This window comes from Pseudonaja textilis, chromosome 3, assembly GCF_049901715.1.
Source record: "Pseudonaja textilis isolate UNSWEBS1 chromosome 3, rPseTex1.2, whole genome shotgun sequence".
NCBI lineage: Eukaryota > Metazoa > Chordata > Lepidosauria > Squamata > Elapidae > Pseudonaja > Pseudonaja textilis.
This window is the reverse complement of record NC_141992.1, coordinates 32,072,077-32,216,255: the sequence shown is the minus strand read 5'-3', so window position 1 is coordinate 32,216,255 and position 144,179 is coordinate 32,072,077. Positions and strand designations below refer to the sequence as shown.

The 144,179-nt window shown below is 39.0% G+C and overlaps 2 protein-coding genes across 3 annotated transcripts; one reads left to right on the top strand and one right to left on the bottom strand.

The window, feature by feature from the left end:
• Positions 1–12,933: 12,933 nt before the first annotated feature.
• LOC148126060 (BPI fold-containing family B member 2-like) lies at positions 12,934–37,629 on the top strand. Its single transcript, XM_087928671.1, has 8 exons — positions 12,934–13,044; positions 13,454–13,498; positions 14,448–14,617; positions 15,103–15,168; positions 33,096–33,138; positions 35,452–35,515; positions 37,327–37,403; positions 37,606–37,629. The coding sequence occupies exons 1-8, from the start codon at positions 12,934–12,936 to the stop codon at positions 37,627–37,629; spliced, it is 600 nt and encodes a 199-aa protein (XP_087784797.1).
• Positions 37,630–42,457: 4,828 nt separating this feature from the next.
• NECAB3 (N-terminal EF-hand calcium binding protein 3) lies at positions 42,458–133,574 on the bottom strand. 2 transcript variants are annotated; one of them, XM_026697322.2, is made up of 13 exons: positions 133,265–133,574; positions 103,012–103,036; positions 98,536–98,644; positions 77,170–77,195; positions 76,120–76,217; positions 55,822–55,958; positions 55,051–55,172; positions 53,240–53,319; positions 51,698–51,751; positions 50,608–50,720; positions 45,243–45,320; positions 44,922–45,013; positions 42,458–44,472 (listed from the first exon to the last, which is right to left on the bottom strand). In XM_026697322.2, exons 1-13 carry the CDS (start codon positions 133,379–133,381, stop codon positions 44,444–44,446), a joined length of 1,080 nt encoding a protein of 359 aa, XP_026553107.2. In that variant the 5' UTR covers positions 133,382–133,574; the 3' UTR covers positions 42,458–44,443. The 2 variants fall into 2 exon arrangements, with proteins under 2 accessions (XP_026553107.2, XP_087785290.1); XM_087929164.1 differs by lacking the exon at positions 51,698–51,751.
• Between the last annotated feature and the right edge of the window lie 10,605 nt (positions 133,575–144,179).

The window sequence follows — 144,179 nt, the reverse complement described above, 5'->3', positions numbered from 1 at the left end:
AAAGCAGAGAAGACCCACATATAATTGGACACTTGGAAAACAAGGCTGACAACAATGATATGCTCAAACTCATGTGAAGTATGACACAGTAAGTATATCCATCATGAGACTGCTCACCTGTAAAGCCTGGAAAAGCATAGTATCATTTTAACTAATCCTAAAATCCATGGTTGTTATCACACTTGTTACTAAATTAGCCAGGTCTTCAATGGACAAAGTTAAGTATGTTGCATTGTTGCATGATTCTAGCCTTTCCAACTTTTTTGTCATTGTGTTGCATTTCTGGAACAGCTGTCCCCAATTTGTACTTCTTAGTTCTACTGGACTGCAACATTCATCATCCCATCGTTAAGATCAAAGTTTTGTAAGTTTTGTATTAACATAATAATGTAAATAACAAATGAAATCAACTGATAGATATAACAATGGACAATAGTTTGCATTTCAGATTGCAAAGAATTAACCAATTCTTAAATTTACTTTTTTTTAAATGATAGGACACCCAGCTGAGATTTTTGTTGTAAAAAAATCTGCATGCCCCCTCTTTTCACTGTTTCTCTTGCCTTTTTCTCCCAGTTTGGATATTGAAAAAATTATATTTCTTCCAACGCTGATGAGATTTTCACCTGATGATGTGGTCCATCTTTCTCTGCCAGTTGATATTGGCATAGAAGGTAAAGGTAATTAGCCAAGGATCATGGATACACAAAAAGAAAGGCATAGATTACCCTAGGCTACCATCAAAGACATTTTCTCATCCATTTGAACAATCTGGAAAATATTGTTATGTCAGCAGCAGAATGTAATTTCTTAGTAGGAATACTTTGTGTCTCATCTCTGTAGATCAGTGTTTCTCATTCTTGGCCACTTTAACAGAGGTGGATTTCAACTCTCAGAATTCCCCAGCCAGCTTGCCAGATCTAGATGAAGCTTTCCTTTGGTTAATGTAGTGCCAGCTCTTCCATCTGTATCTTAAATCTATTGCCTCAATGAATTCAGTGCAACAAATTCCCAAAAACTTATTTCTATCCATAGAGTAAATATCTGTTTTCTGATAAGAGAAAATGCACCTAAACAATTTCCCTTGGAACAATCAATCCAAGATAACTATGTTGATTTCCAATAAAACTATGATTTGATTAACTGTTTAATTGTCACTTGGGTTTTTTTTTATTACTACAAGTCTTCGACCTTTCTCTAAGACAGGGGTTCCCAACCTGTGGGTCGTGGCCTATTCATAACTGGGTTATGTGAGTGGTGGGCTGCCATGAGCATGCACACATGAGTGGTGGCCGCTGGTACTCACAGCCTCACAAATGAAGACATGCACATGGACATGTATGTGCTTTTGCCTCTCACACAAAACCATCCCTTCTTCCTCCCTGCACCAGGCTGCCAACTGGAACGGTTGGGGAATGCTAATCATGGGAGTAAGGTCCAATGAAATAAATGGGACTTTATTTTTGGAAAACAAACATAGTATTGTGGTCCAAATGTGCACAAGTCTCATAAAACTAAAATTTAATTCATCCCCCCAAAATTTTTGCCATTTACTGACTGTCCTACTTTTTTTTTCAAATGTTGTAACACAATATCCATATATAAATAGCCATAAATACACAGTACTTTTGCTAACGTTTATTTGGAGACATATATTTTGATTAATACAATAGTTCAAGACAAAGTACACTTTAAATATGCCTGCAAATGACAAATATAGATGAGGAACTATAGAATTATAGATTGAAACATTTAAAAATGACTTGGATCAGACAGATGGATTTTGCCATGGTCTGGCAATTTGGCTGCAGTTCAGACCCATGGTAATTATACTAATTACTAACACACACACCCAAATAATATTGTTAACATCAGGAAAGAGGTTGTGATGGCTTTTAGATGAATGCAGGCACATTCAATGACAAGTTCATTTTCTGCCAAAATCCACAATTCCTGTAGCTAATATTTGTTTCTTTTTAGCACTGAGAATGGTTTCTTTGCATTATCAGTGAAAGTCAAGGTAGATGTAATTTCTAAGCTATTATGGGACCCTTCCAAAGATCAAATATTCACCATTGAAGCTTCCAAAATTTCCATCAATGAAATTCAAATCAAACAGCAAAGAAGGTGAGTGATTATTATTATTCATAGGCTACTAGACAAGAATTTATGTCCAGAAAATTCTGCTTCCAGGTAAGGATATTAACAATAGCAATAGCACTTAGGCTTATAGTGATTTACAACACTCTCTGAGTGTTCTGACCCAAATCCTTTTCTAATAAAACAAACACGAACCAAAGGAACAGAAACCTTTTAATGATTCTTACAAATCCCCAGTTAAAAGGCTGTTGCAAATTAATTAACTTTGATAAATACAATCCTTGCCAAAACTGTGGGAGGCTGCCAAGAATAACAGATAAGAAATATTTCACAACACAAGAATCTTCAAATACCAACTTAAGATACTGCAATGTCCACGAGGCTGGAGCTTCAAAACGTTTTTGCTTCCTACAAAGAATGTCCGATTCACAGCTGTCTTTTATCTTCTTGAAGGAGGGACCATTATCTTGAAGCCTTGTTCCCGAGTCACCCGTGGTGCTGCAGCTGCTCTTTCCTATGAGCAGCCCTGCATGCATGTGCACTTGGCACAGGCTCCTTGGGAACCTCCTCATCGCTGCTGCCAGCCCCCACAATCTCTGAAGGCAGCAGTCCACTCTTTAATGGTCCTGGCCCCTCATCTGAGTCCTCGCTCTCCTCAGCCATCCGCATCTGCTGCTGGCTAACCACAACACTGAGCAGTTTACAGTTTCAGCATCTTTCCCCAACAATCTGGGTCCTCATTTTACTGACCTTGGAAATATGGAAGGCTAAGACAACCTTGAGCTGGTCAGGATCAAACTTCAGATTGGGGGCAGAGTTAGCCTGAAGTATTGTATTCTAACCACTGTGCCACCAGGGCTTAAAATTAATGAAGCTAATGATGGAAATATAGGAGTGGCCTCTTTTCTGAACTGGTAAGAAGTGAGGACATATGTAAGCTTTACTGCTCTACAGCCAAGGTGACAAGAGGGAAAATATACCTTAAATCTATGACAGGCAGATAGTATTCATAAGCAGGTCAGACACTTCCCTAATTCTCAAGAGTATGAAAAAGGAGGACATTCAGCACAATTATACTTGCAGGATTCTATAGTTACAGCCAATCTCATTAGTTTTAGCTTTGAGATCCAAGTTCTTTCCACCAGGATAGATTGTTCATAGTTAGAACTTTTGATTAAACCTATGACACAGTCAAAGGGATAAAAGAGGCGACAATGCATAGACCAGTGGTTCTCAGCAGACCCCAGAAGCATCCAATGTCATCCCAAGTGGTCTGTGAAGGCTTGAAGAAATGCTATGATTTAAATCTTGAGTTAAATCTTGGTGGCCCGTGGTCATAGTCTGTGGCCACAAAAGGTATTTAATGGGGTCCATGGTGAAGAAAATGTTGAGAACCACTGGCCTGGACAATTCTATTTAGTCAATTTAGGTTTAAGGCCAACATTACAATATACAGTAGAGTCTGAACATTTATTTTAACATTAAAGGTCTTACATGCATAATAACACAATCAAAATAATGACAAAAATATTTTATCGTACTCAGTCTAGCTGATCCAGTTAAAAAGAACATGCAGTTTATGCTCTGGACAATTTTGATTGATGTGTTAAGTTGGCTAATGTATCACCATATTAAGGACACACAAATATTAGCATTTTAGCTTTAATGAAGGTGATCAGTAGTACCTCAGCATAAGTTTGAAAGCTGGGCAATATATATTGAATGCAGAACATATCTTACTACCTTCAGTTTATACTAGTTTTCCCCAATCTGGTGTGATCAAGAGGTGCTCTACCCCACCATGCTGGATAGCAGTACCAAGAGTAGTACTCCCAAAACATCTGGTTGACACCCTACTAGAGAAGGCCAATTTATATTAAACAAGTAAGGATTAAAGGAGTAAGTTTCAATTGATAGATATATGTAGAATATTTAAATGAGATCTAATCACTCTAAAATTGAAAACCAATATAAAAGGAGATTAGTAATTGTTATGTCCTGAGGACTCAAGGAGTTCTCACTCAGGTCCACTCACTTTGTGTGGGCGTTATTCCCCCATTCCCATTGGTCAGTTCTCCCCAGCAGCCAGCTATAAAAGCAGGCTGCGGGGTCCAACTGGCTGCTGATTGCTGCGAGCCAGTTCCAGGCTTGGTAAGCACGGTCAGCCCTTTATTTGTAAAATAAAGTACTGTTGCACTCATGCTCTGGTTCAGCCTCTCATTGCTCAAACTTAACACTGGCGACGAGGATGGGATGGCTACCAGAAGCACCATGCAACCGCTGAGTCACTAGCCACCGATCTACAGCCCAGAGAGCGATCGGCTGGCAACAAGGGAAACGCTGATCCGCAGCCAGAGAGAGCGGTCAGCTAGCGAAACGCGATCAAAAAGAGCAAACGCAGATCCGCAGCCAGAGAAAGCGGTCTGAGTCAAATAGTTAGAAGCGCCTGTAGCCGCTTGTTAGCCTCGCTACATGGGAAAGTGAAGCTGCAGCCGCAGCCGCTCTGCATTTGGCGCAAATTCAAACGGGTGTCATTTGAATTCTCGAGCCAGTAGGAATCACAGCACAGTGCTGTAGAGAGTCACTAACGCCCACTTTTTTGGCGCGAATCAAGACACCTCCAACGGCTAGCAGCCAACGTGGTAACCCAGAGAGAGAGAAAGAGAGGGTAGCAAAAAACCTCTCCAGAGCTGATATCACTAGTAACTCACGAGCGTGCGTAGTCCCAGAGAGATTTCTCCGCAGGTAGCCCAGCCGTTCCAGCACCATGAGTTCCAATCCAGTATTCCCGGCGTTTAAACCAGACGAAGAGAAGTGGGAATCGTATAAGAACCGTTTCAATCATTACATCGATGCGGTCGGCCTGTCGGATGCGGGAGAGCATCGGAAAAAATCCTATTTCTAATCTACTGCGGAGCCACCGCTTACGATACCGCTGCAGCACTCGTGGCGCCGAGAGAATTAAAAACGCCCGTGGTCCGAGTTGCTTGAGATCCTCACAAACCACTACGCCCCAGGCCTTCAAAATCGCCAGGAGGTTCACGCTCAATGAGGAAGCAATCAAGTAAGGAGACCATCAACCAATATATGGCCGCCCTCAGAACAGCAGCCCTGCACTGCGGGTTTGGAACATACCTGGAGGACATGCTCCTCGATCAATTGGTTTGTGGGGTCAAGGATCTCAACCTACAGAGGCGACTGCTAGCTAAAAGACCTCAACCTCGCAAGCAAGCGGTAGAGGAGGCCCTAGCAGCCGAGCTAGCAACGAACTCAGCCACCGAAATTCAGGGCCCAAGCGCCAAGCTAGCAGCGTTCCCAGTCCATTCCAAGAGGTGGAAGCGGAGGAAGGCCACAACGATGAGAACGATGTCCATCGCCTCACCAATGACAGACGGTCGCAGGTAGGGGCCAAACAAGAATACACCGGTCCACCCAAGCACATCACCCTGTGCCTAGCCTGTGGGGGATCACATCAAAGGGCCACCTGCAAGTTTAAAGGAGCCGCTTTGCAACAACTGCCATAAGAGGGGGCACATTGCGAGAGTCTGCCAAGCCCCCAAAGCGCTGCACAAAGACCCCGCCCTCGCACTCAGGACCACAGAGGCAAGTATTAAACTGTCGCACGCACCGCCTTGCCAGGCGCACTTGCCACTCTGTTAGTAAAATTTCTCTCTCCGCTTCCCTAGAAGGTAAACCGTGCCACATGGAGGTTGACACAGGGTCAGCGCTCTCAATAATCTCGTGGAACACCCTCAAGAGACTCCACCCCAGCCTATCTACTACCCGGCTTCAGAGATGCCAGTTCGGGTCTGAAGGACTACCAGGGGAAGGCCATTCCCGTGATCGGCAGAGGCAAGTTCTTTGTCAGTTTTAGAGCTTTTAAAGGCCACCTACCTCTAGTGGTAGTTAACGGCAATCTACCCACCTTATTGGGGCTCGATTGGTTTCCCCACCTCGGCCTAGGGTTAACAGGAGTCCATGCTGTCTCAACCTCAGACACTGACTCCTTATTCGCTGACTACGCAGATGTGTTCAGCGAGGAGCTGGGGTGTTATAATGGAACCCCCATCTCGTTCACCGTTGACCCCCAGGCAGTCCCAATCAGATTAAAACCACGTAGAGTTCCATTTGCTATTCGACCAAAACTAGACGCTGAATTGGATAAACTACTAAAACAAGGGGTCATTGAGCCAACAGATTTCGCCAAGTGGGAGACGCCCATTGTCACACCCTCAAAAAAGATGGTAGCCTGAGAATTTGCTCGGACTACAAGACAACAATCAATAAATATTTACAAGTTAGCGCCTACCCCGTGCCCGCCATTCAGCACTTATTGCACACATTCGAACCGGGCAGTATTTTTGCTAAATTGGACATGTCTCAAGCATATCAACAGTTCCCTGTTGATAACCAAACAGCAGAACTTCAGACCATCGTCACTCACAGGGGTGCCTTCCGATGCAAGCGCCTCCAATTTGGCGTAAGTGTTGCCCGGGTATTTTTCAATCCTCATGGAGAGGATTTACAGGGCCTCCCTGGTGTAGTACCCTACTTCACGACATCTTGGTCTCGGCCAGGGACAGACCCCAACTCTTCCAGAGAGTGCGCAGCAGTGTTAGAGAGGTTCAGACAGCATGGCCTCAAGTTAAAAAAAGAAAAATGCGCCATTGCCACTAGACAGGTGGACTTTCTGGGTTATAAAATTGACGCCTCTGGCATTCACCCCTGGAGTCCAAGGTCAGGGCGATCCACGAAGCTCCCACACCGACCTCCAAAACGGAGCTACAAGCTTTCTTGGGACTCCTAAACTTTTATGCATCCTTTTTGCCCCATAAAGCCTCAGTAGCCGAACCCCTACACAGATTACTAGACAAAAAGTCACCGTGGGCACTGGGGGCACAAAGAAGACCAGGCGTTTAACGCCGTCAAATCACTACTTACGCTAGAGGCAGTGCTCATCCAATTCGACCCCAACCTTCCTTTAGTACTGGCAGCAGACGCATCCCTTTTGGAATTGGGGCGGTCCTTAGTCACCGGCTCGCCAATGGCGCCGAGGCCCCCATCGCTTTTTTCTCCAGGACGCTCTCGGCCACGGAGCGAAATTACAGCCAAATAGACAAGGAAGCCCTAGCAGCTGTTGCAGCCGTGAAAAAGTTTCACGAATTCCTTTGGCCACTTCTTCGAACTGGTCACCGACTATAAGCCCCTCCTGGGCCTACTGGCCGGCGACAAACAGACACCTCAAGTCCTTTCCCCTCGGATGACAAGGTGGACGCTTTTCCTAGCGGCCTACTCATACAAACTTATCCACCGCCCGGGCAAAACTCTATCCCACGCTGACGCACTCAGTCGCTGCCCCTTACCCGCTCCGGCTGAAGACCCAGCTCCTGTCAATGCCATTTTTGAAATCACCCAGTTGGACCTGCCCATCACCGCCCTTGACATCGCCGCCAAAACCAAGGCAGACCAAACGCCGCCCAGGTGCTCGACTGGGTGAGGAGGGGTGGCCGGGAGGCAATGTTGATAACAAATTCGCACCCTTTAAGACTCGCATGCAGGAGCTGTCCAGTTTGCAGGGTTGTCTACTGTGGGGCACTCGAGTGGTCATCCCGACCTCGCCATGCGACCCGAGTCCTGGAAGCATTGCACGAGGGACACCCCGGCATTGTGAGAATGAAGGCGTTGGCACGCAGCTACGTGTGGTGGCCGGGTTCAGACGAGGACATTGTCAATTGGGTAAGTTCCTGCAGCATTTGCCAGGAATCCCGTCCTGCTCCACCCATCGCCACCCCTACCAGATGGGAGAGTGCCAGCGCCCTTGGTCTAGAATCCATATCGATCTGGCCGCCCCGTGCATGGAAAGATGTTCCTGGTGGTCGTGGACGCTTATTCCAAGTGGATAGACGTGGCGCAGCTGTCCACGACCACCACACTAGCAATCACCAACGTGTTAACGCGCCTGTTCGTTACCCATGGACTACCCGACTCCTTGGTCTCCGATAATGGCCCACAGTTCGCATCAGTAGAATTCAGCCGTTTTGCAGCCAACCTAGGCATTCGCCACATTTTCACAGCCCCATTTCACCCTGCGAGTAATGGGTTGGCTGAAAGGGCCAGGACCACCAAAGAGGCCCTCGCTAGGTTTGGCAGAGATGACTGGCACCACAAACTCTCACGGTTCCTGATGAGCCAGCACTCAACCCCCTGTGCAGTCACCAATAAGTCCCCAGCGGAACTTCTGATGGGCCGGCGCCTGAGGACTGTATTAGATAGACTGCACCCACAATACTGCCCTGACTCTCCCTCGCTCCACTTCGGGGTTAGACATTTTATGTTACAGGAGCCGATATTCGCAAGAAATTTCGCTGGGGACCCACTTTGATTCCGGCGAGGTCATCGCCGCCACCGGGCCGAGATCATATAGAGTCAGGCTGGAGGATGGTCGCGCTGGAGGAGACACATTAGACCAACTCAGAAGGCGCCTCAGCAACCTCGCAAACAAGAATCCAGAGTCTCCAGTCGAGGGGAACCGTCCCATCCGCCACCCAGCCACACCGCACCCAGTGACCAGTCTGCGCCAGCGGTCGCTCCGGTCAGCCCAAACTCGGACAACAGCGCCCAGAGAGTTGATCAACCGGATCCAACCCACGAGAGTTTGACTCAGAAACCAACCCGGTGGTTTCCGAGGATGCCCAGTCCAGAGAGAGTGTTGGCGACACTATGCCAGCTCAACCGTCACAGACTGATACCGAACAGTCAGACAATGTTCCCGAGTTGCGCCGCTCCGGGCGCCAACACAAACCCCCATCTACCTCAAGGACTATGCGTGTTCGCATCTGGGGGAAGGGGTGTTATGTCCTGAGGACTCAAGGAGTTCTCACTCAGGTCCACTCACTTTGTGTGGGCGTTATTCCCCATTCCCATTGGTCAAGTTCTCCCCAGCAGCCAGCTATAAAAGCAGGCTGCGGGGTCCAACTGGCTGCTGATTGCTGCGAGCCAGTTCCAGGCTTGGCAAGCACGGTCAGCCCTTTATTTGTAAAATAAAGTACTGTTGCACTCATGCTCTGGTTCAGCCTCTCATTGCTCAAACTTAACAGTAATGACTTGCAATAATTTGTCATTTAGATACATGATTCCCTCCCCCATTCCTTTTGATTTACAATTGCAGAATAGTTACAGAAGTTTTCATATAACCAACACCTTTCTTTGATTGTCAAGTATATTTTGAATATAATTCAAATTTATTTCATTTTTATCCTGTCTTTTTCTTTCAGATCAATCAGTGCACTCAACTGGTGGCTGATCTTCTTAACGTGTCATTTACGAGTATGTTCACTTGTAAGTTGGAGATGATATATATGTAACATCAGTCTTTATTAAGCTTCTGAGAAGGAAAAACTTTCTGGGGAACAGCATAGAAGGGCTAACTGAAAAACATATCTAGGAAGGAAAATCAGCTGATTATCTAAGTACTCTATGCTCCAAGGAGGACAGCTGGTATTCAATTTCACAGGGTTTTACTAAAGATAACTCAAAACAGTATTTGTACTGGAACATCCACTGCTTCTAGGAATTGCTTCTGTACAAATCCTGGAGCAGCATAGTTTTCAATAACAAATGGCAATTGCCTTATAGCATTAAAAAAGACAGCCCAGATTTCATTACCTCAAATTAGATACTTATCTCACTTCATGGAGAGCAGTCATTTGTTTCAAAACTTCCTGCATGTGAAGGGCTGGTCCAGTTTACTGTAAATCTTGCTTTAAAATAAAGAGTTATAAGAAAGTGGAGCAGAGCTGATGAATTTGTTTGACACCAATTAGCCTCTAATCAACAGATGGTGTAGGTGATTAGCTGAATATAGGTGATTACAATGTCCTACTCCAGGGTGGAATGTAGTGTATTAGCTCTTCCTAAAAGAGTTCTATATTTCTCTATACAAAAATTAACATAGGCACATTTGTGTCACCTTTTGTGCTATTTCTTTGGAAATGCATAAGTTGCCATTTTCCATGAATTGATAAAATTATAGATCATGTTTCTTAGCCTTAGGAACTCTAAGATGTGTGGACTTTAATTGGCTGGGGAATCCTGGGAGTTGAAGGTTGAGAAATACTATTATAGATACTCATATTTAAGTCAATGATTTCTTTTAATGTCTTTGCAGCTGCAGCTCCAATTGGGACATCCAGTATGATCTAACAGGTTCCCCCACTGTAACTGAAAAACATTTCCTGATCCCATATCAGGCTGGTATTACTTTTGGCTTTTGGTTCAGAATCTGATAAGAATTGGCTATGTTATGAAATTACTATTAATCCTCAAGATAATTTTGATATCCTTTTAGATTCCATTTCTGCATATATATCAAAAGGGCTGAATTTATGTTTGAAGAACAGGCTGCAAAAAGCCCAGGAAAAAGAAACTCAAAACATTCGACCCTAATAAACTAGTGCTGGAGATTGCTATGAGTGCCCCCAAGATTTCTTGCATTAAAACTACCTATTAATTCTTATTTCCTTGCATTCCACACATCCTTAAATTCTTTTTTGTTCTCAGTAAGGCCCTTTATCCATAGCACTTTCTCCTTTACTGGTTTCTCAGAGACCCACCTTCTCAAAAGTGTTCCAGCTCCTCTAAAGTGCTCCAATCCCACTTCTTTTTCCAACAAAGATGGATCAACAGAGGGCTGAAAGAGAGAGCTTGGCTTTCTTCCTATCAAATGTGTTTTATCTAAAAACAAATAGTTTCAACACATGTAAGCCCACATATATGGCTAAAATCATGTTCTACTCCCTACAACAGTGGTTCCCAAACTTTTTCAGTCCAATGTCCCCTTGGTGCTACAAACTCATCCTCAATGCCCTCCACCCAGGGGCGGGATTCAAATTTCTGTGGGCATGGCCTAATTTGAGGGTGTGGTTTGCTAGTCACGTGATTGGGTGGGTCTGGCTTGCTGGTCACATGACTGGGTGAGCGTGGTTTGCTGGTCATATGACTGGTGGTGTGGCTTGCTGGTCACGTGACTGGGTGAGTGTGGTTTGGTGACTGGCAAACCAAATACAAGTGTTCCTCACTTAATGGCCGGTGGCTTAGCAAGTGTTCTAATTTATGACTGGCTTCCCCAGAACTACTTGACCTGTTTTTGGAGTTTGACAGCTATGCACACACATATACACATACTCCCTTCCAACCCTGCTGGAGCTGGTCATTGGACTAGAATCGGCAAAGCATTTCTGATTAGATTCTAGTAGTGAATAAAATCTAATCAGCGATGCTTTGCCGATTCTTGTTGATTTGTTTTATTTGTATTTCTTTATTTTATGTTGCTGAATTGCATTGACATGTGTGTCCCTTCTTGTGCACAACTCAGAAGCTTTTGTGATTCTTTGCAGCAAAAATTACTGACCTCTGGCTTTGCTCAACTTTTCAAACGTGCTGGCACTGCCGTGTTCTAGATGCCGGCCCCACAGTTCCACCCCATTGAGCACTGGAGGGACCTACCCAAGCAAGTCTGAGCAGAGCGGTGCACCAAATCAATGGGGTGAGTCTGGGAGAGGGAAAGAGAGAGAGAGAAACGAGAGAAGGAAGAAAAGCAAGAGAAAAGGGAAAGAGAGAAAAAGGGACAAAGAAGTGGGAGCATGGGGGGATGGAGGGGCAGGGGGAGAGAGAGAGAGAGAGACCTGATGCATCAGATTGAAATGAGGCCTAATTTAGAGGCCCTTTTCCACATTGAAACATCTTTGCCAGCACATTGAAACATCTTTGGCTTCTATTAATTAAATGTTTTGCGGACAAAACATGGCCAAGACTATCAGGAAGCTCTCTCTGTTGAGGCTTTAAACAGGATCCATTGGACCAGATCTCCACCCTGAAAAATTACTTTCCCCCAATGTGCCAATTCTGAAGGCAAAACCAAAATGTACTGGTAAATTACAAGGAGAACACACACACACACACACACACACACACACTTTTAACCCTGCTGGATCAGGTGATTGGACTAGAATAGATATCTCATTATCTTTCTCCTCCCTCCTTCTTTATTTCTTTTTCTTTCTGTCCCTTCCTTCCATCCCCCCTCTTTCTTTGTCCCCTTTTCTTTCTTTCCCTTTTCTCTTTCTCTTCCTCCTTCTCTCTTTCTCTCTCTCTTTCCTCTCTCTTTCCCTCTCTCAGGCTCACCCCATTGACTTCGTGCACCACTCCGTTCGGACATGCTTGGGCAGGTGCTTCCGGTGCACGGGGCTCAATGGGGTGGAACAAGGCGGTGGGGGGATGTTTGAAAAGGAGCTTTGCTCTGGCTTTTCTCTCCTTTCCCAACGCTGCGTTTGGGAGCAGAGCTCCTTGCACCAGAGCATGCAAGTCAATGGGATGATCCTACGGGGCCTTGCCTTGAACGCAGCCGTGGTGGGATTTTTTCTCACCCCTGAATTGTGCCCTGCCGCTCACCTCCAGTGCCCCCCTGCCACCTCTTAGCACCCCCACTGCCAGCCCCATTGCCTCTCAGCGCCCCCGTAAGGCATCCCATCCCCCAGGGGGTGATACCACCCACTTTGGGAACCACTGGTCTACAAGCTTAATAATCTCAAAACGACTGAAAGGAAAGGAGGTAAGCTGAGCTTTTCAGCATTAAAAGCCAAAAGATGGGGAAGAAATGTTTAACTTTTATCAAAACTGTCTACAGACTCAATTAAAATTATTGGGAGAGGGTAGCGCCACTGATTCTGCCTTTAAAGATTAATGAATACTTCTGTATTTTCATGTAATTCTCATCAGGCAACATTCAAGGTTTCTCTACCAGGAAGACCACCCACAACCACACCATTCCTTGTGATGCCACATTCTGGAACTAACCTGCACATGGTCTTAAGCAAGCATTTTATCAGCTATGGGATTGCTGCTATGACTGGTGGAAGCAGTGCCATCCTTAAAAAAGAAGCAGGGGTGAGGTCATGATTGCAACTGGCATTGAGCTTCCATGTTGTTCAAAGACACAAGATTAAGGATTCAATAGTTCTTACAGTTTTGTGTTTCAGGACCAGTATACATACTAACTGTTATGAACTAGATGTAGGAAATAATTTCATATATTGTATTACTTGTGATTTTTCTTAAGATATCATTTTGGCCACTCTAGAAAAGATGGCAGACCACATGGGTTTTGGATCAGGTTGTGCTGTATTCAATACTCCTCTTACCTCACTTTTGGATCTATTGTTCCCATTTGTCTGAGTATTAAAATCAACAGCAGCTGAAGGAGAAACTGACTTTAGGCAAATCCATTAAAGTATTTCAGAAATTAAGCCAGTGACAGATGTTCAAATTTAATTCACTTATCAATACTTCTTGACAGGAGAAACGGTTCATGACAACTGCATTAACAAATGTAATTCTTAAGGTCAGTATATTTCCTTTTTGGGCCATTGTTTTATGCAGTCTAAATCAATTGCTTTATATTAAGTATGCAATAGTGTATTTTTACATTTAGTAGTTAAATTCCAGTGAATTGGATGGGGCTTAAAGATCTTCCTAAGATTGGAAAGTTGAACTTCTTTGGATCCAACTCCAACATCTCTAAACTGAGTTTTGTTTGCTTATAAGAAAATAAAGCTATCATGGTCCACTGGCTGTTACTACATATTCATTTTAAATTATTACCTTTTTATGTGCACTGACGTATTTGAACTTGCATTAACGTGTTGCATGTCTGAAAATTCACTTGTCAGGTTTGAATTCTGTTGAATATGAATTATTCATAATCACAGTTCTTTTGTCAGCCCAAACAACTATTGCACTGGAAACTTTATTCCATGATATTTTTTTAGGTTTATTATATGTTTCTGGAAAAATATAAACCTGATCCTGTTCTTACAGATAAAAGGAAGCAATATAATCCAATAATTTGCTTAATTGTAGAGAGGTGGAATGAAGAAATTAATTCTCAAAGACAAATTCATACAGCCATTACAAAGCCTTCAAAACACTGGTATAATGACATGGTGTACAATTATGATAATGCAAGCAATTCACTATTGCAAAATATGATTGGTTTACCAGAGCCAATGGACTGTAATGTGATTCTAAATCCATTGTAATTCTTTCTTACTTATGGTCAAGTCTTGAGGTGATATCTTTTTATATAATATCTCTAAAAATGATAGAATCTGTAGAATACAAAGTAGTAGACCAAAATTTATTTATTTACATTACACAAACCCGTACTTTATAAAGGACACTGGGTGCACAAAATAAAACTTGTATCTCACTAGTTGCAAGAAATGCAATGGATTTATTATTCCGGTGAAGTACAAATCCTTTATATAAGCAAACTCATGTTTTGTTTTTAGATATCTGAGCTTTTTCCAGCTCCACAGCCTCTGGTAATACAGACAAGAGGCTCAACATTCCTACTTGTTTCTATGGATAGTCAGAACATTAAAGCGAAACAAGGTCTTTTCACTGAGGTCCTTGTACAACATGGTCAGCCTGTTGTACACTTGGAAGTTGTAAGTACACAGTTCTTGATTTCTATCAGTCAAGATCTCTACCAATGACCCACTTACTTGTGAAACCCTCACCACATTACTTTGACACTAAATTCATTACTGGGTCCACTGCAATTATTTAGTAACAAGATTTATTATTTTTCTGGAGCTTCTGTCTTGAATGATCCCACTTCAAACAATATTAGCCACTAAGTTGTTATGACCACATCATGTTTAAAATTGATATGGCATTTATGTACCAAACTTAGTGTTGACTTTTGAATGAATTTTGTTTACCTTAATTAATTTTCTAACACTCATCTTTGACACATGGGTGTACAAATACTCATACATATTAATAAACATACATTTGGGGTTATAGCCAATAGTGGTAGTGAATTGTAGATTTTCTTTCCTGATAATGTCTTACCATAAGATGCACCACAAAACTAATGCCGTCATTAAAAACACAGCATTCCAAACTGTGAAATGATTTCTCCTTTCTTTCATTGTATAGCATAACCTTCCAAGCAAGGCTTTCAGCTTCTAATGGTAAATTATTCATTACTTTGTCACAAAACAGGTATGGATATTTCTCCTAGTTTTCCTATTAATATCAATAAAACATCTCTTGGAATAATAAGATATTGTCAATAGCTGGCAATGGTAAATATTAGAAATAATAAATATGCCTTGCTATTTAGAATCAATGGGAGTTAATTCAAGCATTCCTTAATCTTATTTGGGAATATAGGGAGATTTCCTCTTTCAGCTCTTCTTCCTTGTCCCAAAGATGCTTTTCAAAACTACTTCCTTGTTTTTTTTTCCCTTGAAAATGCTTTACTTCTCATCCAAGAAGCTTCTTATCGAAGAAACTTTTTCAGTTCTGACTGAATGATGGGAAATGGAAGAATTTATGTATATTCCTTAATAGTCATCTGGTTGTTAGCACTCTGACAGTCATTGAGGCCACTTGGGAATTTAAGGAAAACAACCAAGAAAGTCCAGTTTGCCTTTTGAAAACACATTTGGAATAACTATGACCTGGATGATTGAAAATGTCCATAGACATGCCTCCTTCCTTGTTGAGAGGAACATGAATTAATCTACATCAGATTATAAAGTTGAAGAGAATTTAGAGGTGCACAACCTCTTCTTCCTCAGTGTATTACCAACCACAAATGCAATATCTCTGATAGAAAGTTGCTCAGCTTCTTTTTAAACTATCCTAATAAAGCAAAATGCATAATTTCCTAGTATTTGCCTGTATTTGTCTGTCTGCAATGTCCATCCATAAATCTATTCTTGCTTTCAATAGTTGTATTCATTTATAACTGTGAATATGTGACTGAAGTTCTGTTCGTCTGTGACTCACAGAAGAATACAATACAGAAGCCTGATGATGGCAGATGAGATTCTGCCGAAACGTTGCTACAACTTTAAAAGCACAACTACAATGATGTGGGAAAATACCCGAACAAAGCTGAATACCATACATGTAAGTACCATGAAAACTTAAGAATATATATATATATATATATATATATATATATATAGATCTGAGGTTCTCATGGTTTATATGTAGATCTTGGTTTTCGGTTTTCCCGCGTAAGATTCAAGTATCTAGGCAACGTTTCGATGAAGTCTCATTCATCATCTTCAGGCTTCTGTCTCCAGCTCTGTGCTTCTCAGAGTAATGGAGATTGCAGCTGCTTCCTCCTTTTAACTGCCAGTGGGGGTGGAACTTGATTGGGTGGGGGCTTGGCTGTGTTCTGATTGGGTGGGGGGTGTTCTCATTGGTAGGGGGTTTGGCTGTGTTCTGATTGGTTGGGGGTTAGCCGTGTTCTGATTGGTTGGAGGCGTGTTCTGTTCAGGAGGGGGCTTGGTTGTGCTCAGGTTAGTTTTAGTTGCTGGGGATTTGAGCTGGAGAGTTGTGATCTTGCTGTTTGGCTTCTAGTTCGTGGTCCTGCTGCATCTTCATAGTGGGTGTCAGTTTGCTTCATGTATGGCTCAGAGGGGTTTGAAGTGGGTAGTGATGCAGCTGCAGTGCAGCTTCTGGTCCATGGTCGCTTCTCATTTTCTGAATGGGTGGGAGTCTGTTTTCTACATGGAAGTGTGGTGGTGGCATCTTGTGTGGCTCTCATGGGTGTGGGTCCAGTGTCCTTCTTCATGTTAGGTACTGCCTGTTCATGAGGGCGGGTTTCCAAATGGCTGGAAGGCGGGAGGTGTCATCTCGCTTGTTCATGCTGTGTGGGCGTTTTTCTATCTCTATGGCTTCTCTGATTATTCTGCTGTTGAAGTGTTCGGTTTTGGCGATAGTTCTGGTATTTTTAAAATCAATTTCATGTCCTGTGGCTTTGAGGTGTTGGACCAGGGAAGAGGTCGCTTTCTTCTTTTTTTGATTGAGTTCTTATGTTCTTCAATGCGTGCACTTATTCTTCTGTTAGTTTGTCCAATGTATGTGTTAGGGCAGGCAGTGCAGGGGATTTCGTGATACTCCTTGGTTTTCTAATTCGATTTTGTCTTTGGGGTTTCTTAGGATGGTGGATATTTTTTGTTTGTGCAGAATGCTGTTTTGATGTTGTGTTTTTGGAGGATCTGCTAATTTTGTCTGTAGTGCCTTTTATATATGGGAGGAGGGCTTTTCCGTTTTCTTGTTCTCTGTCTTGGATTTTGGTAGGGGCTTCTTTTGGATTAGGTGGGTGTCTAATCTTCTTCTTTGAAGAAAACACACATTGGCTGTAAGTACACCACCACCCAGCACAGGTGAGCCAAGACACTCATCTCCAGAACAAAATGCTTAGCCATGAACAACACCAAAAACCGAACTACACACTCACCAACGTATTTACAGCCAATGGATTCCAAAGAAAGAAGATTACCCACCTAATCCAAAAAGAAGCCCCAACCAAAATCCAAGACAGAGAACAAGAAACGGAAAAGCCCTCTCCCATATATAAAAGGCACTACAGACAAAATTAGCAAGATCCTCCAAAACACAACATCAAAACAGCATTCTGCACAAACAAAAAAAATATCCAATTATCCTAAGAAAACCCTGTGGGGCATTGATAAACCTCAGAAGACAGATTCATCACCAGAAACTGACAACCAAAGGAAAGTCTTCTATCATGTTCAAACTTGAACATACCTGCATAGTATTCAGATGTCTCGTGCTTAGGTTCCTCAGGTGTCACACAAGAAGGAATCTTCACTCAGAGTCACGCTCAGCACAGGCCATCTCTGCCCGGCCAGTTTTTTGCCAATCGAATTGCCACTTATGTGCAGACCATCAACTCACATCGCAAGAAACTTCGCTCATATTCAGGCATCAGGAAGAATTAGAATTTCAGCTGATTTCCAGCAGTAGAGCTGATAGTCACACCTCAGCAAAAAAGTGCAGTCACCAGCCCACAGCCCGACAACAACACCGCCCACAGCACAGGACAAAAAAACAACAGAAGCACGACCCACCGCCATCGCAACCCATGGAACACTTGAACACACCCCAGTCACAACCCCTCGACAAGCAGCCACATAACACAACAGGGCCGAACAACTCCTCACACGCACACAAACCCCACACATGGAAACAGTTGGTCACACCCCTCCAGGCAGCCAGCACCGAGACCCAGACACTCAACAGAAGACAAACACGCCACCAGGCCGACGCACAGTCACTGCAGCAAGACACACAGAACAAAGCCAGTCGAACAACACCGAAACTTCACCAACGCGAGTCATGGACAAAACAGCAGACACCACCAACCGAGCACCAAACCAGAAACGCAGCAACCCCCACAGAGCACCGACACAGACCTCCAAAAACAGAAAAGCACAAACAAAATACACCACCACAAGACAAAAACGAGACAACCCCACCGCCCAAGACGGAACAAAGCAGACCAGCACGATAGAAGAACACAAACCCAAAGAAGAACACCTTCGCCAAACCAGCCAGGAGCAGAAGTTGATTCAACAAGACAGCGGTCCCAGCGCACCAGCAGTCAACACCGACAGAACGGCCACGACAGCATGAACATCCGCATCGGCCTGCCCCAGGACAGCACCAGCAGCGACCAAAGGCCACCGAAGCCCAGGCACGACATAGACCACGCCCTTCAGACACCACCAGCAGAACACACCCCACGCCTAGCAAAAGAAGCAACAGAAACACCGCACCCCCAGTCCCAGCCACACGTTAACCCCCACACACATATATATATATATATATATATATATATATGTTTTCTGAGGTTCTCATGGGTATTTATATGTGGATCTTTGGTTGTTCGGTTTTCTCCCGCGTAAGATTCAAGTATCTAGGCAACGCTTCGATGAAGTCTCATTCATCATCTTCAGGCTTCTGTCTCCGGCTCTGTGCTTTCAGAGTAATGTGAGATTGCAGCTGCTTCCTCCTTTTAACTGCCAGTGGGGGTGGGACTTGATTGGGTGGGGGCTTGGCTGTGTTCTGATTGGGTGGGGGTGTGTTCTCATTGGTAGGGGGTTTGGTTGTGTTCTGATTGGTTGGGGGTTAGCCGTGTTCTGATTGGTTGGAGGCGTGTTCTGTTCAGGTGGGGGCTTGGCTGTGCTCCGGTTAGTCTTAGTTGCTGGGGGATTTGAGCTGGTGAGTTGTGATCTTGCTGTTTGGCTTCTAGTTCGTGGTCCTGTTGCATCTTCATAGTGGGTGTCGGTTTGCTTCATGTATGGCTCGGAGGGGTTTGAAGTGGGTAGTGATGCAGCTGTAGTGCAGCTTCTGGTCCATGGTCGTGTCTCATCTTCTGAGTGGGTGAGAGTCTGTTTTCTACATGGAAGTGTGGTGGTGGCATCTTGTGTGGCTCTCATGGGTGTGGGTCTGGTGTCCTTCTTCATGTTAGGTACTGCCTGTTCATGAGGGCGGGTTTCCAAATGGCTGGAAGGCGGGAGGTGTCATCTCGTTTGTTCATGCTGTGTGGGCGTTTTTCATCTCTATGGCTTCTCTGATTATTCTGCTGTTGAAGTGTTCGGTTTTGGCGATAGTTCTGGTATTTTTAAAATCAATTTCATGTCCTGTGGCTTTGAGGTGTTGGACCAGGAAGAGGTCGCTTTCTTCTTTTTTGATTGAGTTCTTATGTTCTTCAATGCGTGCATTTATTCTTCTGTTAGTTTGTCCAATGTATGTGGTAGGGCAGGCAGTGCAGGGGATTTCGTATACTCCTTGGTTTTCTAATCTGATTTTGTCTTTGGGGTTTCTTAGGATGGTGGATATTTTTCTGTTTGTGCAGAATGCTGTTTTGATGTTGTGTTTTTGGAGGATCTTGCTGATTTTGTCTGTAGTGCCTTTATATATGGGAGGAGGGCTTTGCCGCTTTCTTGTTCTCTGTCTTGGATTTTGGTTGGGGTTTCTTTTTGGATTAGGTGGGTAATCTTCTTTCTTTGGAATCCATTGGCTGTAAGTACGCTGGTGAGAGTGTGTAGTTCGGTTTTTTGGTGTTGTTCATCGGCTAAGCATTTTGTTCTGGAGATGAGTGTCTTGGCTACGGAATTGATCTGTGCTGGGTGGTGGTGTGAGAGTGCATGTAGATAGCGGTTAGTGTGTGTTTTCTTCTGGTAGATGGTGTGTCCTAGGGAGCCATTGGATCTTTTGTATACCAAGACATCTAGGAAGGGAAGTTGGTTGTTGGCTTCTGTTTCCATGGTGAATTGTATTTTGGGGTGTAGGCTGTTGAGGTGTGTGAGGAAGTTGTTCAGTTTTTCTTTCCCATGTGGCCAGATTATGAAGGTGTCATCTACGTATCTGAGCCAGAGTTTGGGTTTGTGGTCGTATTTTTCTAGAGCTTGTGTTTCAAAGTGTTCCATGTAGAGGTTAGCGATGACAGGTGAGAGGGGTGATCCCATGGGTGCTCCTTCTATTTGTTTGTATTTTTGTCCATTGTAGGTGAAGTATGTATTGATAGGCAGTGGTTGGTTAGATCTAGGATGTGCTTGGGGGTTGTATTTGTTTTGGATGGCTGTCAAGGCTTCTTTTATTGGCACTTGGGTGAAGAGGGATATGACATCAAGCTTACTAGTAGGTCGCTAGGTTGTAAGTTTTGTTTCTTTATGATCTCGATGAACTGGAATGAGTTTCTTACGTGTGAGTTGATGGATTCTGCATAAGGTTGTAGTTGTTTGGCGAGAAATTTGGCTAGGTTTTGTAGAGGTGAGCCTATGGAGCTGACTATTGGTCTGAGGGGTTCCTTCTTTGTGTATTTTGGGGAGACCATAAAGCTTGGGGCATCTGGATGATTTTTCTCTGGGTATGATTCTTGCTGGATTTCTTCACTGATGGGGGGGCTTTTATTTTGGATTTGGTAGTTTTTTCTAGGTAGGTGGTGGGGTCTGTCTTTAGGGGTTTGTATGTGGGGTCTTGGAGTAGGTTGGTTAGCTTGGTTTGGTAGTCAGATGTGTCATAACCACTGTCGCATTGCCCTTGTCTGCTGGTAGGATTATTATGCTGGTGTCTTCTTTCAGGTTAAGTAGTGCAGTTTGTTCTTCTTGATAAGTTGCTTTTGGGTGGTTTGCTAGTGCAGAGGATGTTGGTGATTTCGAGTCTGATTTTGTTAGCATCATCAGGGTTGGTTTTGGTCAGGCTGGTTTCAACTCCACATATGATGGTTTCTGTGGGGATGTGTTTGGGAGCGACAGCAAAGTTGAATCCTTTTGAAAGGACCTTGGTTTCAGCTTCAGTGAGGATCTTGTCTGAGATGTTGTGCAATGTTTGTTTCATGTGTGGCTGTGGGGGAGGGGGAGTTGGTTTCTGGCATTGTTGTAGTTTCCTGAGTTTGTTGGTGTGAGTATCTGTCTTGAGGGTGGTCTGTGTTTCGCTCTCCAGACAGCAAGTTGTTTGGATTTGTCCCAAAGTAGAGGGTGAATCTTGTTGCTGAGTCTGAGGTGGAGTGTGAGGAGATCTTTGTTGATTTGGTCTAGGAGAAACCTTTTCGTGTGAAGTTCATTTCTAATTAGGGCCAGTTCTGTTCTTTTAAGGATGCGTTTGGTGGCTGCTGTGTTGGTGTGGAATTTCAATTGGAAGCTTGTGGGAATTAAATTTTGATCTCGGCAGTTGCATAGGAATGCAAGGTCACATAAAATGGAGGCTCTTTGGACTTCAAGTTTTTCATAAGTCCTGGTCAGATGGTGGGTTTCTCCCGTAGAGGTGCAATATTTGTTTTCTGAGGTTCTCGGGTATTTATATGTGATCTTTGGTTGTTCGGTTTTCTCCCGCGTAAGATTCAAGTATCTAGGCAACGCTTCGATGAAGTCTCATTCATCATCTTCAGGCTTCTGTCTCCGGCTCTGTGCTTTTCAGAGTAATGTGAGATTGCAGCTGCTTCCTCCTTTAACTGCCAGTGGGGGTGGGACTTGATTGGGTGGGGGCTTGGCTGTGTTCTGATTGGGTGGGGGTGTGTTCTCATTGGTAGGGGTTTGGTTGTGTTCTGATTGGTTGGGGTTAGCCGTGTTCTGATTGGTTGGAGGCGTGTTCTGTTCAGGTGGGGCTTGGCTGTGCTCCGTTAGTCTTAGTTGCTGGGGATTTGAGCTGGTGAGTTGTGATCTTGCTGTTTGGCTTCTAGTTCGTGGTCCTGTTGCATCTTCATAGTGGGTGTCGGTTTGCTTCATGTATGGCTCGGAGGGGTTTGAAGTGGGTAGTGATGCAGCTGTAGTGCAGCTTCTGGTCCATGGTCGTGTCTCATCTTCTGAGTGGGTGAGAGTCTGTTTTCTACATGGAAGTGTGGTGGTGGCATCTTGTGTGGCTCTCATGGGTGTGGGTCTGGTGTCCTTCTTCATGTTAGGTACTGCCTGTTCATGAGGGCGGGTTTCCAAATGGCTGGAAGGCGGGAGGTGTCATCTCGCTTGTTCATGCTGTGTGGGCGTTTTTCATCTCTATGGCTTCTCTGATTATTCTGCTGTTGAAGTGTTCGGTTTTGGCGATAGTTCTGGTATTTTTAAAATCAATTTCATGTCCTGTGGCTTTGAGGTGTTGGACCAGGGAAGAGGTCGCTTTCTTCTTTTTGATTGAGTTCTTATGTTCTTCAATGCGTGCATTTATTCTTCTGTTAGTTTGTCCAATGTATGTGGTAGGGCAGGCAGTGCAGGGGATTTCGATACTCCTTGGTTTTCTAATTCGATTTTGTCTTTGGGGTTTCTTAGGATGGTGGATATTTTTCTGTTTGTGCAGAATGCTGTTTTGATGTTGTGTTTTTGGAGGATCTTGCTGATTTTGTCTGTAGTGCCTTTTATATATGGGAGGAGGGCTTTGCCGCTTTCTTGTTCTCTGTCTTGGATTTTGGTTGGGGTTTCTTTTTGGATTAGGTGGGTAATCTTCTTTCTTTGGAATCCATTGGCTGTAAGTACGTTGGTGAGAGTGTGTAGTTCGGTTTTTTGGTGTTGTTCATCGGCTAAGCATTTTGTTCTGGAGATGAGTGTCTTGGCTACGGAATTGATCTGTGCTGGGTGGTGGTGTGAGAGTGCATGTAGATAGCGGTTAGTGTGTGTTTTCTTCTGGTAGATGGTGTGTCCTAGGGAGCCATTGGATCTTTTGTATACCAAGACATCTAGGAAGGGAAGTTGGTTGTTGGCTTCTGTTTCCATGGTGAATTGTATTTTGGGGTGTAGGCTGTTGAGGTGTGTGAGGAAGTTGTTCAGTTTTTCTTTCCCATGTGGCCAGATTATGAAGGTGTCATCTACGTATCTGAGCCAGAGTTTGGGTTTGTGGTCGTATTTTTCTAGAGCTTGTGTTTCAAAGTGTTCCATGTAGAGGTTAGCGATGACAGGTGAGAGGGGTGATCCCATGGGTGCTCCTTCTATTTGTTTGTATTTTTGTCCATTGTAGGTGAAGTATGTATTGGATAGGCAGTGGTTGGTTAGATCTAGGATGTGCTTGGGGGTTGTATTTGTTTTGGATGGCTGTCAAGGCTTCTTTTATTGGCACTTGGGTGAAGAGGGATATGACATCGAAGCTTACTAGTAGGTCGCTAGGTTGTAAGTTTTGTTTCTTTATGATCTCGATGAACTGGAATGAGTTTCTTACGTGTGAGTTGATGGATTCTGCATAAGGTTGTAGTTGTTTGGCAGAAATTTGGCTAGGTTTTGTAGAGGTGAGCCTATGGAGCTGACTATTGGTCTGAGTGGGGTTCCTTCTTTGTGTATTTTGGGGAGACCATAAAGCTTGGGGCATCTGGATGATTTTTCTCTGGGTATGATTCGTTGCTGGATTTCTTCACTGATGGGGGAGGCTTTTATTTTGGATTTGGTAGTTTTTTCTAGGTAGGTGGTGGGTCTGTCTTTAGGGGTTTGTATGTGGGGTCTTGGAGTAGGTTGGTTAGCTTGGTTTGGTAGTCAGATGTGTTCATAACCACTGTCGCATTGCCCTTGTCTGCTGGTAGGATTATTATGCTGGTGTCTTCTTTCAGGTTAAGTAGTGCAGTTTGTTCTTCTTGGATAAGTTGCTTTTGGGTGGTTTGCTAGTGCAGAGGATGTTGGTGATTTCGAGTCTGATTTTGTTAGCATCATCAGGGTTGGTTTTGGTCAGGCTGGTTTCAACTCCACATATGATGGTTTCTGTGGGGATGTGTTTGGGAGCGACAGCAAAGTTGAATCCTTTTGAAAGGACCTTGGTTTCAGCTTCAGTGAGGATCTTGTCTGAGATGTTGTGCAATGTTTGTTTCATGTGTGGCTGTGGGGGAGGGGGAGTTGGTTTCTGGCATTGTTGTAGTTTCCTGAGTTTGTTGGTGTGAGTATCTGTCTTGAGGGTGGTCTGTGTTTCTGCTCTCCAGACAGCAAGTTGTTTGATTTGTCCCAAAGTAGAGGGTGAATCTTGTTGCTGAGTCTGAGGTGGAGTGTGAGGAGATCTTTGTTGATTTGGTCTAGGAGAAACCTTTTCGTGTGAAGTTCATTTCTAATTAGGGCCAGTTCTGTTCTTTTAAGGATGCGTTTGGTGGCTGCTGTGTTGGTGTGGAATTTCAATTGGAAGCTTGTGGGAATTAAATTTTGATCTCGGCAGTTGCATAGGAATGCAAGGTCACATAAAATGGAGGCTCTTTGGACTTCAAGTTTTCATAAGTCCTGGTCAGATGGTGGGTTTCCTCCCGTAGAGGTGCAATATTTGTTTTCTGAGGTTCTCATGGGTATTTATATGTGGATCTTTGGTTGTTCGGGTTTTCTCCCGCGTAAGATTCAAGTATCTAGGCAACGCTTCGATGAAGTCTCATTCATCATCTTCAGGCTTCTGTCTCCGGCTCTGTGCTTTTCAGAGTAATGTGAGATTGCAGCTGCTTCCTCCTTTTAACTGCCAGTGGGGGTGGGACTTGATTGGGTGGGGGCTTGGCTGTGTTCTGATTGGGTGGGGGTGTGTTCTCATTGGTAGGGGGTTTGGTTGTGTTCTGATTGGTTGGGGGTTAGCCGTGTTCTGATTGGTTGGAGGCGTGTTCTGTTCAGGTGGGGGCTTGGCTGTGCTCCGGTTAGTCTTAGTTGCTGGGGGATTTGAGCTGGTGAGTTGTGATCTTGCTGTTTGGCTTCTAGTTCGTGGTCCTGTTGCATCTTCATAGTGGGTGTCGGTTTGCTTCATGTATGGCTCGGAGGGGTTTGAAGTGGGTAGTGATGCAGCTGTAGTGCAGCTTCTGGTCCATGGTCGTGTCTCATCTTCTGAGTGGGTGAGAGTCTGTTTTCTACATGGAAGTGTGGTGGTGGCATCTTGTGTGGCTCTCATGGGTGTGGGTCTGGTGTCCTTCTTCATGTTAGGTACTGCCTGTTCATGAGGGCGGGTTTCCAAATGGCTGGAAGGCGGGAGGTGTCATCTCGCTTTGTTCATGCTGTGTGGGCGTTTTCTATCTCTATGGCTTCTCTGATTATTCTGCTGTTGAAGTGTTCGGTTTTGGCGATAGTTCTGGTATTTTTAAAATCAATTTCATGTCCTGTGGCTTTGAGGTGTTGGACCAGGGAAGAGGTCGTTTCTTCTTTTTTGATTGAGTTCTTATGTTCTTCAATGCGTGCATTTATTCTTCTGTTAGTTTGTCCAATGTATGTGGTAGGGCAGGCAGTGCAGGGATTTCGATACTCCTTGGTTTTCTAATTCGATTTTGTCTTTGGGGTTTCTTAGGATGGTGGATATTTTTCTGTTTGTGCAGAATGCTGTTTTGATGTTGTGTTTTTGGAGGATCTTGCTGATTTTGTCTGTAGTGCCTTTTATATATGGGAGGAGGGCTTTGCCGCTTTCTTGTTCTCTGTTTCTTGGATTTTGGTTGGGGTTTCTTTTTGGATTAGGTGGGTAATCTTCTTTCTTTGGAATCCATTGGCTGTAAGTACGTTGGTGAGAGTGTGTAGTTCGGTTTTTTGGTGTTGTTCATCGGCTAAGCATTTTGTTCTGGAGATGAGTGTCTTGGCTACGGAATTGATCTGTGCTGGGTGGTGGTGTGAGAGTGCATGTAGATAGCGGTTAGTGTGTGTTTTCTTCTGGTAGATGGTGTGTCCTAGGGAGCCATTGGATCTTTTGTATACCAAGACATCTAGGAAGGGAAGTTGGTTGTTGGCTTCTGTTTCCATGGTGAATTGTATTTTGGGGTGTAGGCTGTTGAGGTGTGTGAGGAAGTTGTTCAGTTTTTCTTTCCCATGTGGCCAGATTATGAAGGTGTCATCTACGTATCTGAGCCAGAGTTTGGGTTTGTGGTCGTATTTTTCTAGAGCTTGTGTTTCAAAGTGTTCCATGTAGAGGTTAGCGATGACAGGTGAGAGGGGTGATCCCATGGGTGCTCCTTCTATTTGTTTGTATTTTTGTCCATTGTAGGTGAAGTATGTATTGGATAGGCAGTGGTTGGTTAGATCTAGGATGTGCTTGGGGGTTGTATTTGTTTTGGATGGCTGTCAAGGCTTCTTTTATTGGCACTTGGGTGAAGAGGGATATGACATCGAAGCTTACTAGTAGGTCGCTAGGTTGTAAGTTTTGTTTCTTTATGATCTCGATGAACTGGAATGAGTTTCTTACGTGTGAGTTGATGGATTCTGCATAAGGTTGTAGTTGTTTGGCGAGAAATTTGGCTAGGTTTTGTAGAGGTGAGCCTATGGAGCTGACTATTGGTCTGAGTGGGGTTCCTTCTTTGTGTATTTTGGGGAGACCATAAAGCTTGGGGCATCTGGATGATTTTTCTCTGGGTATGATTCGTTGCTGGATTTCTTCACTGATGGGGGAGGCTTTTATTTTGGATTTGGTAGTTTTTTCTAGGTAGGTGGTGGGGTCTGTCTTAGGGGTTTGTATGTGGGGTCTTGGAGTAGGTTGGTTAGCTTGGTTTGGTAGTCAGATGTGTTCATAACCACTGTCGCATTGCCCTTGTCTGCTGGTAGGATTATTATGCTGGTGTCTTCTTTCAGGTTAAGTAGTGCAGTTTGTTCTTCTTTGGATAAGTTGCTTTTGGGTGGTTTGCTAGTGCAGAGGATGTTGGTGATTTCGAGTCTGATTTTGTTAGCATCATCAGGGTTGGTTTTGGTCAGGCTGGTTTCAACTCCACATATGATGGTTTCTGTGGGGATGTGTTTGGGAGCGACAGCAAAGTTGAATCCTTTTGAAAGGACCTTGGTTTCAGCTTCAGTGAGGATCTTGTCTGAGATGTTGTGCAATGTTTGTTTCATGTGTGGCTGTGGGGGAGGGGGAGTTGGTTTCTGGCATTGTTGTAGTTTCCTGAGTTTGTTGGTGTGAGTATCTGTCTTGAGGGTGGTCTGTGTTTCTGCTCTCCAGACAGCAAGTTGTTTGGATTTGTCCCAAAGTAGAGGGTGAATCTTGTTGCTGAGTCTGAGGTGGAGTGTGAGGAGATCTTTGTTGATTTGGTCTAGGAGAAACCTTTCGTGTGAAGTTCATTTCTAATTAGGGCCAGTTCTGTTCTTTTAAGGATGCGTTTGGTGGCTGCTGTGTTGGTGTGGAATTTCAATTGGAAGCTTGTGGGAATTAAATTTTGATCTCGGCAGTTGCATAGGAATGCAAGGTCACATAAAATGGAGGCTCTTTGGACTTCAAGTTTTCATAAGTCCTGGTCAGATGGTGGGTTTCCTCCCGTAGAGGTGCAATATTTGTTTTCTGAGGTTCCGCGGTATTTATATGTGGATCTTGGTTGTTCGGGTTTTCTCCGCGTAAGATTCAAGTATCTAGGCAACGCTTCGATGAAGTCTCATTCATCATCTTCAGGCTTCTGTCTCCGGCTCTGTGCTTTTCAGAGTAATGTGAGATTGCAGCTGCTTCCTCCTTTAACTGCCAGTGGGGTGGGACTTGATTGGGTGGGGGCTTGGCTGTGTTCTGATTGGGTGGGGGTGTGTTCTCATTGGTAGGGGTTTGGCTGTGTTCTGATTGGTTGGGGGTTAGCCGTGTTCTGATTGGTTGGAGGCGTGTTCTGTTCAGGTGGGGGCTTGGCTGTGCTCCGGTTAGTCTTAGTTGCTGGGGATTTGAGCTGGTGAGTTGTGATCTTGCTGTTTGGCTTCTAGTTCGTGGTCCTGTTGCATCTTCATAGTGGGTGTCGGTTTGCTTCATGTATGGCTCGGAGGGGTTTGAAGTGGGGTAGTGATGCAGCTGTAGTGCAGCTTCTGGTCCATGGTCGTGTCTCATCTTCTGAGTGGGTGAGAGTCTGTTTTCTACATGGAAGTGTGGTGGTGGCATCTTGTGTGGCTCTCATGGGTGTGGGTCTGGTGTCCTTCTTCATGTTAGGTACTCGTCTGTTCATGAGGGCGGGTTTCCAAATGGCTGGAAGGCGGGAGGTGTCATCTCGTTTGTTCATGCTGTGTGGGCGTTTTCTATCTCTATGGCTTCTCTGATTATTCTGCTGTTGAAGTGTTCGGTTTTGGCGATAGTTCTGGTATTTTTAAAATCAATTTCATGTCCTGTGGCTTTGAGGTGTTGGACCAGGAAGAGGTCGCTTTCTTCTTTTTTGATTGAGTTCTTATGTTCTTCATGCGTGCATTTATTCTTCTGTTAGTTTGTCCAATGTATGTGGTAGGGCAGGCAGTGCAGGGGATTTCGTATACTCCTTGGTTTTCTAATTCGATTTTGTCTTTGGGGTTTCTTAGGATGGTGGATAGCCATTAGATCTTTTGTATACCAAGACATCTAGGAAGGGAAGTTGGTTGTTGGCTTCTGTTTCCATGGTGAATTGTATTTTGGGGTGTAGGCTGTTGAGGTGTGTGAGGAAGTTGTTCAGTTTTTCTTTCCCATGTGGCCAGATTATGAAGGTGTCATCTACGTATCTGAGCCAGAGTTTGGGTTTATGGCCCTAGGACACACCATCTACCAGAAGAAAACACACACTAACCGCTATCTACATGCACTCTCACACCACCACCCAGCACAGATCAATTCCGTAGCCAAGACACTCATCTCCAGAACAAAATGCTTAGCCGATGAACAACACCAAAAAACCGAACTACACACTCTCACCAACGTACTTACAGCCAATGGATTCCAAAGAAAGAAGATTACCCACCTAATCCAAAAAGAAACCCCAACCAAAATCCAAGACAGAGAACAAGAAAACGGCAAAGCCCTCCTCCCATATATAAAAGGCACTACAGACAAAATCAGCAAGATCCTCCAAAAACACAACATCAAAACAGCATTCTGCACAAACAGAAAAATATCCACCATCCTAAGAAACCCCAAAGACAAAATCGAATTAGAAAACCAAGGAGTATACGAAATCCCCTGCACTGCCTGCCCTACCACATACATTGGACAAACTAACAGAAGAATAAATGCACGCATTGAAGAACATAAGAACTCAATCAAAAAGAAGAAACGACCTCTTCCCTGGTCCAACACCTCAAAGCCACAGGACATGAAATTGATTTTAAAAATACCAGAACTATCGCCAAAACCGAACACTTCAACAGCAGAATAATCAGAGAAGCCATAGAGATAGAAAAACGCCCACACAGCATGAACAAACGAGATGACACCTCCCGCCTTCCAGCCATTTGGAAACCCGCCTCATGAACAGACGAGTACCTAACATGAAGAAGGACACCAGACCCACACCCATGAGAGCCACACAAGATGCCACCACCACACTTCCATGTAGAAAACAGACTCTCACCCACTCAGAAGATGAGACACGACCATGGACCAGAAGCTGCACTACAGCTGCATCACTACCCACTTCAAACCCCTCCGAGCCATACATGAAGCAAACCGACACCCACTATGAAGATGCAACAGGACCACGAACTAGAAGCCAAACAGCAAGATCACAACTCACCAGCTCAAATCCCCAGCAACTAAGACTAACCGGAGCACAGCCAAGCCCCACCTGAACAGAACACGCCTCCAACCAATCAGAACACGGCTAACCCCCAACCAATCAGAACACAACCAAACCCCTACCAATGAGAACACACCCCCACCCAATCAGAACACAGCCAAGCCCCCACCCAATCAAGTCCCACCCCACTGGCAGTTAAAGGAGGAAGCAGCTGCAATCTCACATTACTCTGAAAAGCACAGAGCCGGAGACAGAAGCCTGAAGATGATGAATGAGACTTCATCGAAACGTTGCCTAGATACTTCAATCTTACGCGGGAGAAAACCCGAACAACCAAAGATCCACATATATATATATATATATATATATATATATATATATATATATATATATATATATGAAAATTTGTTTTCATAGATTTTCATGGGTACAGGTATGCAGGTCTTGGCGTGTTTGGGTCTTTTCCTGTGTAAGATTGAGAGCATCTTGGCAACGTTTTGACAAGGTCCCACTCGCCATCTTCAGGATGGTGCTTTTGGCTTCGTGCTTGTGTGAGCAAAGTGTGATCGGAGCTGCTGTCTCCCTATACATACTGGTGAGGAGGTTGGCTGTGTTGTCATTTCTTGATTGGTTGATAATTATAGCACAAGACCCAGGATGTCAAAACAATAGAACTCAGAAGGACATCACACAGCCCATTACCCAGGTTGTTACAACACAGGAGGATGATAGACACACAACCAATACTTCAGCCACACATGTTCTTACGAAAAAGCCAGCCAATCTGCAAACATCAACTCCATCAACCAATCAAAAAATGATAACAGCCAACCTCCCCACCAGTATTTATAGGGAGACAGCAGCTCTGATCACGCTTTGCTCGCACAAGCACGAAGCCAAAAGCACCAGCCTGAAGATGACGAGTGGGACCTTGTCGAAATGTTGCCAAGATGCTCTCAATCTTACATGGGAAAAGACCCGAACACACCAAGACCTGCATACCAGGGTTACAATAGCTGCCACAAAGTCCAGAGGATCAATAGCGTTATTTACAGCGGGATAACCCATGACCTGCTGGGTCATCATTTCAGAAATATTTTCTTAGCAAATCGGGGAAACAGAAGGGCCACAGATGGGCAAAAAAGCACTGGGAGTGGGAGCGACTTCTGACTTTCTGATGGCGTCCTCATTGTGGAAATCTGACAGGGAGCACCCTCTCTCCCTCCCTCCAATTCCTGATGACTTCCCCATTTACTTGCTTGTGGGAAGCTTGGAGGGAGAAAGTCAGTGGGGAAACCAGTCCAAAGCCAGCAGGCAGATAAGTGACTGCTTAGGGAGTAAGGAGATACACAGGGGTGCAGATAAAGAATATGTGGAGTGCATCACAGTTACCACACTGGTCAGAGATGGTACATGGAAGACGGTATGGATCAGGGAGGGTGCATAGCATTGTGCATGACATTCTGTGCAATTCAAGGAATGAAGATAGGTCTTGTGGTTTGGGAAAGGTGCATGCAAAAGGTGTTGCATGGGTCACAGAAGATGATGGCTAAGTGACCACAGCAGTAGCTTAACTGTGTAGCAGCAACCAGTAACTCTGAAGCAGCCACAACATATCCAATTTTCATTCCCTCAGGAGTCATGAGTGCTGGATTTTGGACTCATTCTGTAAGTTAGCTCACTTGAGGTACCTTGGTTCAAAAAGTGCTTCCCTATGAAGCACCATTTCACCAGTTAAAGGGCATAACAATGAGAGTTTTAACAGTAGATAAATGTCAGGGGAGTTGTTGTAGTAGAGCTGCAAGAAGGCAGTAAATTAGTCAGAAGTAGGAAACTACATGGGTAAGTAGTTGTAGAACTTAATGATGTAGGAAATAATAAAGGTCTAAAATAGGAAGGCTGCTTAGAAGCTGAATTAATTCTTTATGGCTGATGGGAGTTGATCCAAACATAAGGGAACCAGATTGCTTTAATTTTTTTTAGAACTTTAGACACAGACTAAAACATTTGTTAAAGATAAAGTTTTCAAATTTATATATTAATTTAATATATCAAATTTATTATGGCTACCCACTCCATTAGATTCTGGGAGGCTTACAAAATCCAAATATTAACATATATATTACATATATTACCTTCAATTTCTGCAGTAGTATCTCTTAACAGAAATAGCTGGGAAAAAGAATGGGTTTGAGGCTGCATGGATGGACCACTTGATTAGTCACTGTGGACAGAATTCTCAGACTGGATAAAATTTTAATCTGATTATCATGGTTTTTCTTATGATCTTCCACACTGGAGCTGGAAAGGAAAGTTAGAGTATCGTTTCCAATTAAGAAGATGGCACAAGGCCACAATATTGTCACACATAAGTAATGCAAATTTGGCTGGGTTGGAGTTCTTTTTATCTTCCTTCCTATTTCTTTTTTAAAACATATAGAAGTATATATGTGATACAGTCTGGAAGCAGGATAGAAAAAAAAAGCAATCTAGAATGGTCTGCAAACTTCTTTGCTATCTAATCTATTTTCAGACTCAATTAATAATAGAGTGTTTGGTTTTCATAGGCCTAAAATGTTTAGGACCAGGCTACCTGAAGTAGCAGCTTCTTCAGTGTGTACCTACCTGGAGATTAAGATAATTTAATGAGATCTTCTCCCAAAGAGGTTCAAGCACACCAGCAGCATTTTGGTACTATGTGAAGCTTTCTCCCCCCACAATTTCTAACTGGCTTTTAATTGTATTTCAATTGCATTTTAATTCATATTGTTTTAGTTTTGCAATGATGTCCTTGAAGCTGCTTAGTTTTATATAATGACTTCATTTTATGTCTATGTGTTCTTATTCAAATTGTATATTTTGGTGTATTATTGTAATTGCCGAGGTTGTGTCAGCTATTTGGCTGTTTAAAAACTAAATAAATAAATAAAAAATGCTTGCAACATCGAAGCTCTAACCAGATAGGAAAAACACACTCTTTCTCTGTATATTAGCTTTTAAGGAAGTAATAAAACATCTGGTTATCCTCCAGATGTTGCTGAATTGACTGCTAAGGCTGCCAGGAATTGTATTTCAGAAATTCTGGAGAACAATGCCCCTATTTTTAGCAGATGGGCTCAAAATAAAAGAACTGCCAATCTCATGTTTGAAATAGTTTGGCAGTCTGGAAATTGGTGCAGCTACCAAGCTACTTCTTTTTCACTTTCATTCAATTCATAGCATGCTTCTTTTCCTAATTGATACACCTGGGTTTTTTTCTTTACAGTTTTGACATTGTTCAAGCTTCTTCTTCTGTTGCCCCTATCAATGTAAGTTTCCTTGAGTTATGTCACAGGGAAATCAAATTGTTTTACATGAAACTTTATTCATGATATAATGAACCCTGCATGGCACCCTAATACCATAGTAACACATAGATTATGGAAATTGAGCATCTGATGAAAATGACCTGAGTACACTGGCTGCAACTTGTATACTCAAGTTATTAAAACTCTTCTAATTACCTTGGTGCAGCTGAGTTATTTTGGGGCTGCCAGTACTATGTTGACTGAACATTGGAGTTCCAACACAATTGCAGGACATTAGGATGAGACAGATTGTCCTAGATGAAGAACCTTTCATCTCTATATTTACATGCCTTCTTGTTTCCATGATTGTGTATGTACACTACTCAAAAAAATAAAGAGAACACTTAAACAACACAATGTAACTCCAAGTCAATCACACTTCTGTGAAATCAAACGGTCCACTTAGGTAGCAACACTGATTGACAATCAATTTCACATGCTGTTGTGCAAATGGAGTAGACAACAGGTGGAAAGCATAGGCAGTTATCAAGACTTCCCCAATAAAGGAGTGGTTCTGCAGGTGGTGACCACAGACCACTTCTCAGTTCCTATGCTTTCTGGCTGATGGTTTGGTCACTTTTGAATGTTGGCGGTGCTTTCACTCTAATGGTAGCATGAGACGGAGTCTACAACCCACACAAGTGGCTCAGGTAGTGCAGCTCATCCAAGATGGCATATCAATGCGAGCTGTGGCAAGGTTTGCTGTGTTTGTCAGCGTAGCGTCCAGAGCATGGAGGCGCTACCAGGAGACAGGCTAGTACATCAGGAGACCATAGGAGGGCAACAACCCAGAATCAGGACCACTATCTCTGCCTTTGAGCAAGGAGGGACAGGAGGAGCACTGCCAGAGCCCTGCAAAATAACCTCCAGTGGGCCACAAATGTGCATGTGGCTGCTCAAACGGTCAGAAACAGACTCCATGAGGGTGGTATGAGGGCCCAATGTCCACAGGTGGGGGTTGTGCTTACAGCCCAACACTGTGCAGGACATTTGACATTTGCCAGAGAACACCAAGATTAGCAAATTCGCCACTGGCACCCTGTGCTCTTCACAGATAAAAGCAAGTTCACACTGAGCACATCTGACAGACGTGACATGGTCTGGAGTCGCCGTGGAGAATGTTCTGCTGCCTGCAACATCCTCCAGCATGACCGTTTTGGCAGTGGGTCAGTAATGGTGTGGGGTGGCATTTCTTTAGGGGCCACACAGCCCTCCATGTGCTCGCCAGTGGTAGCCTCACTGCCATTAGGTACTGAGATGAGATCCTCAGACCCCTTGTGAGACCATATGCTGGTGCGATTGGCCCTGGGTTCCTCCAAATACAAGACAATGCTAGACCTCATGTGGCTGGAGTATGTCAGCAGTTCCTTCAAGATGAAGGCATTGATGCTATGGACTGGTCCGCCCATTCCCCAGACCTGAATCCAATTGAGCACATCTGGGACATCGTGTCTTGCTCCATCCACCAATGCCACATTGCATCACAGACTGTCTAGGAGTTGGGGATGCTTTAGTCCAGGTGTGGGAGGAGATCCCTCAGGAGACCATCCGCCACCTCATCAGGAGCATGCCCAGGCCTTGTAGGGAGGTCATATAGGCACGTGGAGGCCACACACACTACTGAGCCTCATTTTGACTTGTTTTAAGGACATTATATCAGAGTTGGATCAGCCTGTAGTGTTTTTTTTCCACTTTAATTTTGAATCCAGACCTCCATGGGTCGCTAAATTTGATTTCGATTGATAATTTTTGTGTGATTTTATTGTCAGCACATCCAACTATGTAATGAACAACGTATTTAATAAGAATATTTTATTCATTCAGATCTAGGATGTCTTATTTTTGTGTTCCCTTTATTTTTTTGAGCAGTGTATTTATTTCTATCTGATTCAGAAACAGCATTATTGTTTTAATGCAAGAACTAAAACTGAATGCATTTAGCAATTATATAAACAGTAATCAATGTGTGAACTGACTCCTGATCATCACAGGTATAGTGTTTTCTGAGCAATAATATAGAAATGGTTTGCTACCACCTTTTCCTTTCTCGGTATAGTCTACACCCCTGGAATTTCCTACTTATTCACCATCCAAGTATTAATAAATGCAACCCTGTCAACTTTCTGATATCCTCCAAGGTTGCTTGGAGGATATTGAAGCTTACAGTAGCATACAATAGAAGCTACTACCTATTGTAGGTCCTTATACAGTTTTTCTTAAATATGGAATTCCTCTCTCTTTCTGATTCTAAATAGAAACTATCATACATTCCAGGTGCAGAAGCTCTATGAGTACATCAATGATGTTTACACAAACAGGTTTCTATCAGTTATGAATGGTAAGGACAGCCTACAGAAAAAGATGACTTCATTTGAGAAGCTCTCATTAATGTTTATATTACAGAGAAAATATGTTTAGAAAAAAGCCCCCAACTGTTGCTAATTAGATGAGCCTGTTCCAGTTGCTTTATTCTGTCTCGGGTTGTTAGGATGGTGATTAAGCTCTCTATAAGGTTGGACAGACTATCAAAGGAGTCCTTTCTAGCCATGCCCCTCCCCCTCAGAAAACACTAGCACTTCTTGTCAAAGGACCAATTTGGAGAAGCCATAGTGTAGCCTTCAGTGCAGATGATAAAAGGGCCTTTTGCACTTATGGACTTTTGCCAGGGACTAAAGTAGCTCACCCAGTCAGGTGTGATATAGTGTTTAATTGTTGGACTAAAACAGGAAGTTCCAGGTTTGAGAGTCCTCTCAGTCACTGTTCCGATTGGGTGACTTTGGATCATCCTCTTTCAGCTCAATCAACTTTACAGAGTTGTTTGAAAGGAAATTAAAGAAATTATATGTCATTGTGAAATCCTGAGAAAAGTAAGGTGTATATCTCAGAAATATACAAATGAATTAACTTTTCTACTTTTATTCAAGGTAATTCAGACAGAGCAACTTTTTGAGCCAAGTTATTGCTTCCAGTAAACTTGCTATGATAGTCTGGATCAAGACATCATCTTGAGATGATGTACAGCCCCAATCTATATCCATATCATTTAAGTGTGTTATAAATGAAATAAGGATACTCACTCACACACATACACACATACAAACACATAATACAGAGATATATATTTTGTGGTTAAATCTTAGTTTGGATTTAAGACTATGGGTGTTATCTTTAGTAGCAGGAAATCAATTTCTTTAACTGGTCAGAGAAAGGAGCACAGTGGTTCACGTGGTTAGGACTTTGGGCTGACAATTGGCAGGCTCGTGTTTGAGACCTGGTTGCTACCATGGGACAGGGTGAGCTCACTGACCCAGCAATCTGAAAGTGGGCAACCACAAGTAGATATAAGTTGGTATAAGTGATGGGTAGAGAAAGGGTCTATGATCTTTAGTGGGCAATTTAATGATGACACAAAAGGAGTCCCCAGCTAGGCATCCCACAAGCAATGGTAATATTGGGCAATATATTTAATACATTTTAAAAAATGGACTAAATAAAAATCAATTTATTTTATAAATTAGAGGAAAGCTTTATCTCCCACCTCATACATTTTCCCATATGCCCACTGACATATTCTACAACAGCGGTGTCAAACTCAATTTAAATGCTGCATTAGGGTTGTATTTGACCTCGGAGACTGGGGAAACATGGCCAGCTCGATGTCACTTGTGTCAGGGGTGCATGTAGTAGCCCTAGTACTCTGCCAGCAAACACAGGCTCCCGAGCTCCATTTTTAGTTGCGACAGCCTCCTACAACCCTCTGCCAGTGAAAACTAAGCTCGGGAGGATGAGCTCCATTTTGGATAGCAGAGGTATCATGGGCTTCTCCTTTGCTGTTTCCAGGTCGGTCCAGTGGGCCAGATCTAAGCACCCCATGGGCTGGATTCAGGCCGCAGGCCTTGACATGACTGCTCTACAAAAATTAATCATGACCATTTCATAATGTATGCCTTCCCAATATAAATAAATAAATAAAAATAAAACCAGGAGATTTATATAAGTTTCAATTTAAGATAATATATATGGGCCGTCCTAATTTGGTTTAATATCCCCAATCATCTGGACGATTTCAATATAATTTTAAACATATTTAGAACTGGTCAGCAAAGTAAAACCCAGTTAATTCTGAAAACTGCGTATTTTATCTTTTAGGAATGCTTCACAGAGGGATTGTATTGCCTTCTGTTCTAAACATCAAGTGGACAGAACTCAATATTGCCCTTTCTGAGGTAAGCACTGGTGTATACATCCGTACTGACACAAAAATAGCCATTTTGGTGTTGCAGATATGACATATTTCTAAGAGGAGGAAGTGATTGTATATTATGTATGTCATACTTCCTTCTATTAATCAAATTTCCATGTATGTCATTAGGCTAAAACGTGGTATGCCACAAAATTGCACATGTAGCTATGACTTTTCTTTTGTAGGGTGGCCTGGTGATATCAATGTGATCAATCCACTGAAACTGCAGCATCCAGTAATCAGAGAACATTTAAAAAGATCAAAATTCATGTTTGATAATGGTACTCTTAACATGCATTTTCAGCTTCTAATCTTTAGAAAGTTAAGGCTCTTAATGCAGACTGTTTTAATTGTATTTCCAGTATATCATAATACATTGTTCATGTGATTCCCAAATATGCAATAAATGAGAACTTCACCTCTTGGTGAAAGAGTCATCTTTAAAATATCTTGTTACTTGTATGAAATGTTATTTTATCATTGAGGTTTTGTATGTAGAGAAGCAAGTCAAGTAAGCAATGTACAAAAATTCATACCAAACTGAATACAGAAAATTACACAGTCAGATTTAAATTAGTGGTTGAATGTTGTTGGAGTGTATCTATCTAGGGATGGCTGTGCTTTATGGCACATGAAACATGGTTTATGGCAACATGAAACATGTAGGTTGAAAATATCCATGATTGTGTGATGCAGTGTATGTCCACCTACCTAATCAAGTTGTTTCTGTTTGAGTTGGAAACTTTCATATTCCCTTTTTCTATACATGCATCTGTATGTATAAATTTGCATATGAAATACTTTTTTTATTCTGAATGGTAGCGGTGATGATGATTGACAATGATCCAGTAGCCTCTAATTATAAATCTAAAAGCCAAGTTTGTTGTTATTATTACTAGATTTTAATGTCACTCACTCAGTCAGTCAGTGAGTCTGTCTGTCTCTAAGTCTCTATGTATTTGTCTGTCTGCCTGACTCAAGGGGACAACCTATCTAATACTCCTGCCTCTAGTTTACCCACAACAACAGTGAAATGGGTCAGGCTGAGAGAGACAGTGATTGACCCAAAGTCCCCTAGCTGACTTTCTTACCTAAGGGAAGCCTAGAATTCACAGCATCCTGGTTTCATGGCTGGCACCTCAACCATTAGTTAAAACAATTAATCAGTGGAACAACTTGCCTCCAGAAGTGGTGAATGCTCCAACACTGGAAGTTTTTAAAAAGATGTTGGATGACCATTTGTCTGAAGTGGTGTAAGGTTTCCTGCCTAGGCAGGAGGTTAGACTAGAAGACCTCCAAGGTCCCTTCCAACTTTGTTATTCTATTCTATTCTATTCTATTCTATTCTATTCTATTCTATTCTATTCTATTCTATTCTATCAAACTGACTCTCAGATCTCAATTCTGTTGCTAGATATACATAATCTCACCAACTCCTTCTGTGTTGGGAATTTGAATTCAAGATTCTGTTTATCTAATGCTTCAGTTAGTGCCAAGGTTTAATGGCAGTACACTACCCAGTTTCCAGAGTTATTTGCCTTCACCATGAATCAGTAACCCAGATTGATAAGCACTGTGACATGTGTTGCTTATTAAACATGCCAAATATTTCCCCCATCATCTCTGAATTGACATTTTGCTCTGATGTTATGCTGAGAGAAAGAAGGGAGCAGCTCCCTATACTCTCAGGTGAAGGCTTGGTTTATTTATTATTCAAAGGACATAACAAGATTTGTAGAGTGAGAGATAAGTGTCAAGTTCACAACACAGAATCAGTAAGACTTTCTTTACTTTGGTTTCCTCCCTCTCCCAACTGTGAGCATCTGTGCCCTAACTTTATTAGGCTGTAGAGTCAGAATCCAGGGATTTAAAGAAAGAAATATGTAGATTAATGCAAACATAATGTTAATAAAGGCTCAAAAGAGGAGTTGCAAAGGAATTAGCTAAATCACCAGATAAGGAAGCAGTCCGACATATGAAATCCATGCTCCACTGAAATAATAATGCCAGGTACTGTTGATACTCTAGTTATACAAGCAAAAAACGTATTCTATAAGAAGGATGTGTACCTGTGGATAGCCCTAACTTATAAATTATCTGAATTCCCTGGGTTTGCCCAAGATATTGAACTATAAAACCATGGTGGGTTCATAGAATACAATAGGCTGAAATAAGTTGTAATTCAATGTATAATGGAAGTAGAGCTGCTATGCTCAAAGAAAGGGACCATTAAATAGTACCTTTGTGAGTTTATCAATATATTTGTGGTGATATAGTATTAGCAGTTAGCACTCCTCTTTGTAAACCAATTCACTCTTAGTTAATTGATTTACATTCCTCTTAGTTAATTGATTCCAACAGAATAATTATTAATATTCTTTCTCTAAAAGATGGATGCATTATAAGGTGCAGTCAAAAGTCACAAGAAGCAATAGTGAGACTTTACTATTCTGTTCAGAATTACTACAGAAATTGGAAGTCTGACCCAGAACCCTTCCCAGAATCCTTCAAAATAAAACAGGAAGGGGAGCAGGGTCTAGAAGATTCTATGGACCAGTAGGGTGTGTGTGTCTTCCTTGACATTTATATTTATATGAACATTACTCTGACAGAATAGCTTTTGACACACTCTGGGAAATGGAAATCAGTAGAAGACTGAAGACCATTTCTAAAACAATGATTTAGTTACTGGTTTCTTTTAGGTATGTGTTGAAGGTTCCTATGAATTGAGGTTTCTGAATTGCAGTGGGAATGTGAACTTAATTTGAGTTAGTATATAATGACAGAAAATAGTAAAGTTAAAAAAACACAGTCAACTAATTCTTATCAGTCCAGTTATAGCAGCTATTTAATTGATTCTGACAGAATACTTATATTTAAGAAGTATTAATACTGTTCTGCATTTTGTTCTTTCACAAGAAGGAAGACTGAGTGTCAGCAATGATAAGCATCCTGAGGGTAGAGACTGGAAAATCAGGATCCTCGACTATATAGAGAACTGTCATGGGCAAAATTCTTCATCTAGGCTTCTGTTATTCATATACGTGGGTTATGAGCCACACAGAACGCTATTGGAATCCTCTGGAAGATACAGGATTACTTTGTGAGGGAACCCTGCCTCTGTCTCCCCCTCGCCCCCCTCCATGGTTACCAAATGACAAGGCATAATCTTGCTAAGCTCTTTCCATTTGTTTTGGGACAGTATATTATATACATCTATCTTTGAAATGGCTGTGTTTTGCTTTATCAAAATACTTTATTTTATTATTTTATTTAATCTTCACTCATCTTCTTTGAAAGGACACCATTTTTGCTTTGTTGCACTATGGTGTAGTAGTTAAGATGCTATACGAAGCTCACTGGGTGACTTTGGATCAGCCATTTTATTTCAACTCCACCTACCTTACAGGGCTTTTGCTGAGGGAGAAAAACAGAAGGACGGAACACTACACAGGCCAACATGAGCTCCTATACAAGGGATACAGTATTTACCAGTGACAGTATAACAATCACATTCTGTCCTTTCTGCCTCTGAAGGGCACCAGCTCACCTGTACAAAAATAGCTATCTATAAAGGAAAATTGGATTTATCAGCAATGATCCTCATCAAATCCCACTGAAACAACCTAGGTTTGGTTGTTATGTTTAATTTGTATGACTGCCCACTCACCAAGTGCATAATAACATTAAAAATAATCAAATAAAAATTATTTTTTTTAAAAAAAAACAGTACAAGAAAACATATAAACAGGCTGTGATCAAAATTTATCTCAGGTATATTAATTATATATTGATGGCTCATGCAACGTTCAAGGCCAATGCCTAAGGGAAGAGCCAAGTGTCCTGGATCTTCCTAAAGGTCAGCAGAGTCAAAGCCACTTGAGGGAATGCTGTTCCACAGGGAAGGACAGAGAAAACACGTTTGCTGGGTTTTTCAAATGACACTGTTTAATAAAAGCGTAATACACTGGAGTTATTGAACTCCAAAATTTCTTCTACCTGGAATTCTGAGGTTAAAAAAATTCAAAATCTAAGGTTTTGTGTGTACTGCTAGATCGCAAAGCCATTTTCTTGCAACAATTTTGCAAATCAATGTGGGTTGATTTTTCTTGCAATAGAAAAAAGTTCCTTTCTATAGTTGGTGTGTGAGTTCTGGAAAGATATAGGGATGTGTTGATAACTGGACAACCTGCTTCTGACTTTGTGTATAGCACTTGAGAGCTTAAGGATGAAGCATTGTTTGACTGCCTTATCACATGAAGAAGGACTGCACAATTGCATCCTAGTATAACCAGACTGATCCCAGAGGACAGGTGATGGATGTTAATTTAATAGCCATTGATTTTTCTACCTGTCTTTGAACCAGGACACAGAACAGACAATACATCTCCTAAAAAGATAAAGCTCAGGTGATATTTAATTGCAAACATTAGTACTACTAAGTTGTAGAACAACAGATTCACTATGGTTGAAAAGAAAAATCATTTGTCAGTGAGAGAATGTTTCAGGACCAAGTAGAAGGGGATATTCTTTTCTTTGTTCCCTAGTAAATTTTGCATAATGTATTAATGGTATATTGTAACATGCTTTGTAAAACAATCTTCTGTAAGAATCTTCAATTCTCCTTCTTAATCCCAGGATATTAGAGAACATTTTTTCACTCACTTGTGGTGGAGATTTATAATGTATTATTATTATTGGAACTGTTGGAGAGTGGTGCTATTGTTCCCTAATTGGAGAAAATTTGTCACAATAATTTCTCTTGGATTTAATTAGTGTGTGGGAAATCAGGTAGGTGATCACAGTTTGAAGGATGTTTGCCCACAGAAGCATAAAGTTCTATTAACACAATAGATAGCACCTATTCAATTCATCAACAAACTATCTTAAATATTGAAGATTAGTTGGAATGAAAATGTTTAGTGCAGAAATCAGATGTCTGCCCATCTCTCTTCTTGACCCCTTTAGAGGAAAGCAATATGTCTTCAAGAGAAATAGTTTACAAAAAATAAAATTTAAAAACAACAACCCTCAAGCCTCAAGCACATCAGCCTTTATTACGGAATATAAAACAACATTTTTGGGAAGAAATGTCATTAGACTTTCTCTAGCTGCTATTTTCACATGAAGAAATTTAGGAAGTTAAATCAGAAGGAACAGACTAACGTTTATCCAGTCTATAGCAGGAATACAGAATTGTTTATTAAGAGACAAGGAAAGTAGAGGATACAACTGTGCTTTGATTATTTATGCACAAAAATAAGGTTAAATAATCAGGACTTTATTATTTTTATAAAGCTGTTTTATGTCCTTGAATTGCAACTCATGTTTTTCGAAAATGAACACTTTCCCCATTCTTATAGGAGAAGCACTCATAAAATATAAAACCATTTATAAAGGGCACAGCATCCAAGTACCATTTCTATGAAAGCAATTCCTTTTTTTCAGATAGCGTGCAAATTTCTTATTTTAGCTCCATTTTATTTATAATAAATAAATATAATAAACTATAATAGTACAGATGGTGCTTGATTGCACATTACAAAAATCACAGAGATCATGAGCATATTCCACAAAATTAATCTCTCTTTCCCAACTTTATCTAGAAATTAAAATTTAAAGAAGGTGCTGGATATTTTGTTGGAGATGCATAACTTTCATCTCAAAAAGCTACAGTCTTAGAAAAGGAATAAATTGAAATAGTTTTAAACTGTTCAAGGCTGCTTACTTGTGAAATTCTTACAATCTGTTTATTCCTTCAAATTTATATTCCGTGTTATATTTCTTTAAATTTCCAATTTTACATATCTCAGCTAATATTTGATGTACTTTTGCTGGCAAAAATATGTGACATAATATTATTCTGCTTAACATGCTCAGTCAGACTGTAAAATGAAAGCATTCTGACAGTCAGCCTACATTTTTGTTCATTATAATTGCTTTTGTTTTTGTTTTATTTATTAAATTTATCCACTGCCCATTTCCCCAATGAGACTCTGGGAGGCTTAGAGATCATAAAAAGATAAATAGAAAAGCAGCTAAGATTTTAATATTAAGCCAATTAATTTTTTTTAAACTACGAAAAAACAAAACCCAGGAACCAAGAGGAGTTGCTTTTAAAGACAAACTGGAAAGTGGAAAAGATTTCAAATAATGGGCTAGAATTTACATCTGGACTGCAAAACTTCCAGACCGGGGTTGTCAAACTCATGGCCTGTGGGCCAGATGCGTCACACGCTGGCCATGCCCATGCCTGATTTAGCGAAAGGGAAAAAAGTCACGATACATCGTGTGATGCTGCCATGACAACACCCCTGTTCCAGACTAACACTGCACCAGGGAATCTACCTTCAAACGTCATTACTAAAATTAATTCTCTGCTTTGCTTCTGAATTCATACACATCTAAGTTCAAATTCGAATTCTGAATTTTGAAATTTGTGCAAATCCAACTACGTCATCTAGAATTCAAATCTGGTAAGAGATCTGGCAAAAATCAAGTTCCAGACAGGATCATCTAGGCTCTATAATAGCTGATGGCTCCATTTCAAATGAAATTCAATGACATGGGAAACAGATCCTGTTATATCTTCTTGTGATGCCAAAAATACATAATGATGTATGCCCAGTAGAAGACTTCCTCCTTTAGCCTTTAGAATTACCACGCCCAAATCTCCTAAGCTTGTTCCCTTTGTGCACCAGCACTTGTGGGCAATCAATTGGTGCATCACTATCATATTTTAGGGATAGTCTCTTCTTCTAGCCAAAAGCGCAAGCAGGGCTATAATAAAAGGTCTGAATAAAAAGGGCAATAATACAGGTCTGTATGTTAGAATGGAATAAGGGTATAAATCATGTTCAGGAAAGATGACAAGGCCATCTTGTTTGCACGTCTGCAGAAAAAGAAAACAATATTGCAGAGGTTAGGACAAGAATGGGCACCTCTGGAAGGAAGGCTGTATTAGAAAGATGCTGCTTGATCCATCACATGCTGGTCACATTGAGATAATATTATGGAGAGCTTTCAGTTATTATTCATAATCCACCAGGAAGCTAAAGAAAGAAAAGAAAACATTTACAAACTTTAAAAGGCAAACCAGATTACACAAATGTTGTAAAACATGATTCTTGACCTCATAACCTACAGGTTTTAGACTTAAAATAAGCCTTATTCCACATAGATACAACGCGCTAAACTTAACATGGCTTTATAATTATGGTTTACAATCTGGCTGTATTTTTAGTTAGTTAGTTATTAAACTTATTATTCCGCCCACCTCACCAAAGGTGTAAAATTGCACAATTGTGATCATAGCCTGAAAACATTGCTAATTCTTAAAATATGTGTATCAAACGGAGAACTGTCACAGTGTCAAAACCTGTATTTTGCTCGCTAGAAGAAAAAGAATATTAAGCATTTTGTGGAGAAAATCTATTGATGTGGTTGCTAAGAGTTGACGTGGATTTAAAGGCACATAATCAATCACTAAGCATTATCTTACCTGGGAACAGCATAGTGGTCAAGAGCTCTGGAGAATCCAAAAGATCAGTAATGGCATGCTGGAACTTCTTACTATTATCTGACTGTAGATGGCTAGAAACAAAAAAAAAGATAAAAAAGGAAAATTAAAACAGAATGACTTGGGCATTTTCTACATCTAAGAGCAACAAGTAGCAGGTTTTGTATATTTGAGTGTCTGAACTTTGCTAAGCCTAACAGGAATCTTTGACACGCACATCCCCCGTTTTGCTCATTAAAAAATGCACTTTTGTGGAACTGTACTTAGCCTTGATATAAGTTGTTGATAATTTTTAGGAATCACCTTTTCCAAGATATTACATTTTGCCATAATTCATAGAGGATGAAGGAGGTATCACTTGCCAGCTTATGGGCAGACACACTGCAAGCAAAAAAGGAAAGATATTAGGAAAAATATTATTACTATATATCATAAACCATGCTGTGTATATACATAGGATGCCAGTGTCAACAATCAGCTGGCTCTTCCACCGTCTCTTAAATGATTCATGAATGATCATCTTCTACTACTCCCAAAGAAAAGATAATTTTTTTCATTTGATATTATTCATTGTTTTCAATTATATTTAATTATTAATTATTTCTTTTTAAAGGAACACATAATGGTGGTGGAGTTAATCTCCCAGTCTATATACTGAACAATGGAGCTCCCTTCCTCACCACCACCATTTCATAGCCTTCAGAATCCAGCCCACGCCAGCCCATAATTTGTCCTCACTGCAGTTTATTTTTTTTATTTATTTATTTGATTTGTCAATCACTTACAAGATAATAGGTATAAGTATATACATAGTTATGAATACATGAAATGGGTACATATAAGAAAAAGAAAAGAAACAATAGGACAGGGACGGTAGGCACGTTGGTACGCTTATGCACGCCCCCTACAGACCTCTTAGGAAAGGGATGAGGTCAATAGTAGACAGTCTAAGGTTAAAGTTTTTGGGGTTTGGGGAAGAAACCACAGAGTCAGGTAGAGTATTCCAGACATTGACCACTCTGTTGCTGAAGTCATATTTCCTGCAATCAAGTTTGGTGCGGTTAACCTTGAGTTTGTATCTATTGTGTGCTCTTGTGTTGTTATGGTTGAAGCTGAAGTATTCATTGACAGGTAAGTCACTGCAATGTATGATTTTATATACCATACTTAGATCAGACCAAAGATGGCATAATTCAAGGTTTTCTAGATCTAGAATTTCAAGTCTGGTGGCATAAGGTATTCTATAATGAGTGGAGGAGTGGAGAACTCTTCTTGTGAAATATTTCTGGACTTTCTCAACTGTGTTAATATCAGATACGTAATGTGGGTTCCAGACTGATGAGCTGTATTCGAGTATTGGTCTAGCAAATGTTTTGTATGCTCTAGTTAGTAGTGTGATATTACCAGAGAAAAAGCTACGTAGGATTAGGTTAACAATTCTTAATGCCTTTTTGGCTATGTAGTTACACTGGGCTCTAGCACTTAGATCATTAGAGATGAGTATTCCAAGGTCCTTTACAAAGCTTGGATCATCAACAAGGTCTTGATTATTCAGCTTGCATTTTATTGTCTGATTTTTTTTTGCGAATATGTAAAACAGAGCATTTATTTGTTGAGATTTGAAGTTGCCATTTGTTTGACCATTCTGATACATAGTCAAGATCTTTTTGAAGGGTAGCAGTATTGTCTGTGGTATTGAACAGCTTTACATCATCAGCGAAAAGAACGCAGTTGCTCTTAATATGATCACAGAGGTCATTTATGTAGAGTATGAAGAGAGTTGGTCCTAAAACACTGCCTTGGGGGACACCACTATTGACAGGTACAGAATTTGATAGGACACTCCCAATTTTGACCATTTGTTGTCTGTTTGACAGGAATGCTTCTATCCAGTTGTGCAGTTGTCCAGAGATACCATAATATTTTAGTTTTAGGAGTAGTTTGTCGTGTACCACTGAATCAAAGGCTTTACAGAAGTCTCTTTAGATTGCGTCTATTGTTTTGCCCTGATCAAGTTGTGTAGTCCATATGTTTTTGCAGTGTAAGAGTTGCAGATTACAGGATAGTTTTTTTTCTGAAACCAAATTGTTTATTGGAGAGTAGGTTGTTTGTCTCTAAGTGGAGGATAATGGATTGATTAATAATTGATTCCATGACTTTGCAGGTGACGCAGCATAAAGAGATTGGTCTGTAATTTTCAACTAGGCTGGGGTCTCCCTTTTTGAAGATGGGGATGACCATGGCTTGTGACCATAGTTTTGGCAAGGAGCTGGTCCTGAAAGATTTTTCAAAAATTATGCTTAGAGGTTCGGCTATGATAGTGAATAGCTTTTTAAAGAAGTAGGCACATATTCCGTCTGGTCCAATAGATAGGGATGGTTTTAGATTGCGCAGTGCTTTTTCAACATTGTCTTCTGTAAAATCGATATGTATTAGATCATTGTAGTTGTCTGTGGTTCGACTAGGAAATAATGGGCATGATCCATTGCTGTTTACAAATACTGACCCAAAGAATGTGTTAAAGAGGTTGGCTTTAATGGTGTCATCATTGCAGTCTTTACCATTAGGTCCTATCAGGGGTAGGATGGACCTTGAGTCTTTTAGTTTGTTGTTTACAAAATTTTAAAAAGCGCGGGTGGAATTGGTGCATAGAAGGTTTTCCTCTTGTTTAATGTGATAATTGGTGCATTCAGTCTTTATCTGATGGCATAAATTTTTGTATCGGCTTTTGAAATTGGCAACGTGACCAGATTTGTTTTTCCGCCAGTGATCTCTTTTTGAATTGAAGTTTCCTTATTGTTATGGGTAATCTGTTTTTTTGTTTTTGTTTTGGGAGTTGTTGGTACAAATAGTTTGATGACTCTTTTGACTTCAAGTAAAAATATGTTATAATGGTCTTCAACAGCTTTGCATCCAGTGAATAGAGATTGCCAGTCAAGGGATGAGAGATCGTTGTTTATAAGATCATAGTTGCCTTTTTTGAAGTTATAGTGGGGATTACGTCATTGTGATTATTTTTGTGTGGGCGTATGTTGAGACAAAAGTCAATCATATTGTGGTCACTGCTGGAAAAGGGTTCTTTAGTTTGTATTCCGTAAATTAAATTCAAACTATTGCAGAAAATGAGATCGAGGCAGTTGTTTAGTGTTGTTGGTTACTAGTTGTTCCAGTCCCAGATTTGTAACAGCATTGTAGAAGGTTGCGTGTATGGGTTCAGTTGTACATTCATTTAGGGTCCAGTCAATATGAGGTAGATTGAAGTCACCAAGAAAGATAAAAGCATGTGGGCAGGATGCTGCCCATGTTAGTAGTGAATTTAGCTTGTTTACATGTTCGATGTCATAATCAGGTGCTCTGTAACATAGTAAGAATTGAAATGTGATATTTAAGGATAGTTCACAGATGATGGTCTCAGGAAGAGCAAGCTCCTGGGTAATTTGGATGATTTTAGATGTAGGGACTTTTTATAGAAGATAGCAACACCACCTCCTCTACGAATTTCACGATCTGATCGGTAAACATGATAGTCTCTTACTGTGGTAATGGAATCAGGGAGAGATGCATTGAGCCATGTTTCACAGACAAATATGATATCAAATTTAGCCATATTTAGTAAGAGGAGAAATTCAGGTATTTTATTCACAAGGCTTCTTGCATTGATTAGCTTGCATTTAAGGCCAGCAGTAGTTGGAATTGAGGTAGTTAGGGGCATGCGTGCCTAGTTTTGGGTGACAGTGGATTGGTTGAGGTAGGGTTGTGGTTGAAGGTTAAAGCTGAAGGTTGTGGTTGAAGGTTAAAGCAGTTGCCTTTGGAACATTGAACTCCAAGTCTTCTGCTTGGAAACTCACACTGGAGCACTTTCTCTTTTGCTGTAACTGAACCAGAAAGAAATCGGCGCAGGAAGGGATCATGGCATGGAATCACGTGGGCATGGAACTGATACAAAGGAGTGTCTATGGAGATTCTCAGTCATCCAAGTCACGATACAAAGGTGTGATAAAGCAAGAGAATCTGAAGTTTTTATCTGAAAGGCTGCCCCTTACTTGGTCTCTAAAAAAATGAATAGATATAATAATATTCTTCATTAGCAGTAATCTATTATTCTGAAACTTAACTTAGTATGACCCATTAAACAAATGGATCACAGAGTTGTTATATTTGTCCCAAGACTACTGCTCAAAATGCTACCCATCACATTGGCCCCCGCTCCCCTCTCTTGATAATGCTTGGTCATTTTTCTTATAGTCTCCTAGAGAGTGGCAGAGAGTGATTTGGATAAATGTACACTTTGATGCCCCCAGGAGACCTACAAATGTACTTAACATGGGAAAAGATTGAGGGGGCAGAATATGATACTGAGTTGGTGTTTTCTGCAGTAGTTTAATGTTGAGCACAGATGTAACTCTATTGTAGAAGTTATACATTTTATTTATTTATTCAGTTTGAGTACTGCTTCATTCCAGCTGTCTTTGGGTGGCTCACAGCATACACAAAATGAACCAAAAGAAGCACAGAAAATGCTCAAAATAATCATAAAATAGCAGTCCAACAACAAAGCAAACATCATGCATAATAAATTTTATTTTTATTCACCATTTCCATACTGAGTGAAATTCAGCATTTAGTTTCTTCAGAATGCTTAGAGACTCTGAGTTCCAGAATTTATTTTGTCCTACAGTTGCTAACTGTAGTCTGAACATTCAAATAAACAATAAAGATGGATTATTATTCCAATTTGAAATCAGATTAATGTTTTTCATTTCAGTGTGTGTGTGTGTGTTTGATGGTACTAAATGAAGGATTAATTAAGGCTGATTCTTTCTTGCTTTTCTTTTTTTGTTAGGTCACACTCTATGTGCAGCTACATTTCAGGCAGTTAGTAGCATGTTTCAATTACTAAGAATACTCCTGAACAGCTCTTATAATGATAGCACTAGGAAGAACAGGATGGGACTGAACTCAAAGCCACATGAGTACACCCTTATGAACCATATATTTGTTTTTCGAGTTTCTATTTCAACTATACAGAAGAAGCAAGAGTACATCTTTGTAAAGAGTCTGGCTCTTGTATTTCAGTATCCATCTACTTTATGGAGCTGTTTGCTGGAAAATGAACTTCATGGATATTGGGGTTAGTGTATATAATACAGGGGTGGGATTCTACCAGTTCTGTCCAGCTCTGTAGAACTGGTAGCTCTGAAGAGCAGCAGACATAGAACCAGTTTTATGTCTGCTGCTGTTTTGGCCCACCCACCTGCCCGGGCTCTTACCTGACCTTTATTTCCTGCTTTTTCAACCTCAGCTGCTTTGCGTGGCACAGCTGTGGTACCCGTGCGCAGTGCTGCTCAGCTGTCCAGGCTGAGCTGCAAGCTGCACGCGTGCACGTGTGAAACATTGTTGAAAAAGCAAAAAATAAAGGTCAGGTAAGAGCCCAGGCAGGCGGGTGGGCCAAAACAGCAGCAGACATAGAACTGATTCTATGTCTGCTGCTCTTCAGAGCAACCCGTTCTACAGAGCTGGACAGAACTGGTAGAATCCCACCCCTGCATAAACAGTTTCTTTCAAATTACTGATTATAATGCTCAAGAAAGGGAGCTTTGCTATCGTTTTCTAAATACACATCTCATCCAAACAACCTATAAAGAAAATCAGTGTCTTGGAGACTTACTGTAAGCAACTGCTCTGTCCAGCTGTGGTTTCTGTGTAGGTTTGAAGAATTTGGCAAAATTCCACTAATCCACTTTCTGCCACTGAGATCTGTCTCTGTGCCACCAGGATGTGCTGCCAAATGAAAAAGAGATAGCCAAAGGAGAGAAAATTTGTAATTTCTATTAATATGTACTTAGAAATGTCAGAGATAACTCTAAAGGCATACCCACTAAAAGTGTGTATTCTTGACCCACAATTATATTTTACTAGTATTATCTTTGGCTGCCAATTGGCCAGTCATTCCAATGGAAGACTCAAAAAAGTGGAATCACACTTAGAATTCTCCCCCTTTTGCCAAATCTCCTGGGTGGGGGAATAGAATATATCCACACTGGATATATCAGAACCATTAATAGAATTGATCAGGAAAGTTGGGAGCAGGGAGAACTAAGGCAGATAGAGCTTTTATTTCTGGAGATAGGGAAGAAATGGCAGGAGCAGCACATAGGACAAGGTGGAAACTCTAGCCAATTGGCAACCATTGGTTCTGTATTTCCAAAGCAAATGCAGTGAAAAAGGCATTGGGGCTGGGAGTCAGGACTCATGGACAAAATGATTAGAGTTTTAAAGTTGGGATAGAATGCATACACATTTCCCTGTCTTTGTCAAACTGCTATACAACAAGCTTCAGCTTTCAAAATCCCTGTGCTATGGTGAGGTAATCTATAGTTGTTGTTAGTTACAAAGTCATGTCTGACCCATTGTGACCCCATGGACAACGTTCCCCCAGGCCTTCCTGTCCTCTACCATCCTCCAGAGTCCATTTAAGCTCATAATCTATAGTAGCCTTTCTTTTATTCTCAAAGGTTGCTGAATTTTTCTTTTATAGCCACCAATATATGAATTATTTTAATTATCTATCTATCTATCTATCTATCTATCTATCTATCTATCTATCTATCTATCTATCTATTTATCTATCTATCTATCAATCATGATTTCTATCATTATTTCTATTCTAATAACAGTTCTAATATATGAATTGGCTTGTTTCTAGTGCCATAGCAATGCACAATCAAATAAACAAAAAGCACAGTCCAGAAACTCACAGAATCTGTTCCTTTGCAGACCATATCATATTTCAGAGGCTCCAGCCTTGGATTCTAATTGCACAGAAATTATTATAAAAGGAATTAAGTTACAAAATGATTGATATATATATATTGATATATATATACTTGATTTCACATAACTGTCCTCTTCACTAGGAATTCACAAGTTCATTATGCCCTTTCAGTAATCTGACCATGCTGGCTAGACAGTCTAGGTGTCATAGTCTTCTTGTCAACTCATAAAGTATTTCTATAGTCTTTTTAGCGTTGCCAACAGAAGGGGTTTGAAAGAGCAGTGCGGCAGCTTGAAAATTGAAAGTGCATTCCATAAATAGTTTTCAAAGATGGTAACTAGGTGACTAAAGTTTCTGCCGCACAAATATCTAACTGAAGAACATGATTGATGACTCTTGGCTATGGATGTGTCTCATTGGAAAATATGAATTATTTTCCCCAGGGGGTGGGGGAAAACCAGGGTCAAGGGTGAATGAATTATGTGTCTCAGAGTCAGCTACCCCCAGGCAGTGCCAGGCATGTTAACTCCCAATACATCCTTTTGAAGCTTTGGAAACTTGGCTCGAGACTCATGATTTAATTGGGGTAACTGCCAGAATCCGGACACGTCTCACATCTGGGGGATGCCAGGTTGGCAGAGGCTAAGCCTAGAGATCATCCAAGTAATCTGTCATCTATTTGTCACGTTTCTATTGACTTTAAATTATTAAAAAATTCATCAAGATGTATTTTCCCCCAGATTCACTGAATACCTATAGGTCATAATTGACATTGTAAGAATTATTCATTCCTTATTTCACACTAAATACACTGTACTGTTTATACTTTACTACTGACATATAGCTGCATAAAAAATTCTGTACTCTGCAAGCAACATTTCTTCATCCATGGACAATTCTGACACTTGAATAACCAGCCATTTTGATATAACCTGATTTTAAAATTCCACTCCCACTTCTTAAAATATACAGTTATTCAGCTGGCAGATGGGCATTCTTTATGTATAGTATATCTCTTGCATATCTCAGAAATTATGTCTGAACATATTAGCCATACACAGATGTTTGAAACTTCCCTGGTTAATTTTGGTTGCTTTTGAGCCCATTTGAAAACTTGAGTTCATGAACATTTCTTTGTAACCTAGCCTTTGGCAGCATTGAAGGTAATTCTTAAAAGTCGATCAAAATAGGACAATAAATTCTAGTTAAGAATAGAAACTCAGTACAAGAACTAATAAAACTGTCAAGCATCTCTAAGGAGCTTTTAGGTTCCACAGTAGTGAGAAAATGTATAACATAAAGCTAGGCACTAGAGACAATCTTACTACATTTGATGCTTAAAGGCCCCTTTGATATATTAAGAGAAAAATCAGGACTGGAAAAATGAAAGAAGTGCATGTTAACTATGTTGTGAGTTATTGAGCTTGTTTAGATCCAATTCCAAACACTTTAAACAAAATCAATGTCATGAGAAAACGCTTCAAGATAAAGTTCCCATTTTATCAATTTTTATTTGCTGGCCCACCTTACATTCCAGTTTGCTGATGAATTGTTGTAGCTGGGTAATTTCAGATGGCCATTGGCTATCAGTTTCCACACAAACACCTGAACGTAATGCCAAGAGAAAGAAGACTCAGCTGAAATCACAGACAAGTAGCTGTCCCAGCCAAGTGGCAGATAGAAAAAACATTCTAGTAGGATTAGTTAGTTTTAGTACAGTATAGCAGTTAAGGCATCAGGCTAGAAACTAGGAGACTTTGAGTTCTAATTCAGACTTAGGCATGAAACTATATAGTCTTGGCTGAGTACTTTCAGTCCTAGGAAGGATGAAATGGCAAACCACTTCTGAAAAACCTTGCCAAGAAAGCTGCAGGGACTCTGATCAGTCTTCAAAAATCAACATGATTGAATAATAAAAACAGGACTGAGAACTAAGTATCAGACATGACAAACTGTCATTTTTTTTTTGTCATAGAAATATTTATATTTTACTCCTCTTCAACTCCCTGCCCACTCTATTCCACAAAGGAACATGATACTACATTTTCTTTGATACTTTCCTTAAAACAACAAATATTAAACAATTTCCTGCTTTACATAACAGAAACCAAAACCTAGTTTAGAAAATGCTAAACCATTATAGGGATTATATTACCATTAGTGAGCATCCTTGTGCCACTCTTGTGATGAAAATAGTAACATGGGAAAGCCTTGGCATGTTGCTTATTCACAAATCAGAAAAGCTGCTCTTTCAAGCTGTTCTCAAGACCATAGTTAAGCCTAACTGTCTAGTTAGATGTGATAGGGAACAAATCAAGTTACTCAGCTCTCCCTCAGTGTATTCCTTGATAAAGGACATCTCATTTATTTACTTAAAAATCATCCCAAACATGTTTAGGAGCAAAAGTCTAAGGGGCCTTACATAACTACAGCTGTATAGAACTTCAAGAAAACATTTCCTTCAATAAAGCCTTAGTAAAAGGGATCCCTCAAAGTGACTTGTTAAAGTGTGAGAGTCCTTCACTACATAACATTGAGTCATTTTACCAGTTTCAGTATCAGTGACTCAATAGGATAGGAAAACTTTCTTGGAAGTGAACCACTTCAAATTTACATAGCACAAAATGTGATAAAGTCCTATATAACAAGATAACAATATAACCAAGCCATACCAGTCAACAGTTAAAAGCATTGCAGCTCGAACATTGGGTAGCTGAAAACCAGGAGGAAGGAATCAGCAGCAGTTAAACCTGATTTGAATGCAGGCATACATAAATAAAAGTGCATGGGAAAAGAAAGAAAACAAATAGGCACCCCCAAAATATCAGGGGGAACATTCCAGAGTTGAGGTCAACCGCAAAGAAGGCCTGGTCACTATTAACCACAAGATGGCACTCAGGCAATCTTCAGACATGCAGAAGGACCTTCCCTGATGATCTTGATCAAGTGGTGAGGATAATCTGTCAGATAATCTGGGCTTAAATTGCTTAGAGTCTTCTATGTCATAAGCAAAACTCTTCAGCTGGTAGTAGCCAATACAACTACTTCTACAATGGTCTACATGGTTATGACCAGGTACCCCACTCTACTAGTTCCAGTTCTCAGATAAAGCACAAGGGCAGCTCCACACTGAGCACAGTAGACCATTAAAAGCATCCTGTGAAGCTTATATGTAAACTAGCTATGATGTTGATTAAATTATTTGTGTAAACCATTAGCTTACTGTTTTCTCTATCCAAACATTGTTGACCCTATTTTTTACAGTTAATTCCCTGCTGCAAAGCATACACATACTAATGCAAATCCGGGAATCAGAATGATGAAAGCTGCCAATACCTGTGGTCAGCATCCCAGAATACGGATCTGTAGGAGAATAGCAAACATTCTTCTGAATTCTTCGGCCACATCTTTTTGCAGCGTGTTGACCAAGTAAAGCTTCAGATTTGTTCATATTATTCCTAAGAAGCATAACATCAAGACAGTACATACCCTAGGAATAATCACTAGCTTGTTGTCTCTGATTCTGCTTGCACGATTCCTCATTTTTCATGATAACAATACAAAGTGAGAAATAAAAGGCATGATCTAAAAATACATGTGAACTAAAACATGTAGTAACTTTCATTCATCTTCCTTTCTTTTTAACTATTTAATTCTCCAGTCACGCAAAACATGACTGCAGAAATATTGCCAACTGAGTTTTTACTTCAGGGAGATTGATCAGGGACAGTAAGGTCCAATTCTAATGATATTCTACTTCCCTGGTTTTCCACAACTACAATTAACAAGGCAGGATTCCTACTGGTAATTTATAGCATCTTCTAATGCATTCCAACATTATTGAGTCAATACAACTATAATGATGACAAGTTTTACGTCTTCAACAGTGCACTCATCTAGAGAATGCTTATTTTGTGAATAGTAAAGAAGCCCACACAAACAAGCAAACAGACAAAAAACACCCCTCTAAAATTGTAGATATGGTAGAACTAACCTTTGTAGAGTAGATGAGGAGACTTAGAAAATGATAGAAACTGATTTCAACCCCACTCTTAATTATTTGGCTTCTTTTTTGCATCTGCTATATTGCCCAGATGGTTGTTTTACCTTTCTCGGCCACTCTGTTCTTCAATAGTATCTGCGGCACATTCTAGGGAGACTTGCAGAGACTGTATCTGGTTCATCGTCTCCCTCAGGAGAAAACGGGTCACAAACTGTTCCATCTTGGAGGAACTCTCATACACCTGTAGGAGTTAAAGAGGCAGCTGAGTACTAACAGATAATTTCTCCCAGGGCTTCTAGAGTAGGGAAATAATATTTTTAGTTCAGTGGGAACAATTCAGTTTTTTAATAAGTATAGCTGGTACTGTCACAAAATGGCTACCTTGCCAGAGGAAGGAGATGTTGATTAATCACAAGACAATTAATTGCCTGTTAAAATGATTTTAGTTACTCACAAAACACCCAAATTCCAGAAAGCAAACTAACTCTTCTAGACTTTCAGTGTGCCCACTAAGATCAATTCCAGCTTCTTTTCTGAATAAATATGCATATCTCAAAACAGGATTGGGTTGAAGCCACTGCCACTTTTATTTTCTAATCTTTGGGGGGATGATGCTAGACTTTGATGTTTCTTTTATTTTTATTTTTTAAAATAAACTGTGGTCTTTTAAAGGTAACCTCCCCCAAAACAGGTAGATAGTTTTGGTGGTTTTCCCAGAAATGTCGGTAGGTGTATTGATGCCCACAGGAACTATGATGAATTTCTCTGTACAGTTCTCTGGCTCAGCTTCAACATTCTAGTCTTTAAAAAAATAGGACACATAGGGATGCTTTCTTTATGTTGACATATATTAAAATATTTCATTTTTTCCCATGCAAAGCAATAATGCCTTTTCTCCTCATCTTGGAAAATCCTGCAGCTGTCTGTGATACACAACTATCATAACCCAGAATAAGAAATAACTGTCTGCATTATAATAAATAAGAAACAGGGTTTAAAAATGGTAGTCTTCTAAATGTTTGCAGCTGGGAAAAGAAGTGTATGTTTTAAAAACTTAAAGACAAGAATTATGTTTAGACCCTTGAATATTCAAAAATACTTATCACATATGAAGGGTTGCCTAGCCCTTGTGTAAATCCACTGCATTAAGGATGCAGTACTGTATACATCTACTTGGAAATAAGAAAAACATACTTGTCAAACTCAAGGCCCACAGGCTAAATCCAGACTGTGGGGTGTTTAGATCTGGCCTTTGGGCTGCCCTGGAAACAGCAAAGGACCGGCCCATGGTGCCTCTGCCAGCTAAATCGTTTTCACTGGCAGAGGGCTGCAAAGAGGCCATTGCATACAAAATGGAGCCTTGAGGAGTGATGTCAAGCTGGCCATGCCAACCCTGGCTATGCCCCCTCCCGGGGGCCCCAAGGCCAAACACAACCCTGATGCAGCCCTCAATGAAATCAACTGACACCTTTGTTCTACACTTTATATAATTTAGTCTAGATCTGATTTAATAAAATTTCCTTTTTTAAAAAAATGTCTTTATATATTTAGCCAGCATGGCTCTATAAAGCTGAAAATAAAGGGTTTTTTTTTAAAAAAAAAATTTTTGATCTAGATTTATTTATATATAGTTAACATGGATAATTTAAGTCTACTTTTTTCCACTCCAAATAGGGCTATTTTATTCCACTCAACAAAGAACCAACAGTTACTCTAAAAGTACTATTTTTTTGTTAGCTTTGTTGCAAAAGACTAACATACTCTACCTTTGAAATTTTTTTGAAAGAAATTTACATGCCGATTTTGTGTGCTATAAACTGTGCCAGATTTTGTGTGCTATAAACTGTGCTGGTCAGAACCCGCTGAATACCACCTCTGGTGCTCATATTATAAAGTACCTAAATATCATTTGGCAATTTGTTATATTGACTTTTAAAGTTTTCTACTGTAATGAGATGGTGCACATAAAAGTACTTAACACTGAGCTATGCTACAAGCAAACAGCCACTACTTTCATGAAAATTGAAACAAAAGAACTTTTAAAACAACACAACCACAACCCAGGCAATAATATGCAGGAACAGTGGAAGCTTTTCTGCTATCCTGCGTTTCTCCACCATGAATCAGCAACAAGGATGATCTATATAAAACAGTTACTTCGATTTTCATCCATCCAGATAAATTACTATCACGAGCCTAGAGATAATAGACCTGCACTCGTTGTATAACTATGGATTAACTTATCTAGCATTACTATTTCTGTCCTGAAATCACCCATACAATCAAGCTATATGTTTAATAAAAGATAATATAAACCTTTTGTTAAGAGAATCTCTTGGAAGATGCAAATTAACATATTGCTAAGATCTGCTTCAGAAAAACTCACAATATCAACGAAAGTTTAATATATGGTTGTATTTCTTCTCTTGAACCAAAATCTGGGGATAAGTAGAGTACAAAGTACAAAGTCTCAGTTTGGTTAAAATTAGAAACAGCTTTATTAAAGATTTGTGTAATTGCAGTGAAAAGGCTCAGGTCTTCACATACAGATAAAAGCCTCATTTGAAGTTTGGTAGTAAAAGTAGTAGTATCACTACTTTTTACATCTACATTGACCTGCTTTCAATTTGCTTTCCCCCTCGCCCTCCCATTTGCAAAACAAGTAAAAGAAAATACACACAATTTAATACTGGGTGCCAATTATTAAAAACCAAATTATTTTTTTGCAGCTACTGAAGGGCATGCAAGTTTGTTCAAAGTTCAGTAAACTAAAGGTACTTCTCATTCTTAGAAGAAGAAAATATATTACATTTATAATAGTGTTTCCTATCCCAGGAGTCTTCAGATCTGTTGAAGTCTTATCTGTCTATTTATATGACTGACTAAATTCAGGTTAAAACTTTCCAAAACAGCAAAAACAAAACATGACATATACAAAGTCAATCTCATTCAAAACAAGACAAAATCTCATTCACAACTTCCATAATTCCCAGTCAGCTTGGAGAGTGCTAATTATGGAAAAGAAAGCATCAAAAAATAAACAGGTGTCCTTTTAATATATTCTTGGAATTGGTTTTTTAATTAAAATTAATAACATTAGTTGATTAATCTAGAGATTGTTTACATTTCTAATTTAGAAATCTAATTCATCAATAAATCTTTTGATGTTTTATCTTTCCTAATTCATGAACATTATAATAGTAATAAATAGACAATAATGTACCCAACTATATTTTTCCTATATGATTAAACTTTTTATTTGCCATTTTCTATTCATGAAGATATAATATGAATCTTAATGTCAAATTAAATAGAAATAGCAATTGTTTCCAGTTATTAAATGAAATACATCTTAATGTAATAGAAATTTGCCATATGCTCTGAATTTTAAAGAGTTGTATTATGTAAGTCACAGAACATGGAAAAAGACCATAAATCACAGGATGGGCTCAACAAATAAATTGATTCATCTACACGAGATGCATCCATCTCCTAAACTGATATTAACAACTGTGTTCTGGAAAAAACTACTGAGATAATAATGAGATGTTACAAGTCAGTTGAGAAAGAATGAGACTGTCATCCAGGAGACTTAGTTTCCAATTTTATCTCTGCCAAAGTATATATTTTGCTTTGGATTAATCATGAACTACGAGGCACATTCTGCATTTGTAATTTGGTGAGTATCCATAAAGATACTTAGTTTCTATAACAAAAATTGCAAAATGGCTGTTGCTTGCACTTACAGTAAGTAAATGGAATAATCCATTATTGCATCTTTACAAAGGATATTATTATTACTGCTACTAATTTTCCTCATTGAAGCAAAAGGAGGAAGAAAAAGTCCAGTCAATGAAAATAGCATATTAACTGAAATTATAACAAACAAGGAAATTAATGACCATGAATCATGTTTTCCACCCAAGAAGTGATGTTGACAGGCTCTGATTTGCAGAAATAAAAGGGAAGGTGATTACTTTGAGTAAACCAAAATGTAGAAGAAGAGAAATATAGATTGAATTATTATATCAGACACAGTAAGGAATTACTGCTGGTGCACGTTTGCAAAGAAAAAGTTATAAAGAATCAAAAGATTACAAAACAGAAGCAACTGAAAACTGAATTAATGACCAGAATATACACATGGAAAAGTGCCCAGAACCCTAGATAGCCTGATCTCCTATGGTTGATATTACCTGGGTGCAAAATAGTATGATAATGTAACCTGGACAAGAGCTGGCAGAATTTGGAGGAGAGTATTTTGGAAAGGGAGGGCAACAGTACAAATACTGTGAACAATACTGTGATTGTGATGGGCAAACTGAGATGTGATGGGAAAGAGGGAGTAAAGTTCCTGAATCTTGGGAGAAAATGTTCTTCCAAAGGACAGAAGCAGAAACAGAGGAAACATGTTTCTTGAGTCTTCATCAAGACTTTTAACCACTATTCTATGTTAGCTCTCAATGGCAGACTGAGACTAAAATATATTGATCATGCCATCAACCTATGCAAATGTCTAGAGTAAAAATAGTTGGCTATGTAAACTGGCTGCCCTCTAATTTCATGGCTGCCACTCATGATTGATGGTCAGGAGCTTTAGAAAATATCACAATTTGAGGATGATAATGATAAAATGGAAATACCAGTTGGAGCTAATAGAAACTAAGGAGGTTCCAAATGCTTCCACGTAACAGCAAGTGAGGAAGAAAAAGTTCCATGATTTTATTTATGCAACCTAGCACTGCTACCATCAATATGTTTTTCTTTTTGCCACAATAACCATTCTTAATTTTTTAAGATGCTATAAACCAAGAACATTACTGTATATTAAGTTTAAAAATAAATAAGTAGCACGATAGTAACAATGAATGTAATATAGACAGTGACAGTATGCTGTAATCAGAATTGAACATTCCTTAAAAATCAGCCACCTAGTCAGTTTTAGAATATTCATTTGCAAACGTTAATTGATTAATTATAAGCAATCCCAAGACCTGAAACCAAATCTAAATCAAGTGTATCTCCCCCACCCCCCTTATTTGTATTCCACCTTTATTACTTTTACAGACAAACCAAGGGGATTAAGATATTCAATACTCCTTCCTGTGGTCCCTATGACAACCCTGTGAGGTGAATTGTGCTGACAGAGAGTGACTGGGCCAAGGTCACCCAGCTGATTTTTATGGGTAATAAGGGACTTGAACTCATGTTCTCTTTTTTAAAATTCTGTGTACTGAAAACAAAAGTTGATGGCAGGAATAATTTGGAAGTCCAAACATAGGAAGTAACATACCTGCATGAAAGGTGTGTGTATAAATATGAATATGAATAAAGAAGATAAGGACCAGATGAATTATGAGATACCAAAAAGTATTCTGAGTTAAGGAATGGAGAAAATGCCAAAGCACTCACAATGAATTTTAAGAAGAAAAAAGAGAGGCATTTCCCCAAAGAAATTTTGCCCCATGTAATTTCTTTGAAGATCTTCATCAATCATTAGCATTTACCTGTTAATTGTTCTGAAGTCCTTTATATTCAGTTGAAAAGGAAAGGACGAAGATGCCTCTTGATTTATTTAAAGCCAATGCACTGCCAAGCAGCAAACGGCTAGCTCCAGCATACTTCCACTATGACCACAGGAGCTTTCCGTCCTGCTATTTTTAGCCTTATAAATATGCTAATTGATCCTTTCTTCCACCTTCTCTCTGCTTTCAGAATTCTGTTTGTTGGAAATATAATAAACATACATTCCAGCAATGGATACATAACAATCCTACCTCACAAAAGCATTTATGAAATTGCTGCTTATTTTTCTCATTACTGGTGGTAAAGAAATGGAGAAAGCCAGGGAAGTTGATGAAAAATAAAAAAAACATAGAAAATGCTATGTGAATACATATGACAGAATATGAGTGTCTAGAAAAGTGGTGTTTTACTTGTATATTTAATATGCTGTGGGTGGGTGCTGTGGGCAGACACCATGGAGTACAGGCAGGCAAAATAAACCATTGGAAACAGGAGCAATTTCCAACTTCCTTGTGGTTTTCCAATTGGCTTTGCTTTATTGGCAATCACAATCATGTGACCTCATCTGACTGGGATGTTGTAATTGCGAAGCAGGCACTAAGTGCCAAGATCATAATCACATGACACTGGGAATTCTGTGATGGCTGGAATTCCAAGCCTGATCATAAATCCCACCCCCCTCTTCCACGCTGTCGTAACTTTGAATGGTTCTGAACCACTGGTCATAACCCAAGGACAATCTGCGCTATATATTTTGCTAAGCAGTGTGTAGTGTCCTAAATCAAATTTTTTTTTTAATTTTAACCTATAGTTTTGTGTGGTGGGTACCACTGAAAAATGAAAATTAAAGAAAAATCATTACAAATGTCTAAAAATCTCATTTTTAAATACTTCACAGGCCAACAGACCCATTTGGAGATGTCAAGGTGCCACATTACAAAACTATATCACTAAAATGCAAGATATAAACACTCTCTGTGTGGGTATGTGTGTGTTAGTTCCTAACACTCCTTAATAATGGCCAGGTTGATTGGAATGGCTAAGAACTGAAATGCCGCAATATCTTTAGATTTATAGCTTATCCATTTCTAGTGTATGTGATCCATTACATCAAGCCCAGAACTGATACTCTCTCTCAGAAATGGATTTATTGGAAGAGACCTCAGCCTGCAAAAATCCAGATGACTACTAGATCAATTGCTTTATTTGTGAATGTATCCAATTAAGGCATTAGATTTATTAACCACTATACAACCTATGACCATTGGGTCATGCTTTCACAGATATTTCCTTGCTAGATTCTTCGATGCCTTCAAACAATGACAGAAATTCTAATTTACTGCATTTACTGGACAAGTTAGGATATATTCAGAGATGTATCTGCCTTGGAAATATCCTGTGTTGCACTGTATATATAGCACAGTCAAACATCAATACAGGAAATGTTTTATGATGTTTTGTATTATGTCAGTGTTTTATGATAACTTTTATGTCATACAATGTTTTTTTTAATGTAAAATTTGCCAAAAATTCAATTCTGGGAGCATTGGGTCCCAGATTTTGGACTCATTCTGTAAGCTGCTCATTTGGGATACCTTGGTTCAAAAATGGTTGCCCTATGAAGGTTAGAAATGAACCTTGGAATGAAACACTGTTCTTAATTTTAATTAGTAAAATCTGGAGGGTTGTCTTGATATTCTTTTTTTTCTAAACTATCCAGCTTTTTCCTGCTGTTAAACAAAAAGGAACTTTCCCCAGTCTCCAGATACATTGGGGACCCTAATCAAGACCATCATGTTGGGAAGGCCACTTAGTATAGTTTAGCTATGATTACAGCCTTAAAGGGCTTGGTAATATATACCTCAACCATTGTAAGATCATCTAGTGAAGTTGCATGACATCATAATTGTTCCTGGTGTTAGAGCACCTGATTCAGATAGAGCTGGTAGCAACATTGCTAAAGCTGCTTCCCAAGGAGGAAAGACCACTAATTTGGTGGTATGATGGGAAATAACACCTCCCACAGGAATGTTAAAAAAAGTAAGCCTGAAAAGATCACAGACCAAGAAAAAACCAAAGAAAGAAGAGGATTCGTCATTCTCCTTAAAAAAGACCAGGCCACTGTAAGTACTAGCTATTTATTTTGTATATTTTGGACATGTTATTTCTAGTTTTCCATAACTTCCTCACAAGTCAGTCTTTACCTGTATGCCCTACATTCTTTAAATACACTGATTTCAATTCTCAGCATTCACCAACCAAGATGTCTGTGCTGAGAATTCTGAATGGTGAAGTTTTTATTTCTAGTTGTGCACCTTGAGAAAGCATTGTAACATTGGCCTAATCAGAGCAGAGAATTATCACTGGTGTTGGAGGTGATGTGAGTGGTTACTGTGGCTGAGAACTTCTTAGTGATGGCCAAAAATCTCCATCAGATATATACTTAGTTGCATAGGAAAGTATATTTTTCCAAGCTATTTAGACTATGTCTACAAGATTTGGGCATATGACCAATTGATGCAACAGAAATACAGAAAACTATTCTGCCATCTAGTCATTGTCCAGAATGCTGCAGCCCATGTTTTATGGCCCTAGTCTGGATTGCATTTTAATCTTTCTGATGTTCGCACTTGGCTTCTAAGTTTTGTTGCCTTTTGCATTTCATGACTCTTATCTATATTTAATTTTTGGAGACCTTTCTCTTGAAAGTTTCGGTTGAATGGGATGTGAAAAATAAATAATCAAGATGTGTATTTGTGCTGTTTAGAAAATGAGATAAGCCCAGATCATTTTTGACTCAACAAAGCATCAATACTGTAATTTCTGCAAAACAACTTATCTTTGTCTTGATCAAGGCGCTTGTGATGTGGAAACCATACAGTTCACCCTTTCTAAGGCAAGGAGGCACAAGATTGAACAAAGAAACAACATTGTTGCTTTACACCAGGGTATCAAACACAAGGCCTGCTGGCTGAATCTGGCCCACGATGTGGTCAGATTCGGCCTGCAAGGCTGTCCTGGAAAATGTAAGGGGTTGGCCTGCATCGCTTCAGTCCAGTCTACCCAATGCAAAGATGAAACATGCCAGCAGTTTGGGAAGTCGTATCATGCTGGCCAGGCCCACCCACTGGGCCACGCCCAGTGAGTGGTGCCAAGCTGGCCAGGCCCACCCAGTTGGCCACACTCCCCCAGCCCCCTGAGGTCAACCACAACCCTGATGCGGCCCTCAATGAAATTGAGTTTGACATCCCTGCTTTACATCATGCCTGGCATTTCCAGTAATGGAAGCAACAGAGAACTCTCCTCTGCTTATATAAGCACATATGGAGAAGTCTTTTTTGGCTATTGGAACTGCTTGAGAAAGCCACCAAGCAAAGCAATGTGGTTACTTTACTGTTAAACAAAGAAGCACATTGCTTGTATCTTCAAAATAGAGGGTTTTGCCTGAGCAATGCAGCATATTTTATAATGCAAGCCTTCCCCAAGTGCAGCAAGCTTATTCCTTTAATGAAAGCCCAGAAAGAAACATTGTAATAGTACAGAAATGCCTTTCAATATTTAGCATTTTCTTTTGCCTATGTCTCTTCCAATGTGTAAAAAAGAATAGAAGTTTCTAAATAGCAGTTCTTAATAATATATTTCAATGTCCAATATTTTAGTAATAAGTGTTACCTAACATTTCATACTCTGCCCCCGAAACATAAAACAAAACTTTTATAAATCAGAAGTAAAAAGAACAAACTTTGAAACAGCATCATGTAGGAATATATATCAATTTGAATATTTAAAAACCCTTAAAATATTGATTATTGAAAGGCAAGACAATGAATTTAGGAAAAGAATTTAAAAGATGAATTGGCCTAAAAAATAGGCAAGGGTATTTCTGGCTTGAAGACTAGTATTGCTGAAAATACAATACTTAACCTACTTAAAACATTACAATTAACATGGCAGACTTTTACATATCTTATTCACTGGCACACAAACTATTATCAATATGATCAAATGATTGTACAAAATCAAATAGCATTGAAACACTATTCAGTTCTGCATAAATTTAAATCATTTCTTAATTTGTCTGATTTTAGTTGTTCTTTCTGTTATAAAGAAGCTGTCTTTCGATTCACCAATAAGGTGGAGAAAATTGAATTCAAATGCTCCACTCTTGCATCAATCTTTGCTTGCTTTTGTCAATTTCATACACAAATGAATAAATAGAAAACTCTCCAGCTTGATTCAATATGCATCTTTCTGTAGAAGTTTCCCAAATGATAGAATTGCTTAGAATAGTATTTGCTCAGAATACCCCAAAATTACAAATGCACTCCCACCAAGTCATAATAAAATAAGAAAGGACACAAGTAGAGGTTGACTAGAAAATACTGTCTGGAGAGTAGGCTAAAGCATGATTTCTGTTCTATAAGTGCAACTCTTTAATATAATGTCCATCTAGATCTTTGTCTATAGGAACAGTTAAATGACATCTTAATACTTTGTACTCATGCTATGGAGACCTAAAGAATAGGTTAGGGATATATTATATATCCATCCCTCCATCTATCCACCCATCTATCGGTTAGGTTTAGTGGTTAAGGAATCTTGCTAGAAAACAGGAGACTATGAGTTCAAGTTCTTCCTTACCATAAAAGCCTGCTAGGTAGTTTTGGACCAGTCATTCTCAGCCCAACCCACCTCACAGGGCTGTTGTTGGGAAAATAGGAGGAGGAAGGTATTTGGGTTATGTCTGCTCCCTTGAGTTATTTGTAAAAATAAGAAAGATTAGACTTTAATAAAATAAAAAAGAATAAAGTAAATTTAAAAATTGCTAGGAATAAAAAACTTCATGGCATTTAATCAATCAAACTCATGCTATCAAATGACATTTTACCAATGGCTTAAACCTATTTTTCTTGTATTATATTCCTGTTTCCCTGCAATAGAGATCTATAGGGTCTTTATCTAAACTCCCCATTACAACAAAAAGTTTTTCCATCTTTGCATTACAGATTCTGTCATCCTATATCTTGCGCTGCTTTATTTTTCCTATAAATTATTTCACTCTTCTTTTATAAAGCTATTCTAAAGATTTTCCATAAATTCCTCACCTCCACACTCCTTAATTTTCTCTGAATCATAGCAGTAGTAGCATTTAGCTTACCTTAGTTACTTCCCGAAAAGTTAAATAGGGTTGGATCTGGATTACAGAGATTACATGGAAATCCCATGGCTGAAAACTAATTGGGAAATAAAAGAATCCAAGAAAAAGCAATGATAAACCATTTCCTAAATTTAACAAGAAAACCATCTGGATGAAACACCAACTCACCAAGATTAAAGCTTAGTTTAAGGAATCCTTATCTTTTTACTCTATGTTTGACCAAATTTAGAACTAAATTACTGGTTAAAATAACATGCTAGGTGAGATATAAAAATGCCCCCCAATTTCTAGGATCGGATTATAGTGCAAACTAGTGACTTAAAGAAGGAATTAAATATTGTATGGAATTTTATACAGAAGAAACAATTTCTTACTTCACCAAGTCATCTTCTGGAGATGAGCCATGTATATGCATAAATTCATATCTGTGATCCTGCAGATTATAGATTAAACTGATGCATGTGTAAATAAAGGCAACCAGAATTCACACTGTAGATTATAATCTACCTTCTACCTACTTCTATCCTAAATCTTCTAATTATTTCCAGCAGATGTTAATTGGAGCAATCAGATGTTAATCAGAGTATTCCCTCCCCCCCAAAATGTGAAAGTAGCATGTTAGAAAAGAACAGGTTAGACCAGGGGTGTCAAACTCGATTTAATTGTGGGCGTGGCCAGGGTGGGCATGGCCAGCTCAATGTCACTCATGTTGGGGGCACCTGTGGTGGCCTGACCACTCTGCCAGTGAAAATGGGCTTCCGAGCTCTGTTTTCGGCTGCGATGGCTTCCTGCAAACCTCTGCCACTTAAAATGGAGCTTGGGAGGGTCACTTGCAGCTGTTTCGAGCTCCGTTTTTGCTGGTAGAGGCACCACAGGCCAGTCTTTCACTGTCTCCGGGGTGGCCCTGCAGGTCAGATTCAAGCATGCTGCGTGCTGGATCTGGCCTATGGGCCTTGAGTTTGACACCACTGGGTTAGACTCTATCTAGTGCAAAAAAAGCTCCCAGTCTAAGCTGTAGCACAGGATCAAAGAGAGGCTCATGACATCTGGGAAAAGAAGGGCGCTTTATTAGGAAGATTCTGTTTTGCTTACAGGTCAAGGTAGTGCTGCTGCCTCCTCTTGGAAAACTGTCTCATGGTTCAAAAGTCCTCCCCCTGTTCTCCTTTCCCCTGGGAAACAGGGTAAATATTTACAGCCGACCAGAGCTGAGGGGCTGCCGTGGAGACAAAACCAGCCCCTCATGTCCATTTCCCTCGGCAGCACGACGAGGAGGAGGAGACTGTGAAATGCGGAAGATGCAGAGACTACTCACTTTGTTTTTCTTGGTTGAGGCGGAGAAATCAACCGCAGATGGAGATTCATCAATCGCAGATTCAGCGATTGCCAAGAATAAAATCAAACATTGGTACACCATACATCCAGTAGGCATGAAGGGACAACCTGGCCTGTGAACCAACATCTATTGCCAAATCAATGGCTGGAAATGAAAACCTCCAAAACATGGGAAGGCAATAAACCATCTTGAGCAGCTCAAAAATCTTGTTGTGTTTTGTATGGTCTTAAAGGGGTGCATAGGTGAAAAAACATACATATTTTTCCCTCACATGCATAAATTCCTGTATTTTGTTGACAGTTAATAGCAAGGTGACAACATTCATTGTGGTCACTAATGCACTGCAATATAACAAACAAAAACTGAAAGAGGATAAAATTGAATCTCTTATTGCAACAACGTACAGGTAATCCCTGGGTTATGAGCGTTCCATTAGCGAACATTCAAAGTCACACAATCAGAATCCCCTAGCATTTCTGAACAAGTCCCAAAACTAGGAATCTTGCAGCACCACGGCAATTGTTCACCCGTAGGAACAACTGCGGAGGGTCTGCAACATTCGCCCTGAACACCAGTTGAAATGGAGCTTTTGAGGGGTGGATCCAGAGGCCTCCCCCGGCCCATTGCTGCAGGCTGTCTTGGCAGAGAAGCTGGTCTTTTATTCATATGGGGAACACTGTTTTCCTTACATCTCACGTTCTTACAGTTTCACAGGCTTCTGAATAAAAGACTCTGGCTTCTTCTGCCACCTGGGTCAGCTTCTTCTGGAGCTCTTCGAAAAGTAAATACTGGGAGGCCTACAGAGGGCCAAAAAGAGCCTTGGAGGGCTAGCTCGGGCCCATGGAGGCTCCATTTCAGCCAGCAACAGGCCAGGGGAGGCCTCTGGATGCCTGAACTGGGCTTCTGAGGGGCAGATACATCTCTCAGAAGCTCCATTTCTGCCTGCAATGTGCCAGGCTAGGCCTCTGGAGGCTTGAATGGAATGTTAGAGGGGTGGATCCACCCTTCAGAAGCTCCATTTCAGCTGGCAATCTTCAGGATGAATGTTGCAGACCCTCTGAGGTTGTTTGTAAGGGTAAACAACTGCCGTGGTGCTGCAAGTTTTGTAGTTTGGGGCCTTGTTTGGAAATACAAGGGGGCATTGATTGCATAACTTCAAACGTTCACTAAGGGAATGCTTGTAACCCAGCAATTACCTGTATAAAGAGTAGCAATAGCAATGGCACTTAGACTTATATACAGCCTTAAGCAGTTTACAGAATCAGCATGTAATCCCAAACAATTTGGGTTTTCATTTTACCCATTTTGAAAGGATGGAAGGCTGAATCAACCTTGAGCCTGGTGAGATTTGAACTGCGAAATTGCAGTCAGCTGGCAGTCAGCAGTAGTAGCCTGTACTACTGTGCCACCGTGGCTCAATGGTAACAATATATTTGCCTGACTCAATGTACTGCTGAAACTATTTGTGCCTTTTCCCCCATATATTTTATTAGCCAACCACCAACAAGGCTCTTCAGCTGAAAAATATGCCTACCTATGCCATAAAATTCTCAAAACACATGGCTACAGCTGTAATGTCCTTTGATCTCACCTGGGATTTGGGAAGGACTGGTACATGGAGGCTGGGCCACTAAAATTTTTGACAAGGTCGCTGATGATATTTTTGTGGATAACATGAGCTAAAGAGTACTGTGGTCCAGAATACTTGCAATTGTTTGAATAATTGTGCTTGTTAAAGATGCTGCATCATCCTAGAGAGAAGTATCAATTAAAGTCCTGCAGAGTTCCATTATCAGCCAGTGCTAGTCAACAAGTTTATAAATTATAAAGATGGGATGGGATGGGATGGGATTGAATGGATACTTATTACATTTGCAATTGATTTTAAAGCAAGGTGATCAGCTAGCAATTTAGAGGGTAAAATCTTGATTTCAAATTATTCTGGCAGGCTTGAATGCTGGACCAAATCCAGCAGGATGATGTTCAGTGGTGACAATATAATGCAATGTCTTGTCCTATAGGATTCCCTTCCAATTCACACATCTCTCTCCCTCCCTCTCTTCTGCCCTGCCTCCTTACATCCCTTGCTCTCTAGCACAATTTTCAAGCTTTTTCTTCTGATTGAAGTTCACTGCATTATGGGCTGTTCCTATACAATTTATAAGTAGATGGAAATAAGAAGATAGTGGGGAGCAGTTCATGGAATGCCAACTATGACACGTGGAAGCCTTCTTTTTCAATTGCTGAGACATTTCATTATTTTGTAACCAGTTTTCATGTTTTTATCTAGGTCATACTGATAATATTGCCACTGTTTCTATTTACAATATGACTGAATAATTGTATTATACCTGGCTTTTTAACAATAAAAAAAATCTGAATATTCATTGTGAAATATTAAGATTGGAACTAAAATTGGATTTATTTTATATCCAAGCTTTCCATTAAGAAATATGCTCAAGTTTGCATAAATACCAGACTTCTGCATTTTTCCCACAACAAGAAGTCTTTGGAATAAGTTGGACTGAGATAGAGAAACTGGCCAAAGATTCACTCACTGAATCCGTGAATGAGGATGAATTTTAATCTAGATATCCCATCCTAGTCTAGCTACTACATCACTTGGTTCTTTCTAATTTCTGAATAGGAGTCTACCTGGAAATCCTAAGAAAAATGTTCTTTGTGGAGAAAAGATAGAGAGCAAACTAGTTGGATAAAATAACAAACACTGTTAAGTCAGATATCAAACAGAACTAATACCTTTGAAATATGTATGAAGGGCGGGGAAAGAATGCATTATAGAATCTGATGACATCATAAAAATGAATTCTTCTTGGGGGAAAAAAATCAGTGGAATCTAAGAACTAGTGAGCTTGAATATCTTCATCCATCAACTACTGATTCTCAGCTTGGCTAACACCTCTCCCAAGATGCTTTTACTTAGAGGTTTCCAGGAGTGTTGTTAAAATTAATGAGCAGATTCATGGGTCAGAATAGATTCTATCCCTTATCACTACATGCTGTGAAAATAGGTGGGGACTTAAATATTAAGAGATAATAATATTAACAATATTAAGAGAGAGAATGAGAGTGAAGAAGTTGGCTGAGAGTGTGAATATATAAATCTGTTCAAACAAGGATGCTCTTAGTTCCTAGAAAGCTACAATAAAACACTGTTCATGTATCAAAGGTATAATACAACAGGTATAAACACTCTCTGTAAGAATTTACTACTAAGAGTTCTGGAGGTCAGATAGGATGAAGAATTGTTTCCAGAAGTCCTAATTGCCTGTTGTGTCTAATTGTATATTCCAGTGTTTAAATCTCTCCTAAACTTAAATGCTACTTATCAGTCCTTCCCTGCCATGAAGAAGGTATTAGTTCCAAACAATCTGGCCTCATAATCTAGATCTCCTGAACTGTTCAGCTTGCCCCTACTCTACATGGTGCCAGTAACCTCCATGTGGATTTAGCAACTGAGGTAAGATAGTTTAAGCCCTACACTAAAACCAGGACCTAAGAAAAAGAGGCCTCATACACTCTACTTTCTCAGATTCTGATTGTGACAGAACTGTGCAAATAAGATAGCATGCTGTTACAGTGCCATAGGACACTACTTTGCCACAAATAACACAAAAGTTCTTCAGTCTCATGAAAATATCTGGATGGAAATACAGGATGCAAGACATACAGGCAAGATGAAATCTGCATTTATGCAGATCTCCTGGGCATCTGGGAAGGAGCATGCAGGATTCTTGACAAGGGTTTCCTGATGTATTCTATGCAAACCATAATACTTTCTAAGAGTATAAAGGGCTATGTCATGGAGTACAGTGATATTATATCATGAATACAGAATGAGAGCACATTTCTCTGGATTCCTTGCAGTTAGAAAGGCTTCAGTGACATGTCCCTCACTCATATAGCATTAGGTATTGTATCAGTAATGTATAAAAAAAATGTAATTGACTCCGAAGGTAAATTTACTTGAAAACTTGAACTATATTTTCAACTAGTGATTTGAATAAACATCCCATTTTGAAAAAAAAACTAACATAAAGGAACAAAAAACCCTCTTAATTTTGCTAAGAATTATCAATCTCTAAATTGTGATGGGAAAATTACACATTATGAACAATGCTAACAAATATTATGTCAGTTAATGTTTCTTTGGTCTATAAAATAGCATATCATTTTGCACAAAAAATACTTTCTGTGGGTTATATTTTGTCCTGAAACAACATATTTTACTATTTTTTTATTTATATCATATTGAGTATATTGAGTATTTCTTCTGTAGGGTTGATCAGGAATACTTAGCCTCTTTCTCAATCAAATGGTGATTAAAAGCACAGCATTTACCAGACAATAAATACACTTTTATTTGAGACAATAAGAGCATTTTAAAAAGTTTGGCTTCTTTTCCCTTTCTTTTATTTCCCAGTTATTTTCTCATCCAGGAAATCAAGGGGACATAGTGCAAGATTATGGAGAAAGTTGCACTTGTAATAGACAATGGCAGTAGTTTCTGTCGATCAGGCTTTGCAGGTGAAGAAAAGCCAAGAATTGTGATGAAAACTGCATCTCTTCCTCCTATCTACCATCCTGCCTGTTCTGGTGAAAAATTGCAAACTCAGCCACTGAAGCATGGTATTATAATAGATTGGCAAGCCATGGAGAACTTATGGAGCCATCTCTTTTACTGTGGGTTGCAAGTTTCCACTGAGGACCATCCCATATTGACAAGTGATTCCCCTTCCTGTCCAACCACAAACAGAGAGAAGATGGCAGAGGTATTTTTTGAAGGGTTTAGTGTCCCAGCTTTGTATGTGGCCAATACTGGGTTCCTCTCACTCTGTTACTGTGGTAGAATTACTGGACTGGCTGTAGAAGCTGGGGCAGGGATTTCCCATGTTACTCCGATATACTCTGGACAAACATGTATGGGAGGTATCTATCGGTTGGATGTGGCTGGAAATGGTCTCTGCAAATACATGCATAACTTGCTGCTCAATAGCTCTAGTAATGTATATCTTCTTAGCACCTTGAACAAAAAAATGGTTACACAACTTAAGAAAAACTACTGTTATGTGTCCATGGACTACAAAAGGGATCTGCAAGAGAAAACTTGCCATAAATCTGTGAGCATTGAGACTCCTGATGGGCAGTTGGTAACTATAGGCAAAGAACGCTTTTGCTGCCCAGAGCCATTGTTCAAACCCCATCTGCTCAGCCAAAGTTCTCCAGGGCTTCATCATTTGGTTTTCCAAAGTCTGCAGAAAGTTCCAGATGAGTTTAAAGGAGAAATCATTAACAATGTTGTATTATCGGGAGGTTCCTCATTGTTTCCTGGTTTTCCAGAGAGGATGTGCTTGGAATTGAATGCTTTATTCCATGGTAGAGAATATTTTATTAAAATTCTGGCTTCCCCCAAAAGAAGTACAGCAGTTTGGCTTGGGGGCTCCTTGGCAGCTTCACTCAGCTCTTTCCAAAGCTTGTGGATGAGAAAACAAGACTATCAAGAGCATGGAGCAGCATATGTGCACAAGAAATTTAAATAGTAAGATACTTTCAGTGACATTCAGACTATCATCCTGTTCATTAAAATGGAGCTATAGCAAGACATTAATGGGGAAAAGAAAAAGACGAGAGTTTGTTTTCTACTTGAGATTGTTTTTTCTATTCATCCAAAATTCTGTTGATTTCAACTCTAAATATGAAACTGAGAAGAGAGAAATCTATGGACTAAAGTAGCTTCTATGCTGTCAATATTCAGAGAAGTACAATTTATTGCACTCTTACTGTGTTAATATATTCTAAAGTCAAGGTAGATCCGTTCATTATATTTTCATAACTATTTTCAGAAAGTCGAAAAAGAAGTATCCTGCAAAAAACAACTATTAGCTGCATGAATGTAATTATCTTTCATAAAAGCAGGGAAGATCTGTTTTTATGAAAGACTCTTAGCTAGCTTCATATTTGCATGGAGATTCCTCAGATACAAAGTGTAAATATTAAATATTTATAGCACATTCTCGTTAATTCAAAAAAGAAAAAAAAACAATAAAATCACCAGTATTTGAAATCATACATTGATATAGAACTAATGTAAACTAACATAGCTTATAGATTTTATTCATTTAAATATTTCTTATTATATGGTAGTTTAAGTTACAGAGCAGCAATATTTAGCTACTGAAATCAAGATATGTTGGATTACAATTCTCACAATATCTAGCTATTCTTTAGGCCACTGAATATCAGAGTTTGGGAAACACTGTTTTAGCCTTTAGTCTGTCTGATTCATATTGTTTACAGTCTATTCAAAAGTTTGTTTTCAAAACAACAGGATATTTTCATACACATAGTCCTTAATTAGATCAAATAAACGATTATCCTATTCAAATAGGAAGGACTTTATTCAGATATGGTTTTTATGTTATGCCTGTTTTATAGAGGAATTTCATCAGAAGAAAAATCAGGAATCTCTTATTCTTTCTTCTCCAATATATTTTGAGACTATCTGAAACAGTATTATTGGAATTGTTTCATCTTCCTTTTGAACTGAACTATGATCGAGAGGAGGAATGTTAAACAATCAGATAATCAGATCAGATAATCTTCCACCAAAATTTGAATATATATCACTGTCATTTTTGGAGCAGAATACAATTGTTATTTAACTGATCCTTTAAAGCAGGCTCACCACAGCCTTTTTCATTTCCCAGAAACTTCTCAGAGAAGACAGCTTTGAACTCTTAAGATGACTGGGAAAATAGAAACCTAGAAAATTGAGACTTTGCCCCCTTCTTTAGAAACACAACCTTTAGCTTGCTGTGTAAAACCTAGTGGGATCCATTACCAGCAAATCGGGTGGGATTCAAAATTTTTAACAACTGGTTCTGTGGACATGGCTTAGGTGGTGGGCATGGCTTCATGGTTATGTGACTGGGTGGACATGGCTTGGTGGTCATGTTTTTGGCTGGGCGTGGCCAACTCAACATCACTCACATCGAGGCACGCATCTCCTCGCTTGGCTTCTCATGACTGTGGGGATGCTGCAACAGTTGTAAGTGTGAAAAATGGTCATAAGTCACTTTTTTCAGTGCCATTGTAACTTTGAATGGTCATTCCACACAAGCAAAGTACCAGCAAAGGAGGGGAAAAAAACTCCAGAGGCGTTCCTGAGACAGGAAGTCTAGTCCTGCCAAGAATGTAATAAGGGTTAACAGAGAGGCAGTTTCTGTAAGCAACACAAGAATGTTTCCTTCCTGCCTTTCTTACAGGATTAGGCCAGTAATTTCTTCTAACAACCGGTTCTCCAAACTGCTTAGAATGTTAACAACCGGTTCTAGCGAATAGGTAGAATCCCACCCCTGCAGCAAATACAATGCATGTAAATTATGAACATTTTTCCTACTTCATTTAGCAAATGAAACTGCTGTTGACAATGGATAAAAAGAGACGTATTTCATATTCTATAGTTTTCTTTTTTCTCTCATTATGATTGGTTTCTGCTTTTGTGGTCAAGACTGCACTTGGACTTTAAATTTTGTATGCAGCAAAAATAAGGCAAGGCCCAAGAAAAAAAAATGTGTAGGACCAAAACCTAAAACTGATTTAATTTAAATAAAACCACTACAACTGAAAGCTGCCAATGTAACTGCTATTCGTTTATGTAATAATTTCATTTTTCCATTACATAATAAATTATGACTAGGTAGCAACATTTAGAGGAATTATGGAATGTATATCAACAGGTTTAGAAACCACATAGAGTTCTGAATTCACAGGTGGTACATTCCTTCTTCCAGGTCCATCTGAAAGATCAAATTTGTGATAAGCTAATATTCTACCATAACTCTCCATTTGGACTCCATGATTAATACAGTATTTGTTATTGCTGTCTTATTGGGCCAGATTATTTTTTTCATTGAATAGAAACTATCTTGTATCCAAACATCTATCTTTTTCTATCATTAGTAACCTTCTACAAGTGTTCTGAAAGCCATTCTCTCTTCTGCTGTCCAATTTATGTTTCTGAAATAAGCCTATACGTTGTGCTTAGGATTACAAAAAGAAACCTGGGCCTTATGTGTATGAGAGCAATTTAAAATAGAAAAATGATCCACTTTATATACTTATAAGACTTTGGATATTGTAAATATCCAAAGATGCTTAGCTAACTGCTTCTGTGAAGCTCTGTCCCAGGTTGGAACAAATTAAACTAATTCTCCCTTAACTGATCTCTGGAATACACATTCTGATGAACACAATAAAAGCTTGGAATATATCTTAATTGGATGTCCATTATATTAAAAGTAGGTAAAGGAAGCTAATTAAAGCCATCCATAAGAATAATATTGGAAATGAACTCACACTTACCAGTTTGGTTTTATCCATAGCTGATAAGACAGCAGTGTTGAGTTGCTCCAGAGCAGACAAAACATGTCTGTATTCTCCAAGATGTTCTGTGAAATAGTCTGCAGCCGAAAGGAAGAAAATGCTTTTGTTACTGTATTCTGTCACACAATCCCCCATTCCACTTGTAAGTCCTTCTCAAAATATTTTAAATACAACCTACAATTTTCTTATTCCATCCTCCCAGCCAGGGGTGGGATGCAAATTTTTTACCTACTGGTTCTGGGGGCATGGCTAGGTGGGCGTGGCTAGGTGAGCATGATGAGGTGGCCATGTGACTGGGTGGGTTGTTGTTGTTGTTTGGCCTACTGGGCTTCAGGGAAGCCTCCTTGGAGCAAAAACGGGGTGGGGGGATGTTGTGTGCCCCCTCATGCTCCATTTTTGCTCCCAGGAGGCTTCCCCAAGGCCCAGTCAGCCAAAAAATAAAAATCACAAAAACCTTTTTTGCTACTGGGCTTCAGGGAAGCTTCCTGGGTGAAGCAATAAAACAGCAAGGGGAGGATCAGCTGTGCCACGTGATTTAGATTAGCTAGAAAGCAAGAAATCCGATAATTTCCTGCTTTTTTAGCTAATCTAAATTGCACGGCACAGCTGATCTTTAGAAAACAGCTGATTGGTGGGGGGGGGAAGGAAATACCTTGATCTTCAGAGCTACTGGTTCACCTAAACTGGGCTGAACCAGTAGAATCCCACCCCTGCTCCCAGCTCAGGACAATTTGGAGCTTTCAGGGAACACCTTCAGGTGACAATCACTGCATGTGATGCATAGGCCCAGGGGCCATAAGTTTGACAGCCCTGGTCTAGAATAACTTTGGGAATTTTGTCAGAAATGGTCCAAGCACATATCTAGGGCACCATACTGGAGGAAAGAACAAGCTTTTGTCCAATGTGGGATTATTCTGGGAAGAAAAATAGTTCACATCTAAGAAGGGGGCAAAACATCCCACCCCCAAATATATCAAGGAAAGTTAGGAAATATATATTCCACAGCGAGAATAGTTATTGAGTACTTACCACACAACTTCTCTGTCTCTAAATTGCTGTAGAAACACACATAAAAAAGGAAAAACATTTATATGAGATGATTAATAAGAGCTTGAGGAGACAGTTGCAGAATGAAGCAAAATGGAAACTGTCAATTAAGGTTGCTAACTTTATCTTCATTTCAAGATTATAGAAATCAGCATTAGCTGAGGCCTTTCAAAATATTTCATATGGTAGACCTAGGTATTGTTCTGTTTAAATCTATAAAAACCTGTTATATATAATTTTAAATATTGGTCTTATGGAGGTGCTATTTAGTCAATGTATTTAGTCAATGTATTTAGTCAATTACTATACTGTACTACAGAATATGATAAGTCTGAATTGGAAGCCCTGTTATTATGTTATCTGACTTAACATTGTTTCTACCAATCAGAGTTATGGTCCAGAGTTCTGAGACGAGAAATGACAGGGAAATACAGGGTGTGATGACCCAGGGTGGGATACAAAACAAACACAGTCACAGAAAACAGGTGAAGCGCCTTTTATTCCTTCAGTTTGCTTCCAAGCTCCGAATATCTTTGACGGAAGCCAAAAAAACTCCCACACAGTAACACGAACAAGGAAAAAAGCAACACAAACCAGGCAAGATAAGGGCTGGAGGGTGTCCACGGATAACACATACTGGGAAGGACGCCAAACTCAGAGTGGAACTATACACTAGAGATATTTACACGATTTGTTTCCAGTGTTTGCCAGTACGCAGGTCCAAACTCTTATTCAGTTGTCACACCCGCAGCCCATGAAGAGGATCAAGGCCCTCTCCTCCCAAGGAGACCACGTCTCTCCCTTATCCTCTCCTCCCTGTGTGCCCTAGGATGGATAGGGGATGGGCCTAGGTCCTCCTCTGACTGCTCAGCCAGCCTCTGCCCTTCCCCAGCCTCCTTCAAAACTTCCAGAGCCACACTTCCACTCCCTGTCGGCTGTTCCTCATCTCTTTCAGAGTCAGTCTCCACCAGGGGCATGACATATGGGCAAAGGTCCTGCTTCTGGAAGGGAGAGGGGCAGTTAAAAAATATGAGATGAGACAGAGAGAAGGGGAGAGAAGGAGAGAGGGGGAAGGAGAGAGGGGAGAGAGAGAGAGTAGTAGGGGAGCAACTGCAGGTATTGCTTGGCACACAGTCTTTAGGCTATCTTGCTCTAATGTTAATGATTTTCCATCACCAGATCCTAGTATTTCTATGTAAATAAGATGGGATCAGTAGATAGAGCAGAGATAGGAAGGAAGCAGAACAAATGCGGCTGATTGTCATACTGAAATTCCCTTTTCTAAACACACTAGACAGGTTTTTCTCAGGCTTCTCATGATAAGGAAATTTTGCCTCTAAAACACATGCTTTGTTGGGGAATATTTACTCAAAAGAAAGTCCATTGAGGTAAATAAATACAGGATTCCATGTGATACTCTCTTTTTCTCATCTTGCATACTGTTTCAGAGTTCTCTTACAGAAGACAACTCTTTTCTAAGTTTTCAGTGGCCATTGTAAGTTTCCTACAGTGTCACATTTGGCTTTCTGTCCCAGTAACAACCCTGTGCCATCTGTTTCACTGAAAATAGATGCTTCTCATGTTTTTTAAAAAGAAAAATGGTGAAAAAGAATATTAGAGGGGAATTATATTTCAGTGCCTTTGCAGAAACAACAACAAATAGAGAAACCAAGATGGCAACTACTTCTGGCTGAGTCTGACACCCCAAAATACTTCCAAGGACAAGAACCCAGATCAGCCCCCTGCAACATTACTGGAACCTAATTTGAAATCTAACAAGACATAAAACAGATGAGAATCGACTCTTACTTCCGCACCGCGGAAGCAACTAAAATGTGAGTAATGGAGCCTGAGCCCCAGGAATCCTTTCACCACCAAAGACTATAATAATGCAGCACCCAGCACTCATATATTCAAATACATTTCACTTCTTCAACTCTCCAAAGGCTCTGCCCAAATCATCCCCTGGAATGGGGAGATAACCTCCTGGAGCAAGCTCCTGGTGTGCCCCCATAGTAATTATATCACTAAACCCTTTTAGTTTTTCCAAGGAAAGGGTCCAAGAGGCTTGCCTTCTGCCTGCAGAAATGTTACTTTTTATATTACAATAATTAAATGAAATTGCAGTCAAAGTAGACAGCCTCCAGCAAGCCTTGGATTTACAAATCACCCCCAGCAACCTGTGGATTAATATGACATGGGGGTGTCATGATGAAGTCAGCTACATCAACACTCCACAAGCCATATCTCCAGATATCTGGAAACAGTTAATTTAATTAACCACCACTGTGTGCTCCAATCACAAGAGTACCCTAATATACAGTCTTTAGATGATATACAAAGAAAATAGGTTAATTGCAGGCCATAGCTACATTCTAATGCACAGTCACCTGAGAGTAAGCTCCCTTGAATACTTTGGTTATTGCAAAAAAGGATCAATTCAATTAGCTGTTATGCTTAGTTTGATTAATGCATCAGAACATGGAAAGCCACTATGACTAAGGAAATTAGCTGCTTTAAAGCAGGTAGTGGTAGTCAGAGACTGAAGTGAATCTACTAATTAATCAGTTTCTGGATGGTTTCTCATACGACTTTTGAATACACTATTCTTTTTTAACATTAGATGCTAAGCTTTTAGGATTTATGATGCCATTTTAATAAAAGCATTTAAGGTATTTGATGGCTTCTTTGCAACTAAAGATCTGTATGTGTGTGAATGACCACACTGCATAAAAACATATTGCTTCTTGTTTCCGCAAGGAAGCCAACTGCACTTTTGTACTTACTGAGCCCTTTTTATCTTCTGAATTTGTAACAAACATTAACCAATTAATAATTAAAATGCTGAATAATTTATTGCTAAGGCAAACCTCAAGAAAACCCAAGCTGCTAAGATGCTGTATAACAGAATGCTGACTGCATAGATTGCAGAACAGAATATTATGCTTTAATTGTTCTTTGAGTAATAAATTACACTGGTTGGTTTCTTGTACAAAGTGCTTTATGGTATATTAATTCTCCACAGCCAAATTTTCTGTGGGCAACTCTAGGAGCAAATACAAAAATGGCAGTAGTCATTTTCAAGTTGTTTTGCCAACATCAAATTGTGCTTCTTTTTCACCTATTGAAGATATGGCAGTATACAGTGGGATAATGGTACTAATCATCATTATGATGCTGATAATAATTTAGCATTCGTACAAAATAGTGCTCAAAACTCTTTGATAAAATTTTATTGTTTATACAACTTAATAAAGATGTTCTTTGCTTTTATGTTTGCATTTCCAGTGAAAGGCTGTAAGACTGAATGGCATTGACTCAATAAGACCACTGTGAGTTGGGGTGAGATATGAATCATGGACTGAATCCATGAATCATGGATTGTAGAATTAGTAGCAATATATTTACTCCCTGCCCCTATACCAGAGGTCTCCAAACTTGGCAACTTTAAGACTTGTGGACTTCAACTCCCAGAATTCTCCAGTCAGTTGGCTGGAGAATTCTGGGTGTTGAAGTCTGCAAGTCTTAAAGTTGCCAAGTTTGGGAACGCCTGCCCTATACCATCAAGGGCCCTGGAAGGATTCTAGAACTGAGACAGGAGGCAAGCAAAAGTAACACCCACAACATCAGTCCACAACAGAGGGTCTCTTCCTGGCCCTTGTGTTGTATAGGTTTTTTTTTCTGCTTTGTTTTTATAGGAAAACTGGCAGGTCAGGCACAAGGGAATCAGCACAACTTCCTGTGAAGATAAATGGTTTTTTGAGAGAAGGTTTGCAGAAATACCTTTTAGTGTTTAAAGATAATTTGGAACATTTTCCAAATAAAATTAACAATACTTTCATTACATGTTCGAATAGATGTATTTATTTTTTGTATGCTACAGAGAGATAATCAGAACAAGAGAGCAGGATTAAGAAATCAAATTAGTTTATTTTCTTATGTGTACATCAAATTAGTAACACATGAATCTTCGTTGTATTGATTTTATTTATCTCCTATGCTTCTGCTACAGAACCAAAGAAGGTATAATTGTTTCTTTACCTTCTCACTCAGCAGAGGATAATGAGAAAGTATATTATAAATAATCTCAGAAAGTAGTTACTACAGTATAGAACTATCTTCTTCATGAATTACCCATGGTGTTTGTGGTTAATTACAAAACATATATTTACCAATAAATTGCCCAAAAGGCAGAGATCTAATTACTGGTTAAGTGGACACATTTCTAAAATAAAATATTATTTAAATGAATGCATATAAAACACAAGTGAGCCCTAGAGATTTTTATAAATAAAAATGATCCTAGAAACTGATATTTTGCTCTGCAGGATGCCATCTTCCTATATATTTATTTTTAATTAAAATCACTTAAAATTGTTAGATGAGAAAATGTGGTGCATATTAATGATAAACTCAGGGAGCTTTTCAGTGAGAGCTTGGGGTTTTTCCTGAGGATGGGCACTTCAACTGAGGGGTTAATCACTGCCTGGAATGGGTAGATGGATCAGGCTTTTGTTCATATTGCCCTTGTATGTATATGGATTGGGGGCACCATTTTATAATGCTTATCTTCCTTTCTACAGGGCTGGTTTTCAGTGGTATTGGTTGAGGGGTTGGTAGCTCCCTAGGCCCCTCCTTTTGGGTGCTGCGTCATTCTACTCTGTCTCCCAAATTTTCAACCTCTACAATAAATCATTGGATGAAGTTATCTGCTGGTTTGATGATGCTCAGTTATATATTTCTACAGTAGGATGGCCAAGTTAGACCAGTGCCTGGAGCCTGTGTGGCTTTGTATGAGAAGGAATCATCTCCAGCTCAAGCCTAACAAAATTGAATGGCTCAAAACTGAACAAAAATGAACAACTTCATCTGGTACACCAATTGCTCCCTCTCCTAGACTGAGGGGCCTTTCAGACAGAATGTTCACATAACACCTCTGCACTAGTCACCAGATTCTGAATGTGATTCATGGTTTGGATATTACATATACAGCCCTACATGGCATATGGCTGGGTTATTTGAGGGATACCCTATTTCCTGTAGCATCTGGGCAATTTGATCTGCAAGCTTGGCACATTCTATTATGTATTAGAACCCTGGAAGAACCATGCCATTCCTGTAGCGGCACTTTTCCTCTCAAATAATGTTTCACCTGATGATTGGATGTTCCCCATCCTGCATTTTAGAATGGCCTTTGAAAGCCTGGCTCTTCACTCAGTCCTTAGGCAAGGAGAGTGAAATCCCTTTGCTTTCTTCTTGTCAGGTGTGTTGTTCTTATCATAAGTTTTTATTTAAAACTGGTTATTATTGTGCTTTCATTGTTTCAGTTATGGGGGCCACTCAAAACCATTGGAATTTCATCAGCACAAAAATGGATATAACAACAACAACAACAACAACAACAACAACATGCGGTAAGAAAACATCACAAAGTATTGGGACTTACAAATTGAAGTTGAGCGACTTTTGAAAGAGAAATTGTGTGTTCTCCCAATTGTAATTGGAGTCCTTGGAGCAATACCCAAAGGGCTAGCTCGCTATTTGGAAATTCTGAATTGATCAGATTTGAATACCCTGACTCTACAAAAAACCACCCTACTTGGAACAGCTTATATCCTCCAACAGTACCTCAACAGTTCCTAGGTCCTTGGTTAATACTCGAGCTGTTGAGCTACCAACCAGCCCCAAAGTCTGTGAATCTCACTAAAGATTAAATAATAATAATAATAATAATAATAATAATAATAATAATAATACCAGCAGAACTGCAAAAAACTGCACTACTTGGAACATTGTACAGTTTAAGAAGATAATTGGATGATACCTAGGATGCTGGCTGTATCAACCATCAATGCTAGTCAGTGATATTTGTGATACATTTTAAATGTTCAGTTGATTGAGTTTCATGTTTAATGAATAAAAGAGATGATAATAATAATAATAATGATAATAATGATAATGATAATAATAATAAAAAACTATGCCTACACACAATGGTGGCCCTGGTATCATGTTTCACTCTTGAGTAGAGTTAAAGAGCATATCTCTTTGGCTCTTGTCTAATGCAATAACTTCTAAAGAATTCAGATTTTTAAGGTATTCAAGGACATGCTTTCTAGGACATGCTTTAACAAATAGAATCAGAAATATATTCTGGGGGCAGATTCAGAATATAAATTGGCGTATTTTTTCTACTTGATAACATCTATTTACTTACAATATTCAGTCAGCAATCATCACTGTGGGATTAAAGCAAAGATGGAAGGTGCCTGTCTCTGCGGGGGCGTGAATGGAAGGAAATATTATGAATAGGCAGTCTAAAATATTTATCTTCCCAGATGTCAGCCTTTTCCCTAAAGGATTGGAGACACACTGGAAAGTATGAGACTCAGCCTTTCCATAATAATCTCAATGTCATAATTTACTCTTTGCGTCCCATTGTTTAGCCAAAGTTCTTGCTATGTCTCAAAACAAATCAGCAGTTGGCATTTCTTGAAAGCCAATCTCCTAGCGAAAATGAAACCAGCATGCTATTTTTCTTATTTTTCGTTCATATTACAAACATCATACTAAATTAGAATGTATTCTATTTGGAGATTCTGCTCTTATTTATTTATGTGTTTGTCAAATTTATATGGTCCCCTATTTTACCAGATGTGACTCAGGCTGGTGTACAACAATCAAATAAAACAACAATATAACAATCATTATAAAAACAATATATAATGTGGGTTATCATTATCAAAAATTAAAATATTACTTTAAAAAATTAGAATACTGTATGAAAACTACAAATTGAGAGTAAACATAGCAATCATTACAGAGGAGCCCCCTTAAAATATCTTCAGTTCTCTGGGATTCCCAGGCCTGGTGACATAACCAGATCTTGAGGGACTTCCTAAACATTAAGAGAGATGGAGCTAACTTTCGGAGGGAGAGGGTGTCAAGTGCCAATGGGTGTCAAATGACGATGCTAACAAAATCAGACTCGAAATCACCAACATCCTCTGCACTAGCAAACCACCCAAAAGCAACTTATCCAAAGAAGAACAAACTGCACTACTTAACCTGAAAGAAGACACCAGCATAATAATCCTACCAGCAGACAAGGCAACGCGACAGTGGTTATGAACACACCTGACTACCAAACCAAGTTAACCAACCTACTCCAAGACCCCACATACAAACCCCTAAAGACAGACCCCACCACCTACCTAGAAAAAACTACCAAATCCAAAATAAAAGCCTCCCCCATCAGTGAAGAAATCCAGCAAAGAATCATACCCAGAGAGAAATCATCCAGATGCCCTAAGCTTTATGGTCTCCCCAAGATACACAAAGAAGGAACCCCACTCAGACCAATAGTCAGCTCCATAGGCTCACCTCTACAAAACCTGGCCAAATTTCTCACCAAACAACTACAACCCTATGCAGAATCCATCAACTCACACGTAAGAAACTCATTCCAGTTCATCGAGATCATAAAGAAACAAAACTTACAACCCAGCGACCTACTAGTAAGCTTCGATGTCATATCCCTCTTCACCCAAGTGCCAATAAAAGAAGCCTTGACAGCCATCCAAAACAAATACAACCCCCCCAAGCACATCCTAGATCTGACCAACCACTGCCTATCCAATACATACTTCACCTACAATGGACAAAAATACAAACAAATAGAAGGAGCACCCATGGGATCACCTCTCTCACCTGTCATCGCAAACCTCTACATGGAACACTTTGAAACACAAGCTCTAGAAAAATACGACCACAAACCCAAACTCTGGCTCAGATACGTAGATGACACCTTCATAATCTGGCCACACGGGAAAGAAAAACTGAACAACTTCCTCACACACCTCAACAGCCTACACCCCAAAATACAATTCACCATGGAAACAGAAGCCAACAATCAACTTCCCTTCCTAGATGTCTTGGTATACAAAAGATCCAATGGCTCCCTAGGACACACCATCTACCAGAAGAAAACACATACAAACCGCTATCTACATGCACTCTCACACCACCACCCAGCACAGATCAATTCCGTAGCCGAGACACTCATCTCCGGAACAAAATGCTTAGCCAATGAACAACACCAAAAAACCGAACTACACACTCTCACCAACGTACTTACAGCCAATGGATTCCAAAGAAAGAAGATTACCCACCTAATCCAAAAAGAAACCCCAACCAAAATCCAAGACAGAGAACAAGAAAACGGCAAAGCCCTCCTCCCATATATAAAAGGCACTACAGACAAAATCAGCAAGATCCTCCAAAAACACAACATTAAAACAGCATTCTGCACAAAGAGAAAAATATCCACCATCCTAAGAAACCCCAAAGACAAAATCAAATTAGAAAACCAAGGAGTATACGAAATCCCCTGCACTGCCTGCCCTACCACATACATTGGACAAACTAACAGAAGAATAAGTGCACGCATTGAAGAACATAAGAACTCAATCAAAAAGAAGAAACGACCTCTTCCCTGGTCCAACACCTCAAAGCCACAGGACATGAAATTGACTTTAAAAATACCAGAACTATCGCCAAAACCGAACACTTCAACAGCAGAATAATCAGAGAAGCCATAGAGATAGAAAAACGCCCACACAGCATGAACAAACGAGATGACACCTCCCGCCTTCCAGCCATTTGGAAACCCGCCCTCATGAACAGACGAGTACCTAACATGAAGAATGACACCAGACCCACACCCATGAGAGCCACACAAGATGCCACCACCACACTTCCATGTAGAAAACAGACTCACACCCACTCAGAAGATGAGACACGACCATGGACCAGAAGCTGCACTGCAGCTGCATCACTACCCACTTCAAACCCCTCTGAGCCATACATGAAGCAAACCGACACCCACTATGAAGATGCAGCATGACCACGACCACGAACTCGAAGCCAAACAGCAAGATCACAGCTCACCAACTCAAATCCCCAGCAACTAAGACTAACCTGAGCACAACCAAGCCCCCACCTGAACAGAACACGCCTCCAACCAATCAGAACACGGCCAACCCCCAACCAATCAGAACACAGCCAAACCCCTACCAATGAGAACACACCCCCACCCAATCAGAACACAGCCAAGCCCCCACCCAATCAAGTCCCACCCCCACTAGCAGTTAAAAGGAAGAAGCAGCTGCAATCTCCCATCACTCTGAGAAGCACAGAGCTGAAGACAGAAGCCTGAAGATGATGAATGAGACTTCATCGAAACGTTGCCTAGATACTTCGAATCTTACGCGGGAGAAAACCCGAACAACCAAAGATCCACAGGATATCCAGACAGTTCAAATAGGTATAACGATTTATTATAAGTTTGAGCTCTCTGCAAGAATTTGAACTACTAGCAGTCAAGGGAAATTAGCAGGAGATAAGAGTAGAAGGAATTCAAGGGGGGCTGGAACTAGTTCTCTTGTGGGCACAAAGGGACTCATGACTGATATGTTTGGCCCTTCCCTCAGGTTCAGCCTGGCCATTTCCTATAGAGGGTCACAGAATGTCTCATAAGATAGGCATCATGGCAGAAAAGAGCCACATCGTGGGACCTGTCAAATGTACATTATTCGCAGATGGTAGCATAGCGTGCTTTTTGTGCCAGATCTTTCTGAGTTAAAATGCATTTTCTTAATATGAGAAATGAGGCATAAATTTTATATATATACTCTATCCTTTTTCAGGGTAAGCTATGAGATGTAGAACAGGGGTCCCCAACCTTGGCCACTTTAAGCCTGGTGGACTTCAACTCCCAGAAACTTTGCTAGCTGGGCAATTCTGAGAGTTGAAGTCCGCCAGGCTTAAAGTGGCCAAGGTTGGAGACTCCTGATGTAGAATGCAGAGACGGAATACAAAGCAAATAACAAAGAAATGGAAGCCATGAAATGAGACAATCATCTCTAAAGTCTCACTTCTCTTTTTCAGGATTTCATCAATTCCATTCAGTCATGACTTTCTCAGTCTTACACTTCCTCTCAGCCCGTCCATTCTCCCTTCATATATAGGTAGTCCTTGACTTATGACCACAATTGAGACCAGATTTTCCAGTGCTTAAGTAAGGTGATTGCTAGTGAGTTGTGTCCAATTCTATGACCCCTTTTTTGCCATGGTTGTTAAGCACATCACTGCAGTTGTTAAAGGAATACACCATTACTAAGCAAATCTGACTTCCCCCATTGACTTTGCTTCTCAGAAGCTGGATGGGAAAGTCACTAATAGTGATCACGTGATCCCAGGAATCTGCAACTGTTGTAAATACATGCTAGTTGCCATACGGCCAAATTTTGATCCCATGACCATGTCAGTTGTTAACTGTGAGGGTCCATTGTACAGGAAGCCACTTTTTTCAGTGCCATTGTAACTTTGCATGGTCACTAAATTTCCTTAGTTTAGGAGGGAAGGAAGGAAGGAAGGAAGGAAGGAAGGAAGGAAGGAAGGAAGGAAGGAAGGAAGGAAGGAAGGAAGGAAGGAAGGAAGGAAGGAAGGAGTTTATAATGAGTCAAAGGGAGGGTCTCAGGGAAGTCCTGTATTAGCACTTGGCCGCCACAGGTGCCCCTGACATGAGTCCCGTGCTATGCCTACCATGGCCATGCCTACCCCACAGCCCTCCAAGGTCAAACACAACTCTGATGTGGTCCTCAATGAAATTGAGTTGGACACCCCTGCTTTATATCATCATAAACAGCTATCATATATAGCAATTAATCTTCAAGACTATGTTTATACAAAATATTCCATATTGCAAGCCTATTTGTTTCATATTATGCATTACCTGTATTAAGTATTATACAGTAAATGTGTACATGTTCAGTGTGTAGCAAAAGAGCAAAAATTTGGTCTGTACACCATTGCCCAGCATAAAACTGGCACACGCTTTCCAAACTCTGCTCCTACCTCTTATACCTTTTCAATTCGAATTCAGTTCCTAATCACTGGGTAAAGCTGTCTTGAGTCTTTCAGTCACCTGGAGAATTATGAGGCTCTTGAACCAATAGATCTGAATGCTCAGGAAATGTATGCATATGCTCATATCTTCACACACACAATATCTAATATTAATATCCAAGGTGAGACAGCAGCTCCCAATTCTAGACATGACTATCTAGTCAGGAAAGTGACAACCCATGACAGACACCTTTCATTCTGTTTCGTTCAGCTCTCCATAGGCAACAATAGTAAAAAGTCACTCAGTCACAGTAGCTTGTTTTTCTAGGGACATCAGCAGCCTGTCAGCTCCAATCATTCATTGGGAACAATTATCTTAATTAGGCTAATGTAACTGAATGCTTTTTAACTCTCGGATTGGCTACAAAAACTCCATCCTGGAGTTGCCATATACCTTTATTTGTTTTTTAGATGACCTTGTTGCTAGAGATTGAGGTTAGCTTAATCACTTTTTTAGAAATGGCTTCAGGCCAAGATTAAGGAATCATTAAAGAGAAGCTATGCTACTGCTCCCTAGGATGGGATGTTACAGAAGATAAAGCACATTATATTAGAGTTGACACCGTTGACAGAAAAATCCAGCTCTCAGCTATGCATGGAACATATAGTGTTTTGAAAAATCCACATCCCCATGAGCTGTTAAATAGATGCTGAATTTATAGAGATGCCTACTTCCTTTTTCTATTCACCTGAAAAAGTACATTGCTCCTAGGTGCTGTTATGCCACCTAAATTTAGATCAGTATTGTGACAGGCAGATATATTTTCGCCCCATCATTCAGCTTCTCTCAAGTTCCTCTGTCATTCGTCTTTGTCATTTATTTTTACTTTTCTGAAGTCAGGGTATTCTAGGGTGCTTCCAAATGGTATTTTTTAAGGGAGCAGGGCACAGATGAGTTATCTTTGACCTATAATAATATTGGGATTCAGGTATCCTTTTTAAAAAGCCCTGGACTGTGTTAAGTTGAGTTATTCTGGAATTTATTATGGAACTTATAACTTTCTCAATTCAACATGGCAAGAAACTATTTTATTAAATTTATTAAATTTTGGAAATCATGCGGATAAAATTTGTGTTTTGTTAGAGGTTCAGGGCCCACAAAAAGGGAATGGGGAGCGGCATTTAAAGGTTATAAGCTGCTTCTCCTTGGCCTGAAGACATTATTATTTTTATATAGATATTTATATTTAGCAGCTATAAATGAGGTAATCAACAACATTATGGTATGTAGAGCTCCTGTTTGTATTTTATCATCCAAGATACTCCATTTCCTTTCCTTTCCTTTCTTTTCCTATCTAGTTTTTTATTACAATTCCCATCAGTAGAATGGCATTACTAATTTCCAGACAGGACTTTTTATGACTCCCCTCTCTTTTTAGTACATTTTAAAGCATTCAGGTTCTTGCACACTTGTTGATTACTCCATCTTGTGCATGGATAATGCCATATATTCTTTCTTTATGCAGATAACGGAATCTGCTATTCCTATAAGGTACCAGGACTACTTATTTTCACATCTCATCTTATTCTATGTCAATTATTTCAATATTAATTTTAATATCCAATAATCCTGTCAATTATTTCAATATTAATTTCATAAGCTGATTCAAATAATTCCTTTTGTCATTTCTTTCACATTACTCAGATTCTAAATGCTCTTTCTCAATAGGAACCTCAATAAAGTCTAGGTTTTTTTAAACAAACAAAACAAAGCTACAGGAATCATAAAAGATAGAAACACTGAAAAGATGAAAAAGATGGTGCTGTATAGAGCTATCTAAAAACAATGAAATTTACATCTGACACACAGGAAAGTAGTTGTTCTTTCTAAGGACTTTCCTGCTAATTATTGCATGATTGAAATAGAGAGTGAATATGTGCTAAGCTGACTTGCCAGGGCCTGCCTGTTTGTTATCAGAGTATAGATGGTTTGAAATCCCTTGATAGCAACCTCCCTTGTATTGTTGGCTGGGGATGACAGGACTTCCATAGCACAAGAGTGCTTGAATCCTTAATTCAGACTGAATTCAGACATGACATGCATTGTTCATTTCTGAAATAACAGAACAACATTTTTCAAATGGCAAATTTAGAGAGTTCTCAAACTTAGAGAGCTGTCATATGTTACCAACCTTTTGAAAGACTAAAATAGTGCCTGTAATTCACTGGTCAGCAGATTTTAAAGCATTGCAAGAGCTTTTGATTATTTATTTTCTACATTTCAGATACTGTAGCATCTAACTGTTGCTCCCAAAAACATGAATGGTCTATAAAACCATATATGATATAACCTCCTCCTAATATTTCATTTTCTTTAACAATAACAAGAGAAGCAAACAATAATGCATCAAACATTACTATAAGTTGTTTTTAGGTCACTTGTTTCAAAGAAACTGAATGACTACAGACCAGTTGCTCTAACATCTGCATTTATGAAAATCTTTGAAAGGCTTGTGCTGTCCCACCTGAAAACCATCACGGATCCGCTGTTAGATCCCATGCAGTTTGCATACCGAGCAAATAGATTGACAGATGATGCTGTTAATATGGCTCTGCATTACATCCTACAACTCCTTGAATCTCCAAATACCTACGCAAGGGTCCTCTTTGTAGTTCAGCATGCAATACCATCATTCCAGACACTCTTCTAAGTAAATTAAACCAACTAGCAGTACCTGAACACACTTGTAAGTGGATCATAAGCTTCCTAACAGACAGGAAGCAGCAGGTGAAGCTAGGCAGAATCACATCAGATCCCTGTACAATCAGCACAGGGTCCCCCCAAGACTGTGTGCTATCTCCACTTCTCTTCTCCCTATATACCAATGACTGCATCTCAAATGATCCATCTGTTAAAATAGTGAAGTTTGCTGATGACACAACTGTGATTGGTCTCATTCGAGACAATGATGAATCTGCATACAGACAGGAGGTTATACAACTTGCCTCGTGGTGTAACCAGAACAATCTGGAACTGAACACACTCAAAACCATAGAAATGGTGGTAGATTTTAGAAGAAACCCTCCTATACTACCACCTCTTACAATACTAGACAACACCGTATCAACAGTAGAGACCTTCAAATTTCTAGGTTCTACTATATCACATGACCTAAAATGGACACCTAACATCAAAAACATCATCAAAAAAGTGCAACAAAGAATGTTCTTTCTGCGCCAACTCAGAAAGCTCAAACTGCCCAACGAGCTGCTAATACAGTTTTACAGAGGAATTATTGAGTCTATCATCTGTACCTCTATAACTGTCTGGTTTGGTTCAGCAACCCAACAGGACAGACACAGACTTCAGAGAATAATTAGGACTGCAGAAAAAACAATTACTACCCACCTGCCTTCCATCAAGGACCTGTATACTGCATGAGTCAAAAAGAGGAGTGTGAAAATATTTACAGACCCCTCACATCCCGGACATAAACTATTTCAACTCCTTCCCTCAAAATGATGCTATAGAGCACTGCACACCAGAATAACTAAACACAAGAACAGTTTTTTCCCGAAAGCCATCACTCTGCTAAACAAATAATTCCCTCAACACTGTTCAACTATTTACAAAGTGTGCATTACTATTACTGTTAATCTTCTCATTACTCCTTATCACCCATCCCCTCCCACTTGTGATTGTAGGACTGTAACTTTGTTGCTTGTATCCTTACGATTTATATTGACTGTTTCCTAGTATGGTTTGATTGTTAATTGTACCCCATGCTATCATTAAGTGTTGTATGTTATGATTCTTGATTCTTAATAAATGTATCTTTTCTTTATGTATACTGAGAGTATTTACACCAAGACAAATTCCTTGTGTGTCCAATCACAGTTGGCCAATAAAGTATTCTATTCTATTCTATTCTATTCTATTCTATTCTATTCTATTCTATTCTATTCTATTCTATTCTATTCTGTTCTATTCTATTCCATTCTATTCTTAAAAGAGGCATTCCTTCAAGTGAGAAACCAAGAATGCATCTTTTCTCATATTCCTAGTCAAACATCAACAAATATATTTAATTTTTTGCTTTGGAAAACAAAACATTTGCCTTCAGTTGATACATGGATCAACCAACCATTGAAATTCCATTACATTAGAACTATACAATTAGCCTATGAAAATATATTTAATTGAAGAATAGTGATGCTATGTTTTCTAGAACTGACTCCTTGATAGTCTACCAGATTTGAACTGCTCTAATTCTTGTGATCATCTGGATTTTTTCAGCCCAGATCTATTAGCCCTATCACTTAATAAAGAGAAAAGTCACTGGAACTTAGATGCAGCTTTCCAGCCTTAATGTTACATTAATTTATTTAGTTTATTTAGTTATTTTATTTATTTAGAATTAAGTTCCTGAACACAGGAGAGCTGCAGCCAGCCAGCATAGACAAGACTGTATTGGTCTTTCAATGGCTACTAGTCATACTGGCTTAATATGTCCTCTGGAATGAGAGACATGTTGCTGGAAATATGAATATATGAAGGAGAATTTTAATGTCCTGGTTTCCTACAGATGAGCATCTGGCTGGCCGTGTAGTTGAAGGACTATATTGGCCTGATCCAACATGATTTTCCTTATTTGATATTGACTTGGGATGAGCAGTGTTTTCTGATTCTTATTTCCCAGCTGAGTTTGAGTATAATTCAGTGAGAAAGAATAAATAAATTTTCTGGCATGAATTGAATAAAGGCAACTTTAAAAAAGCTTTTGTTCCCTGAGTCAAAAGCAGAATTTCCATTCCAGGCTTAAATTGCAAGTCTTTATGTTTGCAGGCATTAGTTAATGTCATATATGATTGTTCAGCAAAACAATTGCTCTCTTCAGAAGTACTAGCAATTTTTGCTCCCAAGGCAATAACAACTAACGGACTGATTCCAAATAATGTTTGCAATGTATAGACACCAAAGTTAATCGAGTCAGTTCTGTGGATGGGCTTTCCACAACAACAGATACCCAAGAGACAAAATTGCTTATTATTACATTATAGCAGACAGTAAGGTTCATATCAATGAGAAAGATGGCTGAATTCACACTGAATCTGAGAATTTACCTGAAACCTATATGGAGATATATATGGATACAGCCGCATACCCTACTCTAAAGGCCAGCTTTATATTAACTCTGCAGGATTTAATAATTGAAGTTTCACCCAAAGATATTTTGGAGAAGTTGTTTGATAAGTGATTAAAAAAATATCTTTTGTGTTGTGCACCTTAAAAATCCAATGAATAAATAAATGTGAGAGGGGAAGGGGGAAAATTCTTTAGATATTCAAAACAATCTTTTGTATTCTAGACAGGCTGTAATTTTTCAGATCTTTGAATATGAGACATCTCTGATTTTGGTAATTATACACATCTTTTTTTTTTTTCTTTGCAGACAGAAGGCTTTGAAAGTTTTTTTAAAAAATCTACAACTGATCGGATCAGAGACAACTAAAGTATGCTGTTGCAGCTTGAGTTTTTGTAAAAATAATGGAATAAAATGGAATAAAATATTTAAGGTTATCCTAACCCAATTTTTCTCAGCCTTGGCAACTCACAGAATTCACCAATGGCCAACTGGGGAATTCTGGGAGTTGAAGTCCACATATCATAAAGTCGCCAAGGCTGAGAAACATTGCCCTAAACCAACCTGTGCTCTCTAGTTTTGTTGGATTAAAGGTCCATCATTCCCAGCAATTTTATACCAGTCCATAAGAAGGAGTGGAAATAGAGCAATCATCTCTCTCATCCATGCAAAAATAAAAGAGTGAGAAAGCATGGTTTTTCACTTTGTCTCAATACTAACAAATGGGAAGATTGCCATATCATTAAACTAATGTATAATCTGGCTGAGAACTGCTACACTAGAGTGTGAGATGTAAATTTGGTACAGCAACTGCTTTTTTTAAAAAATGATGATGGTTGGTAATATATCCAATCATAAATGAACCAGACCAAACAAACAGCAAGAAAAAAAGCGAAAAGAGAGAAACATACAAGACAAGGCATTGCCCTTATTGAGAGATTGACTGTTTCTTTATTAATTATAAATATACATTTCATATTGAAAATATGTTTTCCCCTCCAGATGTGACTATTGGGCATCCTACTTCCCTTTTCTTTCTTTATTGATGGTGACCACCTCATTTATGCAGTAAAGATTTGCTCATGCCACTCCAAGTATGAGTGGCTCTACACTATACAGTTGTTTACCTATTGCAGAAGTACAGATTACTGCAAAAACTGATTTATCTGAGCACTTATTATTTAAGGCATGTGAATGTGTTGCACTGACATGAATATTGTCTGCTCACTTGATTATGGCTCAGATACCAGAGCCTGTTCTTTCTGATGGAAGCCTATGTGGAATTCTAAAGTATTTTTTAACTCTCCTAAACATTGGTTAAAATAAATCCTGGCTTTGTTTTAAATCAGGAGTGTCAAACTCACATCATCACAGTGGCATCACATGACATATTGGGACTTTTTTCCCCTTCACTAAATTGGTATCCAGTGGTGGGATTCAAAAATTTTTACTATTGGTTCTATGGGCATGGCTTGGTGGGCATGGCTTGGTGGGCATGACAGAGGAAGGATACTGTAAAATCTCCAGTCAGAGGTGGTATTAGCCGGTTCTCCAAACTACTCAAAATTTCTGCTACCAGTTCTCTAGAACTGGTGAGAACCTGATGAATATCACCTCTGCGGACATGGGCGTGGCCAGTGTATGACACACCTGGCCTGCAGGCCAGGAGTTTGACAGTCCTGTTTTAAATGCAGATACATTTCCAATGCTGCAATGACTTGCTTAAGCAGTGCTGTTTTCTTAGTAACTATCTTATTTACATTGGCATGAAAATTGGTACATTTGTCAAGGCTCATTGATAAAAGTTTCAAATGAACTATGTAAACTAGCAGACAATGAAATTGATTCCTTGTCTAAGTTATAAAATGGACAGAGGAAGACAGTGTAAGGGACCTTAGTGGAGGTTAGAGTGTACCAGAAATTTTTAAGCAGAAAATGCAGAATGACTTATCAGGAATGTTGTATCAAAGCTATAGGCATTCAGTTGTAAGACTGGTCTAGATAACATGTATGTCTTCTAATTATATGGGTTTTTTTATGACAGATAACAAGTTGTGATAATTTACAATCCAGTCATTAGGCTCATCTCTTTTCGTTTGTGGTAGTGTCATTTCTCATGTATTCAATATGTGTACATGATTAGCTTCTGGCATCTAATGTATAAGCAGCTTTTTTAGCATCAGGTGCCAAAAGCTGAGATCTTGAGCAGAGATCAGTCAAAATGCAGTATATCAAATACAGTATTTATAAGATTCAGTTGGCCTTTGGATGTTATCTAGACTAACACCTTACTCTTATTTGCACAGAGACTGCCAGGAGCATTAATTGTATAGATATATCTTCCATTCTTTGGATACAGAATATGAAAGTTGCAGTTGGCTCTGGCTCTTAGGATATGTACACTACAGTCCCTTAAAAGTAACTGCACCATGGCACATATTCAAAGAGGAGAAATGCACTGCAGAAAACCATCACAGCTACAACCACACAGCCAGTTTGGTCTAGTGATTAGGGCACCAGCTAGTGTTCAAATCTGCCTTAGCCAAGAAAGCTAGCTGGATGACTTTGGGCCAGTCACCCTCTCAGCCCAACCCACCTCACAGGGTTGTTATTGTGGCGGGGGGGGGGAGGAAGAGGAAGATTTGTTGGACGTTTGCCACTTTGAATGATTCATAAAAATAACAAAGGCAAGATACAAATAAATAAATAAACCTAATTTTCACACATGAATTATAGTTTATGCAAAGAGCCTGTATTTGTACGAGAGTTTACGTGAGAGTTTTTATAAACGATAATGGAATAAAATGGAATAGAATATTTAAAAGCCTTTAGTTGTAGAAACAATGAACCTACACAAGGTACAGAGGTTCTGTCCACGAATCCTCGGCCTCTAAAAAAGTATAAATCATGCAAAGGGCCCTCTGCATGTAAAGCATGTATACTTTATATTGTCATATACAAGCTGCAGTCAACTTGCTTTCCTCCAGGGCCGGGGTTCCCACTCTCTGGGCCACGGCCCACTAATGGCCAATGAGCTGTTGGCAACTGGGCCATGAAAATGGCAGGCAAGTGCGCAGGCATATGTGCATCCCCTTGTGCATGAGCAGTGGGCAAGCGTCTGCATGTGCACCCCATTTGCATGAGCAGCAGGTGTGTGTGCACACCACTCATGTAAATGGAGCTGCGTGCACACTTACTAGCCATTCATATGGAACAATCCCCACTACACACAAACACACACACACACACACACACACACACACACACACCCTGGAAATTCTGCTCCGGGGGAAACAACTTAGAACTGTAACTTCCAGAATTCCCATTCCCGTACTTGTTGGGAATTCTAATAGCAAGTTAAAGCTAAACTATGGTCTATCTATAGAGTCTGGGTAGGAGATGAGACACTCCTTCTTTTCCCCTCCTGTTCATTAAACATACTTAGTCATTTGAGGAGGATTATTTGTATACAGTCTACCCAGGTAAATAACTGCATTGCTAATTATTACATATAATAATCAACCAACAGGAGCTCATATTATTTTCTATTTGGCCTTGCAAACATAAGATCAGGGGTGGGATTTTACCAGTTCCCACCTATTCGCTAGAACCGGTTGTTAACATTCTAAGCAGTTCGGAGAACCTGTTATTAGAAGAAATTACTGGCTTAAAGTTACAATGGCACTGAAAAAAGTGATTTATGACCATTTTTCACACTTATGACTGTTGCAGCATCCCCACAGTCATGAGAGGCCAGGCAAGAAGATGCGTGCCTCAATGTGAGTGATATTGAGTTGGCCACGCTCAGCCAATAACATGACCACCAACCCACACCCACCCAGTCACATAACCACCAAGCCACACCCACCACCCAAGCCATGCCCACAGAACCAGTTGTTAAAAATTTGAATCCCACCCCTGCATAAGATGCTGCCTAATGCAAGCCTTTGATCTATGGGACTGAGTACTGTTGACTTTATGATGACTGACAATAGCTTTCCTAGATTTCAGACTGGAGTCTTATTCTGATACTACTATATGTCAAAAAGATTTCTGGGTGTACTTAGCAACATCAAACTTTGAGGGATAAAAATAGGAATACATTGCCAAAATCAAATTGAAACAAAAAAACTAGAAAAATTGTCGAGAAAATAATAAAGGGACTAGATATTATACATAGATGGAGAAACAAGGCATAAGAAAACAATCACCATTGAGAAGAATCCAAACACATTTTTAAAAAATTTGCCTTCAATCTCTTGATCTGCCAGAGAAATGTGTTTAAATTTCTCAGTTATTGTCCACAATAAAAGTAAATATATATTGCTGGAAAGCCTAGTGGCTAGGCAATTGTGAATTAGACAGTTTTTAATTCAGGTCTTACTTTTGCTGTGAATTCAGTAGATGTTACAGCCTATCCATTTTATCTTAAAATCTTCATATGCGATATGGGACATACTGAGATTGATTAAATCATTTGCTATGCTATAGCTGTGATAGGTAGAATTACACTGCTTGCATATCCCATAGATCATTTACATATTATTTTAATGTGCCCTTGGACAAAAATAGCAAATCTGATTTTGATTCATGGAATTCAGGCATACTGCTGTGAAGTTAACATACTATTTTACTTATGATCAGCCTGGACTACTCTTAAAATAGCATTAATTTCCAAGTCTACCTTCCTCAAAATCAGTAGTGCCTCTGTTTTCATATAAAGAAGCCATATAAATTCTTTAGACAAATGTATTGCAGGTTTACTGAATTATTAAATTGTACCATTATAAATCTGATGGAAAGAAAAGGTCATTGAGCATAAAACCTGAGCCTAAACCAAAAGCATTTTCTTCTGCATATTTTGGTGAATATATACTGCATTCTGGAATTTTAAAAAGACAAGATGAAATAAAACTATTCCAACTTAAATACAATGAAAACATTGTTTTGAAGCATGAGATACAAAATCATCCAGCTCATCATAAAATGCTTATATTTCTGCTAACTACATACCTTTGTTTGCTTAAGGGTTCTTCTAACAACTGAAAGCAAAACAGGGAAAAATTCTATCCATAAAATTTACATCCTCTTTCCTTTTCATGAATGGCAGCTGCTTTTTAGAATTTCAAATAGGTATGTTTGCAAACCCTCTGGGAATGCAAATGATTAAGCCAATAACTTTTTGCATGAAAAATCTGTGATCTGCTATGAACCTATAGCTGTTTCCAAGAAGGGGTTTGGTTAAATACACATGTCATTTTTTTTAAGCATCTAGATTATCCATCCCATTACTTACCCTGAATGATGCCTGTCAATATCATTGAACAGTTTCCACAAGTCCTCAGAGTTGAGGATGCCATCAGCACAACAGTTCTTAAACTCTTCAAATGACAGCTTCCCATCATCTACATTTAAATAAAGACGTGGAATAATTATATTTTTCTGAAAAGAGAACAGGATGACCTCTCTACTTAGCATGCTATATATGATTTAATACAACATATTCTATATCAGGAAAACATAATGAAAACCCAGGTCAGGTAAGAATTGATAAGCCTCTGTTTAGCAACAGTGATTGGGGCACAGTACCTTCCCCTTGGTGTGACTGAGGGATCCCAAGTGAAACTGCAGATCACATTGTGGCCGGCTATAAGCAGATGACATATATCAATCTAGTATCTGATTTCTTTTAATCAACTTATGACCACAACTGAGCCCAACATTTCTGCTGCTAAGTGAGACATTTGTTAAGTGAGTTTTGCCTCATTCTACAACCATTCTTGCTACAGTTGTTAAGTGAATCACTGCAGTTGTTAATTTAGTTATCCGATTGTTAAGTGAATCTGCTTTCCCTATTGCAAGGGTGTCAAACTCAAGGCCCGCAGGCCAAATCCAGCCTGTGGGGTGCTTAGATCTGGCCTGTGGGGCCACCCTGGAAACAGCGAGGGACCGACCCACGGTGCCTTTGCCAGCATGGCCCTCCCAAGCTCAATTTTCATTGGCAGAGGGTTGTTGGAGGCTGACACAGCCAGAAACAGAGCCCGTGAGCCCATTTTTGCTGAGAGAGTACTCAGGCTGCCATAGGTGCCTGCAACATGAGTGACGTCAATCTGGCCACACCCACCCTGTTTACACCCACCCCAGCACTCCTCCCGAGGTAAAATACAACCCTGATGCGGCCCTCAATGAAATCAAGTTTGACACCCTTGCCTTATTAACTTTGCTTGTCAGAAGGTCACAAAAGGAGATCAAATGACCCCAAGACACTGTGATTGTCAACTATAAAACACATATATATCCTGACAGTGATGGTCATAAATATGAGCCAGTTGCTTAGCATCCAAATTTTGATCACATGACCATGGGGATGCTGCAACAGTTGTATGTGTGAAAAAAGATCATAAGTCACTTCAGTGATGTTGTAACTCTGAATGGTCATTAAATGAACTGCTGTAAGTTGAGGACTGCATATATAAACAATGCTGCACTTTAGCGATTAGATGGCATACCAAGACATTGGTATTTGAACATAGATCTTTTTAACATTTATATTTTTTTAGCTTCTACTGATTGCTAGTCCATGTATGATATGCCATACACAAAATAAATAATAAATAGCAACAAAGATCCATTTAGAAATGTCAGTGATTCCAGGTTATCCATAAGTTTCTACATCATAATAAATGAGTATGAAAATCATTTATACCAGGGCTGTCAAACTCATGGCCCATGGACCAGATGCATCATGCTCTGCCCACATCCATGCCCAGTTTAGTGAAGGGGGAAAAAGTCACGATACATCACTTGATGCCAAATTGGTTGCGGGAATAGCAACATTAACTTCCATTTACCTCGAGGGTACATACTTGTTTAATGTAGCTAGAAACTTGCATTTAAAAGCTAGTCCTTTTAAATTTTCTAACTGAGCGAAACTTGGCGGGGGGAGGGAACATGCATGTGTACGTATCTGTACCCTCAGCTGCCTATTCACAGTCACACATTCAGACTGTAAAATCTAGAAAGGGATTATTAATGTATTATCTAAACCTGCTTATGGAATTCCTGCAACGGATCATTAACACAGCGAAGTTGATAGAAATACTCTGCAAGGGCACTGAGACCAAGGGTGGGATGCTATCAGTTCGGCCCGGTTCTATAGAAAGTAATGACATTTCATTACTTACCCTCACCAACACCCCCGCCCCCCACCAACACCAATACTGGCAATGCAAGTTACTTTTATCAATGGGGGGAACCCAACAGTCCTAGCGCTTGTTGAGTAATAAAACTTTTGCAAGCAGATAACCAAGCACAGAGAGCACAAATACTTTACTACTGGTTTGGCCGGGTTCTATAGAACTGGTAGCACATGCAAAACACACTCTCACTGAACCGGTAGGTAACACTGGTTGAATCCCACCCCTGACTGAGACCAGAAGTTTACATAATAGTCCTCGCTTATTGACCACAATTGGGACCAGCTAAGCAACGCAGCCATTAAGTGAAATATCACATTACCTCAGCACACTTGCAATCTCACCTCTGCTAAGTCATTAAGCAAATCGTCTGTGATCATTAAGTGAGAGATCACGTGACCATAACTTGCGACTCTACTGCTGGTTTCTCCATTGACTCTGCTTGTCAGAAGCCAGCTGTGATGCGCCCAAATGTTAATCTCCTGGCTGTAAGTATGCAGCAATGATCATAAATGTGGGGACTGGTTATGAAGCTACTTTTTCAGTGCTGCCATCACTCTGAAGAGTCACTAAACATTAGATACATAACATTGTTCACTTTTAACATTCAAGGTAGTAACCTTGAGTAAATTGTGAAGGTTTCTCTGTCCAGTCATGTCTGACTCCACTACTTTTTAAAAAATACATCTTGGTAACACAGCTGATTACAGTACAGCCAGAGGTGCCTATATAGAGGCAAGTTGGGGCAAATGCTGATAAGTACATCATGATATTATCACACCAATCATGTGACTTATATATTTGCATCAGAAATCATATGACTGTGCTGGCTGAGAAATTCTGGGAGTTGAAGTCCACAGGTCTTTATATCACATGTACTAAGTGGTATTATTTGCATTATGATGTCATGATGTATTGTCATTTTGAATTCCTTGTAGTTTGTTACTGATTTTCTTGAGTTTGATCTGCTTTCTTCTTAAGATGGAACTTCCTATTAATAAACAAATAGGTGCAAACATAGTATCATGAAGCTTAAGTTAAAATTCAGTCCTGAACATGTTAAATAAGGTTGATTTCAGTTATCCATGTAAAAATTGGGGTTTTCACGACAAATATGTGAAACAAAATGGAAAAGTGAAATATATTTAAAATGAAGCAAACATAAATTGTGAAATGGATTTCATCAAAACCAACTTTGCATAAAACAACATATGTCATAAAATTCTGAGCAATTGCTTGGGAGTGAGAGGGACAGAAATATAGGAAATCTAAAGTCTAGAGAAGAAACCTAATGCTAAACGTAATGAGTGGATTGACTGAAGATAAACATAATGAGTGGATTGACTGAAGTAGAATGATTGACAGGCAAGACAACATTCTTACGAATAAGGGATATGATGTGAACAAGTGTCATTGTGATAAGCAATGGAGAAATGCATGAAAAAGCATTTAGGAATTAAAAGTCCACCATGGGTTACAAAGTAGGCTGCAGTACTAAGGCTATAAGTACGTAGGCTATGTCATCCCTTAGGAGTTTGTTTATTATTAACCAATTTAGGCATCTGTGAAACTTAATTTTCAGATATGACAAAGTTTCTAGTGCTTAACACTGAAGAGAAAACTTAGGAAGCTGTAAGGGTTAGTATAGGATGTAAGTCTGGGATTTGAAAAAAAGAATATTCAGATCCCCATAAAATTACAGATAGATGTATGACCATTTGTTTAATGACTGTTCAAAGTTATGACAGCACTGAAAAAAAATGACTTATGACTGGTTCTCGCACTGACCCATATGGTCACGTGATCAAAATTCAGGTATTTGCTATTTACATCCCAAAGTCATATGATCAACACTTGTGGCCTTCCCAGGGGCCTTCCCACAAGTCAATAAGGAAAGCCTGATTTGCTTCATGACTCCATGATTCACTTAACAACCATGGCAAAAAGATCACAAAATTGGTCGTGACTCAATGACTGCATTGCTAAGCGATGAAAGTTGCATTCCCAATTGTGACCATATAGCAAGGGCTACCAGTATTACATTTTCTGGATCATTTTCAGCCAGTTACTGTCTCTCAGCCTAATCTTGTGATGAGAGAAAATTGGGGTGTGAGGGAGAATTGTATCTGTCAGCTTGAGTTTCTTAGAGCAGAGTTGAAATAGAAATGTTTTTTTTTTCTATTCTGTTTTTAAAAGGATATTTTAGAGTACGCAGGGTTCTATTAGATGACTTGATTGCTCATCTCTAGTCTTCGAAATAGGAAAGGCTGCATAGTGGAGTCCCTGGGGTTCTCTGAGCTTAGCTGTTTGCTTGCTGACATTTCATTACTTACCCTCACCAACATCCTCCACCAACACCAATACTGAAAATGCAAGTTACTTATATAACTGGTGCAGGGGGAACCCAACACTCTTAGCACTTGTTGGATAATAAAACTTTTGCAAGCAAATAACCAAGCTCAGAGAGCACAAATACTTTACTGTTCTAACTTGAGCTATATGTATTCCCTTCTGTTCAAAAGGCTGCATAAACAAGTGGCATTGCTTAAAAAACAGTCACGTACTCATTCACTTACCGTTCTTGTCAGCTCTTCGAAAAATCTGAAAAGAAAAACATGTTTTCAAAACAAGCTTTATGGGTAATCCTTCTTTTCTATATGCATATCACTATGTGCATGTCTGTGAATCAAAACCCGCCCATATTCAAGATACAGTAGCATCTGCAGAATAAATAAATTCCATCAATGTGAACAGTACATATAAAGCCAGGACACTCTGTATCCTTTTTTAAAAAAGATATCCCCCTATTTAAACCTGCTATGTAGATTAAGGACTGTCTAATCCAAGTCTAGTTTAGAGATAAGATCTTGAAGTTGCCCATCAGTGCTTAGTCAACTGAATTGAAAACACACTTCTCATCTCATCATAGTCTTTCCTGTTCCTGTCATCAGTTTGGCACCTAAATATCTCCAGATTAAATATCCCTAATAAGACCATTTAGAAGACTTAATTTCAAGCGAGTGGATAACTCTGAATCCGATGTCTCCGTGAAAAGAAATGGAGCCGTATTTATTGGCTCACAATCCCTGAAGTCAAAGGTCTCATATTTTTTATTACATTTCATTTAATATGTAACAGTTTTACATTTGTACTCAAAATCTCAAAGTCATTAAGATGAAAATGTAAATGAAGACAAATAAAAAATCAAAATGATAGCTTGTTATTGCACTATACAGTCATTAAGAGTAGTTGGTAGTAAAAGAAATGCTGAACATACAAAAAATGCTTTTGTCGTCTCTTGTAATCCATGGATACTGCAATTCATTTTACACAAGTCAGCCCTTGATACCATTTGTAATTTACAGCTTGTCCAGATTGCTGCAACTTGATTAGTACCAGATTCAGCTTGGCTTGCCCCTGTGACACTAATACTTTATAGGTTTTCATGCCTTAGGACTTGTTTATTTCAAAGACCATCTTCTCCAAGTAGCACCTGCCTATCTAGTTAGATCTATCACGAAAAGCTTGTCATGGGTCCTGAACCTGTTACCAGGTAGCCCAAGGATGAACCTTTTCCAGGACAGACCCCTCCTTCAGAATAGTATATACAGAGAGTTCAACGCAGCCCATTCTTGCTTGTGTCCCACACAGTGGTTAAGACCTTGCAGTTCTGGAGGGCTTTCCAAGATGATGGGAATTTTTGAATCACTGCTGAAAAAGTAGCACTAGATTATTGAGTTTATGATAAGGAATATTTTTTGTCTTGGTCATGTTATGTTTTGGATTATTATTGTATTTTAATCTGATTACAGTACTGTGGTGTGGGGTATAAGGCATTCAGAATCAGTTTCAGTTGGAATGGCTTATATATCTTAGTAAATAAACAAATAAGTCCTTGGAAGGAATACTCATATTGTGAACCTATCTGATCTCAATGGATATATCATTCTACGAAGTAGGAGCTACAACAGAGAATTCCAAATTATGTTGTAGAACAATTGCATATTCACCACATGAACCTGTGGTCCATAAGCTACTTTGGATCAGGATTATCTATACTGCACTGTTTGTTATACAATGATCTTTCTAATGACCAAATTCAATGTGCTATTCGCAAGTCCTGGAGCTGGCAAACCCTGTTTTGTTATAAAATTTGCTACTCCCTTCTGGCAATCCCTATTATGCTAAGATAAATAAACAGCACAAAAATAAATAAGCACAAAAATAAATAAGCGCAAAACGTAGTCACCGAACCAGTAGTAACACTGGTTGAATCCCATCACTGGTGTCAACCCACCCACCCCCAATTCTAAAATGGCACCTCCAATTATACAACTATGGCCACCCTTGTCACTTTTTCTGACATCCCTTTGTGGAAATATCTACAGTTTTCTTTCCCAGATGAAAAAAGAAGCAAACTTCTAACATCCAAATTTTCACAATAGAAAGTCAATGCCAAACATTGAATTTTTTCTGCAATTGCCTGTTCTCTGTTGCCAAGAACCAAATTCTTCTGAGTAAATAGATACAGTACTGGCAATGAAATTGTTATGGAGTTAATCTCACCAGTATACAAAAGGATTGGGGTTATAATCTCTGGCCCCATAGTGTTCATGAATGTGTGTTTCATTGCATGGAAGCTGCAATGCCTTTAATTCAGTACAGCACAGGAGATAAGGGAAGCTGAATGTTGATAACAGTTAAGCATGATATAAGTACTTAAGTTACATATTTACATAGCCATCATCCAAATAACTTTTCTGCACAAACAGTGGCATGTACAATGAAGACAGGGAATAAGAAATAGCAAATTAAGGACATGAAAAACATGATATAAGAAAAGGCAAGAAAATATTGGTAAATCTAGTTCCTACTAATCCCATTCACAATGTCTTTCCATGCTTTTCTATCTCTGCAAATCATCCTTGCAAACATCCATATGTACCACTTCTCACTTTCTTTTGGAGAATAGTTTAGCTGTCTTGTTTAACCTACTTCAGAGAATTAAAAAAAATGCTTTATCCCCGCCCCCACTTAATATATTTGCATTTCCTTTGTCTCTTAACAATTCCTTGCTATCTTTGGTTGCATTCTTTGCAGCAATCTTTTTATCTGTATAAACATTACACAATGCCTTTCTCTCTTTTCCGCTTCTGGAACAGTCACTTTCTTACATGCACTATCCAGAGCCTTTTTCATTTCAGCGTTCTACAAGAATCAGATTTTATACTTCCCATGAGTGCAACTCTGCACACTTCTGTGCATAATTCTTTCAATCTGGTGCAAGCAGTTTTCCTAACCTCTTTCCATACATCCACTTTCCATTCATTCTGTTGAGCAATTAATCTATTTTTATGCTGTTCCATATAAAACTCCTATTTTCTATTTCTGTGGTGGTTATATTTTAATTTCTTTCCATTCCCCCCCTTTTTTTTTCTATATCATTGCTGCCCAAATCCACCCATTCTACTACCCAAATAAGATTTGCCCCACATTCAAAGCTCTTTGTATCCTGCACTTATATTCTCAAGTTTTGCTTCCTTTAATGTTTGTACGTATGAATAAATTAATACTCCAGTTATATACTGTATTTGAAGCAAATAATCCTTTCTCTAAGCAAATGCTCACCAAACAATTACCATTCTCATTCACTCTTCAGCCTCCAAATGGCCAAATATTTTTTCAATATTCTCTCAACTTGACCCATACATACCATATAACAAAATATTGTTTCTTCCTCTTTGGACTCCATATATTCAGTAAATTGCATATTTTTTCTTCAAAACTCACATCTGGTTCTTCTATTATCATTATTCATCAGAATATATAATGCAGGTATCATTAACCTGTGGATCCTACTTTCATATACACTCACAATAAATTAGAGGACACCAGAGAGGTGACATATGCAACATATAGACAAGCATTCCACAGGAATATAATATTTAAATCCAGCATGATCATTTTTTATATTGAAATAATAGTGGGTCCTTGGTGCTCTCTGAGCTTGGTTGTTTTCTTGCAAACTTGGTAACATTATCAGTGTCTTGGAAGAGAAGCAAAATGTTTTATTCTTCCTCCTCAAAACAAAAGCAAAAAAAAAATCAGTCCAATTGTCTTTTGAAGAAAAAACACAACTATGACTTGAAACAACTATGACTTGGATGATTGAGAATCTCCACAAACAGTATCAGTGTTAGTAAGAAGTGGACTTTATTCTCAGTTTATATTCTAATGGCTTGCCCTATCAGTGTTGGTGGGGCTGGTCTTAGCGATTCTTTGGTTGGGCTCTTTATTGTTGGCTTGTTTGGCCATTCCTTGACTGGCATATTGTTTACTTCTTGACTATTGGTCTGATATTAATCTTGGAGTTAATCTATTCTCATCTGGATGCTGATTGCTGATGAGGAGGTGCTTTGGTCTTTTTGTTCCCTTTTTCAATCCTGAGCTACGAGTAGTCTCTTTTGCTGGAAGTAATGGCTACTACTGAATAATATATGAATATGGTAATCTTAACAGGTAGCAGGGAAACAAATAATCCTTTCTTCTCTTGCTTATCTCCGTAGTCCCCAGAAGGGGGAAAAGTTAATTTTTCCATCCCTGCCTACCAAATAAGATTTTGTGTGTTTTATTCAATATGCATACTATCTTACTCCAACCAACCCTGGAGGGCTCACAGAAGTATATAATATAAACACAGCATTAACTCAAACAGTGCACAAAACCCTGCAATATAATCACATAACGGCAATCCAAATACAAAACAAACATAAAATGCAATAAATGGGGGGAGGCTCCCATCTACTCTATCCACAAGGGCTGGGCAAAGAGCTAAGTCTTTAAGGAGTATCATCAGGGTGGAAGCCATATGAATCTTGGGACAGCTCATTCCAGAAGGCAAGCACCTGCTTCGAATAGGCCAATTGAGTAGGATTTATCTCCCTATGGGGGAAAGTGGCACCAGCACACCAGAAGGTAATCAGAAAATGATCTGTCCATGGTAATGGACTGAAGTTAACATTTTCCAATATTAGATCATGTCATGAGTGCCCCAAGACTAAAACCAGATGTAGCCACATGTAGCCACTGGTATATATTGGTTGATAGATGACTTGCAACCAATGGTGGGATTAAAAATTTTTTACTACTGGTTCTATGGGCGTGGCTTGGTGGGTGTGGTGTGGCTTGGCGGATGTGGCAGGGGAGGGATACTATAAAATCCCCACCCCACTAACCTGCTTTCTAGCTCCGTTCTCCTGTGCAGGGCAACAAAAGAAGACCCAGTCGATCAGCTGGGACACAAGAGGCAGAGAATAGAAGGGGTGGGGCCAGTCAAAGGTGATATTCCAAACTACTCAACATTTTTGCTACCAGTTCTCCGAACTACTCAAAATTTCCACTACCAGTTCTCCAGAACTGGTTAGAACCTATTGAATGCCACCTATGCTTGGGACATGTCAGGATTGCCATGGAGGCCATGAATTCATGAGTTACCCTGGATTCAATATCACCAGGTAACAAACTGAAGTTTCCAAGCACCAGAAATCAGCTCATGTGAATTGTACTCTTTTTTTAAAGTGTAAAAAAAAAAGCCGTAGGTACTTTTAGGTTGGGATGGGAAGTCAAAGTATTCCCTAAATTTTACCTCCCTTCATCCAATTCTATAACATAATGACTGTTTCTGATACAGGGGAAAAATACATACACATGAAACTGCTTTGGCAGTTTTCTAAGGTTGATTTGTTCATTTATTTGTTTCAGATATATTGTCACAATGAATGCACTTGAAAAAATGCATTCTATTTTGGCATCTCTGACTTATAGAGTTTATGGGCAATTACAAAATTTCCCACTGAAACAGAACACCTCTGTGTAATTGTTAGAGTTGCTGCAAGAAATTAATCTAGTTGTTTTACTAATATGAGGTTATGGGGACCTAAGGGAGCAGATTGTAAATCATGCAAAAATATTATCATAGTATTAATGTGTAATTGTGCATTTTTGAAATGTCAATTAGAAAAAGTTCAGAAAGTTCTACATTTAATTAAAGAATCATCTGTTGAGAGGTTTTTTTTAGGTTAAGTCAAAATCTTTCTTACCACAGAAAGAACATCCTAATATTCTTCGCTCAACATTCTTTTCCCCCCAGAATACTTTCTTCTTGAGAAATATTGTCGTAGGCAATATTTCCTTGTTACCTGACCTCACAACTTCACTGTCAGAATCAAACGCTTCTCAATGAACAGTGAGTTAGCCTGCAATACTGCATTCTAACCATTGTGCACCATGGCTACTATACAATATGTATAATGTATAACACAATGTACAATGTAATCAGATCTCCCTATCTATTTATGAAACAACTTTCCAGGGATTTTTTTTTGTTTCTGTTTTTTATATTGTATTTCATATGGTCATTGTAAGCTTTTTCTGACCATTGAAACATAAAATGAAACATTACAAAGATAGATAGATGGGGGAGAGGGAGGGGAGGAGAGAGAGAGTGGGGAGAGGGAGAGAGGGGGAGAGAGAAAGAGAGAAAGAATCTGCAGGTATTGCTTGGCACAAGTTTTTAGGCCATTTTGCTCTAATGTTAATGATTTTCCATCACCAGATCCTAATATTTCTGTGTAAATAAGACAGGATCACTAGAGAGATATGGCTATATTACAATTGGCAAAAATTTGGAGGTGGAATAAGTTCCTTGAAGCATAGCAAAGGGATTTTAAAAAGGTAACAACTGAGGAATTTATTTTACTTTGTCCTTCCTTTTTCCCCTCTTGCCTTCCTTCCATCCATTCATATGGCTGGCCGTCTCACAACAGCAACTTTGAGTGACTTACAGTATTTAGAAACAATGCAAAACATAATAAACACAGCAAGATGTGCAGCAGAAGGAGAAGGAGCCAAGGGATTTACAACTTAAGACAATTGCTTCATTCCATCCAATAGAAAGACAGTGAGCCTAAACTACTGAGTAAATTAAAAGAGCATATAAACATCAGAAGATCATAACAGGGCTGTTAGATTAGATAACCATCTGACTAGCCATTCCAAACTGCAAAATTTAGGAAGCTCACAAACCGTATTTGAGGGCAATAAACATAATCCATTGCTAGTGGCATTTGAGATAAGTTGCTTGTGATAGAATACAGCCATCAAGACTAGATACATCATCTTCAATTAAATGTTTAGTCTTTTTTTAAAAACCCAATTAAATCAGAGGCCACAAGCAGCACATAAATTAGTGCTCTTGATACCGTGTGATATATAGTACTTAAATTTCATTCTTTGAAATGTTTCCTGGGTTCTATTTCTATTTATGATGGAGAATTTCAGTAGGAGATTTCCTTTCCATTACAAAAAAATTGGTATGTTTTTTCATGCCCATTCAGAATGGCTATGCCCTAGTTCCTCAGGTTTATTATTATGTTGTTACACAGCATGACTCTCAAGGGGATGAAATATTTTTTTCATTGTTAATTAATCTTGATAAACACTATGTCCAAACAACAGCTCTATACACGTGCTAGTAAAAAACGGATGATGCAAGGAATAATCTTATCTTTTTTTTCTCATTCCTTGCAATCAACTCAACATAGCTATCTCCAACCTTGTGCTTCTTCTCCAGGTTCATTTCCATTCCACTGATCTTCTGATACCTGGTTTCTTGCCAACAATTATTATTTAGCACACACCAGCCCCCAGTAATGCATTTAACAGCCATTTTTATACTAGCTTTAAACCAGGGGTAGGATTCTACAGGTTTGTACCTATTCTCTAGAACCGGTTGTTAACTTTCTAAGCAGTTCAGAGAACCAGTTGTTAGAAGAAATTACTGGCCTAATCCTGTAAGGAAGGCAGGAAGGAAACATTCTGGTGTTGCTTACAGAAACTGCCTTTCCGTTAACCCTTATTACATTCTTGGCAGGACTAGACTTTCTGTCTCAGGAACTTCTCTGGAGGTTTTTTCTTCCTCCTTTGTTGGTACTTTGCTTGTGTTGAGTGACCATTCAAAGTTACAATGGCACTGAAAAAAGTGACTTATGACCATTTTTCACACTTATGACTGTTGCAGCATCCCCACAGAGAGGCCAGGTGAGGAGATGCGTGCCTCAATGTGTGTGATATTGAGTTGGCCACGCCCAGCCAATAACATGACTACCAAGCCACACCCACCCAGTCACATGACCACCCAGCCACACCCACCACCTAAGCCATGCCCCCAGAACCAGTTGTTAAAAAATTGAATCCCACCCCTGCTTTAAACAATACAGTACTGAAAGGATGATAGAATGGATCCTAGGTGCCCTGTTTATTTCTGTGAAGAAATGCATTATAGTGGTTTTTTGTCTTCTCTTTGTTGAGCTAGAGATAAATGGAAACAGCTCTAGTGTTAAAAAATAAGACTCTGCAAAGCAGGGGTAAGAGAATAACATGGGTAGCACTGGTTCTTTTCATTGAGTTTGATCTTTTCAAAACATTCCTCCCTTTTGTGAAAAGCTATGTAAAGACTCAGCTGTGCTTTGCTGTTTCTCATGTGCCTGGTGTGTGTGTGTGAGTGGGTAGATAATAAATGTGTCTACTATTCCATAGCTATTAAGGGTTATTGTTTGCCTGGGAATTTCTAAGTAATAGTTTTCTCCCTACCAACTGAAAATGTTAATGTCAATTAACATCTTCCCCAGTGTTCATGTTCCTTATAGTTTTATACTCTCTTACTTACACACATTCATTTAAATATACTTTATATTCTTCTAAAATTGCCTTTTGGGTAGCTTCTTTTCTGGTCTATTAACTATTTCCCACAGCTCATATTGATCTAAACACAGTTTATATAGCCAAATGTTTCTCTGTGTTTATGTATATAACTAACTCTATGAGAAGTACAATGGCTTCTATATTAGTCAATTGTAACAGATATAAAGAAAAACTAGCTGGTAAATGGTTAGATAAATTATGGACAATTTCACTGTACCAGTCTGTAAAGAGTTGTTGGAGTTGTTTTGTATTTTGCTTCCCAAGAGAAATATTGGATTGGTTATAAATGAATAGATTTATTAAAGCATCTCTGCAATACAGAATATTTCTTCAGAGTAAGTTCCTGAAAATAGAGAAGATTCTCATGGCACCTTAAAAACCAACAAATTTATTTTCCCATTAGTAAGTAAAATCTTCTCTAGTATTTTTTTGCAAAGGACTAACATGAAAACATGGCTTGATATCCTTTGAGAGTCTTTTTTACAATCTTAGCAAATTAGGTTAATTTCAGACTCTGACATTAGTGGCCTTACAATAAGCTTTTCTTTCAATTCTAGTATTATTTAATTGCTTTCAAGTGGAATCTACTCATATACATTATGCTAAATGGGTATTCTGGAGTTCTATCCTAATGCTTGCAGTGAATGTGCCAGTTTTTACAATTATTGGAAGCCAACTAAAACCACTGATAAATAGTTATCATATAGACAGACCATATGGCTGCTTACTAGGAAATAAACCCCTACAAGCTACTGTGGGCCTTAGCCCCCCCTTTAGGATACACATACAAAACTGCAGCCACCCAATGCTCTTTTAATAAGCTCTTATATTATTGAGTACTGACTGATCATGTTTCCTCTTTGCTGACATATTTCTACAAGGTAGGAAGTCGAAGTGACCCAAAGTTCAAGGTAATGTAATTGAAGGGCTCTTTAGAAAGCCATCTCCAAATATGGAAATTCAGTGACCTAATACAATGAAACTTCCATGCTGCCAGCAAAAAAATATAATATAATCCCACATGCTAGAAAACAGGAGACAAGGAGAGAGCAATAATCATTCCTGACAAAAATGTTTCAGGTTCTTGCATTTTTGTTTTCTTCCAATGCACAATTACTGCTCATCTTTTTCCCCCTCCCCTGCAAGGACAGCTGCTGGTAGGTCTATAATAGAATCTCACAGTGTGCTGGCATTTTGAATCCCCACTGTGGGTACAGGTAGGGTGCGAACTGCAGGGGGGATGTATTTGTCCCTCATTTTCTAACAAAAACTTCAGTATTGTACATTGTCTTATCTAGCTGCAATGATTAAGAGCTGGACTGCTACTCAAAAAGGATTGCAATTTTGTGGGCCAGAAAGACTGTTTTCCTAACAAATGTTCATCTATCCTGTGCAGACACATTATTTTATCACATTTTATTAAATATGAATTGGTTTGACAGTTGTTCTTTCTTCTGATCCACAGTCTTCTAAATAGTGAGGCTATAAATTGTGTTCCGTAATCAGCAAATGAATATCTCACATCAAGAGGCTAGGTGACTTGCTCTTCTACTTCTGAAAAACCACAGTCTATCTAACTACATGGATTCTAATTCTTCCACAAAGAGGCTATACAGAAAATGATTCTGATATTCATTTATAGGTTGCAAAGAGCAAGGAAAAGGAAATGATTAAGTGACTAAAAGCTAGTCTTCCTATCTAAGGAAAAGTGGATTCATGCATTTCACTAAGCATGACATCATTTCTTTCAGCCTAGTGTGATATGTGAATCCATTTTGTGGTTTGCAATCCATGATTTATGGCTTTATGTGTATAAATTAAACCAACTTGGTTTGTTCAGACTAAGTTTAAAAGAAGGATGTGTGCCTACATTGTGTTTGTTTCAGTCACATTTAACCTTAAGTAATGTGAATAGTCTTAAATCATCTATTGTTGAAACATAAGTGTTGTTTTTTTTAATCACATTAACTTTACTGTTTGGTTAAAACCTATGAAGAACTTTGATGGCCATAGCTAAGGCTAATGGGGATGGAAGGATGGGATGAAAGTATGCAGTCATGGGGCCATTAAAAAAAATACTATGGCCTGGCACATAAATGGGCAGCCTTTTTGCTGCCAAAATTTCTTTCTGAATAAGAAATTTAATTATTTTGGAGAAAGAAGGGCAACTTTAGAATCAGAGGTATTTCAGAGAAACAGTAACAGGTAGGGCTAGCCCAAATATCTTGACTCTTTCATGGAAGGAGGATAGTGTGGCATTCAGACATGTTGGGATAAGTGGCCCAACTGGGCCAAAACAAAAGAAGATAAAGTCGCTGTTGTTATGTTTTTGAAACTATGCTCAAGAGCCAGAATCTTCGGGGGGTGGGGGGGGAGATTAGTATGCCAATCTGCCATTTTATTGTTAACTGTATAAGAGCTGGGGCTGAGTTCAGAATCCATCTAGACCCCGTAGAACCATCTCTAGAGCCACAAATTCTTAATGGATGTACATTACTGCTTGCTGAGCTTCATTAGTGCACAAACAATGAGATGTGCGGGACTCTTTCTTTGTTTTTTTCTGACTGATTTTCGGTAGATAATAGACTGGATGTCACAAGGAGGTAGAAAAATCAACAAGAAGGAAGCTGTCATTGCATTTCTTAATATAGGCATAAATTCTGACTAGAAAATTATAACTTGCCATTCTACTACCTCCCTTAGAACAAAGTCTACTTAATAATAGTTATCTCCACAAGAATTGATGTGTAAGAATGGATTACTAAATAGGCCAGTAAGTGACAGCTGAAATCCTCCCTTTAAGAATCAGTATTAGCCCCCCAGCTAAACAATTGAGCATTTGTAGAGAGTGGCAATATCTGCTAAGAATCAAGTTTTTGGAGAACATTTCTTAAAAATTATTCTCACTGCATAGAGCCACAAATCTTTCTCATAAAAATTAAGTTACATTTTGGGGACTTTTTAATTTTCTAGTTTAAATTTAAATACAAATGACATGAAGAAAAAGCAAAAATTATTTACCAATATTCACAATTATGTGAAAGTCTGCATAGTCACCTCCATGACCTGCCATTCCGTGTTTAAAGAATTTGAAGAAGGAGGAAATTGGCATGGAAAGTTTTTGTTAAACACTAAAGCAATATAAATAAAAAATGTATATGGAATGAAGCCAGAATAATCTCTGATTTCTTTGCTATATATATCCCCCCTCTTCTAGGATTTTGTAAGATAAACATGGTTGACTGAGATAGGGATGAGAATGGAGGTGGAGAGAGAGAGGGAGAGGAAGAGAGAGAGGAAGAGAAAGAAAGAGTGCACGAGAGAAAAATCACTCTCACACACACACACTACTAGCTAGCAAGCACCAGCCATAATGCTACTGGTAAGAATGGAAATGCGACTTTTCCCAATGGTGTACAAGAGCTTTGCAATTTAATTTGTTCAGTGCAGCTAAAGTGCATTTATCTTTGGCCAAACAATTTTCTGAATTTCTGCAATGGCAGGGTTGAACCTATAGGGTGAAAAGTAAGGGTGGGAGGTCTCAACCATCCTATCCCACAAATCTAGATCTTCCTGTTTCTTGCAGTGTTCTAATCTTTAATTAGAAGATCAGAAACAATATCATGTTAGCGCCTTTTCTGACTCCAGTCTCCAGTTTCCAATTTGGATTTTAAAAGATTTAAAACATGATCTCCATAAGGGGAAGGGCTGGAGCCTCTTTGGCCATATCATTTATCCATACTTAATCAAGAAGATTCACCTTGAGAGAGACGTTTGTTGATTTCATGTCTAGGAAATAGCTAACAATCTTATTTTTGATGGATGGGGGGAGGGCATCACAACAGCTTTATTAATAATGGAGCCACACAGGTCGGGAAAGGAGGGTACATAGAGGTGCTGCCCAGGTTGGGAAGGGTGCATTGGGGTGCGTGAGAGGTGCTGCACAGGTTAATGGAGCCATGCATTGATGCAGCATGAATCGAGAATGGGGTGCACCTTGAGGCATGAGAGTGCTGTAGAGTTAGAGAAGAAAGTGTGCAAAAGGTGCTGGATTGATTATGTGCAGATGCAGCGCAGACCAGGAAGAGTGCATGAGTGGCTGTACAGGATGGGAGCAGAGGGGTTGGGAAGTGTTGCACGAGTAGGGGAGGATTACTTGAGCAATTTGCAACTTTCTCTACCAGCTTTCCCATTGCCAATGCCCCCTGCCAGCTTCCCATAAACCAAGACTTAGCTTATGGGAAGCTGGCAGAGAGCAGCAGCAACCACAAATAAATGTACATTTCCTGCCAGCTTCCCCATTGACTTATTTCTGCTTAGGTCTCAGGGACAATTGGGAATGACAATTACGTGACTGTAGCTGGTCACAGCTATGTGGTGGTACTGATACAACTACAACTTCTTCAAATTTCATTCTCGCTGTAAGTTAGTCCATTTGAAGTATCTTGGTTCAAAATTTTCCCATAACACACCGCTTTGCCCAACTGAAGATTATAAACAAGCACACATATTGTTTTAGTAATATATGGCTACAGATTCCTCTCCTCACTGCAATACTGAAAACATTTCTTTATTAGCACATAATTGTAAATATAATGAGCTGAAGACAGTATATATAAAAGTAAATGGACAGTTGAGCTTGCATGTTGAAGGCTAAAATTTACATACGGGGTGAAATGGGGGGGATGACCCCCATTCAGCATAGAATGCATTTACCTACCAAAGATTCCACTTTAAAATTCCAGAGAGGATTGGAAGAGGGTTTTGTTTTTGCCTGAAACATTGGAAAATTCATATCAAAATGTATATATGTTGCTGGGCTAAATCAGGGGTAGCCCATCATTTGGTGATTGCTTGGGGGAACAAGGGTAACGTGGAAGAAATAATGATATAAAATGACAGAGCTTTTATCAAGAACATGATCCGAGCCAGGTTTTTCTACTTTTTTCTGGGATTTGGGAAAACAGAAATATGGCTTTCTTTCTTTGTAAATGGTGAGCCTACCAATTTTCCATCCACAAAGGTTAACAAACGGTTCTGTCAATTTTTAGCGATTGTCCACTGAATTTTATCAGCAGAGGGTAGCGGGTCTAAAAGATAGAAATTCATGAGTCAAAGTAGTTATATTGATCACTCCTGGTTTAGATGGAGCACTGTCCATGATTCTAAGAGCAGGGAAATACAGATTGTAGGAAATGAAGCCAATAATGATGACTCCAGCAAATTTAAATCAATTTCTGTCAAATGGATTCACTAGTGCTGGTTCCATTTTAATTTTTTCATAATGAGTTACATAAGAGGTTGAGACAATTCCTAATTTTTCCTAGAATTTCTTCTGTTCATTAGTAATAAGAGCCCATCAGGCTTAATAAAGAAGAAAAGAATTAGCTTAACTAGATGATAGGCTTTTGCTTCATCACATCAAGATGACCTTTCCTCCTAAAATAATTCAAGATAAAATATTTATTCTTGCTTTGTTACATTATGAGGAACAAAGCAATTATTTTCTTCACCAGGCCCTCACCGGTGGAAGTCTCTACAAAACGGATGTTCTCAAAGGAACAGAACAAATATAAGAAGTTTATGTCTGGTTTAATGAAAAGAAGGACTATGGGAAACATGATAACAGTGTTCCAATATCAAATGCACAGGTACAGTATATGTGGTGCCTTGCTCAATAGTAGTAACTGTGAGAAAGATCTTGGAGTCCTAGTGGACAACCATTTAAATATGAGCCAGCAGTGGGCAGCAGTTGCCAAAAAAGCCAACACAAAAAAGCCAGTTCTAGACTGCATAAACAGAGGGATAGAATCAAGATCATGTGAAGTGTTAATACCACTTTATAATGCCTTGGTAAGGTCACACTTGGAATACTGCATCCACTTTTTGTCACCATGATGTAAAAATATATTGAGACTCTAGAAAGAGTGCAGAGAAGAGTAACAAAGATTATTAGGGGACTGGAGGATAAAACATATGAAGAACAGTTGCAGGAACTGGGTATGTCTAGTTTAATGAAAAGAAGGACTAGGGGAGACATAGTAGCAGTGTTCCAATATCTCAAGGGTTGCCACAAAGAAGAGGGAGTCAAGTTATTCTCCAAAGCACCTGAGGGCAGCACAAGAAGCAATGGGTGGAAACTAATCAAGGAGAGAAGCAACTTAGAACTAGGGAGAAATTTCCTGACAGTTAGAACAATTAATCAGTGGAACATTTTGCCTCCAGAAGTTGTGAATGCTCCAACACTGGAAATTTTTAAAAAAGATGTTGGGTAACCATTTGTCTGGAGTGGTGTAGGGTTTCCTGCCTAGGCAGGGTGTTGGACTAGAAGACCTCCAAGGTCCCTTCCAACTCTGGTATTCTACTTCTAAGTTGCTTTGCAGTAAAATAGCTAGTCGATACAATTTTGCTTGAGACTGACTAGCAACAGTTTTTCAAGTATTAAGGCAGGGTTTCTTCTCAGCCATACTGAAAGTAGCAGGGATTAAATTTGCAACCTTCTGCATGCTGAAGGCTCCACCATTGGGTTCCTGCTTTCTTTTTTTAAAAAACAGTATATTTGAGGAGAGAAGTGGCAAGGAGAACACTGAACTGTGTTCCCTGATGGATATTTTTCTACTCCAACATTTTCTGCAATCTGTTTTGACCTATCAGGATTTCACATTGTGAGTCTGCTTAAAAACACACTTCGAGAACTGCAGGAAGGAAGAATTGATATGAACAATTTGGAACAACAGAAAAGCAGAAGCAGGACTTCTTTTACTGCTGCTGCTGCATTTAAAAAGCACTTTTGTTGTTGCCATTGCCTGAGCCCGAATAGATGTTTTAGCAGATGATATTATTTTAATTCGCTGCTATATTTTAGAATGTCTGTGTTATCCCAGGGCTAAACTTTCGCTCATGGGTTAAGGAGGACAGCTTGACATGCCTGCAAAAGTGATTTTTGTTTAGTCTTCTCTTGGCCTCTATCCATTCTCTCCTTCCCCATGGAGCCAACACATCTCTGTGATGATGAACAGGATTTCATTCAAGAACTTTCATCACCACTAGAGTGGCTCAAAAGGCAGAATTATTGCTTCAGATAACACAGGATGAGTCAGCTTCAACCCAGCATGACTCTTGGTTCCTAGCCTGAACTTGCCAGCAAGACAGACTCTATATGCTGCATCCTGAGATTGGGGAGGGGTGGGGCTGGGATCTTAGGAACATGAAGTACAAAGTGGCATATCTATCTATCTGTGATGACCCGGGGCGTGGCACAAAAGCAACACAGTCACATAAATAAGAAAAGTCCCTTTAATACCTCCAACTTTGCCCCCAATGTCGAGTTATCTTCAGCTGGATTTTAAACTCTCCCAACAACAGTCTTTAAGTGGAGGAAATTCAGTCCAAAAACAAAGTACATATAAACTGTAAATAAAAATCCACCCTGTAGCAATTAACTGGACAGGGCAGGATAATTGCAGACTTCAAAGGCCAGCAAAACACACAAGTTGGGAAGACACCAGGAACCCAGATAAACTTTGACAAAAAAAGATAATACATGATTTGTTTCCAATAAGTTGCTGTGTGCAAACTCCCTTTTTAAACACTGTTCCCAGCTACAGCTAATGAAGGGAATTAGGGCCCTTTCCTCCCCAGTAAGCCATGCAACTCACATTGCTCCCTTCTCCATTCCTCCCTGCATGCCCTAGGATGAAGAGGGGGTGGGCCTGTGTCTTCCTCTGAATTCCCTCTGCCTTGTTCTACCTCTCCCCTGCTCTGCCCAGCCGGACTGTGCCCTTCCCCAGTTTCTTCCATAGCCACACTCCCACTCCCTGCTTGGCCTCCCCCTCAGAATCAGATTCTGACAGGGGCATGATGCTATCTATCTATCTATCTATCTATCTATCTATCTATCTATCTATCTATCTATCTATCTATCCATCCATCCATCCATCCATCTATCTATCTATCTATCTATCTATCTATCTATCTATCTATCTATCTATCTATCTATCTATCTATCTATCTATTTATCTATTACCTACCTACCTACCTACCTACCTATTTTCTATCAACTGTTTGTCTGTCTGGTTGCCTGTCCATCTAGCTATCCAGTTAACCATTCCTATCTCCTGAAAAGTATTACGGTACTTTGAAAGTTGTTAAGTTGAGAAATTGATTGATTTCTGTCACATATATGTAAGAGGATATTATAGCAGTGTAAGACAATAAGTAAAATTAAATTTTCATTTTTGGAAAGATTCATTTATAGTGATAACTTATTCAAAGGGCAGTATTACTTTCATAGTATCACCATCAATTTAAAAAAAAGATCATCTTAACTAAATAGCTAAATCTGTTCATGAGGCACCACTGAGACTGATCCTGTTGTCAATTTCATGGATATCCTCTTCCTCCACAGACTTTTTAATTCCTAACCAAAGACTTGGTAACCAAAGTACCAAGTCTCCTAAAATCCATCTTTATATCTTAAATATAATTCATTTATATTCACAGAAATCAAGGCAAGGACAAAGAAAAATAAATGAGAAAAGTTGCTTGCAAAAAACATAAAGCTACCTAGAAATGTCCAAGATCAGTGTACATGAAATAAACTGCCAACCTAATTTATTGGTCTCCAAAATGAAACAAATATAAATAACATTTTTCCCTAAGGTTTGGGCATGTTAGATGAAAATTACATGAATAATATCAGACGGCTTCTCAGACAGAGATTTGTTTCTATACTCATTAGTTTTCCTAAATCTGTCCATCTGCGACAGATGATTCTGGATAGGGAATGAAGGCAAAAACATTGGTCAAAGGTTTTGAAGCTCTACTTGGTTCTCTTCTCAGCCCCAAGGTCTTGCCTTAACGATAAAACCCATTTTACTTGAACAAAATCTTCAGAAAGCCAGATTCTTGTATCAGATTCATAATGCCAATTTTTCTGCTTCTCTAACTCAATCATAGAATAAGCTCAAAATGACTCTATATAATATTTTTTTCCAGTCATTCAGTCCACCCAAACTTCAACAGTGCAGCTCCATTCTCTATCTCTGAAAGATATTTATTTGCATTATTATTTTCAGTTATAAATTTCTGCCTGAAGTTAGAAACACTTCAGGAAAACCTAAAAGCTTTAAGAGAAAGTGGCAGTGTATTCATTCTAATGGAAATGCTAATATCTTTTTAAATTCAAGATGTTCAGAACTTCAAAGCAAAGTCCATGACATCTAAGCTGACCTTACAATGTAACAATGATTAGAATATCAATTCCATGCAAAATCATACACCCAAACATTGTTCCTCTTACGTTCCTGCCCCAGATTTAAAGTGACGGCTTGAGAAATTTCAGCATTCTTACACAAAATTGTATGATTCTCAGGAGCAAGACCCTGAGATCTCATAGGATTGCTTAAAACTATGTGTGAACCTCATCCATGAAAAAGAGGGTAAAATATGAAATCAGAATACGAAATCAGAAAACTTACACTCCTACATGTTCCTCATTTCCTCACCAATTGAATGCTTTTAGTATTTATGTTCCATCTGCACCAGTAAAACAAAAAACAGTTTATCCTCTACAATTTTTAAAAATCTGTTTAACACTTGGATGGGAAAACTCCAGGGAGAGCAAGAGTTCTAGATTAAAGTGAGAAATCTCAACAACATCCCAGAAGGCAACCACACAGCACGTCTGAGCTGTTACTAGGATAGTGAACTTAATTTGAAGCAGGCTTTGCTTTATGTATTCCATTAATGACCCAGCTAATACCCAAATTGAGTAATGTTGATAAGGCAAGTATCATGGGAAAATAAGACATACAACCAGCTTGGAAACTAATAATAAATTGGCCTGTGTTGTGAATCTATCAAATTCAAACAACAGGCCAATTTATGATGAAGTCAGATTGCTAAAATCTGGAGTTATTTCATTTCATTCTTAGCTGAAATGGCTCTGGCTCTCCTGTGTAAATACTGAATTCTCATGTAATGTTGCAATTCTTATTTTGGATTTTTAATATTTTTAATTAAAACTACACTTTATATTTTAGGATTCATAGAGACCATCTTAAGTGTCACAGATGTTATAAGATTCATTGGCACTATGATAATGATCTCCACCCTATAATTTGGACTTCTATAACTGTCTCCATATTCTGGTTCCCATAAAACAAAAATAGGCTTCCACTCTCTTCTCCCATTCCTAGTAGGTTTCCATTTCCTATGATGTCTATTTATACTGTCGTTCAATTTTTGTGCCCTTTAATAGAAAAGCCTCTGAATCCTGCATAATTCAATTGCTAAATAGAATGTGTTCATTGTATAATAGTATACAGTTTTTTTTATTATCAAAACACAGCATCAAACTACCAGATTAAATTAACCATGTCTCATTGTTCTGAAGAACAGTATGTTCTGACTTCTGATTTTTTTTTCCCGATAGTAAATTTTAAGAGCAGAAGATGAAACTGTAAAAGCAAGTAACTCCTGTATAGAACAGTCTCTTGTAACATCTGATTTACCTGTCCCCAACTTGCCCCCATTCATTACATAAAGATCAGAATGCATTTTATATTCTGGTAATAATAGGAACAGAAACATCGGATAGAACAGGTCTGCCAGTTCCTTTATCCCCTGGTAACCCTACTACCTCCTCTAACTTCCTGCTGCTTAGCAATAACACCTGCTGCCTGCTATAAGCCTGTTTTCTTTTGCAATGTTCATAGTTCTTTGCAAAGAAACAAAATACATCTAGAGATAACAAATACGTCCTTCCAGGCACAGTAAGCCTCATATTCACAGTTACGGGAAAGAGTAGAAGTTGCCATAGGAATAGCCAGGTCACATAGGTTCAAGAATTTGCAAAGAGAAAAAGTAACACTGGCACATTTCACCACTTTATAGATGAAGAAGTCTGTCCGTGTGCAAGTGTGTATATGAGTTTCTTCTATATAAATCTTCTCTGCTGACCTTAAAAATAAGAAACATTCTGCTGGCCCTATTGTTGATTTGTCAAGTGATGAATAAAAAGAATCATTTTTTAATTATTAACATTAATGAAAAGAAGGACTGGGGTGACATGATAATAGTGTTCCAATATCTAAGGGGCAGCAATAAAGAAGTGGGGGGACAAGAAGCAATGGATGGAAATTAATCTAGGAGAGAAGCAACCTAGAACTAAGGAGAAATTTTCTGATAGTTAGAATAATTAATCAGTGGAATGATTTGCCTTCAGAAGTTGTGGGTGCCACAACACTGGAGAATTTTAAGAAGAGATTGGACAACTATTTTGTATGAAATGGTATAGGATTTCCTGCTAGAGTAGAGGGTTGAACTAGAAGATCTCCAAGTACCCTTCCAACTCTGTTATTCTGTGAAATCTGTCGTGTAGTTCACTGGTAGAGTATATGTTTTCAGTGTCAAATGTTCGATGTTTAGTCTCTGGCATCTCCAGATACAGCTGCAAAATGCAGCTGAAATCTTTGATAGTCACCAACAGTCACTTGACAGGGCCAGGATAAAGAGATCAGCATTGACTTGATATATGGAAGCATCTTAGGTCTCTGTCCTAAAAAAATATCTGAAGGATAGTAAAATCTAGAAGTTGTTTGAATTTGTGTCTGAGTGAAGCAGAGAAGAAAAGAGGGCCATGGCGGTATTGATAAAACTACAGATTAATTTAGATGATATTTTAGGCAAAAAATGGGTCGATAAAGGCCAATCTGGAAGGGGCTTCTAAAGATTTGTTTCTTCTAAAAGTTCTGAATTTTCAATCTCCTTAAATTTTACTGTTTTTTTAAAAAAGATGTCCATACTGCATAACCACAACTAGATGTCTTGAATACAGTTCAAAATCAAGTCACTTCCAATAATCTGAAATCTTCCGGTATTTAATGTAATGAGAATAGTTCTGCATCTGGAAGTTCTTGAAAATTGAGGTATGCTAGCCCCATTTCTTTACCAGGTCATAATGTCCTAGTCACATTAAACATGTGCAACAAGAGCTTACTTATTTCTCAGCAAGACTGGCTGAACCTTTGGTAGAGTGAGGTATCTGTCTCACGTAATTGATTTGGATATTTTGAGAAGTCAAATGATTATTAATTTTTGTGATTTCTTCTATGAGATTTTCCTTGCAATGCCCTCAATATGTTGGCTGACTTCGGCTACAGAGCAGCTTGCCTTAGATCGGTGAGAAGTTTCTTTTGCTCCTCTATCTTAACAAAGAAAATGGCTTGCTCTGGCCCTGATTTCCAGGGCCTTTCTGGGGGGGAAAATTATGGTTCTTTGGACTTTTAAATAGCTTAGCAAAACAACAGTTGTGAGATTAATTCTTTTGTGTGAATCTTTTCATGGCTAACAGCATGTGTTTCCAACATTTTTGTGCTGGTGGGCACAGTTAAAATTTTAAGAATATGTTATAGGTTATGTTCAACACCTCCACCACCCTTTCTGCTAGTGAGTTGTTTTCTATCAATGCAAGTTATCTTTATTTTTTCTTTCTTTTGTTTGTCTGCTTTTGCGCATGAGGGCAGGTGGGCCCGTTTTAAAATTATCAATCATTTTTAAATCATTATCTAAAAATTGTCTTGTGCTTCTTAAGAACATATCAGAATTCCTATTTCACAAGGTCTGTTTGCAGGAGAAGAATGCAAATGACACATTAAGCTGGTACGCAGAAAATGTATGATTTATTTTTCTGTGCAAGTATTATTTTAAGGTAAGTGCCATGTATCTAAATAATACTATTTGAATCAATAATTGCTACAATAATACTGACATTGTTTTTCTTCTGTAACCAAACTGGCTTTTCAGACTTTTGAAGCAATACAAAAGCCCACTTTACTTATCTCTTATAAGAATTAATATGAGCATCACAAGTAGCTATGTTTCTTCCAAATCAGACTCAGCTATATAACTATTATTTGTGTTCTTCCATTTCAGTATACTTTAAATGTGGTATCTCATTACCATACATAAAATAAATGTAAATTTGGTATCTATCAATACTATAGATAGAATCAAACATAAATCCGTAAGCAAAAAGTGGAAAATTCTATTTTAATATTAGCGTCCTGATTGTTCTACTAGAGTCTTTTAAAGGACTGATTTACTGATTGCCCCACATTAAGAATTTCATAAATACAGTAGTAGGCAAAGGGTTTTCATTCATTGCAGAATCTTAATGGAGCTCTCTGGATTTGATATTGGGTAGAGGTACTCTTGCAATTGAAATTTATTTCAACAATGACATCTATTTTTGTTATAAAGCAATTCATGTAGCAAAATTATGAGATGTGCATATCTGGTATGTGTGTATGTATACACATGTACCTAAACATATACACACACATGTATATTGGTATGTTTATATGTGTGCAATAGGTTGGGTATGACCTTCCCCCACCTTCATTTAATCTAAAAAGCAGAGTTTACTTTCCTAGAATCTATCTGCATGAGAAACAAACATAATTTGCATTATGTGGGGATGTTAGCCAAAATGCAAGATGTTCAGCGCTAATTAGCAAGATAATCACGAAGACTGATTAATTGCAACAAAGTAATGTGCTTCCTTTGTACAAGCTTCATTAACTAGTTCTGAGTCAAGCTGTTGCACACTGGTGCAATTGGATAGCCCTGGCATTCATCTTCCTGTCAACTTTTCCACCCTTCCCTCTCCTGCTTCATCTAGACTTGCCATGCCAATGTCCCATTGTATCATGTGCTGTACAATATGGGCAAACAGGTCGTTCCCTTAAAGTTGGCACTTACTCAATGAATGTGTGCCTCCTTTTCTTTTACCTCTCCCCCATCTAGATTATTCTTAACAGATAAAAGTCAATAGACTCTCCTGCTCGAGCAGGGGGTTAGATGACCTCCAAGGTCCCTTCCAACTCTGTTATTCTATGGGAACTCAAGTTGAGAGCTGATAGCAAAGGCTGTGGTAGAGTCATGCTGGCCTGGAAGAGAGTGCACAGAAACATTATGGTTATTGCTCCCTTTTCCTACAAACCCCATAGGATTGTTCCTCTGCCAGCTTCAACCCTACTACCTTTAGCATTTCCCTCTACTTACAGGTATAGAGCTAGTTATTAGCTGTAACCCAAGAGCCATGTGCCTTATTAAAAAAAGAGCATTAAAAGTGGAGATTATATGGGCTACAACCTCCCAATAATTTCTTTCCAAAATCTGCTCTCATGAGCTACTTTGGCTCCAAATTTGTGATTTCCAATAAACATTTGAGTGTCTTTCTGTGGAAGACAAGGTCCCAGATTACATTATATTCTTGATCAGGACTTTGTACCTGCCTTTTATATAAAACATTAAGAATGTGATTTGGAACACATTTTTTAAAAAAAGAGATGCATGCATTAAAGCAAGAAGATGATCATACGGCCAATATGTTTTAAACAAAATACAGTCCCAAACTTACTGTCACAGAGCACCCAATTTATGAAGGTTACATTCTATAAGCAAATAAATGATTGGACTTAAGTTTAAAAATAATTCTGCCCTCATTCTGAGTCTGTAAAAGGAAAGTAGAAATATGTACAGGTGATTTCTGTATTCTAAAAGACAAGAGCTGTGCATTGTGTAAGGAGCATTATCCTTTAATCTTGATTTTGGAAGATATTTGAAAATATGATTTCACCAATGGTTTATTTGGGTTGAATATGTGTGCATGACAGGGTCCTGATCTACCAGATCATCTTCCTCAGTATAAGTGAGCATATATTAATTTGATCCAAAAGTGGAATACTTAGTTAAGTACTTCCAGCTAATATTGTTTTCCCAACACTGAAATTATTATTCTAGCGCATTATTTTGGTGGACTGAAGCCAGTCAATCTGTGCTGCAATTTGCTGTGAGTTCTATAATTGCAGTTACTCAAGTCCAACAATTTGGACAATCATCCACTTTTTCTCTGTGGGCAAATCCATCTTCTTAGACAAACAGAAGTGGATGCCCCAGAGATCAAAGCTCTGTTTTCTATTTTCTTCCACCTTCTCAGAGAAAGATGCCACAAAATGCCCTTCTATGAAAGCCTTAATAGTTTCACAGACTGCACAGAGCCAGATAGTGTTCCAAAAAGCTGATTGAACAGGATCCTTAGGAAAACTAATCTTTTGAACCATGTCTTCTATCTCTAGAGAAATGTGTGGCTCTGAAGCTTCTCTATGCATTCAGACCAATTTCCTTGTCAAGTAGGAGTATGTGCATTTTCTCTTTTTATCTGTTGTTGACTCTTTTCCTCCAATTGTTGTATACAGGAAATAAATCTCCACAGTCTTCAAGCATCTTTTTCCACTTTAATTTAAAAACCTTTTGTGTTCCCACATCCACCTTGCACAAACCCAGTCTTTATCTAGCAAATTCTTCTTTCAGCTCATGATAGCCATGCAAAACAAATTTAAAAAAAACATTAAAAACACAAGAACTCTAGCCAGGGCTTAAATGTTTTCTTCTGTTTATCTTTTGTATTTCTAATTTCTACAGTGTGTTTAATTTGCATTTTACTTGTTATTCTAAAATATCTTATTGATCTTTCCAATTTAAAAGAAAATAGAAATTGTTTCCTTAAAGAAATTACTTGAATATATTTGTTCAATATACTAAAAATCATAATCTTTATTATTGTGAATATATCCGCATATTTTTTCTCTCTTCATATTTTTCCCCCACAACAACCCTGTGAGGTCGGTAAGGCTCAGAGACAGCGACTGGCCCAAGGTCACCCTTTGGCTAAGGCAAAACCTGAACTCACAGTCTCCTGTTTTCTAGCCTGGTGCCTTAACCATTAGACCAAACAGGTTCTGTTTTATATTATAATATTTTAACTATTGATAAATAGCTTAAAAAGCTTAATAAAACTATATTAGGAGAGGCTGTCATCTTTGAAGAATATTCTCATCTAGTTTGTAGCATCTAACTGATCTCCATAAATCCCCCCAAAATTAAGTGTGTTTGGACTTGTTTTGAACTTAGAAAATCTCTATAAGAAATTTCAGAGCTGTAGACTAGACTTAGAATTAAGAAGCAATCCTGGAAGGAAGCACATTATATCTGTCTTACTGCCAAGAAAACATTGTGGAAATGGACATGAATTCAGCAACATTTGAGTTTCCTTGGGATAACATAAGTAACTGCTGAAATAGCTTCTGGACCTTTCCAAAAAACAAATTGTCCATAAAACAAAGTTTTCCCATTCCAAGGAAAATTCACATATAGAGCTAGTGAATTTCCTTTCTCCATAACTTCTATGTGGGAGAGTGAAAACATTTGGAAGCACACCTCTTATAATAATTTATCTAAGAAATTTAAAGAGTCAGCATATTTCCCCCAACATTTTGGGTCCTCATTTCATCCACCCCAGAAGGCTGGAAAGCTGAGTCAACCTTGAATCTGGTGAGATTTGAACTGCCAAATTGCTGGCAGCTGGCAGTCAGCAGAAGGACCCTGCAGTAGTCTGCAGTACTGCACTCTAACCAATGTGCCACCATGGCTCCTAAGCTCTAAGATCATCATAGACTCTTTGCTATTCTATTAATTTTCATCCCTCTAATACTTTTGCCTCAACAAAGGGGCTATGTATAACCCCATTATCATTAATTGTCTTGTTATCTTACCAACATCTCCATGGAGAGAATGGATTAATTAGTCCTAATCCAAGAGACAATATCCCTCCAATAGCCATTATTATCTCTTCAGTTTTAGATAATAAAACAGCCTAACCTTCTGTTGGTATACTGTATTGGACTGAAACTCCCAAAAGACCCAACCCAAAAGACATCTCATCATGGCCTAGTACAATGCATTCTCATAGTCACTATGATAATAACAGTTAAAAAGATGTTTAATCTATTTTCCTGCCCATCTCTAGGCACCCTAATTTAAAACCTTCATTGGTCTAGCCACTCTGCTTCTGATTAAGTAAACTGAAGCTCATTAAAAAGAAGAAAGAAAAAGAAAAAAGAGAAAAAGAGAAGAAAAGAAAAAAGAAAAGAAAAAGAAAGAAACTTTTAATAACACTTGTTGGTCTGAAATGGTAGACTCCTTTAGATTTTTTTAACCACCATAGACTTACATGGCTGCCCTTCCATTATGTCAATGAAGATAATTCTTTCTCATAGATAATTTAAAGAGCTTTCTTTAGAAATTGTCTTCCATTTTAAAAAACAGTTGTTTCCATTTGACTCAATAGCATTCCTTTATTCTTCACTGATATTTCACTGTGTTTTGTTAATTTTATTAATTAATGGTTTGTTATTTTAATTTGTACATGAACTTTCTGTTAGCTTATTTATATTATGTTTTTGCAAGATCTTTCTGTACCACAGAAAATATAACTCTGAGATATTGAAATGTTGTATTTGAGATAAGACTTAAATTAACGAATTTAATTTTTAAATGCCATATATCTTTAAATTCCTTTAAATCTTTTTAATAGAATAGAATAGAATAAAACAGAATAGAATAATTTAAATGCCTTCTGTTCCTAAATGCTACAGTGATTACTATATCAACTGTTACTAATAACCACAACTTTACTTCTGCTTCTAGCCAAGTAAGATAATTTAATGTATTTCACAGGAATATGTCTATGTATTCAGATGACTTATTTCTATTTAAGTTTGTACCTATATATATAAAAGTGAAAGACCACTCATGCAGCATCACAGAATTTCCAGAACTGTAAAGCTCACAAACTTGAAATTTGGCATGTATATTCTTCTTGGCTTCTAGGTGCTCACTAAGGAAGGATTTTTCAAAATGACCATCAGATCATTAGTATTTCTTAATACAGTAATTAATACGCTCTGATGCTAAGGAGTTCTACTTCCCCTCCCCACCTGAAAAGAACTCTGTACCAACTGCCAGTTGCCTCACATTCCCTTACCTTAGTAACTCCACAGCCATTTACACCACTCGGGTGCCCCAAGGACACAGACAAACCTCCAAGTTGCCTCAACAACTGTCTAAAAGGATGCAAACTACACTTCCAAACAGGAAGCTACTTTGGCATCAAAGGTTGTAGTATTTTTATTACCCACCATCCAGTCAGAGCTGAAGAAGCTCCTTGGATGAAAAACAAAACATCTTCAAAGAAAACTAGAAAGTCCAGTTGTCTCCTGAAAAAGCACATCAGTTGGGACAACAGTTGGAGGATTGTACTTTTGCTGAATAGATAGATAAAGAGAGAGATAGAGGGAGGGAGGGAGGGAGGGAGAGGAGGGAGAGAGAGAGAGAGAGAGAGAGAGAGAGAGGAATGAAAAGGAGAAAGGAAAGGAAACCCTTATGTGTTTCAGTCACCTAGTCTGATCACTTAGTTTCATCGCAAAGCATGGGTAGCCAGCTAGTATAATTATAAGCTCATTTTCCAACCCTGAAATTTCTAGAATGTGAAACTCTCAATAGGGACTATCTGCTATACATCTAAAATGTTTAACTTAAATTTTGTTGCAATGGGATACTACTTGGTGAAATAATGATTATCTATTAAGTTGCTTATTGTACTGATGCCTCTTTTGTCTATAGGTACATATAGCTCCTAATTGTTATTATTTTACCTGCTTCCTTAAAATTATTTTTTTTAAAAAATTGAGCCATTTCTTAAGTTATTTCCAATAGCTATTGCCCAATATTCATTGTCATAGGCAACTTTTAAATCATTTATATGAAAAAAGAAACTATTCTATGCATTTTCAAAGAGAAATCTGTATTTAATTTTCTCCAAATACCAAAATCTGATAAGCTTGCTTCAATGGGTAGCAACATTTTTGCAAATGATAACTCTCGATTATAAAGGTAAACAAGTTTCTAAAAGAGAGTGATTCTAAAATAAAATTGGTAATTCTTCACTGTTGGTTGCATTGATGCAACCAATAGTAGAGTAAAATGTCTGACTTCTCCAAATTTTATGAGCTTTGCATTTGTGGAGTTAGAAACAAGGCTTTAAGCTATTATCTGTATACATGGAATCAAACACAAAAAAACTAATTCCCCGTTGTGCCCACAAGTGGGGAAGATACTGTACTAACGAAAGTTTGGAACTGTCAGAATCAGAATACATTCTTGTAATTCTCAAACGTATATAGATCTTTTCCCTTGGAAAGCATTTCCAGTTGTATACAGGAAGAGTAACTCCAAGGTAAATATACATCAAATTCAATCCTACATTTATATATATAGAAAAATTCATGTCTTAAGTGTTTGAAACATAATGATTTAACAATATAGTGATAAATTGAACAACTTAGCTGCAAATGTATTTGTCAAGTGTTCACCATATACTGTAGTTATTTTAAATATGAGTGCAGAAGAATTTTAAAGCTTACATGTTCTATCTTATTTTATTAGGAGCTTAAAATTAAACACCTAGCAAAAAGTATATTTTTTTACCCTAAGCAAAGTCACCAGGAGTCTAACTAGTAATTATCACTAACTGATGAAAGAATGAGCTCTTATTTTAACATGTTAACTCCCATCTACAGTTATATTTTGGCATATTAAAGGAAGAGAAAATGGAGGGTGCCACCATGTTCTTCTCATCGAATTTGTGATACTTTCCCATTAACGTTCTCTGGTGAAATTTTTACCAGGTTTGGCTAAACATCCACACAATTAAAGAATTCTGATTCTGGATGGAATTGTAAATGAATTCATGCAAATTTTAATAAAAGTTGGTCTTTTCAGAAATGTCTACTCAATCATGAGTCAATGAGTCAATGATAAAACAGGCTAGGAAGAAAGTTTGGTAAAATACAGGCAAACTTTTCTATGTCTGGGCTAGGAAAAGAGGCCATCCTTACACTATTATGGAGCAAATGTATTAACCGCATAAAAGTCTTTTATATCATTATTCATTTTATCATACATGACAACTGCAGGTAGTCCTCAACTTACAACCACAATTGAACCCAAGACGGTTAAGTAAGTTTTGCCACACTTTCTGACCTTTCTTGCCACAGTTAAGTGAATTACTGCAGTTATTAAGTTAAATACATGCTAATTGCCATGTGTCCAAATTTTGATTACCTGACTGGTTGTAAGTGGAGGACTATCTGTATTATTTCTGTATGTATCTTACAGTTTTGTAACTTGCAGACTCTGGGACACACACAAGCATAGAAATTTTATCAACAATAATGATGGTAATGATGATGATATAAAGAGCACATAACTAAAACACATTACATTATTTTCCCAAACAGTATTTCACACTTGAAAGCATCATATAGAACAACAGTTGTTATTACTTGGTGATTTGTAGTTGTTCAGTTTTTACATTTATCATTATGCACATTTTTATTCTTTCCAAACTATTGGAATACTGAAAATAAATTGTGTAAAAGAGGTCGTCCATCTGTCTGCCCGTCACAGGAGTTAAGAAGAATTCTTCTAAAGAATTCAGAAGCCATACTTTGCAGGTTTTCCCTAGCTTGGTATTATAAACCTAGATTAGCTTTTGTAACCAAAGAGTGGTCTACAAATACTAGGAATACAGCATGTCAATTATTTCGTATAAAGCACTTTGAACATTTGCAAAGCTTTACAAAGTCCTTATTGCCTTTCTAGGGATGAAATAACTCACAGAAATGATCATAAAATGGGCAGGAAAAAAACTGGGCAACATCTGAGATGAAACCTCAAAGCAACACAGATTTGTGTGACAGAAACTTCTAGAAAGAAAGGAATTTTAATGTAGATATTAATTATCTGCAGTGGTTGAGGTAATTCTAATCTTGGAAATCATAACCTTATAGGCCTTCTCTCTGTTAAGTAGTTAAATGGTCTAAAATTTAGTATGGCAGCCCTTAGAAAGGACATTCTTTCAGTGACAATGAAATCATTTGTTTTATTCTTAAATGAAGACAGGAAATTTTATGGAGTGGCACCTTTGCCCTAAACACCCTGCATTGCTCACTTCTGTTACAGTCTGAATCCTAGTCTCTTTTTTCATCCTTTATTCATATAACATATGATTTAATCCTTGCGTACATTCAATGACTCTTCAAATCACAAACACAATTTGCTACTGATAATTGTATAACTTTATAGTAATTTTTCTCCTGAAAAAAAAAGTTTATTTCGCTTAGCTGAATAAAAACAACTAGGTTAAAAAAAATACATCTCAATCTATTGCAGTTTATGCCAGGTGTGTAACAAGTGCATATTTATATTATGTCCAGGCAAATGTAATATTCTTCAAAATGCTTCAAGATTCTTTGCTGCAACATGGCTATGCTGTGGGGTCATGCCATGATTTCTTTGGATGTACATCATCTATAATGCTGATACCCGGTGGAAACCTGATATCCTTGATGGATTTTGGATTTTAACTCATCATCTTCAGCCAACCTGTCCATTGCAAGCAGATGTTGGGAGTTCTACAGATCATCTGGATTTTCCCACTTGTCAAAAATGAAACCTGAATGACTTTCTATCAAGGTCCACCCATTTTCTATTATGAATCATGTTTATTAATACGGGGTTACAGCATATGAGAAAATGAATAAATTTGCTTTTATTTAGAATTTCCGTTTTAAAAGTAGGATCAGAAAGAAATATAAATTAGTTGCAGGAAGATGAGAGGCACAAAAGAATGGGGCTGAACTATTTCAGGACAGACGTAGAAGACATAATGAACTCACAGTCCCATTTTAGGAAGGAAAGCCCTTATATCAACTATCAGTTACTCAAAATCATAGATTATATTTATAATAAAGATGGGAACTGAATTCTTTTACCTCCCTTTTCTAATATTCCATGTCTGACTTTCCTGGCTTGTAATCTCTGTGCTGTGTATACAGATGCACATTTCGCTGCCAAAGTATAGAATGGAGAGTTTCTAAACAGAAATGTAACAGTTTTGTTTGCTTTCTTTCTTGATGCTTAATAAGTTCTTTTTTAAAAAAAAAAATCAGATTTCTATGCTACAACATTTCAAAAGCTTGAATGGGAATTACTGGGGAGAAGAACTACAGGTCAAATATACATATATATACAGATACTGTTGACAAGTTAAAACCACTCTATGAACAAAATATAGAAAACATGCACTATGCAACTACTTACATCATGAAAAATCGCTAATCCCTTGTCATAGTGCTCCGGGGTCTCTGTGGCTTTCATGCGGTAAGCATGCTTGGCAGAGAGCAAACACATTGTCAACATCTCTGTACATGCCATCATCTTCGTACTACAGCTTTGCCAACTCTTTCACACCAACAATGATCTTTCTGATCTCTCTCTCCCTCCAGTAAGTTGCCTGCCCCACTGGTTGCCCTGGATTCAGTGATGGTTAGCTGCTGAAGCTGCTGTGCAAGAGCTGGAAACAGCAACTAACTGAACACCGAAGAGATGCTCTTGCCAGCCTCCAGGCAACTTTCAGTGTATGCTTAAAACCCCTCCCCTAGATTGCTCTGATTGGTCAGGGTTTCTGACGGGCAAGTTTCCTCTTAGAATCTCATCATCACTCTGGAGCAGCAGACTCAGCAAGAGATTCCTCCTTAGAGAGAGGAGGATTTAGTGTAAGGATTTACAGGCCGAGCTTCTGTTTGTTGCAATAGACCTATGCCCATATACTCCACTCAGCTGAAAAAGTATCAAAGAAGAAAAGATTAGGAGAAGAACAATTTATGCAGCAGATATAAATACACCAGATAAAAGAGGAAAGACTGAATAATCTGAGCATGAAAGAAAATTAAGGGTGCTGCACCAACAGATTCATACATACAAAAGGAAAACAAAGGCAAGAAGTGGGAAGGAGGAAATAACAGATGTGCAACCAACTTGTGTTTGATGATGCTAATTACTATGTCCTGAACAGATACTTCTTAATATATCTGTTAAGGCTATTTGTGCAAAGATCAACTTATGCAGCTGCATAATATGTCCTAATGGCCAAAATGTGCCAAACTTGAGACAGAAAATGGGGCATATCTAGGACTAATGCAGGTAATCTAAATATATCTTTTCTATCTAACAAAGTATTATGTGAACTCTTCAACTGACCAACCCCATGAAGAGCCATGGGGTGTGCATGTGTTTAATATTAATATCCATCTGGTGATCTTTTTCTTTTCTCCTATCTCATGTCTTAAATTTTATTATTCATGTTTCCCCCAAAATAAGACTCTGTCTTATATATATATTTTTGCCACCAAAAAAGGCACCAGGTCTTATTTTCGGGGGATGTCATCCACCAACTAACCTCACTGGCATGCGTTGCCCCCAGCCTCCTTTTCGCTGTCAGAGGCCTTCAATAACTTCTTCTACAACTGGCAAGGCTTTCCTGAAGACCTCTGCAGCTGATAACAGAGCTTCAGATTTATCTGTTATTAGCTACAGAGGCCTTTAGAAAAGCCTTCCTGGCTGCAGAAGAAATGGCCCAGCAAAGCAGGTGTCGGGGTGTGTGAGGCCTGGCTACAAGTGTCCAAAGGTAAGTAGTAGGGCAGCTCCACCCCCCAATCCCCACCCTAGCTTAATTTTTACCCATGCACTATGGAGTGGGCGGGTTCTTAATTAGGACTTATTTTGGGAGGTAGGACTTATATCGGGCATATATGTAAAAATCAAGTTAGGACTTACTTTCAGGGTAGGTTGTATTTCCGGGAGAATAGGGTAGTTTATTATAGTTTTAGATCTTTTTTTTACTGTTTCCTGTTGTTGTTTTTATCCTGAATAAAAAGAACTGCATTATGAGTAGTAACATGTATACACACACACATCCTATTTCAATCACAAAAATAATAAGAAAGGGATTTCCTACTCAGGAGATAACCCACAAATGGTTAAGCTATCTTGGAACATTCCCAATATCAGTACTATAGATAAAAACAGTCCTTCAAGTCTGCTTAATAGTATAAAATCCTTTTATTTTGCATTATACAGTATAGCCCTTCTGGGATAACTGTACCTAACATGGAAAGAAAGGAAGACAAAATGCCTTACTAGGTGGACTTTTTTTATTGTATAGAGAAGAATCTGCATAAACAATTGACATTTTTCCACAGTTCCTCTAGAACAAGGCTCTCCAACTTTGGCAACTTTAAGACCATGGGAGCTGAAGTCCACAAGTCTTAAAGTTGTCAAGGTTGGAGACCCCTGTTCTAGAACATATTGTCACCACAAGTCTATGGACTGGGTTCAGATATTCATGGGGATGATTTCCCTCTTGAATCAAGGCCTTGTTTTTATTATGACAATAGTCCCAAATCTAACCAGTTACTTACTCAGTCCTATCAATCTTTGAAGCGTTAGTAAGTATCACTTAACACAGAATTTGTCAAACTTCACTTTCTGTTGCAGAGATAAGGCCATTTAATCAATAATGCCAGAAGAAAAACAGCCTAAAAATTATAGCCTGTGAAGATGCAAAAACCTTAGGGTCTATGAGCTTCTGTGTTTGCCAGGAAGTTGCCCTTATAAGCAAACATTTACTTTTGGGTGAGCTTTGAAGTTCATTCTTAGGAGACAATTCATTCTGAAAATACAGTCCATTCTTTCAGTCATCTAAGCGTGTGAGATAAGTGTACTGATTTTATATTCCTTCATTGCTGAAACTGCCAATAATTTATCAAACAAATATAGCATGTCTGAGTGAGCAGGAGTTTTGTTCCTTCTTCAGATTCATAGCTGAGAATAAATATTTTATTACATAAAATTGGGATAGCAGTCAGTAGTGATCAAGAATGCAGATTTGATTCCAATGAACTGTAAATGCAATTCCAGAGTTGAACTAAGTTCCTAGTGAGATGGCATGCTGCCCTCTGAAAAGTGTAGGCTTAATAACCATGCATAAAAACTACTTTATTTTGATTCCCTTATGGAAACATGGGTTGGACTCAGTTATATGACCTCCATGATTCTGTGATGCTACAGTTACCTTTAAGAAATTTCTACCTTAACTCAAGGTGGCAAACATACAGAATACTCCTTTCTCATCCTCTTTTTCCCCAACAGCCCTGTGAGGTGGCTTGGGATGAGAGAGAGAGTGACTAGCCCAAAGTCACCCAGTCAGCATTCATGACTAAGGTGAGACTAGAACTCACAGTTACCTGGTTCTAAGCTAGCACCTTAACTACTACAACAAACTTGGACTCAAATTACATTCATTTCTCTCCCAATCTTTTTACAATGCATCAATTAGTCAGATTCTAGCAGGTTCCTTATGATGTAAATTATAGTAATGAAAGTGATTTAAATAACTTTAAATACATTTCTGATTGAACAGCTGCAATGCACTGACATCAGAGAATGTGATTATTTAACCAATACTGTAGAAAAAAAACAAAAAAACTTCACCACTAGGGGGCCTGCTGTTACTTTCAAATTCCAATAAAACTGGAATATTCAATATTTCTGGAAGCATCTAACCAGATTTAAGTGTGGTCTCTACAGTATTACCTAATATCTTTTTGTATGCTTGAATACTCAAATATTTAAAAAACTAAACTAGCTAAAAATTAAAAAAATAAATCAGCTAAATTAATCTGGCATTACTGATTTTTAGTTGTAAGCACGCATTCTGTTACTTTATTCTTTTAAAATATTTTTATTTTTTTTAAAAAAATAATTTTTATTGTGCTTTTTCACATTTAAAAACAAAAACATATACAATCTTCTCAGTGCTGTGACATCGACATTTCCATTTGGGTCAACATACATATTTACATTAATTTTTGTTTCTACTTTTTAACTAATTATACCCCTTTTTCCCAGACCGTATAGTATTCCATATCTTCTCTATCTTGCAGTTCCAATATATTCTTTTAAAATATTTTTAAATACAAAGATTAACTTCACACGTTATATAAATAGTAATTCTGAAATTTCTCACTAAGATTTGCATTTATGCTGCATTATGTCTTTCCTCTTGGAATATTCCATAAAGTTTTGTGAAATTCTATGTTCTGTAAGCTTAAGGAATATGAACTTACTATCTACTGTTTCTAGAGCTGTGCTGCAGAAGCTCTCCAAAAAAAAAAGCTTGATCTTAAGGAAATCTCTCCCACTCTTTTGGTAGTATCCATGTATAAGTTCAATCAGATCCAGACATTCTGGAAAGAGTCAAAACTGCCTGAAAGGAACAAGTGATGTCTAGGATTTACTCTTCCATAGTTTATTTATTCACCTTATCAAGAAACTTTTAGATAAAATCCATATGTATATTTTTTATGGCAATGGTATATTATGGTTAGATTCTTTGCAGACAACTGAAGCAAAAGTGATAGTTTTCCATGCATGATTATCACAGAGTAAACATTCTCTGAAGTGGATGGATTGGGTCTATAAGAATTCAAGCAGTTCCATTATTTCCAGGAACCAGTTTTATCTAGTAGTTAAGAGGCCAGACTAGAAACCCAGAGATCATGAGTTCCAGTCCTGTCTTAGACAGAAAACCAGCTGGGCAACTTAGACTCGGTCACTTCTCTCAGCTCTGGAAGAAAGCAAGAGCTAACCATTTCCAAAAATGTGTCTTGCATGCCCACAGCAATCCTGGGTATAAATATTCTGATAGTCATTCTCATGGCCTTGTATGAACTCTTGAGAAGGCATCCTCTTCACTGATAACCAGTAAGTGTGTATAATGCTCTCTTTTCTCTATGGTTCGGGAAGCAACACTTGGAATATTCATCTTGGAATCAATAGCTTTAATCTCTTTTTTAAATCTTGAGACTGTGAAGAAGAATATCTATTTAAAAACTTAATAATTCTATACTCCTCTCCCTCCAACCTGTCCCATCCCTTCTTTTTGTTCGTTAAAGACTAAATGTAATGGAAGTATGTATAGAAACTTTGAAAGCTTACATTTTAATTTTTCAAGTCTATCTGACCAGTTAAAGTACTGTAGTCTCGTTTAGGAGGATTTCTTTATTATGGGGAGCCTACTACTATCTCCTTACCCAGCCTTTCCCGAATTTAACATTATCAAAGAAACAGAGAAAAACAAGTCAAAAAGATGCTATCTAGTGGAGCACAAAGTAGAAGAGCTCTTAATTTTCCTAAAATAAAAATAAATCTGGATTTGCCTGAGATTAGATGTAGATGTAGATATTGATGAGATAGAGATAAATAAAAACTTAGATAAATAAAAATGTGTCTTCCTCGATCCTGAAGTCCTTTATCAGAGGCCTGGGAGTTTGAGGCTTTTGCGGATTATTTTAGCTGATCCCAGCATTGCATCTTCTGGAAAGAGAGTTCTGATGTTGTTTATAGGATCTATTGGAGCCACTCTCCTTGTTTAGGAGTTACAGCTTGAGTGTACCACCCTTGAGACTAGATGGCCTTTACTTTCCACATCCTCTCTGGTCTCTCCTTCAGGCCCTGGTACTTCTCCAGCTTCTCATACTTCTTCTGGATATTGCTGTCCCTTGGTATTGCTACATCTTTCATCACTACTGTTTTCTGGTCCTTTTCTGCTACCATGATGTTTGGTTGATTGGCCAATACCTGCCTGTCCATCTGGATCTAGAAGTCCCAGTTGTGGAAGTGCCACAACTTTCTCTGGAATCTTCCATCTGGACTTGGAAGGGTCTTGCAGATGTTCTCATAGACAGTATGCATAGTTCAGTATATGCTATTCAGTATATGCTTCATAGTTCAGTATATGCTATTCCTGCCTGCATCTTACACCTGCCTGCATCTTATATGTTGGACTGTTTCTGAAACCTTACTACACAATCTGCACCTTAGATCCTGTCTAGTGTGGTAGATCCCTGCTTCTATGGATCTGGTGTTTAAAGCCTGTTCTTGTGCTGCTATGATGAGCGCCTCGGTGCTGCCTTCTAGTCCAGCCCTTTCCAGTCACTGGTAGGATTTCCCAATTTCTGCCACCTTACCTATCTGTTGAGGGTACATTCCATGCCAGTTCTTGTCTTGCCATGGCACTTCCTCTGATTGAACTTCCTCTCCTATGTGCTGCTGCCCCAAGCATTCTCTCAGAAGCTCATCTTAGGGTGCCATCTTAGTGGTGTGCTCCTGGATGCTCTGGGTTTCATCCAGGACAGTAGTTTCGAACTCACTGACATTACATAAATAATTTAACTATCACTGGGAGTTAGGTCATTTTTAGTATAAAATTATATTAACCATGGTCAATATAAAACTACCTTGCAAGTCTGAAAGTGCAATTCTTTGTCTCCACCCCCTCCACTGGCCTTGACAGCCTGGGAAATTAGGGTCCCTTCTGAGCCTCTCACCATGTCCACTATCCAGTTTTAGGCTATGCTGCCTCCTAGTTGACCATTCTCTTGCCAACATTCCTGGGCCCTGTTTCCCAATGTCTTTCCATCATTCCATCACACCTCCAGATGTTTCAACTATCTTAATTCCTTGGAATTAAGGATATGCTAGGGAAGGTTGTAGTAAAGTTTTACTACTCAGGGATGAACCATCTCTCCAAAATGTCTGTGCTAATTGTCTGCCACTTTATGTGTGCTAGCAAGGGAGGGCCATAATATGTAGGGATAGCCAGATTCAAGCCCATCCTCAGTCACAGAAGGTCCCTAGGTGACTTTGTGTCTGTCACTTTCAGTCCAATGTACCAAATATTTCTTGTGTGGGGAAAAATAGTGGAAGGAATACTAGGAATGCTGCCTACAATTCCTAGAAGAAAGGCAAGATACACCCAAGTAAATCTATTTTTTTAGTTAGGGTTTCATAGGACACCAAAACGACATGGCAGCCTCGATGCTCTCCATGATGTTTGACTTATCTCATCTCTAGGCCATGACTGAAACACTGTGATCTTGCTTTTTTCTGCATTGCAAAATTCAAAAGAGGGTGAAGAAAATTAGGGCAATTCGTCATTATGCTGGCAGCTCCTATTGCAAAAAAAAGAGCAAGTTCTGCTAAGGATCAACAGTAAAGAAAAATTCCAGCAAGTTCTAAGTAGACATTATGTAGTAAGTTGCTACAAAGCTCCTGGGAACTGCTGAAATAGATTTTGACCAGGTGGCAACTTATTTTAGGACAGTAATGTATTTTCTGGTATTCCTTTAACAATAAGGAACAGATTATGGATTGCAGTTGATTAAAAAAATTGGCTGTTAGGAATGAAATTTAGGGCAAAGCAGTTATTGTGGTGCTTCACCATCTTTAATGGTGGTCTTGTGTTCATTATGAAACTTGGATGTGCAAAACCATTCTCATTTTCTTACCTGCACAAAATGGGGAGAGGGCTTTGCATAGTTGTGGCTGTCACCTTTGGGATGGGGGGGTTAATCACTTGCAGACACTGCTTGGCTTTACCTTAAGTGATGTATATGAGTGGCTCCTGAATGTACAAGTGACCAATCTCAACCCAACTCCTCTGATTTACTCTGAATGACCTGGAAACAATTCACTAAAAAAGCTGTGCTTCCTTATGTAAAACATTGCTAAAAATATTTGGAGCACAAGAAATGGCAGCATCCTCTTCATCAGTTGCAGTCGTGCCAGGAGAGCTGAGTTGACCCATTTTTTCCCACAGCCACTTATCCAGGAAAACAACTGGCCCTGAGAAGCTGTGTTGGCTGCCATAACTTTTTAATAAAACACCAGCTGGTAACCCTTAGTGATTACTTCCAGAAGAATCAAAGCATATTGCTGACAAGAACTCTCTTTGGGAGAGCAATCAGAGTCCACCACATCCAGTTTATTTAGGTGAAGTCTGCTGGGTGGCTCCAGGAGCAGATTGCTCAATGCCTCGCTGAGAATATCTAATTGACTTTCCATTTTGCTGCTGTGCATTATCTCGGTGCAACTATTTAAAATTAATAAAAACTTCTTTGGTTGGTTCTCTTTGTATCATTTCCAAGGAATTCCCAGAGCTGTAGTGGCACAGTGGTTAGAATGCAGTACTGCAGGCTACTTCTGCTGATTGCCAGCTGCCAGCAGTTCAGCAATTCAAGTTTCCCTGGCTCAAGGTTGACTCAGCCTTTCATCATTCAAAGGTCAGAAAATGAGGACCCAGATTGTTGGGGCAATAGGCTGACACTGTAAACTGCTAAGAGAGGGCCGTAAAGCACTGTGAAGCAGTATATAAGTCTAAGTGCTATTGCTATTGCTATAGCAGCTCATCATGCAAACAGTGTTATAACAAGAGCATTTGCATCTTTTGACTCACCTTCACTGTCCCTTCTGGCAATTGCGCACACACAGAAAACAATTTTCCAGACAAACTGCCTGATCATGTTAGTACCTATGTCCAACCAGCTAAAGGCTTTCTACTCAGATATCTGGAGAAATCAGATGCTGTGCACCAAGCTACTTTTTAATTAACCCATCTTAACTTTATCCTAAGAAGGGTCAAATAATAGGAAATACCTACTGTACACAATATTTTCAGTATGTACCAGGGTTTTATCACTGCAAGCCTCTACTTAAGTTTTTTTACTGATGTAAGGAATGTAGAATAAAAACCTGGAACTCACAGGAATATGAAAGATTTACTGTGAAGACTATATGAGCTCAAATGCACACCTACTGTATGCCTCGGCCACAGCCCTGCGGTGGGGGTGTTGAGTTACTAACATAACAAAAATATTTCTTTACAGCATTATTTTCATAACGAACATATTGCCATGAACTGTTATATTCCATGGGTCTGTGTACCAAAACAATAAAAAAATGTGATAATCTAAACAATCATCCCTCACAGTTAAAAACTTGCTTCATGCAAATGAGAAGTTTGTAGGCGCTGTTACATGTACAAACCAGAGTGAGAAAATGTATAAATAAATGGCTCCTGGTTAATATTCATAATCATCCTGACAATATCTATCAGTATAAATAGTACTTTGCAAGATAATTTTTAAAATTGTCATCCCAAAGAGGTTAGGATCATGTCGAAGTTACAAGGAACAAGTTCCAGTCATCCCAATTCTTCAATTGCTGCAGCCTGAATAAGTCATCAAGGGAAACTTATATGTAAATGAGACTTTGTGGAGATAGTTGATGGTCCATAAATAAAACCTTTCACTTAAAGAGCTGTTCAGGATCATCAAAAGTGATGTCATTGACCAGGGTTTGTTTGTTTTTACCACAGCCCAATTTTGCAGGTACAAAAAATATTAATATATTTGATTTGTGATCCAGAAGAATTTGCAAGGAAGATCCAATATACAGAGAAGAGGAAAATGCTTCATTGCTTTTTGCCCCTTATATCTCTTAAGGGATTAAGATCTCCAGCTCTTGAAAAATAGCTGTGACACAGGGAGGTATCAAAAAGGATCACAAGGTTGGAGAAATTCATTCTCTTATTTACTAATTTTCTTGGGTGACCTCCACTCAACTTCTATATTCCCCATGGGTGATGATAAGTTGGATAGTTTCAAAGGGTTCAGCAAGAAGGCCTCTTGGACCCCCGCTCACATTTGTAGTGAAGTGTTGCAGTTTAGTTATTGTGACAGCAAAGTTCTGAGGACAAGAACTCCGTGTTCTGAAGATTTTATGCGAACAGAAGGTAAAGCGAAATGGCAGCTAAAAGTGGCAGAATAAAAAAAAATAAGTGATGAAAGAACAAGAAAACAGAAACTCTATTTTAAGGAAGGTGGTGCGTGTACTTTAACCCATCATAGAGTACTGTGCTGTGTGACATTGCTCTATTATTCAGTGAAATCCAATCACCACTTTGATTGCTATGAGTAGCAGCATTGGCTGTGGCATTAGGCAAAGTATATCTCAATGGAAAGTATCTCAGGTCTTTCAAATCTGATTGGCAGTACAAACGATCTGTGAGAGGTATTAAAGCTGCACATTCTGAAATGGCATAAATTCTAATTTTCTGGAAAAATTTCCCAGAATCGGCCCCCGAAAGAAAAAAAACAAGAAAAAGGACGTTATCTTAGATTTGTTTCATTTTCAGTTATCTTTATAACATGCAGCTGTTCACAAAAATATAATCAGCCTGGTATATTTATTGCTTTTGTGAAGACCTGATGCTATCTTAACACTGGAGCAGAGAATAAAATCTATTTCTAACCACAGAACTGATAGGTGGATTTGGGCAAGAGCAAGATCATAAAATGGAAGGATAAAAAGATAAATTATCACAATATAGTTTTTCAGAAAATGGAAAAGAAATTGGGGATTCATCCTCCCCAAATCACATGCTGTGAGTGACTCTCCTCCCACCCCCACAACCAACCACCCAATCATATTTGTGATATAAGATCTTTATAAAAAGCTTCCATTATGTTAACAAAAGCTTTTTAACAACTTTTATTGTTGCATGGTGGGGGAGAGTTTCGCTGTCACGGGAAAGTATTCAGAGAAAAGAAATAATGAAAGAGTTAATGGAGAAAACCTAACTGAACTATGGTTTTATGAGATAGGAACATGTGGACAAATATTCTTTTGTTCTTATCCTGGGTGTGGAGACCCTAAATACCTTTGTTTACTGTACAGAAAGTGGTTTATCTGACAAAGAGGGGTCTAAGTGTTGCATATAAAATATATTACACAAAATAAATAATAGAAATGCTAGATATTTTCAATTCTCTCTCCTAATGAAAACAAGAATGTGTAACATGTTTGCTGGGATTTCCAGCAAACATGGGAAAGTGGGAAATTGCATGTGTAAAATAGCAATTCTAAAGAGACATGTGTACCAGTGGTGGGACTCAAAAATGTTTACCACCGGTTCAGTGAGCGTGGCTTGGTGAGCACACTTTGCATGTGTGCACACACTTTCCATGCAAGTGCGTGCCAAACATGCACTTTGCACAGATACAGAGGTGTTCCGACTCACCTCTTGCAATCCTGCACTCTCTCAGTCGCTTTGGCAGCTGCCATGCAGCAATCTGCTGTGCCGTGCAAAGCAGCTGCGCTTTAAAAGCAGAAGATAAAGGTGAGTAGGGGAGCCCGGATGGGCGGGTGGGTGAGCCCAACAGTAGAGCAGGGGAGAGAACTGGTTCAGTCTCTGCTGCTCATCACTGCTACCGGCTCGGTAGAACCGGGCTGAACCAGTAGCATACCACCATTGATGTGTACAGAAAACCTGCAC

Coding starts and splice junctions, on each gene's coding strand:
- LOC148126060 (XM_087928671.1), top strand. CDS start 12,934: ATGCCACATTCTGGAACTAACCTGCACATGGTCTTAAGCAAGCATTTT. Junction 15,169..33,095: donor ATTACTTTGTCACAAAACAG/GTATGGATATTT, acceptor TTTTCTTTACAG/TTTTGACATTGTTCAAGCTT. Junction 35,516..37,326: donor GTTTCTATCAGTTATGAATG/GTAAGGACAGCC, acceptor TTTATCTTTTAG/GAATGCTTCACAGAGGGATT.
- NECAB3 (XM_026697322.2), bottom strand. CDS start 133,381: ATGATGGCATGTACAGAGATGTTGACAATGTGTTTGCTCTCTGCCAAG. Junction 76,218..77,169: donor AGAGACAGAGAAGTTGTGTG/GTAAGTACTCAA, acceptor TTTCGGCTGCAG/ACTATTTCACAGAACATCTT. Junction 44,473..44,921: donor GACCACTATGCTGTTCCCAG/GTAAGATAATGC, acceptor TTCTTTCTTTAG/CTTCCTGGTGGATTATGAAT.